We start from the raw sequence: 144,179 nt of genomic DNA, 5'->3' as shown, positions 1-144,179 counted from the left end.
AGCTTCACCTGTCCGTAGTTTAGACATGACAAAAGAGCTCGCTTAAGTGCCAAAAATGAGTAATCACTGGCTATAATACCATGGGCATAGGAAACACCATGATAATATCTTATGTGGACAAATCAAAAGCTACATAATCATGCAAGTTAAAGAAATCAACATGATTGAATATACCATGCAAAATGTAATTGGTGAGAAGATTCTGCATCAATCCAACAGGCGGTGCCTATAAATATTGACCCTCTGAGGTCTGTCTTTGATCATCATCATCATCACCTAACAATTTTAATTCTGTTTCTTATCTTCTCTTCTATCTTCTTCTACCATTGAATCTCTATTGAATCAGGTTTCTTTTCAACATCTGTATTGATTTAGAGGTAGCAAGTCCCAAGCAAAAAAACAAATCTGTAGTCATGTCTATATTGTGTTACTCTCCTCTGTATCTGCTTGTGTGTCTGCTACTATAACACACACAAACTATACAAAGTGAGAGAGAAACTGAAATCTCTTCGAGCTAGCCATTGTCATCTCTTTTACTTGGTCTCATCTTGCATGAACTCTCGTTCTTCTATTGACATCAAAACATCAAACTGTGTAGGGATGGAACAGTTCCTAGCATCACCCTTATACTTGGTGGTAACCTCATCCAAGGTAAAATGATCTTAAAACTATCCAACGAAATACCATAACGAAAGGGAGAAGAATTGAATTCTGTATTTGAACATGCTGTTACCATAATGTGTATTGTTTAAGCAGGTCTACGCTCAGCAAAGTTGGAAGCCATTGATCATTATTGGAGTCATTTTAATGCGGTACTTAATACTTCCTCTCATTGGGATGGGAGTGCTTAAGGTTGCTGGTGATCTGGGTTTTCTCTCGCCAGACCCGCTCTACAGATACATCTTGAAGTTACAATTTACTCTCCCACTTGCGATGAATTTAGGTATGTAATCATCAATAAATTCTAGTTTTCCTCTAATATCCTTTTAATCATTTGGATCATCTTATTTTACTTGACAAGATTATATGTATCAATGTTAAGATTTGATTAACAGAGAAGATTTAATGATGATTTAGGTATAACGACCCAGCTGTTTGATGTGGATCAAGAGGAGTGCTCAGTCCTATTCCTTTGCACATACTTGGTTGCTGCTTTTGCTCTCACACTTTGGTCCATACCACATGTGGGTCCTTTCTTAAAGAGTTTTAGTGCATTAGAGAGCTATAATGGCAGCAGTTTCTGATGGGCCAGAGTTTTTGAGAGCTCTTCACAATTGAAGCAGTTATTCTATGGACATAGAAAAATTACAATTTATGCTTTTGTTAATTATATGTACTGAGTGGCACATAGGGTTGTAATTGTAACTCGATAGGAGAATCTCTCCTCTATCGATATTCGGGGTTAAGTGTCCTATTAGGGTTATGTTTCATTAGTAGTAGAGTTAAGGTTTAGTTCTATGTTTGATTCCTATTACAAATAGGAATCCAGTCTTGTATTCAACACCAGTATAAATAAAGGTTTTGGGGTGACTGCTAGTATCGATCTCTTCTCTCTAGTCAGTCCCCCTTTTCCCTCATTCCTCTCTCATATCTCTCTGTCGATTCTCTGGCTTGCTACTCTGATATTGTTACAGCTTTGTTTTGTAAATTTTGTTTGAATTTTGTTCTACTGGATTGTAAAGGGGTGCATTGAATTCATGTTGGGTCAAGCTTTCTCAAATTCTTGGTTAGGGTACAGCAGCATATAGGTTGCAGTTATGGTGCCTTTGATTGATGCATACATGTCAAAATATAATCTCACTCGTGGAAAACATCTCGGTCTAAACTGCCATCGATTCTAAAATTCCCACCTTTCGACCCAACTCGACATGTTTCGACCGAAACAGTCCATAGTTTGCAAGTTTCGACTTGAACACCTAAATAAAGTCAATTATTCTCCATCGAAACTTGAGGAAACCTTGTTCGAAACAAGGACAGGCCCTTATTTATGCCAAAGATCATTTACGTAAATAATTTCGTTTACTTAAGATATTATTCATAAATAAGCTAATACCCCCTATTTGAATCCAATAAAAATAGTTACAAAATCAAATTCCAAAATGATAAAAAGTCAACCCCCCAGGCCCCAGTTCAAGAACAAAAATAGGATTTTCAACGGTAGGTGCAATTTTCAACTTTAAATGTGTTCAAAGCTTTCAATTTTATGTTTCGGTCAAACCTTATGATGCAGATCCAAGCATCCTCGAGCTAAAGAAGCCACCCTAATCATAAGGCCATAGCTAGGAGCCTTAGTTTATTTTCTTCATTCTATACTTAATTTTTTTTTTTTAGTTTAAATTGAACCGGTTCACACTTGGTGTGAACCGGTTCAATTTAAGTGATATGATCCTATTAGCTAATAGGTTCTTATTTCCTATTGGTTACTTAGGGATCTTTTTTTAATTTAGATGTTTTAATTGTTTTCAGTTGTTTAATCATACCCCTCCACGATTTCTGAAGAGGGAAGAGTCATAATAGATTTAGGACTCAGGCCATTGACCTATTATATTAATAAAATTGTGGGAAGGCTCTCCCACAATTTAGACTTCAAAAAATTTGATTCTGCTTGCTGCCATGAATGTTGTTGCTGTTTAGGTCCACGTGAGTGTGCATTGAGTAATATCAAGGTTGTCTTGTGAGTAATATCAACGTGAATGGATTGATGGACTCCAATCGACTCCTTGCATCTTGTAGATCGAGAGGTCCTGCTCTAGTTCTTCTCCAAGCTGCTGCCATTGGAGATTTTCAATCACAAGTAACTTACTATTTCTGCATCACATTCTTCTCTTATTCCTCTAACCTAAGCCAGCTGACCCTCAATACCATCCCATCCATTAATCCTATTTGATCCCCATTAAACCCTAAGTCTAATAAACCCTAAATCTCCTGTCCAGTTCAATTCCCTCCATCCACAGCAGCCTTACCACCTCCCCTCCACTCGACCTGAGTTTCAGACCAATCCCATCATTGCAACCCCAATTGCCCTCATCCCTCCTTAAAACCTAAAAACCCTAAAAACTCACCTAGACCAATCCAACCATCCAAATCCTTCAATATTTTAACCGAACCACCCCTACACTGCCCTTATTATTCGACCTTAAGCTGCAGCCCAAATTCCCATCCGAAACCCTAATTTCATCCCTTTTTCCTATTTCCCAAAACCCGAAACCGTAACCCTAATTTTCTGGTTTTTAAATCTTCACTCAAACCTCACCAAACCTACACCATTAGGCTTCTAAAAACCTGCCTAGCTTTACTAAATAAGATCCCACCCCATTACCCTAAGTCTTACCCTAGAATTGACCTAATTCCCCAATACTGCCCAATCGGCCAGCTGTTTAGGGAGGTCCTGGTTCACTTGGCTCCTAGTAGACCTTTGCCTATCTAGGACTACATTACCTTAAAATCGCTCTGAATGACAATGTTTTACCATATTAAGATTTATGAAATTTTTAGATTTGAGAAAACCCTAGATTTAAAAGTTGAAAATTGCACCTACTGCCAAAAATCCAGCTTTTGTTCTTCAACTGGGGGGGGGGGGGGGGAGGGGGTTGACTTTTTATCCTTTTGGAATTTATTTTTTAACTATTTTTATTGAATTCAAATAGGGGGTATTTGCTTAACTATTTTTTAACTATTTTTATAAGAACATTTACTTGAATGAAATTTGGCATAAATAAGCGTCGTCCTTGGCAACTATGATTCTTAGTACGAAGTGCGTCCACTAGTAAACTTGGGTTAATAACCACAAGTTCCATTTTTATTTTTTTTTATTTTTTTTTTGGTGAAAATAGTTCATGCCTTGTGTTTAGAATGTCAAAAAAAGCTATATAGAAAAAACCAGAGCAAAAAAGGCATTTTTGGGCCTTGAAACCACCAACTTGAGTTGGTTGGGAAAAATTCCCTGGTTTCGATCAGGTTTCAACCAGTTTCAACCATATCTCGGTTTCTGACTTGTCAAAACCGAGTTTTAGAACCTTGATCTCACTTCCCAACTTGACTACCAAGGAGAAGAAAAAAGATAACTAAGACACAGAGATTAATATTGACACATAATGATGTCATATCATACTACTGAGTTTCATAAAGAAAATTAGAAAATTATTTATATATTAATTAGACAGGAAGCAAATTTAGCATTTTCTCATGTACAGAGAGAAAAAAAAGACCCAAACACCTCAAAGAATACCATAATCCTTTATTCTGGCCAAATCATTCATGTTTCACATGTCAATACGCAATAGCAAAACCATGTTATGCATCACCATGATCTGAAAATAATCAAACCCATTGCTCAAACAAGGTCTAACTTGGACTCATCACAATGATCTGGAATAGATCTCAATCATTGCAGATAAACCGTGAGGATGAAGGCTGTGAGTTAGCATAACTTATTACTTTAAAGGCAGTCATAGCCATATCATATCATGAGAATACACAAACAAATATGGAAATTGGTTCAGAGCATGTGATATCTCATTAAAACAGAGGCAAAGACATCAAGCAATATTAGACATAAGATGAATGCCGTGATTGCCTGTTTTGCCATTATTTGATATCAATACAAAACCAACTCCTATCAAGCAAAAAAATGTGTGCTCAGCAACCAAGTAAATGGAATCCTCTAGTTTGACAAGTGGCAATTATCAAAATATATAAGCACCGTTGTCCTCATACCCTTGATTTGGTCTTTATAATATTCTCATTTCTCAGGAATTTTATGGTTTTTAATGCTTTGGTTCCTTGTTGAAATGGAAGTTACTAATTCACTTGGGTGATGATTTGAGCATTTTATCAAGAGGAAGGTATACATCTCGGTTCCCTTTCCTCACTTCTCTCTAACTCTTAACACTAATATTAATATAAGCCAAGGGATGTCAAGTTCACCACGACACCACCTACCCAACAAGACTCTCAGAGATTTTCAGTTAAGAAGCTGAGGACCTTCTAGGTTGACCTAGATTTATTTTTAATTGTGTTACACGTTCTAGGTCTAAAAAAATTTCCAGTGACTAAGAATGTCTAACCAATCAGATTTTGTTAACGAGTTATATATATTTTGCTATTTAGAGACCAGAGTATATGCTTACATCAGACTAATAAGAAAGAAAAGAAGTGGTATCTAAACCAAATGTTGGGGATAAACTATATATAAACTAGTCTTATGTGGACCCTTCTCTAAACAGAATTTCTTTTCCTTCTCTCTTTTGAAGTATCACCTATTCTCCTTATGGCTTATGCATTTGAACACTATTGAAATTTAAAATAATAATAAATTTATTACTCACAACCTAATTATACAAAGAAACTTTCTTATTTTCAGATTTTCCCCTGTTTTACAAGAATTAATTAACTCAAAATCTGTACACGGCTATACCATCTTATCATTTTCCTTCATCTGAAGCAGTAACAACACTCTTAATTAGTTTTAGTTAACTTCAGCTAAAACATAACAATTTTCAAGAGATTTGCACCTTCGGATTGTTTATGCTCTTGATCAACCTCTAGACTTGCTTTTGATCAAGACATTTAAAATTGAAGTTTTACACAAGGTGTGTTTGCCTACTGCTTTCTAATGCCTGCAACATAATGTGCAAGCATAGCCTTTTAATGCTTATATTATACAGTCAATGAGACCAAACGATGGATGTTGTGGGCCTAGACATTTTCACCACGACAGCTAGGTCTGTTTTGGATGTGGGTTATGTTATTTTAACAAAAAAAAATCTTTTTGTAGGAGCCAAGCAAACATGATCAAGTTCATAAACCCTCCCCCAACCACCCAAAAAAAAAAAGGGAACATTCGAGTTGGCGCAAGCCCTAAAGGGCTTTTTGAATCAATAAATAATAGTAGTTCTTGAACCAATTATATGTTGCATTTGATCTACCTATGAGAGAGATAGAAAGGAAGAGATCAAATATATAACTGAATATGACCTCATATAGATTAAGCAATAGTGCCAAGCATACATGATCAAGTTGTTAGTACTTGATTCTATGGATTTTAATTAGAGTAAATTACTCAGACCTCCCCTGACGTTTCTGACAATTCAGGGAACCTCCCCTGCGTTTCTGACAATTACTCAGCCCCAGTCCGTTAGTATTTTAACGGATAAATTTGAAAAACCTAAGAAACCCGACACCGCAACCCCCACTCTCTCTCTCTCTCTCTCTCATTACAGTCTTACTCTGCTTCTGAAATTTCCAATGGTTGCAGAATGGAATGTTCTTGATCAGGTAGGTGCCAAGATTGTTAACAACTGTCCCAAATGAAGAGCTATATGTATCTGGTTTCTGGAGTTCATTCTTACTCTTCATTATCCTCTGATAAAGAGAGCTTCTGAAACCTCTAGGGTTTTAAATAATAAAGATAAGATGAGAATTTGAAGAGGTGATTGATTCTCTGTTCTACGCCCAAAATTTTCCAAATACAGAACACTGATAAGCTTATTCTGAGCAGTCTCTTAAAGAGGGTAAGAAATGGAAAATCATTTCTTGCTTCATGTAAGTCCTTTCTCAGTTGCTGTTGCAAAACCTCAGTTAGTTATAATTTTAAGGGTCAAATTGACTCCTTGATTGATAAATTTCTTTCACATTGCTTCTTTCCTTTTCAGTGGATTTGGTGATGTGGAGAGATGTATCAAAATCAAGGTTCTAAAACTCGGTCTCGACCATGGTCTCGACCAGATCGAGTTTTCTGAGATCTCGGCGAGACTATTTTTTTTTTATGTTTCGGTGGGCATATGGCCATAGTTGGCTCCGAAACTTTAATGTAAGCTTGTTTTAGGCTTAATAAACATATTTAAAGGTTCAAATTGAAAAAACAAAAAAAAAAACAAACAAACAAAACAAAACAAAATACCCAATTTGGTATTTTGGATTTGCACCCTTGATTGGCAGTAAAGGCCGAACCCTTAATGTAATATTGCCTATTCTACACATTGTTTGAATGATAATGAGACATAATTGGCAAGAAAAACAAGTAAATTATGCACATAATATTGAATAATTATTTAAGAAATAGTTAAAGACTTAAAGTCTACAAACCACAAAATACAATGAAGTGTTCACAATGCATATTACATAGACACCCAACCTAAGTACAATGAATAATACATAAGTCATAGACACCTTTCTACCCTAGTCTTCCACGTCTTAACTCCCAAGTCCCAACAATACAATACTATGACTCTATGAGTATTGAGGAGGTCGAGATTCTCGAAATATTCGAGATTTCACTGAGATTTCTCCGAGATTCTCGAAATATTCGAAATCTCAATCGAGTTTTTTTTTGTTTCGTATAAATAACTCGCCTCGAGAAGCTCGAGTTTTCCAAGATCTCGGCGAGATTTTGAACTATGATTCAAAATCAGCTTTTGTATTGGAGTTGGAACATTCTTCCTGCTCTCTTCCTCTTTCACCACAGATCTCAATTTTAGGTACAAATAAGCCATAGAAATAGTAATTCTCATTTAATCCCCTGTTTCAAACAATGCCCATTACTTATTTCCGTTGATTCTTTCTTTGTCCAGCTTGATTTCTGTAATTTCCTACATGGGTCTTGTGTATCTTGCTGCAATCTTTTTCTATAAATCAATTCTTTACAGGTAAATCTCCCAAACTGATAATTTCTAATAAAAGGATGTTTTACCAATTTATGTCTCTCAGATTCTCTTCTTTTCCCTTGGAATCTCACCTGGACGAACACCTAGATCGACTCGTAAAAAAACGAAATCGCCTACTCCATCGACGAAGGAGCCAAGGAAGTCGAAGCCTGGGCCGCGGTTAGTGATCGTTGCAGGTGCGAAGGTTTTGACGGCAGTGAGGACTGGTTCTAGTTCGGCCTCTAGGGTTTTGGAGAGAAGAGTGCTGTTGCATCCGAAGCTGTGGAAGTGAAACAAGAAGGATGAGGAGGTGGTTGTGGAGAGAAGAGTGCTATTGCATCTCATCTAGGTTCAATGTTTGCAGGAGGAAGAAGAAGAAAGGGAAAGGGTGCATTGATGTTGTCCTTTATAAGTAAGGGCATTTTGGTTACAGCAGGTTAATTACTAACACCATTAACAGACTGGTGCTAAGTGAAGCCCAGTTCGAAAGTAGGGGAGGTCTTAGTAATTGTCAGAAACGCAGGGGAGGTTCCCTGAATTGTCAGAAAGGTCAGGGGAGGTTTAAGTAATTTACTCTTTTAATTATATCAGTTTCAAAAGAAGATGAGTACCACTACCACTGGCACCACCCCATGACCACAAAGGACACTGAATTTTTCTTCTTCTCAACTAGGCAGGGAAGTAGGATTTCCTGTCTGTTTAAGTGTTATATTCATGGCCATTGGTCAAAAAGATAAAAATAAAAATAAAAAGTACCTTGGGATATCTGAGTCAGATCACTACAAAAATAATTTTGGATTGCTAGAACAAATTGAACTGGAATAAATATAAGAAATCAAGAACAAGGTGAAAGTAGGAGAAAAAAGAAAAAGAACAAGAATATAGAGTAATAAAAATCACCACTAACTCGTTTGGTACATAAAATTGAAAGCTATGGTATCATATGACTGAAAGGTATACAAGAAAAATAAATTTGAAGAGTTGAATAAATGAAGTGATCTTACCTTTACAAAAAGGTGTCAAAATTTCAGACTCCAAAACGAGCCACAAGCCCAGAAATCCCACCCAATGTTGAATTCCCAAAACTATAAAAAAAAGGGCGTACCCAATGCACAAGGCTCCCGCCACTGCAGGGTCTGGGGAGGGTCATAATGTATGCAGCCTTACCCCTGCTTTCGCAGAGAGGCTGTTTCCAGACTCAGACCCATGACCACTTGATCACAATGGAGCAACCTTTACCATTGCACCAAGGCCTGCCCTCAAATATTGATCGTATACAGGGTTAGCTTCAGAAAATACGCATTTAACCAAAGAGAGAAACTCACCACCAACAGAAGAAGTGATCTGTGTCTAGAACCCAGATTCTGATATTGCAGCCATGTTTGTCCTCTTACTATGCTTGCTTCCACGAAAACAGATGCAAATCAATATGTTAGAAGAAGACAAGAGGGTTTGGGTTCGTGGGAGAGTTTGAGAGGGAGAGGGAGAGCAATAGGATAGAGAAGGGACTTCGAGAGGGAAAGCAATAGGAGAGAGAGAGAGAGAGAGAGAATGAGAGGGGATTTCAAGAGGGAGAGCGATAGGAGAGAGCCATACTAGTAAGGTGAGATTCATGTCTCACCATAGAAACCTAATGAAGGAAAACACCTTTAACCCATCCAACGCCCACAAGCAACACACACATACTCAAAGCTTCATTTCTTCAAAACAGAACTCAACTGTCATTGTAACAAATTTTCTGCTCCTCCTTATAGACTATTACTACTAGACTTCAATTCCTCAAAGGAACCAGACAACAAACTTACTAAAAAGACAAACTACCAATTTCAAGTCTTACATTTTACCCACAAAAAAAAACAGGTGGTTCTGGTCCTAAATAAGCTATAGCTTAAAAAACTAAATACTGACTCCAAAGTAACAGTAGTGAGTACCCTGCAACTACTAAATCATAGTAAGAAAGAAAGGGTGTACCTAGTGCACGAGGATCCTGCTACTGCAGGGTCTGGGGAGGGGCAAATGTACACAGCCTTTCCCCCACGCCCCACTTTTTGTGGAGAGGCTGTTTCCTTGTTCGAACCCACATCCACCAGGTTGCAATAGAGCAACATTTCTGTTGCACCAAGGCCCGTCCCTCTTGAAGTTCAAATAGTATGCCAGAAAAATTATTTTAAAAAAGAAGCAAATAAGGTCATAAGAAATCTTTTCAGGTTTGAAATTATAATGAAGATCTAAGGGTAGTAGAGAATATAGAAATTAAAGATGAAGTGACACTAGAGGGCAGTGGTTTCACTTACATCTTCAAACCCAAGAGCAAAACAAGCCTTCTGTTTTCCAAGGTTTGGTTAGGCCAGTTAGTTTTAAATTTCAGTACCCTCCACAGTTCTAATTAAGTCATAACGACTATTCAGTTTTTTTTTTCCTTGCGCCAAAAAAAATAATGAACTGTAAGACATGCAACGATGACTGATCGTAGGAAAAAGAACAACAAAATTTCGGGCTCAGGGCCTCAGGCTTTAGAAAGAGTTGAGCAAAATAAAAGCAGCCAACTCAGAGGCACATCAGATTGTAGGTTGATGAAGGGTACACCTATCCATGCAATCCAGGGTATGTACAAGCAGACATGCTTATAAACTAGAGGTCGCCCAAGGTTAGATCAGCTATAGCCACCAAAATTACAATCATCTGAAATGCCTAGTAGAATAAATATTACTCCCAGCACATAGGTAACTGATATAAAACAGAATAAAAGGATAATCACAATACCTGAAAAAAATATCTGCCATACCAGGTTGCAATGGCAAATAGTTCCTTTTCAACATCAGTAACTGATAAATAGCAGAATAAAAGGATAATTGCAATACCTGAAAACAATATCTGCCATACCAGGTTGCAATGGCAAATAGTTCCTTTTCAGAAGTCTCATTATTTCCACCATAAGCTTAGTTATCTTTCAGCTCTGTAGCATAGAACGCAATTGCCAATAAATAATGTGGAGATCCAACACTTGAGGTCAACCCATAGTGCCTTCTTGCCTGCATATGCAGAACAACTCAATTACATCAAAATACTTTACCAGTTCAACCGACCATCCTCTCATTTAATACTTCGTAAACCAATTATTGAGGTGATAAAAACTGTGGCAAACTTCACACATCACTCAGAAATAGACAATGAGTGACAGCTTATACAGCCCTAACAATAGGTAGCAGGAATTTTTTTTTTTTTTTTTTTTGGAGGTGGGGGGGGGGGGGGGGGGGCAAAAGGGTAAGTAAACATAATAGATGATTTTATAAATATCTTTTTCATCTATACTGCATTTTGATTCCTCACTACAATGAGTTTGTTCTTTGGCATGAAAAAACCAAGACCTTCATACAAGCAAGAGAGAGAGCAATTGATCACAACAGGGGATACATTTCAAGATATTTCAATTCACCATTTCTCACTAGCGAAGTTGAAATATTTCACTTTAATCATCAGAATTTGGGAAAATGATTCCTTTCTAAGAATATTTTTGTGAAACTATGGAGAGACTAAATAGTCAGCAAAAATAAATATCCATGAGCGCTTAGATGCATAGGAAATCCATCATTAATGGTTTTATGAATTTGCAATATAGTTTGGAAGCCTATCACATTAATTAACAGAAATAAATGCTCTTTAAAAATCATGAAGTTGCATGTGTTTTGACTCGCAATCATATTACATAGCTAATTTATATTAAAGTACCTACTCCAACAGTGTGGGAATTTGACAGCTTATTTTACCCACATTGTATCACTTGTCAATGCCCAAGCTTAGTAGACACATCTACATAGCATCATTCATTATAGTAAAGGGCCATACCAGCGCACAAGGCTCCCTCCACTGGGGGGTCTGGGGAGGGTCATAATATACACAGCCTTACCTGCGTTTCGTGGAGAGAATATTTCCAGACTCGAACCTGCGATCACTTGGTCGCAATGGAGCAACCTTACACATCTCCACATCTTTATAGTCATGAAATATATTTACATCGCATCTTAATGTGGTACATACAGGAATTAAAGAAATTTTTAGAAATTTGATACAGAAAGAAATTATCAAAATACCCTTGTTTCACCAAAATTTGGGAAGAAACACATAATAAAAATAAAATTCTAGCGATTTTTGGCCGAAATCTGGTTAAGATTTTTTTATATGGGGATCTCAATGATTCAATAGAAATGAGAAAATTACAAAATCATACAACTCCAAAAATTACAGGTTTCCCAACTAATTCCATAACTAAATCCCCACTCTTCTCTACTTCTTAGTCACCTACAAACCCAATTAACTGTTATGTCAAAGCTACTAACATGCAACTAACATATGTCATACCCTATGTTGCCTTGTACATGTTGAACACAGTCACTGTTCAACAGTACATATCACGCTCAAAGTCCATCACAAAGCCTCAAGTTGTTTCCTCACTTCAATAAGCAAAGCCTCAAGATTTCTAAATTCAGTTGTATTTGAGAAGTTCACACCCTGTTTTACTGTGTTCCTCAGATGCATCTCAGCTGTAACAAGTTCTCGTCGGCTTTTAGTAGATGATGAAATTTCCATGTAACACTTGCAAAGCTGTAATGAAGCATCCGCGAATTTCTTAAATCGATCAATATTATTCCACAAATCAGCTCCTTGGTATGATCTAACTTGCTTCAGAAGGGCTTCAGAACATAGCGTGAGATCCCCTTTGATTTTGTACCACCTTGCATATAAACCCCAAAACTCATCTCGCCCACCAGTGCGAACAATCTGCTGAATAACTTTTCCAAGCAACTCCAACAAGTGCTCAGTTTCACGTGATCTTTCTGTACCAGGTTGATCAATTCTTGAGCTCCTGGCTTCTATCTCCTCCATTATCTTCTCCAATAATGTGAAATCAGTTCTTTTATTGGAGGTCATATCTACCACCATCTTTGTAGCCTCCAGTGCCTGCCCAAAATTGCCAATGTCCATAGCAACTTGGCTATAGTTCTCCCACAGCTGCCAGTTGTTCCGCCTGAATTTCAGTGCTTCCTTAAAGGCAATGAAAGCTTCTTTACTCTTCTTCTTGATCATATGCAAACAACCAATGTTATTCCAAGCCTCCCCATTTTCAGGCTCAAGTTGAACAGCTCGAGTAAACCCATCCAAAGCTTTTTCTATGTCTCGAGCTTTCAAAGCAGCAGCACCAAGAGCAAACCAGCCATCAGGATACAGAGAATTCATGGACATTGCAGATTCCCAGAGGACTTTTGACGTCTCATAGTCCCCTCTATTGTATGCACTACGAGCAAGAGACCGCTTAGCACGAGCAAACCGACCATTTGAAACTTCTAATGCCTTTTCATAGCAAGCATCATTAATGGTGACATCACCTAATGAACACCATAACCTTGGCACATCAGGCGTTTCGGATAGCCGTGCCTTGATTAGTTCAACAGCAGCTGCCTTCTTCTCTAGTAGGCAATAGCAATAGATTAGATTATCCCACAATTCAAGGTCCTCGAAAATCTTAACCGCCTCCCCAATTAATCCATGACTCACCAGAAGTTCACTGTATTCTTTCCGCAATGCAGCAATAGTGGGCACACAAATGCCAAAAGAAAACTGAATCCTCTGTAGAGCTCCAGGAAAAGGTTGATATATTCCTTTAACCAGTTCATCCATCATCACCAAAGCACGTTCCTTTGTGCGACCACGTTTAGACTCCCATCGAATACGTAAGATGTCACAGAAGCACCGAATAATAACGTATGAATAATTTTGAGCATCAATAGCCTCTATAAATGGGGCCATCTCCCATCCTTGCATTTCATCATAAGGAGTGCTCTTCTCAATTAAAAGGCATTGCGCTAGAACCACTGCCTGTTGGATAGGCTCTAAGGACTCACTAAATGTCCCACCATTGTGAATGCCATCTGAATTGGATTTGGACTCCTCATTCTCCAAGAGCCGCGGAGTCATGAATACATCAGAAGATTCATGTCTTTCACGAGAATTCGCACTAAATTTACATTCATCACTGGAACTAGCAACATTTTTCAGCAGCTCAGGCCTTATTTTGGAGGAAATAGTCCCATCTTTTGGCATTCTTGTGTTTGTAACAAGTACCATTTGTGCCTTCGCTCCAACCTGATGCACTGTCCGGAAGCCAAGAACTCCAGTGACAGAAAGCTCAAGCCCAGAAGCTTCTTCAGCAGAACTGAAATGTAACCTAGAAGAATCAACTCGGCCATACGTGTATTCTATTATACCTGCTTCCAAATAAGACAGCGAAACGATTGTTGAAGCTTCTCCCTCATGCAACTCCGTAACCCAATAACTTGTAACCTTTTGCACATCACCGAAATAATGTATAGTTTCACCCATTGTCACTTGCAAAAGATCGAACAAAGACGAAGACCTCTCCTCTAAAATCCTCTGTTCAGTGTAAATGGTTCTAGCTAACCACCAGGAAATGCTTTTAACCCCACATATGGCAGTATCTTTTCCCTCTAGAAACAAGTCTTTCGTCTTCATGAGCAACAACTTGGCATAAACAATATACTGTATGACTGATATTTTTCCAAGCAAATCTGACCCCACAGATATGACCTGATTACGAGCCCAAATATCCCACTGGACTCTGCTGGAAATAGAGCGACCTTCTTTGAACCGTGGGATAAGCACAGGAATAGAAGGGAATTCTTCAACTGGTCCCGTCACATTGTTCTGAGTAAATGCCAGAAGCGCCGCAACACCAATGCACATCAGAAGAATAGCCCTGCAGGACTGATTGAGATCATCTTCAGTAACGTCCGCAAAAAAAGATTGAATGCTCTTCTCTACCTCCTGGTAGAACCGCTCCGCACAATCAATAGTGTCTTCAAAATTCCAAAATTCGGCAAATCCAAACACGAGACGCACTGCCTCGGAGGATAAAGCACCCACGTAATCCCCACTCTCGATCAAAATAATGACTTCTTCGATTAACCGATAGAGATGATTCCTTTTCCGATCAACCGTGGGGTATAAAGAAGAATCGTTCTGCACAGGCACAGGCGACATAGAACAGCGAAGTAAACGAAGTTCAAACCCACGAAGGGTTTGAAGATCTGCTTCGGCCATGATGCGTGAGATTTTAGTCTAACAATCTAAAAAAACTGCACTATTTTAACTGTAACAGCAGTCTATGCCACTAGCTTTGTTTGTCACGAAAAGGGGGGAGGGGGAGTGGGGAACGTAAACCAGCCTAATTCAGTAGGAGTTACTTCGCTCCTAAATTTTCTCGCCGTTGGAACGTCTCCACAGCTTATAGAAAATTCTCCTTCGATTTGAAATCTCCTGAGGGACTAACCTGTGGCCAGCCGTAGTCGAAAGAGGGAAGAGCCGCAGCGACAAAGTTCCAGGTGGAGGATACTGGGGCCTGCCGCAGATGATGAGGGTGGTTCAGAGGGCGCTTCAAAGGGGAGTGTAGAAGGGGCAGCAAAGGGAGAAGAGAGAGAAGGTTCCGGGCGCAAGAGCACCGGGTAACGGGGGAGAGCCGCGAGAGAACGGGGTAGAGAGAGAGAGAGAGACCCGGGGGCTGGGGCTTCCTAAATCATAAAAACCCTAAAATGTTAGCCAAAACTAAGGGTGTCAAAATCAAATGGAAACCTTTACCCCACCCCCGGAAACCGTTTAATAAATGGTTCGACTATGATTTCATTTGATTAAACAGTTTAAATCAAATTGAATCGAACCGTTTAAGACTCTTAAATGTACATCAATGAGTCAAAATCAAATAGAAACCGTTTATCAAAATCGAACCGAACCGTTTAAAACTGAAATTGTTTGATAAATGGTTCGGTTATGGTTTCAAAAGTGACGGGTTTAAACCAAATCAGACCGTTTAACACCCCTACCCAAACCCACATACTTGTAACACAATGCATAGAGCTTGTCTCTAGGAAGCCTAGCTTCCAGGGAGTACCCCGGGGGGCATCCAACGGTTGGACTATGCCACACAAATCAGGCTCCTCTCCTACGCCCCCAACGTCCATGGAGTGCCCAGGGAGGCATCCAACGGCGCTGGGCTGTTGTGCGCATGGGGATGTGTGCCTATGTGGGGTCCGGTGCACATCCTGGTGTACCCAACACCCAGCGTCGTTGGATGCTTCCCTGGACACTCCCTGGGCATTGAGCTCACATGAGAGGAGTTGAATCTTGTGTCGCACACATCCCGACGACTGACTAACATGTGTCAAAATGTGTACAGCACAGGCCAGTCGTTGGATGTCCCTCTGGGCACTCCTTGGGCGCTGGGCTCCCTGAAGAGGGGCCGGATCCTAAGGACGTGTTTGGTTAGACGAACCAACTGGTGGTTGCATTGATATTGGTGAGGAACCAATTGGTGGTGCACCAATGGATCCGTTGTCCTGACAGATCAACTGCTTGGTTACCCTGAGTCTGTTAGTAGAATCTTCCTGAAAAACTGTTTGGTTACTTTGAGTCTGTCAGTTGGATTCAACTTGGATTTATATGAAAAACTGTTTGGTTTCTCTGATTCTGTCAGTTGGATTCAGATTGAATCTGTATAAAAAACTGTTTGATTCAGATAGATCCTATCAACACATTGGCTACTCTATGGCTAGAAAATGAAACAATTATGAAAATTTTTGCATACAACTAATGTTTAAACTTGAATTAAAATGGAAGTTAATAGAGTTCTTATCCAATAGTTGTCATTGTCATTCATTACATGAATAAAATATAATTTTAAAAAATTGTTATACTATTGTGACATCCTATTCCCTCCTCCTAGACATCATCACTTGTTAAGGTCAAGTTCTTTGACAGCATCAAGGACGTCATCCAAATCCCTTGTATGTTGCTCCAACATCCTTGCTTGACCTTGAGAAGCATTGATTGTTCCCCTGAGGTAACCTTGTATGTATTTTGTGTCCGCAAGTGGTGATTGTGTGATTGTGGTTTGAACTTCTTCGGTATTTCTACATTTGTTGTTAAGAGACGAAGGTTCTCCCTCTTCTATTATTTTAAACATTCCACAACCATGATTTTGTGCTTGAAAATAAACAAAAATTTCAATTATTGATTAAAAAACACTTTTAAAGGGAATTCTTTTTTTTTTTTTAAAAGAATCTAAAAAAGGAAAAAAAAAATGAATGTTAATTCATATTGAGGTGGAATGGGGACAACACCAAAAATCACTCTATATTACCGGTCCATTAGTACATCTGCGCACTTTGCATTGTCCTTCTCTACAATCACACATTTTGAAGTGATCCTTCCACAAAAAAAAAAGTCATTGTGTAGTTGACACTTGTAGAACATTCTTCCTGGATTACACTTAGTAGTTGATGTCATTATGTTGCATTTAGCACCACAAATTTCACACCTAGCCACATTGTTATCCATCTATTCAAAATTTAAAATAAACACACAATAAGAATTTACCAATGTGTCAATGTAGATGTACCCATTACTAAACCATTACTAACAGTATAACAAACAAATATTAACCAAAATATTAGAAGCAACCATTAGTAATATGTCAATGTTCTCTTGTAGATCAGTCAAATATCTAATCTACAAAAACATTAAAAAAGATGTCTCTAAAGTAAACTAAAATATTACAATAAGCAACAAGTTCTGAAACCATGAAATGTTAATTGTTCTTGCAAACTAAGCACGTCATAAAAAAACCAAATATTGTTCAACACGTCCTAAATAAAAACCATAGAACCCCACCACAGCATCAGTCTTAATCGGTTCACCCAGTTGTTGGCATATATAAGTCCAATAATTTGAGCATGTCTTCCTCCTTTGCTCGTAAGATGACGATGGCTAAGTTTTTCCTTTCCATGAAAAATGACTTGACAAGGGCTTTCTTGTTGAAGTCAATGTCTGGGATTGCATCAATTGCATCACAAACTTTATCCCCAAAAGCTATTTGTGACTCATTCTCCACCATAGTCATGATTGCTATAGCGATAACTTTTAGAGGACTTGCAATTTTATCAGCTCCTTGCTTCTTTTTCTTCTGTGGCCTACTTGTGCCAGTTGATTAAGGTCTGCCACGTCTACGACTGGAACTTCCAACAGGAGTGTGAGTTGTAGTTTCTTCATTTTGACTCTCCCCATCATCACTAAGGACTAAGTTATCGAGTCCAACAACTGTAGCAGCAGCCTGTGCTGGGATTGTTGAAGCATTCCCATTTGCAATTTCGTTGCCTAACCAAACTGCAGTTTCTAAGTAAATGGGAAGTACTCGATGCTCTCTCTAATACTTTTGCTCATTTTTCTATAAACAAGAACAAGAGAAACAAGAATGACTAAAATGATAAAATCTAAATTGAATTATTGGATTATTCATATGAAATAAGACAATTGTACCTTAAAATCAGCCTAAACATACTAGGGTGCATCAAATCTCATCTCTATTACATTCCAGCCTAATCCAGAATTGTTTTGTAAGTCGGATAATGCTTTCAGCCTAGCTTTCCATATCCTATAGTAGTTTTGACATTGCTCCCATTCATATGTTGTTTTATAACGATCTTTTATCTTAAGTGAGATTGCTTGCCATTGCTCTTTCTTGAGGTCATTGTCTCCACTTCTCCCATGTCTATGTTGCTGTAAGAGACACTGTAGGAAAATGTGCGAAATTTCACTAGGCCATTTGAGAATATTATGTAAATAATTACAGAAACATTAAAAACCATCAAAGATAATGAAAACAAAAAATATAGTAAGCAGTCATGGCTGGGTGCTAATAAACTTCTGTATTGGGAGTAAGAGTAACAAAAACCAATATAGCTTGCTGATATGATCTTGGCCAATAAATGAAGACAATTTAAACCCCATATTAGGAGTTTTGTACCTTGTGGATGATGGTGATTATTGGCTTATCCATTGTGGGTAGCATACACCACCTGTCCTTAAAAAGTCCCTTATAATATCAACAAAAAGCATTGGGTAAAAAATGCACTTCCCTTTGACTGTAAAATTGCTAGAATGAAAAATATCACTATCTTTTTTTCAAGTTTCATGTTAACTATCTGTGAGGTGCTTGCACTTCAAACAGTGACCCATTGCTATAATTTCCATGGATTCTCATTCCATTCAGAAACTGCTAAACATTTTGTCCCAATACATGAGGAATTCAATAGAAAGTACAGCCCTAGATCTCTTCTTTCTTTTGTTATGTAAATGTTTCAGTGATGTTACATTTTACAGAAATATCAAAAGAAATATCCAACATTTCAAGCAAAAGCCTTCAATGGGCTTCAAGTTCGGTTCAACCAAACAAGCAGAAAAACAGAAAAAAACCCCACATAACATCCAACTATGTTTTCTGAAGATAAAAACAATGCCTCTGTCTTCTCACACTTCTTCTGTTGAAGAAAGTGGAGTTTTTCGTTCTTTCAAACAATGCTCTCCAAAGTAATTTCAATTTCAAATTTCAATCAGAAACAAATAAAAATAATAACATAAGCACAAAGAGAGAGAAAAGTTAAAAAATCCCTAAAAGAGCAACAATCTACTAGATCAAAACCTTGTCATTATAAAGATTTCAGGTATGTACACTTACCCTTGATTTCAGGTATGGAAAATTTTTTATCTCTCTATGAAAAACCCAGATCTGACCTACAATTTCACCAATCGAAACTCAGAACCTGCTAGGGTTAAACCCTAGTTACACGTAATCAAAGAGAAGGTGAGAGAGAGAGAGAGAGATAACGAGCAATTGATAGACAGAAAGGGAGAGAAATACAGAGATGGAGAGAGATAACGAGAGTGATAGAGAGATAATGAGAGAGACACACACACACAGAGAGAGAGAGAGAGAGAGAGAGAGAGAGATCTGAGTGAGAGATCTTACCCTAGTTGCAGGTTTCACCGTCGTTCTGCTCCCTTTGCAAGGACGAACAGTCGAGAGTCGAGGGTGAAGGTTCTTCACCTAGATAGATTGGGATCAAGGTAGATTCACAAAAAAGAATTGGTCTTTATACTAGGTTAACATTTTGTTGAATCAAATATGGCTTCACCTCTATAGGTGGACCCAAAAATAATTCACATTTACATAGAGAAAGTAGAATCATGTGCATTCATGAACCCGAATCCGTTCACCAACATTTTCAACCAAACGGATTTTTTAATTCGGAATTATGAATCCGTTGATACACCACCAATTGGTTCGCCTTAAATAGAGGAGCACGGATTACAGCAAAGTTCCTTGTACGTTGAATGAATGCCACATGTTTTTCTTGTTACCGAAACCTTTTTCTCCCACCATTTGGATCCCCTCCAATGAAGAGATCTCCCAATGAGTGCTCAATAAGGCATCCAACGGCTGGGCTAGCTGGCACACATCCCAGTTCATGCCCAGTCAGTACACCCAACCAACCCCAGCCGTTGGATGCTCATTGGGCTTTCATTGGGTGATGCCCTCATTGGAGATGATCCCAATCCTTTTCTGCCATAGCCATTGTTTTTTTTTTTAATATCCGAAGTGGGGACCCACCTATTATTCTTCATAATCTCCTTACTCTCTGTCTCGGAGGATAAAGTTGCAACCTGAGGAGTTCCGTCTTGAACAGACTCTTCAACATCTTCTTCCACTCAAAGCTTAAATCGTTTTAGTGCTCCACCCTCAGCTACCTCGACCCACCGTTCCACCCCTATTCTTCCTCACACAAATGACAACAAGGATCTTGATACATACTGTTATCTACCAAAGTACTCTTAAGTATAAATTTTATTATTTTTGTCTAGGGTTTCAGACTTTCACAAAGTTTGCGAGATGGTAGTTGTAGAAGTGATTGGAGTCTAGGATCGAGTCCTGCCTTCACATGGGATTCTTTTAGAATTAGAGAAAAATTAGATTTACAAGGATGGGTAGAGCTTAAAATCATCAAATCTGAGATACAAACAAATCTAGAACTCTCAATTTTGCTTTTGATCATCTCTAACGAAAAGACTCATTGAAACATATCACCCGAGTCTACAATCTAAAGTTGAATGGTAATAAACAAACCCAAACAAAACTAAGGATTACTTACCCATGTATTAAGGGTTGAGTTGTAAAATAAGACTGGATTTAATATTGTTAGATGGTGTAAAACAGATTACATATACCTTCAAGACTTGACTACCCATTCTTGTTATATATAACTGCAATGTCGGTAGAAAACGTGTTAAATATAACTACAATATGGGTAGAAAATTACAAAATAACCACTATTGTATTTTATGTATTTTAAAATAGAAGTTTCAAAACATTGTTCCCTCCTTATTTTAAATTTTACATTATTATTATGAGTTAAGCAACAAAGTGAGTTACTTTTAGTCTCATATTGGAAATAGAAGAAAGGTTTCTTATATTTATAAGTAGGGATTGGAATCAAAGGGATGGGATTCTAGAGAGTTCTATCGATCATCTAAGGTGAGGGGTTGTGTCCGGGTGCTTATACATGTACGTAAAGATTTTTACTAAAACACTAGTTCTTGTTTGGGCTTATTAAGTGGCAGCATATTCTCAAAGTTCTCGTAACAGATAAATAAGTTTTATTACTTTGAACACCTTTATTTCCTATAATCTTAAGGTCTGAAATACTCTATTTTGTGTTAATAAGACATGACTGATGCTAATAACCCAAGGGACACCACTCAAGATACAACTTCATCACTTCCTCCTAACCCCATACCGGCTGCACCAATGCCCATTTGATGGCAAAAACTTCAAAAGGCGAAAGTAAATGGTCTTCTTTGCTCTTACTTAGTTGAGAGTTGCTTTTATTCTCATGGACCCCAAACCACCTCAAACTAATGATCCGATTCAAGATGCCAAAAGGTTGGCTTGGATACAAGCTGATATTCAGTGCAAGAATCGCATACTAGGTGTACTTTTTATTTACTTATATAATATTTATAATTCTAATGGTTTGAAAAGCGCAAAAAACCCATGTTGCCTCATTTAGAGGGGCGTTTCAAACCTTAAGGAGAGCGTTTATTTTTTATGCGACTTAACTAGAAACTATTCGTGTGATTTTATAATCCGTTTGACGTACATCATCTTGGTGATATCTTCATCAACTTGTTATTGTTTGGACTTATTAAGTAGCACCATTTTCTCAAAGTTCTTATAACAAATAAGTCTTACTATTCCAAGCACATTTATTTTCTACAATCTCAATGTCTGAAATACTTTATTCTGAGTTAATAAGATATGATTGATGCTAATAACCTAATAGACAAGACTTCATCACTTCCTCCCAAACCCATGTCAGCTGCACCTATGTCTACCTTTGATTCTGCTATCCTACCAATGAAAAACTTGAGGATTGCTTATGACTTTGAGAAAGTGGAGCCGTTTAATGGCAAAAACTTCAAAAGGTGAAAGCAAATGGTCTTCTTTGCACTTAGTTAGTTGGGAGTTATTTTTTGCTCTCACTGACCCCCAATCCACCTCAAACTGATGATCCGGTTCAGGATGCCAAAAGGTTGACTTAGATACCAGTCAATTTTCAACGCAAGAATTGTATACTTGATGTAATTTCTATTGACTTATATAATATTTATAATATATATGAGTATGCATATATGATTTGAAACGCACTGACAAAAAACTATACTCTTAACGAGATCGGGAGTAGAAAATATGTGTTTGACAACTTATTGAATTTTCAAACGAAGGATGGTGAACGTATCTCCTCCTAAATGGACAAATACCAAGTTTTAGTTGGTAGGTTATCGAAGGAGAATATTATTCTACTTGACGAATTTATAGTCGGTTCTTTTATTGAAAAATTACCAACATTTTGGGATGATTTCAAACTCAATACGAAACATAAAAAGAATGATTGGTCATTTGAACAAGTGATTGTTTGCATAAAAGTTGAAGAGCAAAATCGAATAATGGCTTCTAACCCAAAAACTCGAGCTTCAGGGGGGAAAGGCCCTTCCAATGTCATAAGTCAAACTATCGCACATTACCCGACTAATGTAGAACTAAACTTTCCTCCCATTCCTGGCCATGGAGCGCAGTCATTGCATCAACTTCCCCAGCATTGGGTCATGGGCCCCTACATGGTCGATGCCCAGATTATCCACTCTGATACCACTTAATGACATCTAAGCTAAAAAACCCAAGCTTCAGGGTGGAGAGGCCCTTCCAAGGTCATAAGCCAAACTGTCACACACTACCTGACTGATGTGGGACTAAACTCCCCTCCCATTCCTAGTCATGAAACACATTCACTGCATCACTGAACCAAGGACCAAAAGGAGAACCCCAAACTCAAGGCTAACTTGATTAACACAAAAAATGAACATCTTTTAAGAAATGGAAGATGAAAGATTCAAAGAAAAATAATGGCAAGTGTTTTGCATGTGGTAAGACTGGACATTACAAGAGGGACTAACAAAAGAAAAAGAAGCAGACATCTAACAAAGTAAAGACACATCTCACTAAAGATGATGTTTTGAAGTTATGGTTACTGAAGCTAATGTTATTGAGAAACCCAATGATTGGGTGATTGATACAGATGCTACTAGGAACATAACTAGAGACAAAAATGCATTTATGGGATATTCTACAATTGTCTCTGATGAGAAAGTCTTCATAGAGAACTCTTAACATTCAAGAATAATTGGCAAAGGACAAGTAATGTTGAAACTTACTTCGAAAAAGTCTCTTACTTTGAAAGACATACTATGTGTGCTTGATATTTGTTGGAATCTGATTTTGAGACCTCTACTAAACAACGCTTTGATGAAGTTATGTTTTGAATCTGATAAATATATTATTACTAAGAGTATTGTTTTTGTTGGCAAATGTTACCTTAACAAGGACTTTTTGTATTAAGCCTTATTGATTTAATAAAAGAAAAGCCAAGTGCTTCTTCGGTTTACCTTATTGATTTGTATGATATATGGCATAATAAATTAGGACATTGTAATGTATTCTATATCCGTAAAATTTCAAAAATAAGACTAATTAATATTGATCTTAAAACAAACATTGATATGTTCTATTTGTGTAGAGATCAAGTTTTCTAAAAAACTTCATAAATCGATAACAAGACAAAATGACTTTCTCGTTTTAATGCATAGTGACTTATGTGGCTTAAAACACATGAGTCTAGGGGTGTAAATAGATATGTGATTACTTTTATTAATGACTTTTCTAGATGGATTTTCTTACTTGTCACTATAGAGAGTGAATGAATTTTACTCATCATTACTTTTGGTGCCCTCAAAAGTGGGTAAGTGCAAAGGTAATTTTAGGAATTTGAATTTGAGAGGAATCTAACGGAAGTACCATAAAAAACATCGGTAAAATAGAAAAAAAAAAGAAAAGAAAATGAAACATTGTGCAGAGTGTAGGCTGAATACCTTATAACCTTATTTTCCAAATCCAATATACTAGTATTGCACCTTTTTTTCTTTTTCTTTTTCTTATAAAGTCTACTTTCTTTCTTCTTCTTCTGCTGCTGCTGCTGCAACTGCTAGTGAAAAGAAAGGCTAAAATAACAGAGGCACCAAATTTCTTCTTCTTCTTCTTTTGCTACTGCTAATTTTTTTTCCTTGGTTTACATTTTTCAAATACACCCTTCATCTGTTTTTTTTTTAGGTTTACCTCTTTGAGAAAAGTACAATGGGTTATCTGCAAGTTCATTTGATTGCAAGTTAGCATTGTTAAGCCCCAATTCAAACACAATATCTTCAATTCTATCACCCTCTTCTTGTTGCTCATTGTCCACCTCAACACATGTTTTAATATCATTAATGGCCTTGGCTAGTAGATCCAACACATAATTGAAGTTGGATTCTGACTTGGAGGAAGTTGTAATGAATTCCATTGCAAGTGGTTTAAGAGTATCAAACCTATCACCTCGAACATTGAGGCTATATTCTACACCTCTCCTAAAAACAATTAATTGATGCCTATAGTGATTAAGCAAATACTAATCAGGATTTGTTTCAAATATATCGTTCCTTTGCAACACAGCTCCAGCATGTCGACAAAGTCTACTGATGAACTCAAATCCACGACAGCTACAAAATATAGAATCATCAACAACACTATAGTGCACCCTACGACCTCCAACTGTGTGTGAACAATGCATGACCACCTATTCACCATTGTTAAGGTGTTGTACCCTATATTGGAGTGTAGTAGTATTTCCTCTTGATACAATGCAAACGCATAACGTGTTAAAAATTTTTATGCATGCACCTCAATAAGTAACCCAGTTTTCATCGTTGGATTATACACTTTCTGTCGTGTGTTTTGCTTGACACCCGCTAAGTCTATGGTGTCAATAGCATAACCAACCTATCAAAGACAATAAAAAGAAAAATTAAAACTACAAGAGAAAATTCACCCAAAAAAAAATGAAAAATCAAAGTTGAAGAGATGATTAGGAGAGCCTCAAACCCGTTCTATGAAACTTAATAGTAAAGTTCTTGTTGTGATGAATCACTTTATAAATGCATTCATGGACTCCAAGATTTGTTCGCATTTCGACTAAAAAGTAGGATTTTAGATATGATTTTGTCCAAAAGTGTCGCTGCTCATATAAATTGTTCTAGTTTTCATTGTTAGCAAAGCTATATCGCCCGGTGATGGTGTGCCAACCAATATTGGATTCCTCCTCCGTCTCTACATCATTTAAAAAGCAAAAGTTATCTTGCCATTTAATTTAATGGTCTCCAAGCAAAGTGGAGAACCATCGTGGAAACATTGAGGCTATATGCCACATGCATAGTGCATGTTTGGTTTCTGGCAGTTCAATGCTCACAATATCTTTAATAGCATGGTTTGCATCAGTCATAATTATTATCGGAGGTTTTCCATCCATAAAACATAGGAATGCCTGCAGATATTGAAGTACGACACAAGATAAAATATGAAATTCACAATCTTATAAAAGGGTACAAATTCAACATCACGCTTTTGGTCTGAATCTAGAAAAACTTCAATGCAAGCAGTGGTGGGTTGATGCCTCTGATATTTGAGCATTTCTTTTAACCAGCAATTGCAACAGCAGCAAAGAAGAAGAAGAAATTTGATGTCTCTATTATTTTAGTCTTTCTTTTCACCAACAGGTGAAGAAAAAGAAAGAGAGTAGACTTTATTGAAAAAAGATAAAGGGGTGCAATACTAGAATATTTGGACTTGGGAAATAGGGATGTAATGTATTCAATCCACACTCTGCATGATGTTTCATTTCCTATTTTATCCCTGTTTGCATGGTGTTTTCTTCAGATTCCTCTCAAATTCAAATTCCTAAAATTACCCTTACATTCAGATTATTTTACCCACTTTTGAGGGCAACAAAAGTAATAGTGAATGAAATTCATTCACTCTCTATAGTGACAAATAGAAGGACCCTTTTCTAGAAATGTCATGATCTATCTCCTTAGGATTAAAGATGAGATAGAAAATGCCTTTATGTCTTTTAAAGCGGAGGCATAAAATCAACTAGGTAAAATTTCTTGGGACTGCACATGCACAGTGGCCAATGAGAGGGATAAAAAACGCTAACCAGACCTTTATGGCCTGCACATGCGCGGTGGCTAATGGAGAGTGCACGGAGGCATCATGGGGGTAGGATTTTCACCTTTCCATGGGGCGGGGCGGTCATTCCGTACCCCCATGAGTCTAGGTGTAGGGGCTACTGGCCCGGTTAGTGTTCTTTTTCCTATATATACAAACTTTTTTTTGAAAAAAAAAAAAAAACAAAATAGTTGGGGTTGCTAGTTGGGAACTTTGGATCGACTATGTATCCCTTAAGAAGGGAGAGGATTCGAAATCGTTGGCGGTACTCCCTATCAGTCGTTAAGAGGGTCTTAGGAAGTTATGGGAATGGTTCTCCTTTTTTGGGGGATTGGATAGTGGGGGTCCTCGGCTAGATGAGGAATAGGAAATCTCATAACTCGAAACCTCCTAGTGGCTAAGCTCTATTATAGTAGCCTCAAGCTAGTTGCACTAGTAACTATCCTCAATTCTCCTATTTCATTGGGGAAGGGAATTGGAGGGTTGGGATGAAGATTTACGCCAACACTCTTGTCTATTTCTCTCCTCCCTAAACAAAGGGTAGAAATGTTGTTCTACATGGGAAAGAGAGAGAGATACACATGGGAGCACTGACGTATTCTACACTTTTGAACAATACTTTTTATCCCTTAAATATAATATGGGATAATGCTTTTTGTCCAAAAGTGTAAGGGACAAGGAACCTCTCCCGCACGGGAGAAGTACCAGCACACATCCAACGGATGGGCTTGCACAATGTGCATCGGGATGTGTGCTGGTGGGCGCATCGTGCCAGCCCATCCATTGGATGTGTTCTGGTGCCTCTCCTCTACTACACGAAAAAAGATCTGAATTTGAGGTGTGAGTGTCATACAATCTAGACCCTTGTGTGTATGTCTCTCTCTCCTCCCTTATTATCACCCTCTGTATCCCCTTTTAATTTTACCAAAAAATGGAACTTTGAGTGGATATTTTCTGCTGCTATAACCTATGCTCCCGGTCAGGAAAAACTCTCCCAATGCTCCACCTTTGCAAGGGCAGGTGTTGGTGGGTTATCAACCTTTGCAAGGGCAGGTGTTGGTGGGTTATCAACCTTTAGCAACCTCGGAGTGGCAAGCTCTAACCCATCCGGTTGTGAAGTTGAACTGTGATGCTTCTTTCTTAGCAAAAGAAAATCGTGGAGGGCCGAAATTTTTGGTGAGAAATCATATGGGGAGGTGTATCGTCGCAGTTTTGGAACCTTGTTCGTTTGATAATGTGTTGGTAGGAGAAGCCTTAGCGGTAAGGCAAGGATTATTGGAGGCTATTTCTAAAGGAGTAGATAATTTGATCGTGGAAAGTGATAATCAAGAACTGATAACGGCACTTCGTTCTGAGTCTTGTAATCCCCCTTTTATTATTTGTCCTATTATATCAGATATTAGGTATCTTGTAAGTTGTTTTGAGTCATGTAATTTCCAGTTTATCTCAAGAGCTGCTAATGTTGTAGCAGATAATCTTATAAGGAAGGCCTTATCCATTGTGGGTAGGACTTCTTGGCCACTTTCCGATCCCTAATTATCTGAGCTTCTTCAGCCAGATTCCAAGAATGTAACTCGCTTTTCTAAATAGATTGGCTTTTTACCACAAAAAAAACAAAACCCACACCGCAACAAGGAATCAATATCTCGATCTCCAGATGGGACAATATTGATAAATTCCTTCACTTTAAACAATATCCATGCGTTCTCCACTCCCCATTGATATTTAACAAGAATAAAGATCAACCTGTGTTTACCAAAAACATCAAGCTGTTGTGCATACATGTTTCAGTTTCACTAGTAAAATCTTAAAGGAGAAAAGAATGCACCAGTAAACGTGGCTCCAGCACCTAAACACTAAACGTGTAAAGTACCACATTAACCCCATGAAAAGTTGGAATTCCCGTCCAAGGCAATGCTTACACGGAAGCTCCCATTGACCAACGCGTACATGCAGGCTCTAGAGACCCAGATGGAGATCTCTTTCCCTAAGAAAATCTCTATGCCGTAGCCCAAGACTTTTCTCTTCTGGAGTTCTAATACCCTTAATCCTTTATTTGGTTATCCTCCAAAACAATAATTAAACACCACCCCCCCCCCCCCCCCCCAAACAAAAAAAAACAAATACACTTGTACAAACCGTATCTCTTAACATTAGGCTGTTTGTCAAGTGTTTGTACAAAGTTTAAATCCTTAGAATCAACCGAAATCTTAGAAAATGGAATTGGGAAGAAGTACAAATTTTCACTAATCTATGATTTTTCCAAAGTCTTGCAGATGTAGTCACAAGAGATAAATTTTTTTGGTTTTCAGGTATGCTACTGACCAAAAAAAAATTCAAATGGAAAAACCTAAATGGATTCAAGACCAATTCCAAAAAACAAAAAACAAAAAATGAGAATCGGATTTGGTCGATTCCAATTCGATTTGTATATCCAGTTTTTTAACCTTGAGGAAATACCATAATATCTGACAGGGAACATCACACCTAATTTAGTAAATCTCAAAATTACACTTGCAACCACAAAATCGCAAGGTAGGGACCTAAGCCCATAGCATTATCCTTGCAAATACAAAATAATCAACAAAATACAGATGCAACACACCATATTTATACTCCTACCCACATACCAAAAAGGTAAAATATAATATTTCCTTCCTCCAGGGTGGTCTTATCTTCTTCCCTCGCGGTTCTTCTTTAAACGTTTAGGTGGCCTTAATGTCTCCTTTCTCACCTCCTCAAAAGCTTTCTTTTCCACCAATGGCTACAAACATTTGGAAAGGTAAATTAAAACCTGTTTAAATATCCATCCAAAACGAAAGAAAACAAAAAACAGTTTACATTGTCAAATTCATAAACCAGTAAAGTTCTACTAACAGCATAATGTGAGATGTGATCTTATGATAGTTTCACCTAGTGTTTTCCTACCCAAATTCAATGTGATTACAGTGGTGTAAGCTTAACCACCTCTTCTGTTGTGAAAGAGCAGGATGAACAGACAAAAACATAGTCTGTAGGACAAATGGTCAAAATGACCCCTCAAGTTTGCCCAACTTAAAGTGAGAGGATGGATACTTCTGTTCTCTTTAATGGACAGCCACAGCAACCTCCTATTCCCAATTGTATTTTCTTTCAAAATGATGACAAAAGTTGATTAATCTGAGTTCAAATTCTGAGGAAAGCAAAAGAGGGAAATCAAACTAACATATGTTAACATAGAAAGTACATTAAAGTCTTTCGTAGGCAATCAATCCCATCATCACATCTTGATGATATACTGTTGCCGTGTCGATGCACACAAACACTGTCTACGTTTCACCTCTACAAGCTCAATTTTTGAAGGGAGGAGGGGGGGGGTTAGATGTCTAGCAATCTCTTGAGCCAACTGTCTGGTCACCGTACCTTTGGAGCCCTTGACACATCTAATCCACAAGAAATTTCTTGTTCCCCAATCTTCTACTATAGAAGGCAAACAAATTTTCTTTTCTTCACATCCAGCAGACCCCCAATATTTTCCTTATTCACTTTCAAGTATTGAAACTTAATGTAGTAGTACAAGGAGTTGCAGCCACAAAGTATCATCTCCAGTTGAAGATTGGCCACAATTTTGGCATTGTAGCATGCATCCGAAACAAAGAGAGGAGGACAAGATAGGCATTTTATCTTGGCAAAACAGTAATGCAAAGAATACAAGATAAAATTGGGCTAGTTTCTAGGTTGTCATAACCTATTCCCTTCCCCCTCCCCTCCGGTTTTCTGCATCTGAGCTTCGGATTTTGAAACAATGGATGTAAAAATTGAATGTTACCACGTAATTGCATAGGATACTAGCCTGGATGTTTTCCTCTTTTTATGGGAAAATTTAAGTAAATACCTAATATGGACTAAATTCTATTCATGGAAATTGAACTCAATATTCACACTACCTGTAACAGGGAGACAAATGTGTGAAATGTAAGGAGCCCATATACTTGGTTTTTTGTTGTAGATGGTGTTCTTATTTTCAGATTAAGGAAAAAAAAAAAACTGACAAACCTGTTTGGGAATCCAGACAGAGATGAACTGGGCCAATTGGGTTTTTGGGTTAAGCAGTGTATTTTAGATTAGTTATTTAATTCGAGTTAATATTTGGATTTATCTGTAATCTTTTATTTTAGTTTTAATAGGCTAATTAGGGGTAGAGTTTGATTGAGGATTTTATTTCAGCTTTAAACTCCATGTTAGAGTCGAGTTGTATTTTAGCTTTAGAATCAAATAAGGAATCTTTATTATTTTCATTAAATATTTCGTTGTAGCCGATAGATCGGAGAGGAAAAAAAGAATGAAACTGTGAGTTTGGTTGCAGCGATGGTGGCTTGAGGAGAGTTCCCTCCCTCTTCTTCTTCTCCTTCTTGCCTCTACCCATTCTCTGTCCAGCGGTAACAGTAATCCATACACTGTTGGATCAATCTCTCCTAAACCCACAACCATCATAAATCCTAGGGTGATTCCGACTGCTGAATCTGAGGCTGAAAGAATATCTGATTTTGAGTTCCATAATTCAGTTTCAGAACTGAACTGGTGTCTACCGCCAAGTACAAAAAGGCCATACCCAGGGCACAAGGCTCCCGCTACTGCGAGGTCTGGGGATGGTCATAATGTAAGCAGCCTTAAACCCCTGCTTCGCAGAGAGGTTGTTTCCTGCGACTCGAACCCGTGACCACTTGGTCAAAATGGAGCAACCTTACTGCTGCACCAAGGTCTACCGCCAAGTACAAGTTCAATGATTAATCTTAATTTCCTGGCTGTTCGTTTGGGTGATTAATTGTTGGGTTTCAAAGCCCATGACATTAGCAACCTTCAGTTAAGTTTCAAAGTCATTGGTGCTGAATCAAAGGAGTTCTTCCACCTGAATCAAAACCATCTCTCCACTGGTTTTCTGCCATCCTCTTATAAATTCCCATTTAATTACTGTTTGCCACTAACATTTTTATTTGAGTGTTCTCTTATTTGGGTGGGCTCACAAGTGACTCAATAGGTTACCCGGGTCTGCATTAATTGCTATAAGAGCCAAGTCTGAGGCAATGAAGGTTGATTCATATGATTTACTCCTCTCGATTAGAGATGGTTTTCATAAATTGCAAACAGAACTTTGTAACTCCCTACAAGGCTTCTTGATATGAAGACAGGTTGTCGGGAGCTTGTCAATCATAATAACCACTTCTATGATAAGATGTCAGGTTGTCAGGAGCTTGTCAATCATAATAACCACTTCTATGATAAGATGTCAGGTTGTCAGGAGCTTGTCAATCATAATAACCACTTCTATGATAAGATGTCAAGCATGATAGAATCTTCAGAAGAAGGATCAAAGGTGGAAGAAAAGGAAGACAACAACAAAAGCGATGACCAAACTGAAGTAAACGACCCGATCAAGATTGAAGATGAGGAATTGACCGACAGTCCAATTACATTTGTGAAACCCAATCATGTTCCAATCGGAGAGATGTCACTTTCTAATGATTATCGGAAGATTGTGACGGTTGATTGTGAGGTGCATTGGATCATTGCCCCATCAAAGCCTATGTTTGTGGATATCGATTAAGCGGTGTTGATTCTCTCGTTTTATAAAACTCGAGGTCTAGTATTTCTCAACTATTGATGCAAGAGCACTTCCAATGGGTCGGCTTGAACCCGTTTGGGAATCCAAAAAGAGATAAACCGGGCCAATTGGTTTTTTGGGTTCAATAGGGTATTTTAGATTAGTTATTTAACTAGAGTTAATATTTGGATTTATTTTGTAATCTCCTAATTCAGTTTTAATAGACTTAGTGGTTGGATTGACAGTGGTTGGAAGGACACAAAGGTTGTTGATCGTGATAGAAATTTGCGCACCCTACAACCTTTTCATATGCGCCAGACATTCGTTCTTCAAGGGTTGGTTGACGAAATATTCTCGAGTCAAAGAAAGTGATACTAATAGTGCAGCCACAAGACGAGCCAAATGAATCAAAAGTCAATAGCCCCGAATCGTGAGCTTTTATTTCCAGCGTTCTACAAAACTCGTGGGCGAGTTTTTCTCAACATTGAAAAAAAAGATGCAGGTAAACTACCTTAGACCGGCTCAAACCAATTTGGGAACCTAGACGGAGATGAACCGGGTCCAAATCTAGGTTTTAAGTCTAGTTGGATAATATTATATTTATTTTCTTTAGGAATATGCAGTTTAATTTTAGAAGTTCAGCTACGTAGGATATTTGGTTTCCCAATTGCTCTTAATTCCCTTAAAGTTTGTTCCAAGATTAATAGGTTTCTTTTTTATGTTGGATTTCTTTTTTATTTAAGTACATGTAACCGTGCAATTAGAACTTTCTTGTGTCCATAGAACATCTGGCGTGGCATAGATAATGAATAAATAGGAGTTAATATTATTCCAATTGCCATACTAGATATGAAAAATGAAATAGTGAAGTGTTTTAGAGTGCCAGCATGGATTTGGTGTTTGTGTGATCCTTCTTCCCCCCCCCCCCCCCTTTTCTTCTTATGGATTTCTTCCTCTCCCCTACATCTGAGACCCTTCTCCTAACCGGCCCTCCACCACCAAAGCGTTAGAATCAAATTAGGAGTCTTCTTTATTTTCATTAAATACTTGGTTGTAACCAAAAGATAGAGATGGGAAAAAGAAATGATATTGGGAGTTTGGTTGCAGCCAAGGTGGCTTGTGCAACTCTCTCCCCTTCTTCCCTGCGAGTGTTCCCTCCGTCTTCTTCTTCTTCTTGCCTATACCCATTCTCTTCTTCTTCTCCTTCTCCTTCTTGCCTTTACCCATTCTCTGTCCAGCAGTAACAGTAACCCATACACTGTTGGATCGATCTCTCCCATATCCACATCTTTCGACTTAAGATTTTGTATAGTAGTCATAAATCCTAGAGCGATTCAGACTGCTGAATCTGAGGCTGAAAGAATATCTGATTTTGAGTTCCATAGTTCAGTTTCAGAACTGAACTAGTGTCTACCGCCAGGTACAAGTTCAATTAATTAATCTTAATTTCTTGGTTGTTTGTTTGGATGATTAATAGTTGGGTTTCAAAGCCCGTGGCATTAGCCACCTTAGTTTTAAGTTTCAAAGTCACTGGAGTTGAATCAACCTCCCACCTGAATCGAAACCACCTTTCGGCTGATTTTCTGGTTTTGACAAAGGGTTGAAGACAAACTTCCTTCTTCCCTCCACAATAGATCCCATCTTATTTTATTTTATTTTATTCACTCAACTCTCATTATTATCCCCAATTTCCATAGTGTCACCCACTCTTTTGTTTATTACCTCTTGCCCTTATCTTTTAGTTCATTCCAAGTTTACCCTCTCCTCTATGTCACTTACGTTAGTACATCTTTAAAATTTGTTTCCATTTATGTCCCCACTCCTTTTCCCTAAGAACCATTTAAGATTTCATTTAATTACAATTCTTCCATCCTCGTATAATTTCCCATTTAATTACCGTTTCAGTGTTTTGCCACTAACCCTTCTATTTGAGCGTTCTCTTGTTTGGGTTGGCCCACAAGCAACTCCATAGGTTACCCAGGTCTGCATCAATATGTGCCCTTATATGAAGAACCCCTCTCTATGTTGTGGCATTGTACGGAGACTCCCTCTGCACTTCCATTTTCTAATTTATCAGCTGATGAATTACTTGATTTTTATGTTGTGGCATTGTACGGAGACTCCCTCTGCACTTCCATTTTCTAATTTATCAGCTGATGAATTACTTGATTTTGGTCTCCACGTGATTAGACTTGATAGCGAGGGCCTTACCTTTCAATACTAGATGTCAAATCCTCCATCGCCAACCCACCCTAACGGAAGATAACTAACCAAACACAAGTGCTGAATCCCCCTCAACATCTCAGTGGGGAGTTTCCAACAAGGAGGACATTTAAATGCCAACCTAAAGGAAAGAAAATTCCCATTCAAACCAAAAACAGGAATTTGACAGTTAGATCACATACCTCGTGTCCCAAAGATAGTCAATACACCTGAACGATGAATCCATGTACCACAAAGGACACATACCTCATTTCTTAACAATCTTTTACTTGGAAGAATGTCAATGAAGCTATCAAAGTGCTCACTATCACCTTAATCAATCAATGTGGGACTAAACACGATTCTACCTCAGCCTTCCCTCGAAAGATTCAAAATCTCCTATTCAACCCCATCCTTCCAGTCTCTTTATGCTCAACTCGAAGTTGACTGGTCCATTGAAGGCTCAAAAAGAAAACATGTTTCCATACTCCCCTTGGGACAGCTATGAAACTTAATTCAATGCAAATCCTCTCACCTTTAAAAGCATGTCATTCTTTTCATCCATGATGCCTCTCAACTTTTTCCCCTTTTTCAATGATAAGCACAATAGCTTATAATAATTATGGCAATATTCATTACAACATAACCCAAACTCAGGAAATGTAAAGTCAGGCCATGGCCAAGACCTCTTTAAGACCAGTGAAGAAGTCAACCTCTCGCAAGATCTCTGCCACTGGGAAACCCTAGACCAAGATGAGAAGCACATAAATCATACAGAATAACAAAGAGCCCTTCAGATGGACTCATGGCTCATAAAGCTAACCTGAGCTTTTTACCTTCACAGTGCACCCTAAACAGGTGAAGTTAACTTCTTCTCTGGCAGCATTTCCACGACACTCTAATTTCAAAAACGTTGGATGAACTGGGGTTTACATTCTAAAGTGAGTTAACTCACGAGAGAAAGGTGTTACACTTCACATGTCTGCTTTACAGTTTGCAGAGGCAGAAACTAAAAGAGGAGTACATCAGAAAATCCTAGCTGACAGCCTGACACTGTTAAAATCAAGAGGGATGCTCATCACTGTCACTGAACAATGATAACTTGATTGGATTTTGTGCCTGTTCAGTTGCTTGGTGTCCAGTGTATGGAAGGATAGCTATAAAGTTGGCAATCCTGTCCAGGTGAACCTCATCTCCTCACAGGCAAAGACAATATTCAAAAAATAAGAAGAAGGTCAAAGCATGGAGCAGTACCATTTTAATCATGACGAGTTCGTATGGCAATCGTGGCACCCACAAATGGGAGCTTTGCTTTTCTGTTCTTATTTTTTCCTCTTTTTTTTAGTGATACTCGTGAATTAGTATGCGGTTCTATTCATGTTACTCACTATCCCTCAACTCATAATTCGTAAGTAATATAGAAAATCAGATCTACAAACAAAAAATAATACTGTGCATTAGGTACTGATATAGCTTTCCACAAAATATTTATGATACTGGGATTTTATAATGTGCTATTCCCTCCATCCCACAAAGATTGCTGTCTTCTGTTTTTCACAATTCCTTTGTGTTTTCTCATAGCAGAATCAAGACACAGATTCTTTTCACTCTCCTAAAATGCCCCATGCCATTAGATTAACCAAAATTACTTCAGAACCTTTTCACCATCTTGTCAGCTATCTAATAATTACAAGTAAAACTTCACTTACCTTCCAAAAAATTTTACAAAAAAAAATAAAAAATTTTAAAGTGAGAAAGTATCTGAAAACAATTAGGAAATAGCCTCTCCGTGAAGCGGGGTAAGGCTGCATGCATTATGACCCTCCCCAGACCTCGCAGTGGCGGGAGCCTCGTGCACTGGGTATGCCCTTATTATAGGAAAAAAAAATTTCATAACTGCGAGGCTGATTCATTAACACCTTAAAATGGGTTTTTTCTTTTAATCTTCAAGAGAGCCATCTTTGTGAGACAAACAGAGTAAAAAACGAACATTCCACTACGTATTAAAACAAACTAACTATAGATGGCCCCCAAAATTCATGTTTTCTTGGTTCACCAAGTCAGACTCCCCAGACACAATCATCAGATCATGATTCTCATGTCCAAGTCAATGCAACACTTTACAATGCATTAAATTTCAACATGGAACTTGGATTTGGCAATAATATCTTACACTTTCACAAATATGAAGCAAATTCAAAAAGAAAGGCAGTAAAATATAGAACAAAAGGGTGAAGGAATTGAATGACAAGAGTATATGTGTCTAACCTCTTCACGTTTCTTTTGGAGCTCCAAAAGTTGTTGACAGTAGGAAAGACACTCCGCATGGTATACAGCTGCTAAATCTTTTATCAGGGCCTTCCTTTTGATAATACCAATCACTTCAAGAGAAAAAAGGAGTATATGTATCAAAGAAATAAAAGAGAATGCGCTAAGAGCCCGCGAGAAAGAATAAACCATCCAGATTGCACCCACAACATATAAGACCTGCTAACCTAATTCATTAGAGCTATTCAACCTAAATGTTATCTTTAGGCTGAAATTTATCCAACCAATTGTTAAAGGATCAGTCCGACGTAGTTTTTTATACAATTTTTACCTTATTGATTATACATCGGGAAAGTAATAACTAAAATATGTGGAGTATTTTCACATTCGTTACTATACATGCTTATACCGGAGTGAAGATGAATTCACCCCATCATTCAGAATGTTACACAATCTAGCATTGCTCAGTTCCTTCTATAACAAACCCAACGGCAAAAGGAACTTTGTACCCTTCAAAGCTCCAAAGGCAAAACAGATTTCCTTTCACCGAGAATTCATCTAAATTTATTCAAATAAGAAGAAAGAAAATTAAAGACTAACAAAACTACTGACAAAAGCAGGAAAATCCTGAACGAAACTAGACATCCTGAAATTCATAAAACCAAATACTGGATGTGATAAAAATAAAAGATAATACATAAAAGATCCAGCTATTCCAGATTGTTCCAAACTGAATACATGAAAACTATAACTACAGCTAACAATAGCAAGCAGAACGATTTGAAGGAAAAGCAATCAAGCGAGAGCATTATTAGAATCGTACAACCGGCAATCGACACTAAGATCAAACCAACCCATACACAACCCCCCCCCCCCCCCCAAAAAAAAAAAAGAATCAACAAAATTAGAATCATAAAGCAATCAAGCGATAGCATTATTAGAATCATACAACCGGCGATCGACACTAAAATCAAACCAAAACCCAAAAAAGGGAAAAAAAAAAATAGAATCATAAAGCAATCAAGCTAGAGCATTATAAGAATCATACAACCGGCAATCGACACTATCATCAAATCAATAAAAATAAAAATAAAAAAGAGCGGAACTGAAACAAGATTGGTAAAAGAAAACAGAACCTAGGTTACCCGAAACTTACTTCGACTGGGATCGAATCGAACAGATGGCTGTGGTGGCGGAGGAGGAGCATCCTCTCCATCTGTGGTTGGACGAGACGACGGCGAAGGACGACGAGGAGAAGGAGGGAGATTAAGTTCTTCTTCACCCATCGACGAATCGTTAGCGTTTCCCAGTTAGTCGAAATCTCTGATGAAGTAAATCAGAAGAAGAAGCTTTGACGGATTACTAAAATAGGCTTTTACGTCATCTGCAAAGGATCTGAATTGCACAGAAGACTGTACGGAAACTCTGTATCGACTACCTTTTTTGACCTTCATTGCTTTGGCAACAGGAAGATACATACCCAGGCGTTCTACGCGCAAAGTGAAAACCGACCAGTAAACGACACTCTTTAACAGCAGGAGGGGAAGAAGGGCGTGCCCTGCTGGCTCTTCAATATTCTCAAATCTGGACTTCTGCAGGATGCCACAAGATCTTTCGTTCCTAGATGACCTTGTCCACGTGTCCAAAATAAAACTCCGGTTCTGGTCCAGTTGATTGGACCATTTGCTTGGTGGGATGGAATCAGATCATTTTTGTTTTTTGGCCAAATGTTCTTTGTGTCAGAGGTACAGGCTGCGCCCAGACACATGGGAGTGGGTGAAATGACCACCCTGCCCCCTGAATGGTAGGCCCATGTGTCTGGGGCCTCTAGGCGCAAATTGCACTACGGCAAAGAGAGCATCAGCCTTTTGTTTTGTGTTTTTTTTTTTTTTTTTTTTTTGGGGGGGGGGGGGGGAGGTGGTAAAAAAAGAAGCCCCTTCATCAAGCGAAATATTATTTGACAAAAAAGAAGGAAGACTTTCTATCCAATAGGTGAAGATTAACAATGAAAAAAATTGGCTGCAAAAATTGGCACATTCATGTAACTGCTAGCGATAGAAATACTTGATTCTATCATACAGTGACTAAACATAACTTTAGAAAGAGGTGCATCGAGTTCATTCTCTTTGATGAGGGTGAAAAATATAAGGATCCTCGTAGCATAGCCCATGTTTTTGCGGACCATCTTAAACTTATTTTCTCATCCTCAAGCCCATTAGATCCCTCCTTTGTGGAATGTCTTTTTGACCTCATTTTTTCTGAGTTGGACCAATGTCTTTGTGTGTGTTCTGATTTAAAGAAAATAAAAAGATTGGTTTTCTCTTTGAGAAAGTAGGGTATATTGTCATTAAACTCGACATGGCCAAAGCCTATGATAGACTATTTTTTTAACCCAAATATTATCAGGGACCCAAGGCAGCCCTAAGCTTTATTAAAATAAAACAATATGAATCAAAAATACAAAGGGGGGAGGGGACATAATCCGCCTTACCCCTACCCAAGGGAAACAAAACACTCGCTCTTATAAGGCTAAAAACTACACTATCCCAAGCAGAAAAATAAACTAAAAAATAATTGGTAATCCAGTTTTGTTTTCCCATAAAATGCAAACCAATCCTTGAGGTAACTCATGATCATAATGGAATAAGGAATTACACAATGACCCACACACGAAATTTGTCAAAAAGTCAGCAGTCTGATTGCTTTTTCTGTAATTAAATTCAATGGTGGCTCCTAGCAAGTCACACAAAGATAGAACTTCATGAAACTAGTACCAACAACTCCACAAATGACATTTTGTTTTAGTCATAAACCACACAATGGTTGATGAATCCTATGATAGACTAGAGTGGGGCCCCATTCATGTTGGTTTCTCTTTTTTAGGATATGGTGATACTTGGGGCAAGTTAGTGTCTAACCTTATTTCTTCTACCTCTTTCTCAATTAAATTACAGGGGAGCTCTTTTGAGTTCCTTGAGGCCTCTAGGGGTATCGGACAATGATGCCTCTTGAGCCCTTATCTTATTATTTCTACTATTGAAGTGTTAAGCTCATCTTTTATTTGCCTATCGTGACCTTGGAATTTTTCACAATCAAGCTAGCCGGCAATGCCCCCGAAATTACTTATTTTTTATTTGCGGATGATACCTTTATTTTTTGTTGTGCTATTGAGGAAGATCTTTTCACTATTAAGGTTGTGCTTGATCTATTTTTTTATCTATCAAGTTAAGAAATTAATTTTGGCAAAAGTGGGGTGTTTTTTAGTAAAAATATGTCTTATAGAGAAAGACATAATCTTTGTTCTCTCATTGGTATTTAGGAGATGTTTTATAACTTTCTTTACCTCGGCACCAATCTCTTCCACTCTAAATCCAAAGTGAAGCACTTTGAACCTATAGTCAAAAGGGTGCAAAGTCATTTTATCTATTTGGATATCCAACTTTCTATCATATGCAGGTCCCAAGGTTTTCATTCAGTCTGTTTTATCATCCATACCTGCTTACTTAATTGATGTAGATGAGATATCAAATAAGTTCTTGAGCTGGTTGGACCAGCAAAAGTCCACTCGGACTGGTCTGAGGTATTAAGCGAAATAGGGCAAATCATATATCAAGTCGAAGATCTCGACGCGTTTCGAAGGCGAAAAAATCCGCTGAGGTTTTGAAATTTGAGTATTGGCGTAATATTTGAATTTTGAAAATTAGCACATCTTTTTTGAATTTCGAATTGTATTTGACCTATTATATAAGGTCTCTTTAGGGTTTGTAATCTTCAACTTGAAATCTATTAAAATTTGACATTTCATCCTTATCTTCTACCTTGTGGATTAAATGGTCATTTGTGCTAGAACGATATCTAGCCCACCTATCTTCTACTGCGTCATTAATGTTGTGCTTTGTTTTTTCGGTTAAAATTTGTCAAAACCTAGATTTCATTTGCCTTAGATTTTGTAACATTGATAAGGAGAACTCCAAAAAAATTCATTTAACTGTGTGGGATAAAATTTGTAGGCCTTCATTTGTTGGAAGGCCAGGTCTACGCAAGGCCTTCCTCCACCAACAGTCCTTGCTTCTGAAATTGGGTTGAAGACTCCAATCTGAAGAATTTGCTTTGTGGGTCCAAGGCCAGATATTTTTCCCACAATTTATTTTTTCATCCTAAGGTGATTGGTAAGAGAGGTTCTATAACATGGAATTGTAATATTGTTCGATCCATAAGAAATGGTGATGGTTCTTTTTTCTGGTGGGATCCTTGGATCCTTCACTCCCTGACCAGGTGATTCCGCATGATTTGATAGTGAATAGTTCAACTTCTTTTGTTAAGGATGTTCTGATTAATGGGCAATGGAATTTCTCTCTTTTTCATTCTTTACCGCCTAGTTACTATGTTAATCATATTGCTAAAGTGTCAATCTCAGGTTTGGAAGATCGATAGCTCTGTACTCTACCTAAAGATGGGAGGTTTAAAACCCATCTAGTTGCCAAATTTCTTAGCTCTATCAAATGCCCTTAATGCCCTTCTCGAGACTCTCAAAGTGATGGCATTTCTTTTGGAAGCTCAAGTTACATCCCAAAATTTAAGATTTGTTTTGGCATGTTTTACATACAGAAGTTCCAGTCAAGGCTATCCTATCAAAATGGATCTCGATTGTCCTTACCTTTGTCCTTTGTAGATCTGGTGTTGAGTCTTTAAGGCGTATTCTTCTAGCTTGCAAACGGTCAAAACGGATTTGGGTTGCAGGTCCTCTGGGGTTGAGAATTAAGTTTCTCTCCAACTCCTCTCTCGCTACTCTTTGTTTCTCTTTTATAGATGACAAACCTCTTGAAAAACTCTCTCTTTATTGGATAATGTCTGTTTTTATTTATTTCACTTGTTATTTTTATTTGGGACTTAAGAAACAATATGACTTATAGGTTGGCCAGACCCGACCCATCCCAGGTGTTGCACAATATATTCTGTTGGATCTCTAACTTGAACATCAAACCCCCTAATCTAGATTATTTTGTACCCCATGTGATGTCCACGATCTTGATGTTTGTTCCCCTTGTAGTTCTTCTTCTGATTTTCATGTTCTAAGGTATCATATCCTTATTTGCGTAGGAGTCTCTAACCCAGCCCTAAATATCTATGGTTGGGTTTCTTGCATTTTGTTAGATGGACATTTCACTTTGATTGTTGTATGTTTTTGAGATACCTGACAACAATAAGATATTAATCGACAAAGAATTCTTTTGGGACTTGACAATGCTGTGAAGAGCGGCTGGCAAATCAACGTTGTCTGGAACGCAAACTAGGAGCTTACGGCTTTCATCCCCACCTCTTCTCAACATGCATGGCTTAGGCACCTTGTTTCCTTTTTTCTACAACCGAACTCTCTTTTGAACAATATGACTTTTTGTATTAAGGAACATGCTTTAATCACCCATGTCCAGTGTTTAATGGCTAGAGCTATGAATGACTATCTGAATTTTGTTATCTCAGGAGACAAAGTAAATATTTTTAATATCTAATGATCATTTTCTTCTTTTCATAAAAAAAATGAAAAAAGTGGGTTCATCCACCACACCTTAGAACACTTCATAAGGGCTACACCCTTTGAATCAGGTTAGTTCAAAGGATTACTTATGGGGGAGCAGTTTTTTTGGACAGTACATCCAGCATGGAATCTGTAGATTTAGGACAACAAGTCTTATTATGTTCAATGTCTAGGTCTTAGGGAATGGTTTGGATTAGTCATGTGCCAAATTAAAAATAAATTCAATTATGGATCAGCGTTCTTTGTGGGGGGGAGCATGGCCCCTGCACATGCTCGGGAGCCAATGAGAGTGTGCATGTTGGCATAATGAGCCGGGATTTCCGCCTTTCATGGGGTTGGGAGGTCATTTCGCCCCTCTCTATGTCTGGGCATGGGCAGTCATTTCGCCCCCTTTATGTAGGGGCGAGGGGCGCATGGGTGAGGGTAGAGTGATGGTGGGAACAGGGTGTGAGAGAGAGAGGGAGGTGGTTTTTTTTTTTTTTTTTTAAATAACATTTAGTAGCATTAATGAACTGCTGCTAAATGTTATGCTTTTCATTTCATTTAGTAGCACTAATTAATCGCCATGGAAAGTCTCCATTTGATGATTTTTGTTTTAAATAAAGTAAATTTCTTTATAGGTGGTCAAAAATTGTCATTAGAGGTTTAACTTTTAGTGGTGGTAAAAAAAATACCCCCAAAATGTACATCCACCTACGACAATAAAAAAATTGTCACATTTAGTAGTGGATTATCTACAATTAATAAAACTAATGGGAAAGGCTTTAGAGTTTGCTTTTTATTTTTTTAGCGGCATTAAAATCTGCCGCTAAAGCTATGATTTCTTGTAGGATGCATATAGCTTTTCATGTTTTTGCGTGCACCTCTTAGTAATCTTCAATTTTCAATGCTTTATTTTAGGCTCATTCGATATAAGATGAAACTTAACATGTGAGTGGGGACTTTTGGGTCTGTCTGCACCCAAAATTTTCACATGTTAATTTTACGTTTTGAGTTTTATCACTTTTCCACATGGCATAACTAGTCGAGCAGTTTATAGGTTCCTTGGTGGATGGAATATATGTTTAAGACAAATAGAAAACATGAACTCTATACAAGTAAAAATCTATACATCATGAAAGATATAGTTGAAATAGACCATCAAACTTGATAGATGACTTATTAAAATATAAGGAGGTTCCAAATCTAACCAATATTCATCTTACAAATGGTTCAAAAGAGCAAGTGAGATAAAATGGGAAACAAAACAAGTGTGATAGAAACGTCTTAGCTTAAATTTCGCTTGGTTAGAAGAGAATAGAACTAAAGTAAAATTAGAAAAAAAAATGCCAAACATAAAATTATCATATTTACTATTTAGTAGATTGTTGAAATAGCTACACAGAATTCTTGATTATTGGTAATGAGTGTTAAACTTTCTATTTTTACTTTGGGAGAGGGTTATCTAAGCATGTGGCATGGAGGAGCGTCCCAATTAAGTATGACAAAAAAATTTCATACATATGAGGGTAGCGAGGTTATTTCATATGAGAGAGAGAGAGGATGCTAGCGTACCCTCGTCTGGTGGCTCATAGAACATTTTTCCTTTCATTTTCATGGGGTGATGTTCTCTACCCGAGAGCGCACGAGGGTGCAGGTTGTGCCCAGACACATGGGGCGAGATAGGGCGGGGTGGTCATTTCGCCAACCCCCATGTGTTTGGGCGCATCCTGTGCCCCCAGTGTAGAGAACATTTTCCCTATTTTTATTTACAATTTGGGAAAGATTCTTTGAACCGCCAAAGGAGGGTACACTAGCACCCTCTCTCTCTCCTCCTCACATGAAATGACTTCGCTGCGATCCTATATACAAAACCATTCTACCATACTTCACTATTGCTCCTCTATGCCATTTGATCAAAGAACCCTCTCCCTTAAAATTTACTTCACTTTATTTTACATCTCATTAGCTTTTTTTTTTTTGTCCTAATAGGATGTAAAGGAAGAGACTTGAAGATAAAATGAGAACTTTTGTAATCTTTAGTTTGCTATAAATAATGTTGTACCTAAATAAAAAAACTTCACAAATCTAGTGATTAAATGATACATTAATTATAGTTATTTCAAATAAAGTGTTTTATCGAGTTTTGCGGGACCCGATCGGATGCACAGACGCTCTTATATGGAACTGTACTATGGATTGGGGTTTGGCAGTACATGTGTACATGCCCTAGATTCCATAATGATGGTGTTGATTAGTGGGGGGTTGTATATGATAAATTGTTATCATATAGGGAGTTATTTGGAATTTGCTAATTTAATTGGCTCTTTATTTAATTAGTGAATTTGGTGCTAATTGTAATTATCCATTAATAATTAAATAAATAATCTAATTAATACTTTCCCTATTAGATTCTGCTTCTTCACCTGTGTAGCACTTTGAGTTTAAACAGAACTGCCAGACTGAGAGAGAGAGAGTCAGACTCTCACTAGGGCTCTATTAAATCTATCTAGGATTTAATTAAACCCTATTATTATAAATAGGGGACCAAAAATACGCAAAAGAGAAGCTCTCCACGTTTTTGGAGCAGACACTCTCTCTCCTACGTTTTTGGTTTCTCTCTCTCCCTCTTGTGATCTCTCTTCTTCTTCTTGCTTCTCTCACCTGTGTTTGAGAGTTAGGGTATGTGAAACCCTAGATCTGTGCTGAGGAGTTTGAGGGCATCTGGGATTGGCGTGTAGAACCTTGGTAGCACCATTGGAAGTTCAGATCTATTTGCTTGGAGCGCTCATTGGAGGAAGAACCACTGTCTATTGGAGGAGCAACACTTGAGGCTCACCAGGTTAGCAGTTCTTTATTAATTCCTTCTGTTCATTGATTATTAATATTTATGGGATGCGAAAGAAACTCGAATCGATTATTTTCCGCTGCGCATTCGAGTATGGGATGGATCCCTCTTGCCATGGGATGGACTAGAGACGAGTTTCTCCGTCCCTATTGTGATAATTAATTTTATGGAATGCAATAGGGAAGGAGAAACCCTAATAGGGATGCACCAGGGTTCCCATGGGCAACCATGGGAAACCCTAAAATTAAAATGGGGCACCCATGGGACACCATGGGCTAACCCAGGGCGTGCAAAACCCTAAAGATAAATATCTTGGTCTCCCTAGGGAACCATGGTTTGATCCCTGGACCGTTGTTTAGCCAACAATTGTGCTCATTCATTTGCTAGCAACTATGGCTGTCATGAAACGATCTCCTATTTGATCAAAAGGTTTGGTCTCCTATGGAAGGCATCCAATTGGCAGAGTCTCATTTCAATGAGTAACGTGAGTTTTTTTTTTTTTTCATTTTCCCATGATCAAATGTTCCAAGCAAGATCGGGATCTCCATATTTTCGTCACATCTATGAGAAACGCTTCCACCAAATGTCTACAAAGCTAACTGTGATGCTAGCATCTCTAATGTTTCAGTCCATGGAGGGATTGGTTTTGCTTGTTAGTCATCATGGTTCACCACATTTTTCGTAATTTCTAAGCTACCCTCTTTCTCATGACAGTCACACCCAATAAGAAAATGCGATCTTGCGTTAAAGCGCATCTTAGTAATAGGTTTATGAGCAGATCTATGTATCACTTCACCCCTTTTTTGTTTTGGTTGATTGTTTTTATTATTAATTATCTTATTTCTAAACTAAATATATACTAATATATTATTTCGTTTTGAAATGGCTTACTTTTGATTATTTCAATTGAAGTTCCAATAAGAAAGTACTTATTAGAATTAAGTCCCATGCCTCATGTCAATTCTAGAATACCTCTTTTTTGTTGCGATTCTTCCTAAAAAGAAAAAAAGGGGGGAGGGGGATTTCCATTGGACTAAGGGTGGGAAGGAAGAAAACGAGTGGATCCGTTAATTCGTCATTCTCACAAGTCAGACCCTCCGTGGGGATGGCGATTTATTGAGGACATTTTATATTTAAATTCTCTCTTTGAATCATGTAATTTCTTGTTCGTTCCAAGGGAGTTTAACAGCCTAGCCAACTCTCTGGCAAGGAGGCCCATGTTTGTAACGTGTAGGACAGTCTGGCCCATTTTCGATTCGTGGATACATGACCACTATAGTCCTTTATCCATGAGGCGTTCACATCTTTCTGAATAAATTTGTTTTCAATTAAAAAACAAAAAAAAAGACATCAATGTCCGTTTGTTTTTAGGCTTTCCCTCCTTACATCATGCAATACCTTTCCTTGGGCCAATTTATAACTGTGATTGCTAATGTACTACTTGTTAGTATAATCTCCTTACCAACAAAGATTTATTAACATTTATTTTCGTCCATGTCACATCGAATATTTGTGTCACTTACGTTTTACCTTTATTTGTCAATTGGCTTTGCCTATTTCATCACTTTTACTTTTGCATGCCTCCACCCATTTTACTGTAGCACCCTCTTTGAAATTCCTACATACCCCCATATTATCAGGGTTTCCCATAGTACTCATCCCTCCAATGCCCAAAACTGTACATGGGCATCGGAGGGAACCCTCTCCCTTCTTCTTATTGGGAGAAAATTTCTGAATGCTCTATGGTTTCTCATAGAGTTGGAACATGGTTGGGTTGGACCGGTTTTTTAAACCCCAACCCAACCCTGAGTCCCCTTAACTAGGTCTAGGCTTGACCCGTCCCTAACTTAGGGCCTGGAAAATCTAATCCTGACCTGCCCTTAGGGTTGGGCCAGACTGACCTTGATTGGCCCTGACCATGGGGAGGGAGAAGGGAGATGCAAAGGCTGGCCCAAGCCTGGTAGAAGAAGAAGACAAGGTCAGGTTGGTCCCAAGGCCTCACCTTGGCCTGCCTCGAGTCTAACTCAGGGCCAAGGTATATCAAATCAAGCCCTGTTCGGGATCAAGGTGGGCTGACAAGTCCAAACTTGCCCCCTAATTTCTCACGGATTATGCACTCATACAAGGGTTCAAACTTGGTGCCAAAACCTAAAATGAACCGGTCAAACCCGATTGAGCCCGATCCAAATCGAACGAGGCCTTATCGGTTTAGGTTCGTTTTGCGGGTTAGGGCACCATTTAGTTTCAGCTCAATTTGGGCTAAACCGACAGACCACCGATTGGCCCGATCGATAGGACCGAATCCGATCGTCGAACCCGAAAAACACTACCTAATCCCTATGCAAAATAGTCTATACCTAGTTTTTAAATCAAAACGATCCGAATTAAAACTGATAGGACAAACCGAATCGAACCTGAGTCCAAACCAAAACTGAAAACCAAGTTGAATCCCAAAAGTCCTTATTGGTTCGATTTTCCTAAAACTCACACCGAAACCAAAAAACCCGAACCGCCCGATTGACCCCTTAGCCCCACCCCACCTTTAGTGAACGTCTGAACCACAACCTCATAAAAGATTTGAACCGCGAACCCAAACGAAATATTTCCCTAATTCATGAATCTACCATTCCCCGCCATATTATAGGGGCATTTTTGTCATTTAATATATCCCGGATACATAATAAGCGAAAAAGTTAGGTTTCCCTTTCTCGCTTGCTCTTCCGCTACTGTTACAGAGTTGCAGTTCAGCGAGAGGAGAGAGAGAGAGAGAGAGACGCCATGACTCTGGTCGCAGGCTCATACGAGAAATTCATATGGGGATACAAACTCAAAACCCAAGACTCTCCAACTCTGAAACCCCTCTTCTCCTACCCATCCCACCTTTCCACCATCAAATGTGTCGCGGTCGCCGGCCCCGTTGCCGTCTCCGGCGGAGCTGACGACGCCATCAAAATCTACGATCTTTCCACCTCCTCCGAGGTCGGAACCCTAATGGACCATAAAGGCGCTATTACTGCTCTCTCCTTCTACACACCCTCTCCTTCTCTCTCCTTCCCTCGTAATCTGCTAAGTGGTTCAGAAGACGGCACCGTGTGTATCTATGACGCCGACCCTTTTGTTCATCTCAAGACTCTGTCGCCTCATAAGAGAGGGGTTAATGATCTCACTATACATCCTTCAGGGAGATTAGCGTTGTCTGTTGGGAGAGATTCTAGTTTGGCCATGTTGAATTTGGTGAGAGGGAAGAGGAGCTTTCACTGTAAGTTGGGTAAGGAGGCAACGATAATCAGGTTTGATGGTGAAGGTGATAAGTTCTTTATGGTGATGGACGAGAAGATCTCGGTCCATGAATCTGGGGATGCGAAGTTGATTTTCGAGATGGAGAATCAAAAGAGGGTTCTTTCCTTTGCGCCCGGCACGGTTAGTTCTATTTCAAGGATTAAAATTCTTATATGATTGATAGCTTTAATTTTTATTATTTTTGGCTACTGCACCATAGAATGGTTTTAGAGGATGGTGAGTGTTATTCAGTTGAAATGTACAGAAAGAAGGCATAGAGAATTAAGGTTATGCAGTTGAAATGAACCGGGAGAGAAGACATAGAATTAAGATTGTGAGGATAGTCAGTTCTTGGTGTATAGCTACATGCGTATGAGTAGGCCTAATGAAAAAATTATTCTCAAGCTATCCCAGACTTGTCTGTAGTTATTTGTGCTTGCATTATATGATAATCTTAGTTGAAGGTCTTCCTAATCCAAATAGTATGTGCTAATGAATGAGTTATTTCTTTAGCATGTAGTCTGTTTTTCATCTAAGTTATTTCTTGATTGCCTGTTTGGTGGATGTGGTGGGAGAAAGTGAGGTGGAGGTAGTAGTAGTTTACTATTGAAATGTATAGGAATGAGATTTTGACAGCAAGGGAGTTCCACCCATGCTTGTGAACTCTTGGCAAATGATTAGTGTTTCTTTTTTCAGGTTTTCTGGAGGGTTTCATCTGAATGTTTTATAAATAGGTTACAGTATAGCAGTTATTGTTTGTGGAACCTTTAAAATGAATTTTTCAAACTGATAATTCATTCAGGTTGCAAGTATTACCTTTCCACATAGCAAATGGGAAGGGTTAAAGGTTTGGATTGTGTACCATCTCTTCATCCTTCTTATGGAATGTGAAGACATACTTTTTCTGATGGATTGTGAACCATCTTTCATCATTCATATTAGACATTTATCTGAGCCTCTTTGCATGACTAGGTACTCTTCACAATGCTTACAAAAACAATTGAAGCTTGCATTGCTATCAGTTCTGCAGGAGCTGTGTATATTTTTTTTTGAAGGCCCTTTTTTTCCTCCTCTTTTTTTTTTGGGTTGGGGGATGAGGTACGCTAGTGGAGACATTAGAGTCTCTGAAGATAAAGTTACTTCCTTGGCTTGTGCAAAGATAAAGAGCTACTGATGCAGTTGCACTTCCCTGGCTGGACTGGCTTGACCCAATCTGGGACCTAGACCAAGAAGAACCAGGTCTAAACCAGGCTTTTGGTTCATTAGGGATAGTAATGTAGTCCTAGAATAGGAGATAATCCTACTAGGAGCCAAGTGGAATCAAGTTCTGGTCAAGCCTGCTGTTTGGGGCTGATTAGGGGCTGTTTTAGTGCAAAAATAGGGTTTAGGATGGGAATTTGGGAATGGGGTTTATAAGGTTTTAATCTGCAGGTCTAGGGGGTCATTATGATGTAAAAATATCTGAATTTGAATCAGTTTTAAGTTCCTGCAGAAATTAGGGTTAGGGTTTCGGGTTTTAAAATTAGGGAAAACAACAAAAACTAAGGTTGAAAGTAGGATTCAGGGGCTGGGGTTGAGGTCGAGTGTTAGAGGGACTAGGGGGAAGGTTCGGCTGCAATATGGGGAATTTCTGATGGCTGAATCAGGTTTTACAGAGATTAGGGTTTTTTTTAGGGTTTTGTGGAGATGGCAGGACTTAGGGTTATGATGGAGGGATGGGGCTCAAAGCTGGATCGAGTGGAGGGGATATAAGAAGGGGGCTGTAGTTTGATTTTGATGGTAATCTGATGAGGGAACAGGCCTGGACAGAATTAAGACTAGCTAGGGTTTAAGGAATACAAATAGAAATAAAAGAGTATCGACTAGGGGGGAAGAAGAATGAATAGAAACAGAATTTAAAGTTAGACTTACAGCAGATATCCACGGCAGTAAACCTGACTTTGAAGAATAGGATCACCTTCACCAAGAGAACCTCCCAGCCGTCACAGCGTAAGTAGTCGCAGGATTCCACCCACCCTTCCCCCTTGATAAACCCACAAGGATGCACACACTCTTGAAGAGCAAGGAGCAGCAGCAAACAGCCACGAAATTCTGTATTTTTTTAAATTCAAATCTGTGTGGGTGAGCCTCCCACGATCTCTTATTTTATAATAAAGGCCAATGGCCAATTCCTAATACAACTTAAAGTCTCTTCTCACTTAAATCGTGGAAGGGACCCAATCACATTCTAATTACTAAATTAAAATAATAAAATGTCCTAACTACCCCTACTAAGTTAAAATAAAAGTTCTAACTTAAAAACAACTAATTTAAAAATGATTCCATATTATCCAATAGGATATAAGAACCTATTAACCAATAGGAACACTTCACTTAAATTAGACCCATTGAACCAATTGGATGCAACCAATTCTAAACTGGTTCAATCTAAAAAACAGAAAAATAACTAAGTATGGGAAATTATAAATCCTAACCTACGGCTCCCTATTCAAACCCTAAGTTCAGGGTTTCTTCTTCTTCTTCTTCTGCTTCCTTCTTGGAGCTGCATCAGATAGTTAGGGGTTTATTTAATTATTAGGTTATTTTTGTAATTTCATTTTATTATTTTATTCCTGTTGAAAGCTATCATAGCTGCAGGAAGTTGAGTCAATTTCAAATCCTGTTTTCAGATTACGAGTTGGACTTGGTCTTTGAGTTTCTTTATAAACAAGCTGTACCCATCGATTGGAGCAGATTTGAATAAAAATTGTTTTCTAGCCGCTGCTGTGGCTTAACTGTTGCCTGTTGGTCGACTGGCCTCCTTCCTCTTCTTAATTCTGTTGAATCAGATCCTCTCTTCCCTGTCATTATGTTGCTGTGATCTATTGCAGGCTTGCAGCCAACAGGACCAGGATTCCCAACTAAAAATCCATCTCTGCGGGTTCCCTGTTTTTGGTCTTGTTTCCAGCATAGTTGTCAAGGCGACACCTAGGCATTGAGACACATCTTGGGCGCCTAGGTGTCGTCTAGTTGCCTTCTTGATGTCTCTTTGACGTCCAGGCCCCCTCCAACACCTTGGATCGCTTAGTCGATGTGACATTTCCAGCCTGCAAGTTTTCCTTGTGACTTCATAAACCCTTCTTTGTTTGTCTTCAAACTTCACAGACTATCACTGAATACTAGTCCCTTCTGGTTACTAGCATTAAACCTTATCTACAGTTTTAGATTTATATCCAACTTATACCATGCACTGTTCTTGCCGTAGCCTATTGCAGGCCTGTCACACCAACATATTTTGGGTATGTTTCCATGAGATTTCAGTCATAGTTGGGACCCACCAGGAACCCTACTCGACTGGAGTTTCAGCTTCAGCCAAGCTCTGGTTTAAGAGTTACAGATTTTCTCCTAACTGAGCCCTAGACTGTTCTATTTCCTTTTAATTTTGAGTTCTATTTCCTTTTAATTTTGAGTTCTATTTCATCATAGAGATAAAGCAGATTGTTCTTATTCTCAAACTAGAACATATTCTTCTGCTATTACCCAAAAGGACCTCCTTCCAAAATTCTGATATAATTAGTCCTGTTTTTGTTTAATATTTCAGAAGTGTCCTTTCTTGCAAAATTTGTTCTTAATTTTATCCATTGTAGTTTTAAATTCCAGTTTAGTCCATTCTTTCAATTTATTTCCCTTTTGGTCCCTGTTCCTATATCTAAAAGGGGCATTGAACTGTTCTGAATGATTATGCAATTGCCATTGCTCCTTTGTATTTGGATTTTCATCACTTTGGTGGGCTCATAGCAACCCAAATCAGGGTTTGTAACCCTAAGTTGCATAAGATACTCTTCAACGTGGAAATGCGTAATTAAAAGGACAAGTGATACTACTATGAGTCTATGACACAGGCAGTTGGTCTAAATAGGTATTTTATGGATTACTCAAGACTTTGTTGGATTTGCATGTAGTCTTTCTTCACATCCTTAGAAGTCCTAATAACCTTAACAGATTCTTTACTAGACAGTTAAAATTAGATCTCTTCATTTGAGACTTTTTTTCTTGTAAATCTGTTATGCATTGATTTATTGTTAAGAAACGGATTCCTCAAAAGATCTTAAGAATGTTAAGAAATCTTGTGATGTGTTTGTTTATGAAGACTTTATGTCAACTTGGTCTATAATCATGAAGTACCATACCAAATTAAGAGCGCAGTCGAAACCTTGCAAACAATAATATATTCTCTTTCCCTCCTCCCCTCTCCCCTCCTTTTGCTTCTATGTTCTGAGATACCAGGTACCCTGGAACCCAGACATTTAGAATGGTTTCTGAGGCCCTTGTGACTTTTCACATGTTAAGTTTTTGTACCCACTGTCAGTGGCTTTGTATGAGAGATTAACTGGAGAATCAAATCTTTCAGAGGTCCCAGCTGTGTACTTATTTATTTGATTTGAATCCCAAAATAGTTTTGATCAGTGTGTTAAATATCTTTTGATCATTTTGATTCTTTCATTTCTGTTTTTAATACATAACAATTTTATTACAGAATTCTATATAAGGTACATACAGTCCTTTTGGGTATGTACCACTTTGACAAAAGTAAGTAGAGCAGAATCGGAGTTACAGATAAGTGGAGGCTGGGGACTACATGATTGGAAATGGCCTTATTTTTGGTGTTTGCATTCTTTTTGATGGAGTAGTTCTGGTTGTGAGTAACTGAAACATATACAACTAGATGGGTAATTGGAAGGTCAGGACTAAGGTTTGAATAATTGGAATTGGTGACAGAATCGGTCGCTGCTGATTCTGATCTGAATCCGGAAGAATCAGGAAGAATTGGCCAAAAAGCCCTAAAAAGATCGTTCCTGATCCCAATTCCTTGAACCATGCCCAGGACCATGTACTCCTTTAGGTTGTAGCCCTAGATCTAAGAAGCCCCTTCTTGATTTTTTTCTATTAATATGGTTTCTTATTGTTTGGACTTCGTTCGGTATTGGTTTTCTTTCCCCCTTTCTTTTTTAAATCCAATTAGTTAACTTTTTTAGTGTTCCTAAGTAGATGGCGTTTTTACTTGGTAAAGATTTCCTGAATCAACTTGTGGGTACTAATGCTTCCTGTTAACTTTCTATGCTAGCTGTTAGCATCTGTTGTTCATTGAATGTTTACCAATATGGTTCTGACTTATTTCTAAGCTGTCTCATGGGATTATGCTCCTCTGCACGTCTCAAATTAATATGTGCTTATAATAGATACTAATATACCTACAAAAAATGAGGGAAGGAAAATAAGTAGTGGTCTATTGATATAAAGAAGCAATCGATACCTGTGAAGCTCAGTTGATTCAAACTGCTTACATTTTGGTGAAGGCACAAGATCTTGTCATGTGGTTGAAAAGTTTATATTGATGCCTGCGATTAGTATTTTTATTTCTTCAGATTCAATCCTTTTCTTCCCACCCCTCATCATTTTTTATATCTTTATGATTGTTACAGAACGGCCTCTTATTTGCTGGAGGAGAGGACCGCAGTGTCACTGCATGGGATACAAAAAGCGGCAAAGTTGCATTCTACATTGAGGGTGCTCATTCATCTCGTGTGAAAGGTGTTGTTGTTTTGACTAGGAATGATGGTGGTGACGATGTTGATGTTGATGACCCCTATCTAGTAGCATCTGCATCGTCTGATGGGGTCATACGGGTCTGGGATGTCCGCATGGCCAAGAGGGAGAAGCCAAATCCACTGGTGGAGGCTAACACAAAATCAAGGCTGACTTGTCTGGCTGGATCCTCTATTAAATGTGAGTCATTATACTTGTTCCCTCTGTCTGTCTGTCTGTCTCTCTCCTTTTAGCCGAAAGCCTTGATAACATTGTGTTATCCCCTAAGCATCTTGAGTGTAGTTAATATAAATTAGATAACTTGTTAAATCTAGGCTGATAGAAAAATTCTTGTAAAAACATACCAGTCGTCAGAAGTGTAAATTTTGTTCAGTGTTGGAGGAAGTAGTTATATGTAGGAGGAGAAGTGGTATTTCCACACCCTTTACTTTTTGTTTGTGCGTTAGATAGAACTGCATTCAGTTTCACATGAGAATACTCTGATGTGAATTCATGGGGGGTCAAAATAGTTTGTCTGCGGCAAGTATGGAAGCAAAATGCATGTGGAGAAATAGTGCCCTCCTTTCCATACTTTTCATTATTGATTATTTATGATTTTTTGGACCTTTAGAGGTTTGACAAAAGTTGCAAAGAATGATGCATAGCACTTAATTCCTTAATAAATCAAACCCATGGGAATGATGGGACCAACCATGTAAAAATATTTACTAGTAAGAAAGATTAAAGACATGAGAAATTTCTGTTAAAAAAAAATGGACTGAGGATCCATAGACATCCCTGTCCACATAACGATATGTGGGGTCAGGTACGCCTATTTGTGCCACGTGGAACTCAGATGTTGCTGAAATTTTGTGGACAGGTAGACCTGAAGATCACTTGCTCACTTGTCAAGTTTCATCCCAAGTAGAATTTTCCATATGGCAAAATAAAGATTGAAAAATTTAGGATTACCAGGAGTGTTCATGGACCACAAGGGGGGTGCATGGACATACATGGGAGGGTACGCCATAACATGGAAGGGTAAATGATTGAATTAGAGTCTGAAATTTGACATGTGGCCACTTTAGACCATTTCTCTAGATATCCTTCAGTCAAAAGTTTCCTCATCATCTTTACACAGGGCACAACTAGGTGTGCCGTCCACATAAAGAAATGCAAGCGGGCCATCCACAAATTTTTTTTTTCCAAAGATTTATAACAGGAGCTACATTTCTATTTACTTTTATTTATTTTTGCGCAGAACTCCAGAACCCCAGGAAGCCATTCGAAAATTTTATTAATAATCCAAAATAAATAATCAAACTAAGGGGGAGGGGGGGCATACTGCCTTACACAGACCCAAATACAATGGAACACTCGACTGCCACTCAACCCAGCACAATTAATTATTTTTTCTCAATTTACCTGGAGACTGAAAACAAGTAACTGCAGAATAGAAGGAAGAGAAACATAATCTGAAAAAAAGAAGACTCCTTATCACTTGAATAATTTGCGAGAGCATTAGCCACAGAATTAACCTGACGAAAAACATGTCAAACACACACTTGTTGATTCTAAAGAACTTGCCAAAATTTCTAAAATCACTTTGAAACCTGTCAAGATAACTCCAAGTTCGAATTTAATGCCAACACCACAGTGGACGGCTTGAATCCTGAAACACCCTACCACCTCCACAGGGCGCAGGGTTCCTGTAAAAGTGCCATCTATATTCAAGGTATCATCACAAAATAAGGAAAATCCATTTGACTACAATAATCTTGTACTATAAACATAAGAACTACATTCATCAAATGGGGAAGAAAGTATCTACAGTATTTATGGGCTCACCACATTATATGGTTCATGACAAACACGGAAAGTATCTTTTGTTATATGGAGTGTGTTTTCTATGCTGGCTGCATGGCCATGACCAGTCTGAGAGGCATATCTATTGTGTTTTGAGGCTCAAAGCAATTATATTTAGAACAGAGCCTTACCCCCCCCCCCCTCCTCTTTCCACTGTTTCTTTTGTGTGTAGCATGTACAAGTTTATAGAGATTTTGGAGTTTCTGATATACATTGAATTCTTCTAAAACTCTGCAATTTTTGGTGGCTTTGCCTGGGTTATCTTTGTACCTTTATGTGTGCCTACATCACGTATAGGATCAACTGCTCTCCCAGTCTCTCTTTGGTGTATTAATATCATGCCAAGATATTTTAACTAATTGTTTCTCTTTCTCTGTCTCAGCTTTTCAAAAACCACAGATGGGGAACTGTGTTACAAACAAAGAACAAGATATAATGATGGAAGATTCGTAAGTTATGGGGAAAAGACAGAGACTGTATCATTAAGCAATTACTCACACTACGATGAAAAAGGTTATATCAGTGAGTTTCTGTACCAGTGGTTGTGATATCACTGAGAAACCAATTTTGTATGAGAGTCATGAGCTTGAATTGTCAATAGTAAGATGATGGTTCAATCAATGTATGGTTTTTCATTTTTACATGTCAAGTTTCTTAGAGAAATATATTACTATTTTTGGTTATTTAAAGCCACCTTAAGTTCCAAGTTAATTTTTTAGTGCTAATAATTTCAAATTACTGAGTTGGGTTCTTTGAGCAACTCCTCAATTCCTTCCTTCGTATTTAAACTTCCTAATCATTAATCAAATAATCATTTCTGTCCATTCTTTGGCACCTAGCAAACATGTTGCTGGACGTAGTTTATTCTGGAACATTGGTTCTCTGAAGGAAATTTGAGGCCGTTGGACCTGTTATTGGTACATTTTTGGTAGAACTGAAGCGAGTGAAAATATCGAACATTGAAGAACCTCCTGAATTTTTTTCTACATTTCCACCCAATGGCCGATCTAAAAGTTGAAGCTTCGGAGATTCATGTCTAGGAAAGCCCAAACTGCTGCCGAAAATATGAGGGTGGCAAAGTTGTTTTTTGAAAGAGAAAAGGTTCAAATGCTTTTTCTTATGAGAAAAGTGAGAAGGAATCTCCTTAACGGGCACATGGAAGAGTAACATAACAGCATTCATGCGTCAATTTCAACATCAAATTCAATCATTTAAACTCCCATTTGATGTCAAACCCTTATGTGTATGGTCTTATGCACCTTCTTGGTTGTCCCAGATTTTTCATTCGCATTTGTTGTCACCTGTTTAACTTGGATTGGTATGAAATGTGGCTTATGTTCATTTGTCAACTGAACACAAACTCAACCCCCTGGCACCACAGGAGCACCCCTATAAAGTAAGGCGTTTTCCCGTGTTTTGCATCATCGAACCATGGACCAAAATGACATCGTACTATAGGGGGGTTTGACTTACTACATAGGTGCGTACCAAAGAATTGAAACTATTACCAGGAAAGGAGCAGGCGGGGCAAGCTCATTCACAAAATTTCAGTTTCATCAAAACTGCCACAAATGTAGGTGCTCATTAAGGAGATTCAGGTGGCTGTTGCATTTTCCTAATTGTTTTTTGTACTATATCAAAACTCTAAAAAAGAAAGATTTACTAAACAATCTCCACCAAATTCTCTCTTCTCTTCCCCCTATTGGCTCTTCGTCCCTAAGTATCTCTTCCTCTCCCCTTTCTCTTGTAAGAAGGAACTTTTTCATTTAATTGTAGATTTTTTTTGATTTGTTATTCTTTTCCTTGAAAAAGGTTCCCTTCTCTAGGTAAATCCAACTAAGCATAAAATTTTTACCCCACTTGAGAAATCAAAATAGAAAAATGTAAATGGTAAACACGGATAAAACTTAAGAAGATGAGAGAGAAGCCTGTTTGAGATTCAATCTCTAAGAAATTTATTAAGTTTAGGTTTTTTTTTTCTTAATCAAATCAAATTAGGAAATTAACTCCCCTCTCTCTCTCTCTCTCACACACACACTAGGATCTTACCTTCCCTAATCTCCATGTACTACCAGCTATCACATAATATTCTCTTCTTCCATAACACTGCAAGTTTGCCCTAGATTTCTTTTTTCTGACAAAACCATTCATCATGGGTGCAACTGACACTGTTACTCTGTGTGTGTGTCCTCTTAAAAGTGTTAAGATGTTTAAGGTAAAATTGGAAAGCAAAAGATGAATCACTCTATAAAATCGGGGAGGAATTCACCCTTTGTATGGGAGGGGGGAGGAAATGAAAAGAACTAATTACAATATAGAATTTACATCAACAATGTGGCAGTGTAGAAAACTAAGTAGAGGATGATTTAGGAAAATCAGGCCACTTGTACCCAAATTTGAAAATAGATTGCAGGGGGAACATGCCCCTCTGCCCACCCCCTTCACCTCGTTCCAACACTGCCAACAACCCAACCCCTCTCCTTTTCCCGTTGGTTCTGCCTTTGCTGTACTTCTTTACCTGCCATGGTGGCATTGCTGATCAGTACTCTCTGTGCTAACCTCCTTGTACCTCCAATCGATACACGCACTTTCTCTATCCCTCTATTTACTCCCATCCTTCGCTGCTGCAATGGTGATTTAATGTAAATCTTCTTTTGAAGGCTTCTTCTCAATATGCTGTTCACCTTCTTAGTAACCCCACTTTTCTGTCCCTCCAGAGTTTGTAGTGTTTGGTCTGGCAAGCTACCTTCACTTTCTTCTGGATCTTCTTTGATGGGGTCAGCTTGGGCAAGTGGCAAAGGAGCTGGTACCATTGGTGATGGCAATGTGGTCATGCTTGGTGTGGAATGTAATGGGATTAGAGAATTACGTCTAGGAGCTGGTACCATTGGAATCCTGCGTATAATAGTACAGATGGAAGCTCTACCAGTCCTTTGGGGTGGTGGTAGTGGTGGTTGTTCAGACATCTTGGGTCTGTTTTCTTTCTCAGTGGGATTGCTGTACCTGAGAATGGTTTCAGTTGGAGGAGGAGCAGTTACAAGTTTGGAGATATTGTTAACTGAGAGTGGTCTGGGGAGATTCATGACATCTTTACTCAGTGAACTAACTGGTTCATTGGCAATCTTCTGGTTTTCAAACACTGGTGTTGCCAGTAGAGGCTTCATAACTGCAGGTTGTTGCTCTTCTAGCTGTTGCAACTGCTGCTGCTCTGCTATTTTTGTGTCCACTTGTTGTCTTGCTAGTTTTCTTTCTATAAGAAGTTGTGATTCCAACTCTTTCACCTGTAGAAAAAATGGCATGGCATATGAGCTTCACAGAATCACTGGTCTACACTCTAGATATCAGGTACTAAGAAGACCAGGTGTAATGAATAATCAAATTCCAAACTTTCAGAATCATAGTTGCTCACAAGGGTAAATTAGCATCATCAAAGTGATTTAATAAACCATGTGTGAAAGGTAAGAGAACAGAAGTCCAGTTTTGGTGGTGGAATGAAAGATAATTTAGCAGTTTGAAAGTTTATTTTAAGGGAATGATTTTCATACATGATCGTGTATGAAACACGGCCAGCACTTCAGCCGTCGGAGTGCGCACGAGAACATGCATTCCTATCCAACATATAGGAAACATTTCCCGTTACTTTAATGTAAATCCTTCGAGAAATTTAAGATTTTGAAGCAAAGGATGCAGATACTCTTACAGTAGCCAAGTAAAGGTATGACAAATTTTCTAGTTATCAAAATGTAAAACAATATTCAAACCGCTTAGCAAATTACAATTGAAATTAGAATCACACTTAAAATTGGGACTTCCATTTGTTTTTTCTCGAATTGGACAGCTTGTAAGAAGAGCTCTGGTCATACCTTGTCTTGTAGGTTTTTATTATTGAGATCTCTTCCCTTCACCTTCAAGTCTAGACTCTGAATTGTCTCCTCCATTTTCTTCATTAAGACTTCTTTGCTCTTTATATCATGCTTGGCCTTCTCAACCTTAAAAATGGAAAAGAACTTGTTCAGAACAGGAACAAATGAATCAAAAAGTATTGACCAATACGCAACCTATAGTGAATCCTTATAAAAAAGTTTCAAACTTCAACCAGATATTTATACCATCTGTTTGTATTTCACAAGCTCAATGCTGTCTAATTGCTTCTTGGCTGGACCAAGCTCTATTCCTCTTACTCTGCTTGCAAAGTTCAGTGAGCATAAAGTCTCACTCAGGTCATTCTCATTTGGACTGATCTGTACAAACATCAATGCCTTTGAATCTCCACCTGTAGTTATAATCTTAAAAATTAGACGTTCTTGAGATGGTTCTATTATGGTTTTCTTCTAGCTAGGAAGAATAAAAGGAAAAGTAATGGCAATATATATATATTTTTAGGGGGGATTTCCTCCTGTTTGTAAAAGTGCACTAGGTATAATCAGCCAGATCAAAGGAACATCACTATCCAAACCGTGGGCTTTCTCTATCATAAATTTTAATTGACTGTCCACAGGGATGCAATGAGTTTTTATGACGACAATCATGTAATCAAGTTTTTAATGAAAAGAGAAATATCCTTGGTGCATTAACTAGATGACAAGTCAAAATTCACCCTGGTTTATTTTGTCTAAGAAACTGAGGATGTAAAGGCAATTCTTCCCAGTTTCCCACCCTCTTCTCAAAGCCTTGTAAGATATAATAGATAAAGTACCTAGAGAATCTTGAAGCAAGTGCGTGAGCTTGGAATTCCTACACAAAGTTTTGAAGGACAAATTGAAATGTCAACAGTGAGTGATCAATAAAGCAATTCCAACACAAAGAATTCCCATCTAGACCAAAAGATATTTCCAGAACCTGAATGGAATATGAGGGCTTTTGGTTGCAAGAGCAAATATAACATCACCAAGTGCAGACAGAGATCTGTTAATGTTTTGTGTTTCCTTTAGGCGCTCTCCTTGAACATCTGTCTTGGCTATTCTCTCACTTCCAGCTAGGTCAACAAGCCATAATTTGCTTCTTGTGCATTCACCGTTTATCAGGTTTTCTCCCTTCACCATCACACAATGAATACTGTAAGGGGATCACTGCACTTATCAGTCTCATGCATTAAATGGTTCCACCACAGATTGAACGAAAAACAGTAAATAACAAGAGCATTTTTCTGTTTCAAAACCACAGATATATATTAGTCTAACCATCTGGTTCAAAGAGGTGGATGTATTTGCTCTTCCACCTCCTAATTCTTTTTCTTCTTCTCTTACTATCCCCTAGTGAGTAACAGTTGCACAACTAAACCATTGAAGGACATTCGGATGTGCAAAATGATGTCTACATACATATAGTCCATATCAGTCACACTTGCAAATGTAATGTTAACTGCTAGTTTTGGGAACATTACCCTATATGCATATTGACTAGTGAACTAAGAAGGAATGGAGAAATTTGTAAATAGAAAGGCAACAATTTGGGTAAAGGAATAAATATATTTTTCTTTAATTTGGGCAGGGGTGGGAGAGGGAAGGATTGTCTTTGCAAGTAATGCAGGCCCATTCCAAAAATTGGTTTTATTTCGCTAATACTTGGTTGTGGGCTTTTGTTTTAGATGTTTTTATTGTAATGGACCAATTATAAGGCCCAAATTTTAAGTCAATAGGGGGTACACAAGATGAGTATCTTAAGTGTGAGATTTACATTATGATACTTATTAGCTAGGTACAGTTCTATTTTGAGCCTAATTAATGTTAGACTAGTCAGTGTTAGTGTTTAAGTCCATTAGATTGCTTACTGGTCATTTAATTTGCTTAAAATTTGTTTAAAGTTTACTCAAACACTACTTTGGAGTTTTTTAGATAAGGATGTAATCCCCTATCAGATTAGACAGTTTAATACAATTTTATTTACGAAAATGTGTGAGCTGTGAACTCTTCTCCCATACCTCTTTCTCTCTCTCTCTCTCTTCTAAATGACTAGTTACGGTTCTGTTCATGGGTATTGTTCACAGTTTGAAACAGCCCTCCTATCTCTTCTCTTCTTTATTCTTTCTTTCCCCATTGCAGGCTGCTGGAATATAAAAAATAGCAAGCTTCCCATCTTTGATTCAATAATAAATCTCCTCAGACCTGGGCTTGTGTTGCAGCCAACTGAATTGTTGATTCCTACTCTAGGATTAAGATTGGCTGGCTGCATCAGCAAGTGGTCTTGTTATAGCTGTCAATCAAATACTACGTTGTTTTGACAAGATTCTGTTTTTTTTTCCCACTTGGTCCACCATCTCATAATTATATCTATGTTTGGCAACAAAACAGTTTTGAGTGCCTTAGTCGCAAGGGCTGAGTTTCACAATATTGTTATGACAAAAAAGAGGAAGACGAACCAGTGGGATCGGCTACTGTGTTCATTCACATTAGTTGATCCAACAGCTCTAGCGCTGCTTCCCATCTGTAGAACTTCCCAGACCTCATTCATGTTGTTTACATGGGCTTCAACAAGTCCTGGAACATGATGAATTCCTTCTGCAACTTGCCTTATCTCAAGCCTACAACAGTAGTATACAAGCAGAAAAAAGAGCTGTTATTAGTCCACAAAACCCCCATATTCTAGTTAAGTTTTCATATATCTAAAGAATTTATCTCTGGAACAACAGATAGATTTTTCAAATTACTTCTTTGGTGTGACACCTGACTGAGACCCTGGCACCAACAAATCTCGAATCTGCTCATTATAGACTTCTAAGACAGACACAGAAATTTCATAATGGAAAAGTCCCTTTCGATCCTTGATTATGTGAAATAGCTCCTCAAGGGTCCTGTAGTTGACTCCCCGTGCTTCTTCTGTCCCCTCCATTGTGAATGTCTTACCACTTCCTGTCTGTCCATATGCAAATATACAGACATTGTATCCATCTAAAACTGATGTTGCCAAGGGGGCTGTGCCCTCAAACACGTCAGCTATTTAACATCACAAAGAAATGCAAGTTTAGGGCAATCAGATAAACATAAATAAGCGAATAAAAATGAGAAACACATCTGAGGTAATTGATAAGTGAACTAATAACATAGTAGTATATGGAGCAAATGCAATGAGATTTCCTACATGGGCATTCAAATTTATCAAGAGTAAAGAGAATCCATCGGCCTAGTGGATACATCATATATACCCTCTAAGCTAAGAAATTTCTTTGATCAATTTATTACCCTGGTTTGCTTGTGGTGTAAAGACAGAGTCAAACTTGAAAAACTTCTTGGATGCTCCATTCCCTTTGACTGTAAGCTCTCCATCTTTGGCAGAGTCTAAATCAATTGCCATTGCAGCTCCTCCAGCAATTTCTACATTGTTCAGAGGCCTACATCTGCAAAAAACTCTTATGTTCCCTGCAAAAAGAAAAACGGCAACAATGTCAATAGTCCTTCATGTTCCCTTGTCAAATTCTGCGGTCTTATCAACCATTTTTCCGACCTTTCAGCTCCAGGACTTTGTTATAAAGCTCTTTCCGTTCCTTTGCACCTTCAATGAATTTAAGCTTGATGTCCTTGGACTCTTTTTCCATGTCTACATACTGATTCACTTTTCAAAAGGAAGGAAAACGTACATAAACTCAAGAACTAATTAGAAGGAATTGAGATTGAGAGATATGATGCAATAAGCATATTGATTTACTTGTGGACTGAATGGTATGGGTCATCTGGGCCATATCTGCAAGGCACTTCTTATATTCTGATGCTTCTTCTGATAGCTTGATATACTCCATTTTCAGTATCTGCTCAGTTTTCCAGACCAGTTTAAAACTGCTTTTTGATCCAGAGAAAGGAGACTCTAGTTAGGATTCCAATACCTTGAATCTTCTGGTCAAGTCTCTAAGGGATGAGAACAATCGACTTTTCTCCTTCACTTGTCCCTCAATGGCAAAAGCTATGAAAAGAGAACTGTCAAGATGTTGTTTTGAAAACAACTGAAGGAAAATGTCATGAAAATTCTAATACCTAATGACCCGACATGCATGGACTTGCGCATGAGCTCATTCTGGAGCTCAGAAAGAGACGTCCAAGCTTCTTGGCATTCTTTGCTTTTCAGTTCATTCTCCCTTTTATTATCTTCCAAGGCTTTTTTGGTTTCTGTTAATTCTTTATACTGCAACTCAAATTTTCTTCGTAGCTCCCAAACCTCTCCATATATATTAGAGTTAAAGTCATAGCAGCCCTGTAGAGTGTGATATAAGAAAAAGCAGGATTTATAAGATTGTCGTTCAAGAAAAGAATATTGTTAATGGCATTTAATTAAATTCTTAAATCAGGAATTACTTCAAGTTCTTTATGATCTCCTGTTTGAGATGATTCTTTGTCTTCGACAATTTTCGCACTCCCTGAGCCTAAAAAACAAGCTGTTGGTTGAATATCAGATAATGGTCTGAAGTGAAATACTATTTTCTGCTCACTCTAGAATTTCAAATATCGAAACCAGTTCTAGGACATCCAACTGACCTGCCAAACAATCTTTCCTTATTGAAATTCCGCACACGATGGGAGTTCCTGTTACTCCTTCAAATCTGATGGATAAGCCCTCTTTACTGTGGACAAAAGCCTTTAAATCACGTAAAACCAGAGCTTTATTTGAACCCACTTCAGCATAAATGTCTATTCCAGAAACTACCTGCAAGAGAGTTTACTCTTCATGAATAATTTGTTTTTGTGCAGCATGATCAAGCATGAAATATTAAAAGATAAAATAATGGATTCTCACCTTCTCCTCCTGTATAAAGACATTGAAGACCCTCATCCCTAGAGGGCCATCTGTGAATATAATCTCCGCTAGATGCAAATCAACAAAGTAAGTTCCCGGCTCAAAATTCTGAACATTATAAGAGAAATTGCCAACTCGAGCACTTTGGTACAGGGCTAGACATTCGTTGTCATCTTCAATTATTGCATCTGTTCTGAAAACATTTCCACCAGTGAAAAGCATGTCCTCTAGGAAATCAACCCCCTCAGAAGTTACAGCAATATCTCCTGCATTTATGCTTAGCACAGGAAGGGAATTCCTTGGACACATGTCGTGGGTGGTTGACTTCATCAGCAGCTCGATGGAAGCCTCAGGAATCATGACCCCATTAGAAGTCTGCACCTCTGGGAACAAAGCTGAAATCTTCTTTGTTGGGGATTCAGGGTTCTTTTCAGCTTCTAAACCTGTGATGCCTTCCCCTAGAGATATCTCTGTGGATGCTAACCCGTTTCTTTGGTTTCTGTTCTTTAGATATTCTGGGGTGTCTTCGTATCCAATGCAAGTGATATCAGGTGAACTAGCACATATGACCAAATCCGGGGTTGTAAGTGAAAAACCCAACAAGGAGCGACCTGGAAACATGATCATAATTAAACAAACCTCCACAAACCTAGACAGAACATCAAATTCAGGACTTGGGAAGCAGGGAGTAGCGTAGGATTCAAATCCTTTACTTTCTTTACCAAAATTTCCCCGGAATTTTCCATCGTAATAGATTTCTTGCTCTATTTTCGCCAAGAAAAATCCACCAAATGTGCTCTCTCTTTCCCATAATCAAAACTTTTAGTTAACCTAAAGATCAAATCTATCATTTTATCCCATTGTAGAGAGGGGTTTCAGGAGATGTTCATTCGGGCCAAATCGATCCAAAATAATAGGAAAAAAAAAAAACAGATTGTAGCTAAGACTAAATCCAAATACATTACCATCAATAGTGTTAGGATGAGAATCATTAGGATCAGCCATTTCTACAGTGTCAAAGCTCCGCTCTTGCCAAGAAACGTCTGTCAAGTAAAGTAGAACCAGACAACCAAAGAACCCAGATGAGAAATCATGAGAACTACGTCTACCCAAATAAAGTCCGTAGAGAAAGCCCCAGATATCTTACAGTGCGAATTCTGTTCCTGCCAAGAAACGTCAGTGAGGAGAAGCGGGTCTTGCCATTGATGATCTTCCATTGATAAAGAAAGCAGTCAATGTGTAAAATTAAAACGATGATCGGAAGGAAATGAAAGTATCCTTTGAAATGCCGCTGATTTCGTTCGGGAAAACATTCATTAGTGATCTACTCTCATCTGCCGCTATGGTTTAGATTTTTTTTTTTTTGGGTAGAAATGGTTTAGAGTGTAGAGTACAGACTACAGACAGCGTTGGGTTTTGAAATTTGAATTTTTTACCGTTCACCTCAATTTTAGCCCACAAAAGTGTCAAAACTCAAAAGTATCTACCATGGACTCTCTTGCTTACTTACCCAAAAAATAAATTATTTCTCGTAGCCAGCCCATGCGCTCCCACGGTCCCAAGTCATGGTTCGTAATCTCGGATCGAATAAGCTGATATCAGTCAAAGCGGATCAGTATCGGCCATGACCGATCCGTCAATGTATTTTTAGATCAGTCAACTCGGTTGGATTAACCAATCTGATCTAATACTTTTTTTTTGGGTTTTTTGACCGATATATATTTTAGGTTTTTTTTGACCTTTTCTTTTTTATTTAAATATTTACCAATCGGTACCAATTTTTAAATTTTTTACCAATCCAGAAAAACTGGGATTTTGATCATTTTTACTGATTCAAGTCGAGTTTGACCTATTTGGATCGATATCGGCCATGACCGATCCCGAGTCTGATACCTGGATTTTGAACCTTGGTCCCACCACGTGATAAAGGTGGTAATTCTACACCAATCCTAAACTTGGTTGAAGAAACTTGTTAATTATTAGTAATTTATTATTATTATTTTTTTGGACAGAGAAGGTTGCTTGGTCGTGTGGCCGCTGTGTCAACACGAGGCCAATGAGAACGCATACAAGAATACAACATGGGGGTAGGGGAGTCATTTCACTAACCTTGTGTCTAAATGTAGAGGCGCATGACCAAGCAACGTTCTTTTTTCTTTTTTTTATTATTATTAACAACGAATCGTTATCATCTACGGTTCCTGACCGGTGCGGTTCCCTAGTGCCTCTCACAAGAGGGGGGTGGGACCCACCTGGGGCACCTGACCGAACATTCTGCCCAAGTGGGGTCCACCCTCCTCTTGTGAGAGGCACTAGGGAACCGCATACGATAAAAATTCTATTAACAACATTGATTTTTTGGAGATTGAAAAGGCCAATATATGAATCGTTATCGTCTACGGTTCCCTGACCGGTGCAGTTCCCTAGTTCCTCTCACAAGAGGGGGGTGGGACCCACCCGGGGCATCTGACGGAACACTCTGCCCGGGTGGGGTCCACCCTCCTCTTGTGAGAGGCACTAGGGAATTGCACTGGTTAGGGAACTGCATAGGAAAAAAATTCCCAATATATTCAACAAAATGCATGTTTTTGGAAGTATAAAAGACTACTATTAGGACTGCATTGAAGACACAACCTAGCTTCCACCACATTTCCAACGAAATAGAGTTCTATGATTTGTTGATGCATTCTACACTATCCATCTTTTCAAGTTTATCTCATACCCAACATGATAAATTGCGGCAAAAAATCCAAGTTCGCTTACAAGGTCACAACATGACTTGCCACACTAAATGAGGACTTCACCCAAACCAAGTCTTGCTCCAAAGTAAATATGCTTCTAGAGAAAGACCGGCACTTTCGGAGGATCTCGTGTTGGATTATTTACATTTGATGTATGTATCCATCAAATTCAATTTAATTTGATTGAATTAATTAATATATTTTCATTTTCATATTAATACCCACTTTTACCATTACGAGTTCACAACTATGGACAGATTTGGGCACTCTGTTCCAGGATTGCCACATTTAGGGGTTTAAGTTTGGCCCTATTGGCTCGAGCCCGCCTTAGCCTGCCCTGAACCCGAATAAGGCCTAGGCTGGATTTTTCAACCTTCAGGGTGGGTTAGAGTTGAAATTTTCAAGCCCGGGGTCAGGGTCGGGTTGGGCCAGGGTTAAGGCCTCGGGCTAAGCCCAACTCGGCCCGATCTCTGTTAGGTTATGCTTTACAATTTATTGATTACATTTTGTAATTTTTGTTTAGCATCTAATTAGCTATTGGTTTATCAAAAATAAATAAAAGACTAATTATCTATTGAACAAAAGTATTTAAAATTTTAAGATTTGACTAAGTTTTTTAATCCAAAGAAAAGTCTATCATTCGTGATCACTCTGGCTTTCCCCTCTTGCCTTATTCCTTTGGTGTTCATTGCGATTCTGCTTTTATAGGCGAAGCTATAGCCATTCGCTCTGGGCTTCTGCTTGCTATTAGGGATGGCTTCAGTAAGGTTATGGTGGAATCAGACTGCTCCAATTTAAAATGACTTTAATCGACCAGCTCTCCTCTTCGGATTCGGATATTGCTATTGATAGTATTTTTCATGATTTGTTCATTTACAAAAATCTTTTGATGATTGTTCTTTTTCTTATGTTCCAAGATTTGCCAATTATGTGGCTGATTCCTTGGCCAGGTTGGCCCTTCCGGTTGAGTCCCCGAATGTTTGGCCTCTCACCTCTCCTTAGCTTCTCTGTCTGTGTGAGGCAGAAACCATTATTTGTACTGACTCCTAGATTCAATGAATTTTCTTTCTATCAAAAAACAAAATTTGGAGTATGAAACAAACAAATACCCAATCACATGAGACTGATCAATTAGGGCCAACCAGGCCCTAGCAAAAATCCAGGTCAATCAGGGCCAACCCGGCCCGATCAGGTTCAATTAGGGCTGGGCTAGGCTGGGCTGAGCCCGATAGGGTTGGGCTTGGGCTGAGATATCTCAACCCAGCCTAGGGCAGGGTTGGGCTTGGCTTGAGCTAGGAGAACTCAAGGTTGGGCTAAGGTTTTAAAAAACTCGACCCAGCCCAGTTTTATTTCACTCCTAGCCACATTATATATTCCCCAGGAGATTAGTATGAAAATATAAATGTGGGCACTTGATTGTGTTGAACATTGATCTATTGGAATTCTCGATTTGGTATTACTGCCATTGTATTCACATGGGGAATTCCTGGTAGTTACTTTTTTCCCATAGCTGAAAGGCACTTACTATTGCGTTTATATTTCATGAAATTGTAGTGATCCAATGGTTGATGTCTATCAACAAGACTACGCACTGGATATGATTTATATGCCGGAATGAGGGTGTTTTTTAGCAAGATTTCACACCCTGATAGGGTGAACATCCAAGTATGTGAGTTATTGGACAATGATCGATCAAAATCCGGGGCCTCGATAATATTAGATATTACTATTTGAAAGAAGGTTCAAATAATTTTGGTTGATCGTTGGTCCTAATACTCAAGGAATTGTAGAATGCACTTGCAATTTTGGCTAAACATTTGTTTTCCATACTTGTGAGGGTGCATTATGGATGTTGATAGTGTGAGAGAAAGTGTAATCGAATTTTCTACCATAGGGGATTTTCAGATTATGCTTTTTGTAGGGATATCCTTTTGTGCAATTAAGAAAAACTTAAATTATAGAAATTTTCTTTTATGCAAATATGGATAACTTAAAGGGCTATCTTTTAGGATCACACCACATGATATAATCTTGATCATTGATTTGTAATCTTCTAATTATGATTTTTTCTATTAAAAGGGAGACTTAGTTCAAACCCTAGATGTTGCACACAATTATTCTTAGTAATTGAGAGAGAGTTCTTGAGAGAGAAAAAGAGAGTCATTTTCTTCCTTAAGCTTGGGTTTCTGTCATTGGAGTTTGAGTGAAACTTTGGTAATCATACTCTTGTGTTGCAATCCTTTGGGGGAACATATCATTAGTGTGTTCTAGGTAACCTACTTATCTGAGTGATTGATTCGTTATCACATGTGTTCATTGTGATCCTATTTCTACAATTTTTGTTATGTATTTAGTACTGTATAACTTCCGCTGTCGCCAACATCTTGGTCCAAAAACCTAGAATAAGGACATTCAATGAAACATTAAACTTTATAAGTCAAAGAAAATGGGGGAAGACTCTGTTGGGGATGAATGCGCAACCATGAGGAAGAACCCAAGCAATAAATCACCCAGTTCAAAGAATTTATTGTGTTTTGGCAAAATTGCCTACATCTCCACCTGAGAGAACTAAATTTTTTTTATTATTTTCTGAAAAACTCTCTACGCCACTCTCCAACTCACAAAGTGCTCTTCATTACTTGTGATTAGGATTTTCTACAAAGAAACAATATATTGGGAAACCAAAAACCCTAATCCCCACAAAATTACAATTCTAGCAATGTACATGTAATGGACCCAAAATCCACCCCATTACAAGTACATACCTAATAGTAATTATGTGGATCCCGTAGAATACAAGACATACCCAACCCAACAATCTCCTCCTTGGCTTGGATTCTACGAGCCACCCTAAAGAAGATCAGTGTTGTTATCGCTTTTGCAGACTCTGCTATTTTCTCTGCTTATTCATCATACCCAACCGGCATGACCCACACCTCCGTCAGGGGTATCCTTTCCTATCTGCCATATCCAACCGACATAGCTCACACCCCCACTCGAGGTGTCTCGTATAGCTCATAGCTGTCGCACGATGTGTAGTGGCTCCACCTTTCCTATTGATGCACCCACTTAGAGAGATCATTGCCACCCATCAAATCTAAAGCAAAAAAGACCCGCTTCTTTCCAGACTTGCATTTATTCATCGCCTGAACCACCTGTAATCTCTGCCCTCCACTTGTACCTTTTGCCTGAGTTCCAATAGTAGCTCCACCTGTTTAGACATTCCCTGCAAGTTAAAACAAATTTCAAATCATCTGCCCCTGCATTATAACCATGGATCCTCTTAAAACCCCTAGAACTTCACCTTTAAATGAGCATCTAAAACCTCTCCTTGCAACAAGAATGTAGCACTCACAATTCTTTGAGCGTCTATAAAACCTAGAATCTCAACTATCTTCTCCACCTCTTGCATCCAAGTGGTTGCTTGAAGTGGCTCAGCTCCTACCCCTCTAAAGATAAATGGTCCTAATCGTTTAAATTGCTCTATAACCCTCGTTGTATCAGTCTCCCGAGGGCAGTGGGTAACACGGTCATTGCCAAAGGCTGAAGTCTACTCATGGATGGTGCTGACTAGAGCATTGATAGCCCCCATAACCTCATGTTGCGTCCATCCAATAGTAGCAACTCGGGGTGGAGGTGGAAAGGTATCAAAACCCTGAGTGAATGTGGTGAGGTACTCCCATCAGATGCCATGTACTCAGTTTGATGCCGATGGGGGCATCTACCTACCTGGCACATTGTCAACAACTTGGCGCGTTACCCTAGTCTCTAGGCCCAGAAGTTGTGTTTTTGCCCTGATTTTTGTTGTGCTGCCTATTTTTTACATTTTAAATCCAATCTATACGTTAGTTTGACATAGAGAACACTAAAAATAATACTTGTGGTATTTTTAGAAAGTTTTGTTTTGATAGCTTTCTAACAAGTCCAAGATTGCTTAAATCTGGTTTATATTGAAGGAGTTATGTACCGGTTAAACTTAATTTAGTGTGCACAAATGCTGTCAAAATCGCTCTGAATGAAACAAATGAATATTTTACCGTACTTTTGGGTTTTAGCAACGTTTTATCATATTAAGATTTATGAAATTTTTAGATTTGAGAAAAACCCCAGCATTAGAAAGTTGAAAATTGCACGTACCGTCGAAAATTCAGTTTTTGTTATTGAACGTGGGGGTTGACATTTTTTCCTTTTGGAATATGATTTTTTAACTATTTTTATTGGATTCAAATAGGGGGGGTACGTATTTGCTTATTTATGAATAATATCTTAAGTAAATGAAATACAAAACATTTACTGAAATATTTATACTGGTTTCTGGCCTGGTTACTGGCATACTTAAGTATCTATACTGGTTTTGAGCCAGGTTTCCCCAAGTTTCGATGGGCATAAGTGTTGAAACTTGCTAAATTACCAACATCTTGGTCTAAACTGGTTGAAACTATCAAATTTCGGTCAAAACCCTAGATTTTTTATAATCACCATTCAACTCGTCTCAAAAACCTGTAAAACGAGTTAACTCGATTGTTTCGACAAGTATCAATCGAGTTCTTCTTGCATGGGCCAGATCAGCTGGAATGACCAAATCTATATATATGTTCTCTCGCTAGTTCTAATATATTTTTCCTTTTCATAAAAAAAAAAACTAATTCTATCCAATAGAGCATCCCTTGATTCTCAAGGTATAACCTACAGAAGGCGCATACTGGCAACAATATAGCGAATGTCTCTAATGTGCGCCTGCTTTTCGATCGGGCTTCCCTCTGACGTGATATCCATCACCTGAACAAAACCCAACTTATACAGGGTAAGGGAATAAGCGGGGGAGCTTTATTACACTCTCGTCTCTGTTCTTCTCTTTTTACAGTTTTCCTTTGTTGAAGCAATCTCTGTTTCCCAATTTGGATCAGAAACCCTATTAATATTCTCCTCATTTTCGAAGCCATCTGGGTTTTTGCAGAAGGCAATTTTTTTCCCCATTTCTACGATTTATAGTCCCAAATTTTACGGCTTTCAATTCTTTGTTGAAGTAAGTGGATTCTTGGGTTTGGATTTGTTAGGATCCTTTATGATTCTTGTTCGATTAGCATTCTTTCAACTGTATTCAATTCATGTCGGATGTTGAGAAGAGTTCTTAGTGGGATTTAAGACTTCGGATTCGATGGATGTGGATACTGGAAGTACATCTGGACCTGCCGAGGAGCCTCACTCTCACTCTGTTCCGATCCGCTTAAGGCGAAATCCTGGTACTGTGCGGCTGTTCTCCTTATCTCATGTTTCTGCTCCTGTAGGCGTTTACAATTGTTACTCTTTAGCGAATCACTTCTTTGGGGGTGGGGGAGCATTTGAACGGTTGAATTGCAATTCAGACAGAATTTAGAATACTTGTAGGAAAATTTAGAAATAACATCAAAACGAAATATATATTGGCTAGTAGCATTCATTCAAGAAAGTTGACTTCTACTCGCCACGCTAAAGGCTACATTGTTAAACTTATGGGGTACACAAGAATGCCACTTTTGATTACTATAGACGGGGTCTTGTATGGTTGGTGTAACTGCCACTTTGTGTCAGATGATGTGTGCTTTTTTGTATCATACGTAATCTGCATTTTCTGGAGTATTAAGGAGGGGCTAGTCTTCATCCCTATGGGATGGCAATAGTTCCTGTCTTTTGATACTGACTGATTGAGCCTTGGGCTCCAATTTATAAGTGGGCATGAGTCCAGGATTGCCATCACACTGGCACGAGCTGCATCTTGGGTTTGAACTTCAAGCCAATCTCAAATGGGTGGGTCTTGTGTTATTTCATGTTGTGGAAACTAGTGATTCCAAGTTAGGCTGGGCCAATTGTTGAAAATCCTTGTCATGTTTTTTAAAAAAAAAATTTATACTAAATTTGTTTCACTGGTTAATTCCATTCCTGCTAAATTTCTTTCTAGTGCATATTAAAATCTTAATGTGGTGAGTTTGCAGTGTTCTATCAGTTTACCCAACAAAGTCTTCCAGCTTGTAAACCTGTCTTGACACCGTTATGGGTGAGCTAACACAATCGATTGTCTGTTTCCTTTCATCTGCTGGCCTCTTTCTCTCTCTCTCATCGGCATAGTTGTACTAACTTATTAATTGACAGGTGATTTCTGTATTTTTGTTAATGGGTGTCATTTTTATTCCTGTCGGGCTTGTTGTTCTTCATGCGTCACAGAGTGTAAGCTTCCCGACCCTCCCTAACTCGATCTTTAATATACTATGAAGCTGAGATGACGTATTAATGTTTTTGTTATCCATTAAAGGACCTTGTATATACAAATAGCATTAATCTAGTGTATAATTTCTATTCTTAAAATTTGATTTGCAGGTTGTGGAAATTGTTGAACGTTATGATACAAAATGCATACCTGAAAAATTCAGAAGTGATAAAGTGGCATATATTCAGGACGATTCAATTCCCAAAAACTGCACTATAGTCTTACGGGTGATTATTCTTTTCCATTTCTATGTTCATCTACACATGTACTTGCTAAAGTTGATATCTTTCTGAACTTGTTATTCTTTGGGATCCACAAATTTCTGAGGATAACTTTGTTGAATTGATGTTAAGTAATAAGAAAATAATATGAAAAGAAACATTCTTCAGCTTGTCAACACTGAGAACCTAGTCTACATAGCCAGTAACACATCAGGATTATCACAAACTGAAGGAACACCTGACCTCATGGATCTTCTTAATATATCTTTCTATCTCTTCACCTTACTTTTAGGCCGTTTATACAAAACTCAACTTGTCAGCTAATCCTCACCAACTACATAGGCCACATGTATGGTGTTGGTGAAAATCAATAAAAATTAAAAAGATAGAAAAAAAGAGCAATGGTACACAATCTGGACATGATTTTATCAAGCTTCAGACAAATTATGGACATTCTATAAAGGACGTATAAGGTCAAAATACTGACAAGGTACCAAGGTTCCAGGTTTTGACCCTGGATGAAACCGAAATTTCCCAAGTTTCAACCAAAACCTGAGATTTTCTGGGCCAAACCAAACCTAGGTTTCAAGGCCTAGAAAATGGTTTTTTGACCTTTTTTTGTGTGTGTGTGTGTGTGCTGCCTATTTTTACCATGTTGCACATATTCCATGAATTAATTTCACAAAAAACCACCCAAAATGATACTTGTGGTTTGGACCCATTTGCTAGTGTATGCGGAATACTGCAGTACATTATAGCCCTATTGGGGAAAAATCATTACCTTCAACCTCCAATCACACAAATTCAAGTTGTAGAAGGGTTGGATGAGTAGCAGAATGCAAAAGAGTGGGAATAAATCTAGTGATTTGACCAAAAACTGCAAGTTTTTGGCAAAGTCTCGGACCATGTCAAAATCGAGTACCAAAACTTAAAACCTTGCAGTATTGATTCATGGAGATTTGCTATCTTGAGTTCTGCTTCATTCCTGTGCTATCTTTATTTTGTGAAAGTAGGTTACTGGAATATTCACGTCTTGTTGAGATCTCAGTCTCATCAGGATTTAGACCTAGTCGGCCGACACTGTTACTACGAGAGCTCTTTAATGTAGGGCAGATTTGAAAGCTTCAAACACCAGAAACAGGATCTTAGACCAGAGATTAAGTCACACGTAAGGGAAACTCAGGTTGTAATAGGGCTGATGGCTTAAGGGTATGAAGCAGAATAGAAGAAAACCAGAATATAGCAGTTTAAGGATTGGAATAGAACAGGGATATACGGGTATTGGTCTGAAACAAAGTAGAGGTGAACACCAAAGGTCTTTATGTAATCAGCAGGTTAAGTTCCTCCAACCAATTTCATAAACAGGGCTGAAACTGCAGGAATCGATCCCAGGGGACAGGTTGAAGGGGAAAGCGTGGTACCAGCAGATCCTCTTGTCCAATATACTGGAAGTTGAATCTAGTGGTCCTCTCACAGGGGGTGTAATTTGACCAGAAGCTGGAAGGAAGTTGATGGTGGGATTTGGCTGGGGGTGGAGGTGGTGGAACTAGAAAGTAAGGGACAGAATTAGAAACTAACCAGAGTTTGAGGCTGAACTTGCAACAGTGAAGATCGATTGTTGAAGCATCTAATAGCTTTAGAGTGATGTAGGGATGAAGAGCACAATAGATATCAGTCTCCCAGGCTTCCCACTGCAAGGACTCAATTGGATCGAACACCAGCCCCTTCCTCCTCAGATCACACATGAATCTCCATGGGGGAGCAAGCAAGCATGCAACAGCAGCAATAGGTTGAAGTAAAATTGTGGGCTATCTTCTGCCCTCTTGGGCTGCTGTATAGGTTGATAACAATGAAGAAGAAGAGAATGGAAGAGAAGAGAAGAGAAGAGAAGAGAAGAAGAAGAGAATGGAACAGCAGCCGTAATATTCACTTATCTCTGAAAAGAATGAGATACAAAGTATATACTAGGGATAGGGGCAAATAAGGAAAGAACCAAAAAGTAAATAGGGGCTCTTGGGACTTGGGAGGCGCTAATCCCAAGACCCACTAATGGAACCCACATGATACTTCTAACAACTCCCCCTCAAGCTAGAGCATATATATCAATCATGCCTAGCTTGTTACAAATATAATTAATAAGCCCACTACCGAGCGGCTTTGTAAACACATCTGCCAGCTGCTCTCCGGTTCTGACATGACTTGGAAGAATCAAATCACTTTGCATCTTCTCACGAACAGAATGACAATCGATCTCAATATGCTTTGTCCTCTCAAGAAACACAGGATTTGAAGCAATATGAAGTTATGAATGGCTGCCTTGTTATCACACCACAGCTGCATGGGAACTGAGATTTTAAAACCCAAATCAGATAATAACTGTTGAATCCACATCAGCTTACAAGTCACATGAGCCATTGCTCTATATTCTGATTCAGCACTTGAACGAGCCATAACACTTTGTTTCTTGCTTTCCAAGAAACAAGGTTTCCTCCAACAAAAGTACAGTATCCTGTAGTTGACCTCCTGTCAAATGGAGATCCTGCCCAATCAGCATCTGAAAAATCCTCAATTCGGTTATGACCATGGTCATGATTAACTATTCCTCTACCTGGTGCCTTCTTGAGATATTGTAACACCTGGACAACAACATCCCACTGAGGAGTCCGAGGAGAAGAAAGAAACTGGCTCACCACACTAACAGGAAAAGCAATATATTGGTCGATAGTCGATACAACCTTCTATTCTACTCGGTGCCTTCTTGAGATATCATCACTGCATACACCCACCTACAACCAATAGCCGTCTTACCCTGCGGCCGTGGAATTAGTTCCCAAGTCTGATTCACATCTAAAGCCGATAATTCTTCCTCCATAGCTGTCCTCCAGCCAGGACTAGATAATGCCTCCGCTACAGACTTGGGAAGGGGATGAGACTCAACAATAGATAAAAAGGAACGATATGGAGAAGACAACCCAGAGTAAGAAACAAAGTTAAAAATAGAATGTTGGGTACAGCTACGAGTACCTTTTCGTTGAGCAATGGGAAGATAAAGATCAGAAAACATAGGTACAACTGGAGAAGGACTATCACTAGGATCTGCAGTTGGAGGAGTCATGTCAGTGTCCATGAGTACAGTGGGGGTAGCAGCTACCTTCGAGTGTCGACTGTAAATATGGATGATAGGAGGACGATGAACAGGAGCAGCTGGAGCAGAACCTTGAGGCAAAGAAGACTAAACAATATAGATAGGAAAACAATCATCCAACTCAGAAGCAGTAACTGGTTCAACATGATAAGGGGTGGACTAAAAAAATGACACATCAGCCATAACAAAATATTTACACAAAACAGGTGAATAACAGCGATATCCTCTATGAGTACGAGAATAACCAAGAAGAACACATTTTACGGCTTTGGAATCCAGCTTGGATAAACCTAGCTGATGGTCACGAATAAAACAGATACACCCCAAAATACGAGGAGGCAGTGAAAACAATGGCTTTGTACGAAATAGCGAGGAATGAGGAATCCCCCCCTTTGAAGATGGAGGAGGGCGTACGATTGATAAGATAATTGGCAGTCATAATAGCATCAGCCTAGAAGGTTTTAGGTACTCGCATCTCAAATAACATAGAACGAGTAACTTCCAACAAATAACGAATTTTCCTTTTTTCCACATCATTTTGTTGAGGTGTGTCAGAACAGGAGGATTGATGAATCATATACCCTGCTGAGCCATAAATGCAGAAAAGGAGGTAGAAAAATATTCTTTAGCATTGTCACTACGCAAAACTTTCACACACACTCACACACCAAATTGAGTGCGAGTTTCAGAGACAAAAGCATAGAAAATAGAAAACAACTCGGAACGATTTTTCATTAAATATAACCAAATTACCCTTGAATAGTCATCAACAAAAGTAACAAAATATTTGAATCCCAAGTTGGAAGTAACAAGACACAGACCCCATACATCAGAATGAACCAAAGAAAAAGGCAAAGCTGAACGCTTATGGACTCTAGGAGGATAACTCACACGGTGAAGTTTCCCAAATTGACATGACTCACATTCAGGTCTAGAAAGAGAAACAAAACAAGGATCTAATCTTTTAAGATTCTTCAACGAGGGATGACCTAGCCGACAATGAATCTGATGATGGGAAGCGAGATACTAGAGCACGCAACCGAACCAGAACCAACTGAACCAGAACCTTCAAGTACAGCTCCCTGTCTCCCGTCCTCTACCAATCGTCCTCTTCTTAGCAAGATCTTGAAAGACACAAGATTCAGGGTAAAATGTCACGGAACAGTTTAAAGCTAGTCAATTTGCTAACAGACATAAGATTAAACGGAAAATTGGGAAGGTAAAGAACAGGAGGCAAGGAGAGAGATGAACTAGGAACAACAGTGCCAATGCCTTTGACCTTAACTAAAGATCCATCGGCTAAAATAACACTGGAAGACGAAGGAGACAGAGAGGAAAAGATACCTGACACGCCAGACATGCGATCAGATGCTCCTGAATCAATAATCCAGGGATGAGATGTAGCTGAGAGACATGCGGTGGCATTACCTGTCTGAACCATAGTAGCAGTGGAAGAATTTGGCTGTGATATCTGGAACTGATTGTACCGGGCAAACTCCTCATCTGTCACGACAACTACCTTACCCTCAGATGGTTGAGACCGAGGGGCTGATTCCATAATAGTAACTGAGTTAGCAAACTGCTGCTGCTGGTTTGGTTTCCCATGGAGCTTCCAAAAAAATTTCTGAATATGTCTGGGCTGACCACAATAATGACAGGTCCGTACATCACCATCAGATGTAGTACCAGATTGGCCAAAACCTTGCTAGTTTTGACCTCTTCCTGTGCCACAGCCACCTCCACGACTTCCACCGTCTCCACGACCAATACTACCAGCCCCTGTTGTTGAGGGCTGAACTCTCAACAACAGGGGCAGCATCATGAGAGCTATCTCGAGATACCCTAAGCACCCGAGAAAAAATATCAGTGAGGGATGCAATAGTCTCACCCCCAAGAATTTGCGATCTAACAGAATCACATTCCTGTCCAAGGCCTCCCAAAAAACCCATAACTGCCAATTGTTCCCTTTGGGTCTGCATCTGTTTCACATCAGAGGAGATAGGAAGGAGAGAATTCAGCTCCTCATACATTCTCTTAAAATTAGCAAAGTACTGTGTAATAGATCTTACCTTCTTCTCTATCCGATAGAAATCTTGAGAGAGCTCATAAATTCGAGACAGGTTATTTTCACCAAAGTATAAGACTCCTAGATACTCCCAAAGTTCCTTCACAATGTCAATGTGAATAACCAAATCAACTATGTGGTTCTCCATCGAATTCAACATCTGGCCAAGGATTCAAGCATCAACGGTCTCCCAAGTTGTATCATCAGCAGGTTTAGTTCCTGCCAGATGTGCCTGCTGATCCCGACCTGTCAACACAAGGGTCACAATTTTCCTCCACTGTTGAAAATTTATGACCCCTTCCATTTTTTTCTCCGTGATTCGATTGGAGGACGAGGAAACAACTTCTGTAACCATATTCTTCTTATTTTCATCAGCCATAGTTCCCCTTCTTAAAATTTCCACCAAAAACTCCAAAGAAAACTTCACAGGTATTAAATCAAACTCCTAATAGATGACTTTCTGCTACTCAACTTGATTCAAGAAAACAAGACTTACCAATCAAATCACCACACAATGATCACAGCGGTACTCTAAACTTCAAAAAACAGCAAGCAAATCTACCATAAAAGCAAACTAATACCTTGCTGCAAGCACGACTACACACACAATTGCAGAACCAGCAAGCTTCATTCAATCGAACTCCACAAAAAAAGGTTCAAGTCAATTGAACATCGCAGAAGAATAGCAGCCCAGTGTTGTCATTAAATCCTTCAAGTCATCACCAAACATAGCCTTCCAAAGTTTGTGCTGTTAATATGTAAAAGCAGATTTAATCTATAACAGCAATCCCCAACACTGCAACCGACAAACCAGCAAAGAGAAGGGGTGAAAAGTGAAAACACCCCTGTTCTTAGAATCGCAAACCTCTAGTTGGGAGAACCCGAAATTGCAGAAAAGAGAAAGGATAAAGGAGAAGAAAAGAAGAGAAAAGGAGAAGTTCACACGGCAGTACCAGTGCTAATAGACCTGCTCTGATAGACTGATACCATGATAACAATGAAGGAGAAGAGAATGGAACCGCAGCCGTAATATTCACTTATTTCTGAAAAGAATGAGATACAAAGTATATACTAGGGATAGGGGCAAATAAAGAACCAAAAAGTAAATAGGGGGTCTGGCGCTAATCCTGAGACCCACTAATGGGACTAATAGAAGGAAGCAACAAGGAACCAAAATTAGAAAGTTTCCAAAATTGGAAGTTTTCAATCGGTCCCCCCTTGCTTGGAGAAGGCACAATCAATTTCTAAAACTGATGTGAACTAATTGCTGGCAATTACTAATAGTAAAAGTAATAAATAGAAGTAACCATCTTCAACTAGACCAACTAGACCACTACTCAAATTGAACCAACCAGTTCACACAAGGACATAAGGAATTAAAACAAAACAAAACTCAAACAACCCAAGGCAAAATTCTTCTTCTTCTTTCTTGAATACCCCTTCTGATCTGCATCAGCTCTTTTGTTTGTCTTGACTAAAGAGAGCTATCATCCTATCCAAGACGTATATGTATCTCATGAATGGTGGCTCTCTTTGTGCTTGTGCACAGGTGATAATTCAGTATAGATAGTTCAGTTATTTGTATGAGCTGGTGTAACTCCAGCATCGTTGATTCCAGTTTGAAGTGATTTCACAGAATGTCCATTCTGGGTAAGATGAAATCCAAGACATGTGTTGATTAAACTACAGAAGTGATTTTATGAAGCAGCATGCTTCTTTATTTTTCCAAACATGAATGAACAAGCGTTGGTGTAGACAGTCCGCTGAATTTATACATAGACAAATGTGACATAGAAAAGTGTTAAGACTCAACCCCCGCTCCCAAATTTTATTTTATACTTAACTCCAAGTTCCATCTGTTGGCATCTTTGGATTCTTTTCAAACCTTGGCATCTCAACCCCCACTCCCAAAATTTTTTTTTTTCAATACTTAACTTCGAGTTCCATTGGTTGGCATCATTGTATTCTTTTCAAACATTGGCATCTTTGGATTCTTTCCAAACCACGAACTTAATGTTATTCACTTATTTGCGTAGGCCTATAGTTGGAACTCTTCTTGGAAGTGAAGCTTTTGTTAGGTTTGACAATTTTCTCTTCTTCCAAGTCTATTTGCTCACTGTTTTGTATTCTGCAAACCTGCTTTCAGGTGCGTCAACGTATGGAAGCTCCAATTTATGTCTACTATGAGCTTGACAACTACTACCAGAACCACCGACGGTGTGAGCTCTTCCATAATCATACCTAATTCAGTTGTTATTTCTTTTGCTGTTCTGTGAATTTTTCGTTTTCTTCCATTGTGATATTTCTTGTCCTTTTTTTCTTTCCAGAAATGGTTCTAGGTGGTGAGCTAATAGAGCCTAAAACTTAATTTGTAGGAGCTATCATGTGTTATCTTCAAGTTTAATAATCTATTTGTTACTTTTTTTTCACCTGATAAATTACAATTTGTATTAGAAGATTGCCAAGGCTACAGAAGGACATTGTACAACAACAACAAAAAAATAACATAAGAGGATGCAGAAGAAAGAAGGCACAAAGGGGTTTAGCTGACATACAGTCTGGCTGTTACTTTTTAGATTTTAATACCCTGGCCTATTCAGTTTTATTGCTTCATTAATACAATCTCATGTATCCACTAGGTCAGGGGTTGTCAAGTTCCCTTCCAGCTTGGTTTCTTTAGGACATTGAGCTGTAACTTTCTGTAATGCTGATATATATATTTTTTGAATTCCAACATAAAGTCTAGCAATATTCTCACAGGTTATGTTGAATGTTTGATTATGTTCTCTCAACATTTCAATGATCATTTTAGTCCCTCCTCTAAAGATGCCAAATGTTTGTCAGGTATGTAAAAAGTAGAAGTGATCGGCAGCTCCTACATGGATTGAAGTATAATGATACAAGTTCCTGCAAGCCTATGGATTCAAACAATGGGCTCCCCATTGTTCCATGTGGGTTGATTGCATGGAGTTTGTTCAATGATACATACACTTTCACCCATGGGAAAGTGGAACTAAATCTCAATAGGAAGAACATATCATGGAAGAGTGATCGGGATCACAAGTTTGGCAAGCATATCTATCCTTTCAATTTCCAGAATGGAACCTTGATCGGTGGTGGCAAGCTAGATCCTAGTGTTCCTGTGAGTATTAACTCTGAACAAACTACTGATTGAATATGTTTACTGAAAATGATCTTTGAAAGTGAAATTTCTTTTACTTTGAAAATGGTGTCCCTTTATTTACAAGTAACCACATTTTCCGGTACCTCACTTCATGATCTAAATTTGTCAGATGTTTTCTCTACGGCAGACTTGTGTGTTTTGGGACTGTGGGAAAGGCAATTATTTTATTATTTACCCCCTGAGTTTCTGGGTGTCAAAACAACACAAAATTCTCTTTGATATTCTGACACAATGACTACCTACATTGTTGCATCATGATGGAAAGACTGTGCATCATGTATAGCATGGTTCACAAATTGGGTTGAGGAACCGTTTGATGCTGTCATGCCTAGTAGATTGTCTTAGGATGGACCTCGGTGCAAGGGTGAGGTTGCTCCATTACAACCTACTGGTCGCAGGTTCGAGTCAGGAAACAGCCTCTCTGCGAGGCGGGGGTTAAGGCTGCGTACGTTACATAGTTGTTAAGGCGCCTAGGCGAATCAAGGTGGTCGAAGGGGCTGGAAAACAAGGCAACAGCAGAATTCAAGGCGAGGGCAAGGCGCCTGGACGCCCGACGCCTTGACAACTATACTACTACGTTATGACCCTCTCCAGACCCCGCAGTGGCGGAATCCTCATGCACTGGGTATGCCCTTTTTATGTCTAGTAGATCTTGTTGGCCATAATTGACCTGATAGTATGATCCTACATCCAGTCCATCTTTTACACTATTGGAGAAAGTGCAGCTATTGGTCTAGTCTTCTAGAAATTAGATAACAGATTTTGCTAGCATTGTCTTATCAGCATCCAAAGATTGGATGATTAGGATAGGATCATGAATTGGTCCCAGCTAGTTATGATCTGGTTGGGTTGTCCAATCCAAAGTTTGAACATCAATCTTGTCAGTGCATATGAATATCCATTTTGTGTTACATATTTGATTGGTCCATCTGTTTCTGATCTGGATTCAAGGATTATCCCTTTATACATTGTAAGCATATTTTGTTAGTGAAAGTGTGAAACATCAACAGATGCAGCACAGTAGCACGAGGGCAGAATGTATTTTTTCCCATGCTGTCACAAGTCTAACTTCTCCTTTTTTGTTTTTTATTGTTTTGTTTGTCAATATCCTGTGCTTACATATTCATTTTCGTTTTCCCCTCCCTCTTTCTTTTCTTTTCCCATTGCTTGTGGGGGATGTATCACATCAATCAGCTTAGTGATCAGGAGGATCTTATTGTGTGGATGCGCACTGCTGCTCTTCCTAGCTTTCGAAAGTTGTATGGAAGAATTGAAGAGGATCTAGATGGAGATGAATTAGTGGTAGTGAAGCTCCTTAACAATTACAATACTTACAGTTTTGGAGGGAAGAAGAAGCTTGTTCTTTCAACGTCCGGCTGGTTGGGAGGGAAGAATGACTTCCTTGGGATAGCCTACATTGTTGTTGGTTCTTCTTCCATCTTCGTATCTCTTGTCTTCTTGCTGCTTCATGTGAAAAATCCAAGGTAAACTTCCATGTATAGTCAGTAGTACTCAGATATATTGTAGCTGCTAATAATGTCATCTAAGCATGATGAGTTAAACAACTAACAAGTTTCTTGACAAGTCCGCGAGCTCCCACATGCATATGTATATTATGTCCAGGCAAAAGAAAATTGTGGATGTACTTGTTTGGCAGTATATCATTTCATATGCTGGCAGTTCACTTTCCTGCAATAGAAAAGATAGATTGTTGGAATTTTTTCCCTTTTTTTTCTCTATAAGTTTCCATATTGCAATTACCATAATTATAATCATAGAGCTTCTAACTTGATGAAATGTTATTAATACTTTCAGGAGTATTCATTTTGTTCAAGTTCTTTTACTAAACATATATGACATTTTATGTATCAGAGTACTGCATTAACTCCATTCGAGGGATGCAAAGCATCAAAAGAGAAATTTAGAAAATCAAATGTCAGAGGGAGTACTATATTCTTGTTTCAGATGTTGCTATTTTCTGTTATTAATGTATAATGTTCTATTTTTTTTTTCAGTTGTAAGTCCTAAACTTGGTTGAGGTTGATGAAATAGTCAAGTTAGTGGAGCTTTTCTATTTCTTTTAGTTTGTTTTGGAATCTTAAAGCAAGGTTCTAAAACTTGGTTTCGACCAGCCAGAAACCGAGATATGGTCGAAAGACTCGAAACTGGTCGAAACCAGGGATTTTTTTTTCCCAGCCAACTTGAGTTGGTGGTTTCGAGGCCCAGAAATGCTTGTTTTGCTCTGATTTTTTCGATACAGCCTATTTTTGACATTCTAAACACAATGCATGAACTATTTTCACAAAAAAAAAAAACAAAAAACTCAAATGGTACTTGTGGACCTGTGGTTATTGACCCAAGTTTACTAGTGTACGCACAATGTACTAAGAATCATAGTTCTCAAGGGCGACGCTTGTTTATGCTAAATTAATACCCCCTATTTGAATCCAACAAAAATAGTTAAAAAAACCAAATTCCAAAAGGATAAAAAGCCAACCCCCAGTTCAAGAACAAAAACTGGATTTTCGGTGGTAGGTACAATTTTTCAACTTTTAAATGCTGAGAGTTTACTCAAATCTAAAAAATTCCATAAATCTTAATATGGTAAAATATTGCTAAAAAAATATTTAACTCAGAGAGATTTTAAACAGCATTCGCGCATACCAAATAAGGTTTGACTGAAACATAACTCCTTCAATAGTAATCAGATTTAAGCAATCTTGGATTTGTTTGAAAGCTTTCCAACTGTTGTAATACAGGATTCAAGAGTCGAATTGTCCTAGGGATAATCTTGTAATTGTTCCCATTGTAGATCTTTCTATTCTCTATTATAAAAAAAGCTGGTCTGTGTCATATTGACACAAGTCATTATTCTCTCCCAAGGATTTCGTCATGGTATCAGAGCAGGGAAATCTCTTGGGTTCCACACCCTAGCCCATGAACCTGCCGAAACCCTAAACCAGTCACCAAGGGGCCCTTTGTTGTTGCTGGTTCCTCTATGACTTAATCCAGCACTTTGGGTTGATTGCTGGATCTTCTTTGAAGCATGATTTGTTACCTTGGTGCTGTTCGTGATATTTGATGTGCTGCGGCTGTTCTTTTGGTGATTCTCGTTGTTCGAAGTTGATCTCTTACTTCATGATGTCAGGTGGCAGTATTACTTTGACCGGAACCGAGGGAATGGGTTAGGGTACCCATAATATTTCCCTCCTTCCCGATTAGCCCCATAAAGCTTGTTGGGAGTAATTATCTCATGTTGTTGCATTCATGTTTCCTTTCATTCGACTCGTGTGGGTATACTGGATATCTCACAGGTGACGTTGAGAAACCTTCTACTGCTGGTCCGTTGTTGAAGAAGTGGAGTTTGGATAATTCTCCGGTAATGTCTTTTTTGATCAATTCCATCCAATCAAATATTGCCCGTGGCTACTTGTTGGATTCTGCAGAAAAAATTTGGAAGGCTGCCAAAGAGACATATTCCCAGGTGGGAATGCTGCCCAAGTATATGAGTTACGAAAACGGGTTCATGAGATTAAGTAGAAGGAGCTCTCCCTTTTACAATATTACTCTGAACTGCAGTCTCTGGCAGGAGCTTGATTTTATGAGACTTTCCAGGCCACTTGTACCACCGATGCCTCAAATTTCAAGAAGAGCGAAGACATGTTGCATGTTTATGATTCTTGGCTGGTCTCAACATTTAATATGATCAGATTCGCGCTCAGGTGCTTAGATGTGATCCCTTTCCTACTCTGGAACAATCTTATTCACTTGTTCAGTTGGAAGAAAGTAGGCATGCTGCTATGCTACAGCCCATCACCCAGGATAGATCTGCATTATTCACAGGGGCCGGTTCTCAGCCCAAAGGTGGTGTTACCCGTTCCAGTAATCGTTCCTCTTCTCATAGGGGCCCTGTTAAATGTGAATATTGTGGAAGGGAGCATCACACAAAGGACTTTTGCTGGAAATTACATGGCCAGCCTGCTAATGGTCGTGGTTGTGGCTCCTCTGATCCATCACATGCTAACCAAATGGAAGTTACCCCAGCTGCACCCATAGGTAACTCACCCTTTGAGGATGAGCTCGGTCTCTTGCGTCTTTTGACCAAGCTTGAGCCTGCACCAGCCACGTCTTATGTTGCTACCAGCTCTGCCCCAACTTCTTCTTCCTCTAAGTTTATCAACTCGGGTATTGCCTTTGCTGGTCACAATGTATCTGTAGCCCCTGTTTCCTGGATTATTGATTCGGGAGCTACTGATCATGTGATTGGGTTGTGCAGTAATTTTTTCAAGTATTCTCCCAGCTCAGGTAATGAACATGTGCGGGTTGCTGATGGCTCCCTTTCCATTGTCTATGGGAAGGGGTCTGTTCAGTGCTCCTCCACACTTCCTATAAAATCTGTTCTTCATGTCCCTAAGTTGTCCACCAACCTACTATCTATTAGTAGCCTTAGCCGTGATTTTAAATTGTAAAGTCACCTTCTTTCTTTCTCATTGTGTTTTTCGTGACTTGGTGATGGGGCGAACGATTGGCTGTGGTACGCTTAGTGGTGGTTTGTAGTTGCTTGAAGACTCTACTAGTTCTCAACCTGCTTCTACACATGCTTCCCAAGCGCATTAATCAGATTCTGCTTCAACAACCCTGTTTAAATTTATCTCGGTGGCATAGACGTTTAGGTCATCCACCTCTTAGGACTTTAGCTCAAATTTTTCCAGTTCTTTTAAACAATGTAATTTGAACAATTTTTTTTGGGGGAAATTTCACGGACACCCCCTAAAAGTATCCAATATCTCATAAACTTACCAAACTTGTTCAAAATGTCACAGACACCCCCTATTTTTATGAATTTATTTCAACTTAGTCCACTCCGTTAGTCTCTGCAGTTAAGTGTCTGTTAACTCTTTTTAAATGGCGAAATTACCCTTACCACAGGGTGAACTCCCCATAATACCCTTACATCTAAATGTAGAAATGAACCACATTTTGCCTCCCGCCGCCACCGCCACCGCCACCACACCGCCGTGCATTCCACCTCCCCTGTTGTAACGACCACTCCCACTCCTCGGATTTACAACATTGCCATTGCCACCGACGGCTGATCCTCCAGCACTTGAACCACCGGAGCCGTCCTTCTCACCTATACGATCCATGGAACTCTTCTCTTCCTCCATCTCTCGGAACTTCTGGAGATAAATCTTCAAGGGCTCCACATACTCTTCTAATCCCAGAGTCGTCATGGCCTATAGTAGATCATCGCCGTTAATGGTCTTCCGCTTCTCTCTCTAGCACTTATCTGAAGCTTCTCCGGTGATGAAACTTATGAACTTCGACATGCACTCCTGAACGGTCTCTTGGACGCCTGTGGAAATTTTAGCGTTGGCAAGGAGTGCCGCCTTCATGATCCTGCTCACGTTAGCCATGGGAAGGAAACGATCTTGCTCTTTCGGAGAGAATTCGCTGTTGGCGTTGCTGTTATTCGGACAGCCGGAGTCATTGTCTGAGTCTGCCATGAAATCCGGTGCCAAAGAAAGGCACTTTTAACACAACCTTTTGGAAGTTTCCTTTTTTCTTCAGCTTTTGGCTTTCAGTAGAGTACAATAATTGAGAAAGCTATCAAGAGAACAATCATTAATGAAGGATCTCAGTCATTGAGAAATTCCAAAGAAAAGACCATTTGGCTTGGTTTCCCTTCTACCACACGGGTAAGAGCTGAGACAAAGAAAAAACAGAGTCATGAACTCAGTAGCAAAAATAGAGGAAGGAACCTAAGGCGTAGGCGTCGATAAATTGAAAATTTTTGACTCTCTTCTCCGGCTAAAACAGACCAAGACAGACCAAAAAGAGTGAAGAAATTAAGGTTCCAAAGCTTGAAGATTCGGCTAGAATGGAAGGAAAATGAATCTCAGAGGTTCATCTTAGGGTTTCTGAAAGTTTCGCCTTTGTTTCGTGCAAAGGTGAGGAGGGTTAAGGCTAGTAAACGCTACAGCCTCCGGCGGTGATAGGACTTAGGACTTAGGACCTGAGCAGCGTTAAGTTAAATCAATGGAGGCCAGAAGGGTTTTGATCTTCCCTTAAAGCACCGTAACCAGCTTGGCAAGTTTTTGAATCTTTAGATAGGGCTTTAGTCATTTTTTTTCTGTTTTCATTTCCCTCTCTGGTTTGGCTGTGTTGTCTTCTACGCTTCTCCATAATCTGCTTTTTTGGTTTTCCCCGTTTAAAATTTCAGTCAAAGTTTTTTACTTCTGTTTTTTTTGTATGGGATTTTGCTGTGCCGTGTGGTATGAGAGAGAGAAAAGGGAGGAGTGGGAGGGTGGCGATGTGTGGGAGAGGTGTGTAGTGCGGGAGAGAAGCTTACCGTAGGGAGGAGATGACTTGCAGCTTTTCTAACGGAGAAGATGAACAGTAATTGTGAAGATGGAAGAAATCGTTTTTATTTAAATAACTAAGAGGCTAAAATCGACATTTTATCTTTGGGGGGGGGGGTCACCCTACTTAACGTCAGGGGGAAGTTTGCCATTTTGACCAAGTTTGGTAAGATTATGAGATATTGGATACTTCTAGGGGGTGTCCGTGAAATTTTCCCTTTTTTTTGTGATGCTTGCATTTTTTGGCCAAGCAAACCAGAAGTATGTTTACCTTCGGATAATATTAGTTCTGAGCCTTTTCTTTTAATCCCCTTTGATGTCTGTGACGGGTTACCGCTGGTTTGTAACTTTCTTTGATTTTAACACTCGTACTATATGGGTTTATTTGCTTCATTCCAAGAGTGAAATGTTCTCTTGGTTTAGAATGTTCCACAATATGATCAAGACTCAGTTTGATGCTAAAGTGAAATTTTTCCAGAGTGCTAATGACACAAAATACAAGGATGGTGCATTTCAGTCCTACTTGGCTGATCATGGTATCATTCATCAAACAAGCTATGTCGACACACTTGCCCAAAATGGGGTCGCGGAAAGAAAAAACCGTCATTTGTTGGAGGTAGCTCGATCGTTGATGTTTGAGATGCATGTACCTACCTAATATTGGAGTGATGCCCTTCTCACAACGGCCTATTTAATCAATCAGATGCCATCTCGTGTTTTCGGTGGTCGCTCTCCTTTGGAGGCTTTCCAAGGGAATACTACTTTAATTGTCTCACCTAAAGTGTTCGAGTGTGTTTGTTTTGCCTGGAATCATCATTAGAAAGGGAACTTGATCCCCGCGTACTTCGCTGCATCTTTCTTGGCTATTCTACTACTCAGAAGGGCTACAAATGTTACCATCCTTCGTCTTGTCGCCTGTTGGTCACCACGGATGTGGTTTTTCAAGAGAACGAGGCTTACCATTCATGGTCCGCACCTCTTCAGGGGGAGTCTGGTATTGGTGACGATGGGGAAGATGTGCTTATTTTCCCTTTTGACACCTCTGTTGATGACTCTTTGGCTCCTCTAGCTGATGCCGATCCTCCTATTCAGGGTGAGTCTCCTGGTGATGATCCTTTTGTCCAAGGGGAAAATATAGGCAGCAAACCATTGAAGGTATTTGTTCGGAGTTGTTTTCACAAACAACAAGATAACATCACTACCCCTACTGCTCTACCACCTCAATTGCTGCCCTCGGATCCTAGATCTCCTCCCATTGAATCTGGTAATGTTCTTCACTCACTTGATCCTTCTCTTGAGACCCATTGCTATCCATCCGAAAAGGAGCTAGGATGTGTACTCAACATCCTATTTCCAAATTTGTATCTTATGATTCCCTTTCCCCTTCCTATCGTGCCTTTGTGCTTTCTTTGTCTTCTGTTTCCATTCCTCATAGTTGGTAGGAAGCTATGCCATACTCTCGCAGGAAAGAAGCTACGTTAGAAGAATTGCAGGCACTTGGTGAGAATGACACTTGGGCACTTGTGACTCTTCCTCAGAGAAAGAAGCTTGTGGGCTGCAAATGGGTCTTTACCGTGAAACAAAAGGCTGATGGTACTGTGGATAGATATAATCATATAAGGCCAAATTAGTGGCTAAGGGCTTCACTCAGACTTACGTCATAGACTATCATGATACCTTTGGACGTGTTGCAAAGATGAATACCATTCGGGTAATCTTATTGTGTGCTTTCTGGGATGGGAATTGCAACAACTCGATTTAAAAAATGCTTTTCTTCACAGTGACCTTGAAGAGGAAGTTTACATGGAGACTACTCATGGATTTGCAAGCAAGAAGACTCATGGGAAAGTATGTAGGTTGAAACGTGCACTGTGTGGGTTAAAGCAGTTTCCCAGAGCATGGTTTGGTCGCTTCCAAAAGGCAATGATATCTGTGGGTTATATACAGAGCAATGCCGATCATACTCTTTTCATCAAACGTTCTGTACCACATATCACGGTTCTTATTGTGTACGTTGATGATATAGTTGTGATAGGAAGTGATCGAACTGAAATCTCTAATCTTAAAAAATACTTGGGTCAGGAGTTTGAAACCAAGGATTTGGGTCAGCTTCGATATTTTGTGGGCATAGAAGTAGCTCGTTCAAGCCACGGTATCTTCCTCTCCTAAAGAAAGTACACCTTGGATCTTTTGTGAGAAACTAGAATGCTCAAAAGTTTTCCAAGTGATGCACCTGCTGAGGCTAATTCTCACTTAAAGAGCAAGGATGGAGAACCAGTTGATAAAGGACAGTACCAACGACTAGTTGGTTGGCTGATTTATCTTTAGTTATCAAGGCGGCAAGGTGACCACGGCGTTTGAGGGCCTTCCTAAGCGCCTTGGCGATAGGGCGACCGCAAGGCGGCGCCTTGGCGAACAAAGCGTTCTAGTGTTCTGTTTTATTATATAACCATTTTATTTGGCACAAATAGCATATTAAAAATTATATAATTCTACTTCTTTGCCAAATAAATACTAAAGAGTCAAACCAATGTAAGATATTCTTCAAAAAATAAATTAACAAACTAAGTTCATCATATTATCATAGCAATAATGCAATATAGCATATGAAAATAATGAAATATAAATATCAAAGAATCAAACAACATTATAAATTATTAGATATAAAGAATAAAGGGTTGGTAAATTAGTATACTTACCTCTGTGATGCCAAATTGAGTGCCTAGGCAGCAGGCCCTAAGGTCATCCACTATATTTCTACTTATGTGACCCTGGCAATCAATACTCAATAAAAGAAAACATAACATAACCTAAAATAGTAAAATGCCAAAATTAAGTAATCATTAAAGCTTAAACATTCAAATACTTAAAGTGAAGAAAAGTCTAAAAAACAAAACCATCCAAAATCCAAAACAAATTGTTCAGTAAGTACTTCACAACTTCAAATTTCAATCCCAATTAAGTATATTTAAATCTTCTTGCTCCTGTTGTTTGTCCGCATCATTACTTTCTACATCAAAATCATCCTCAACATCTTCATCATCACGCATATCTTGTTCATCCAACTCCAACCCGAGCTCCAGTTCTTCATCTGAAGCCTCCTCAACCCTCCCCCTACCACGCTGTGAATAAGAGGCAAGGGGTGGAACTGCTCCACTGGTTGATGGTCCAGACCTCCTCGCTTTATTGGTGCCATAAAACGATGAAGATGCCCCAGTTACTGCTGATACAGTTCTCCAAGTGAGATCATCCCCAGGATGAACTAATTCATCATCTGATGCCCCAGTCATCCACTCACTACTCCAATCTAGCTCATCAAGCTCCAGTGGATCATAATTTCTGCTTTGTTCCTTTCTTTCTTGGAACCTTACTTGAAGACGGCGATTATACTGGATGTAGATAAGATCATTTAAACGTTGATGCTCTAACCTATTCCTCTTCTTGGTGTGAATCTGATGAACAAATAAACAATATGAAAATATTTCTTTTTATTCTTTAACTCATTCTCTCATAAAATATTAAAACCACACAAAAAACAAAAAATAAAAATAATATTAACTTAGTACTGAAATACTCAATTACTTACAAACTCAAATATGCTCCAATTGCGCTCACAACCAGAAGATGAACAACAAAGACCAAGTAAGCGCCTTGCAAGCTTTGTAAGCTCAGGTGTAGAGTTTTCATGTTTTTCCCACCAAACGACTATAAATATATATAATATATATAAGAAAAAATATAGCTTAAATTAAAATCAACATACAATACAAAGTACAAACAAGTGAACCAACTAAACAATATAAATTAAAAGAAAAAAATGCTTACTAGGACTCAACTTGTCCCTTTGTCTAATCGCCATCTCCTTTGCAAAAGATCCTCTAGTTCCAGTATAAGCAGCAGATTGTTCACTGATCTTGTCTTGCAAGGTTGTATCAGGCACCATCCTTCCAAGAACATCATTAAAGGCATCATTTGCTTTATGCATCAAGGAGTTGGCTAAAGATTCATCTGATTCCATCTCAATTGCTTTAAAGTACTTGCTTGGATTAAGGAGAAATGCAGCCAAATATATTGGTCGCTCCATTTGACTTGTCCAACGCCTATCAATAATCTTTACAATCTTCTTCCATTTCCTTTCTATGCCCTTAAAATTTGATATTATGTGCTTCTTTGCCTCCTCCATTGCAACATATACTTCAGGCAATGCAGGCCTCTCATCTCCATCTACTATCCTCAATACTTGAAGAAGAGGCAATTATGCTCTCAAGCAATCCTGCATACCATTCCAGAAAGGTGTGGAAATAACTATTTCAACAATTTGCTTCCCTGCCTCTGTATGTGACAACTTAGATTGCTCCCAATGGTCAGAAAGAAATAATCTCCTCAAAGCATCCTTATGCTTCAATAAGCTCTGAAATGTTAAAAATGAAGATGCAAATCTGGTTACTCCAGCCCTTATCAAGTCTGCTCCTTTTGTTTGTACTCTCATAGCTTCAAGAAGGCGAGCATGCCTATAGATGAAGGTAGTAATTTTTCTTCCCTTGAGTATCACAGACTTGTATATTTTTATATTGCCTATCTCCTCCATCATAAGGTCTAGGCAATGAGCTGCACATGGAGTCCAATACAACTTCTTTCTTTTCTCCATTAATAACCTTCCAGCAGCAACATAATTGGAAGCATTATCAGTGACCACTTGAACCACATTCTCCTCTCCAATCTCCTCAATCTTACTATCAAGGAGCTCAAATAACATTTTTGCATCTTGTATTTGACTTGATGCATCCACAGACCCCAAAAAAAAAGTCCCTTCCGTACAATTGACAAGAAAATTAATTAGGTGCCTTCCTTTCCTGTCTGTCCACCCATCAGACATGAGAGTGCACCCTTTCCTCCAAGAGATTTTATATTTCTTTTTTATTTCATCAACTTTCTCCTTCTCAGACTTCAATAGAGGAACCCTATAATCATGAAATGAAGGGGGCTTGAAACCTGGCCCATATTGTCCAATTGCCTCAACCAACTCCTCGAAGCTCCTTAGCTTCAATGCATTGAATGGAACGCCGCTTTCAAAAGCCCACCTTGCAAAGTAAGAACGGAGTTTATCTCTTTCCTCCTCTGATCTCATACGGTTCTCCATTGTAGTCTGTTGGGGACCTTTACCGTGCCTCTCTGCAACAACCTCTTTAGGAGTCCACCTCTTTACATGAGCATCCATGGGACCCCTTACTTGTTGTTTGACTATCTTTTGAATGACAACTTTAATTTTTTTTGAAGTTGTTCCAGAGTTTGGAATAAGGCTTGAGCCCCCAGCCCCCAAATCGGACTCTATATGCCCTTCTTCGGATCCTTCAACAAGAAAATCTCCACCGCCAACATCCAAATCATCCAAATTTTCCATCCTCCTCTTCTTGTTTTTCAGGATCGCTTCTCTCCTCTCGTTAGCAATTTTTGCAGTTGTCTTTGAGCACTTGGCTACATCTCCATAGCCACCAATCAAGTGTTGCTTCAATCTTTTTATTCCTCCCTTGGTATCCATCCCACAAAGGATACACTTAACACAATTTTTGTCTTCTAAATTAGGTCAGTATCCATACTTCCACCCCGGATGATTGGACTTAGCCTTTCTTTTTGGATCCTTGCTTGGATCAATCCCTGACCCCGCTGTACTTATATTTTCAGCCCCACTACTACCATCAACATTGGCCAATGTACTCCCTTTGTCTGATGTCTAGTTGTCTACAATGACAAAAAATAGAAAAAAATAAAAAATATAGAGAATTAAAGTGTATAGAAACTTAAAAAGTAAAGAAAAAAACAACTATGTTATAGAAAGTGTAATCAAACTGTCACAGATTCACAATAGATTGATAGAATAAAATACTAAAATCAGTAAATTAACATTCAGCAATGAGCCAATGATAGAATCAATCAATCATGGAAGCTTTAAAAAAAAATGGAAAAAAGAACCAAAGAGGAACAGGAGAAGAACTGAAGAAGAGAAAATAAATTAATAAAAATAGAGAATTGATTAATTGAACTATTGAAGTGTTTGCTAGTCCAACCGAAGGCATATAAGAAGCAGGAAATTAGTAACACAGTAATACATTGCTGAAATTTGAAACTCTAAGCAGTGAAGCATAAAAAATGAAAAGAAAATCAGGAAAAAATGAAATTTGGAACTTGGAAGGAAAAATACTGATTACAGATTTAGAATTAGACTAATGAGGAAGAGAATAAGTGAAGCACTGAGACTGGAAAAAAAAAAAGACATTTACTGGCTAGAAAATGCTGCTGGAATGCTAGAGTAAAGGAAGACAATAGTGCCGGACGATGTAAGAGGCTGCTGCTGCCAAAAGGAAGAAACACAGTCACAGAGAAGGTTAGAACTTAGAAGAACAGGGTTTAGACTTTAGATTTTATATGAAGAAAAGAACAAAAAATGGCACCTCTTACCGTGGAAGTTGGAGATGTCGCCGACTCGCCGGAGGGGGTGGAGATTAAAGATGTCGCTGGTGGGGACTGCCGGACTGGGGGTGGAAGCTGGAGAAGAGGGACAAGGAAGTGATGGAACAGCAGCAGCAATGCAGCATAAGAAAAAAAAAACGAAAAATAGAAGAGAAGAAGAAGAAAAGCTGAAGATGGACTCATGGACTTACCTTTAATGGAGTTGTTGCCGGATGCCGGTGGAAGTTGGAGATGTCACCGGTGGAGGTTGAGGCTGGAGAAGAGAAGAAGAAGAAGAACAGTAGGGCCGTAGGGGTTAGAACTTAGAGAGGGAAGGGTTTAGATTTTAGAAGGAAAAAAGAAAAAAGAAAAAAAAAAAACAATACTTACAAGGCTGCCGCTGGACTGCTAGAGATGTTACCGCCTCGCCGAACGCCGGCGGAGGATGGGCACTGAGACTGGTCTGAGGGACTGAGGAGTGAGGAGTGAGGTTTGACTGTTTGACGGAGTTGAAGTCGCCGCTGCTTCTCTATTCTCTTTCGCAGTCCTCGACTCTTCTTCTTTTTCGTCTTTTTTTAATTTTGGGGTCAAATGGGTTTGGGGTTAGACTTGTGAGAGGGTTAAGTTGAATCGATTTAGGTGTTTTTTTTTTTTTTTTAACATATGATTCCATGCTTCTCAGAGCATGGAACCAAAAGCATCACACCAATCAGATTATATCAATTAGAATATCTTAAATTACATTAAAAAATTAAAAAACAAAACTATTTTAAAAAAAAAATACATAAGGCGACCGCCCAGAAGCATAGGCGTCCTAAAGCAACCAAGGCGACGCCTTGGAGACCCTGGCGCTCGATTTTGCGACATACAATAAGGCGTTCTATCGCCTTGGACTTGAAAAAACGCCTGGACGCCAAGGCGACGCCTTGATAACTATGAGTATGACCTCAGATAGAGCCTATTGGAGGGCAAGGATTCATGTTGCCGACCCGATCTAGCTGAGATTTTCCTGACTTCCTGGGCACAACCGCTTTCCTTTTACTTTCTTTTCTTTCCTCTTTTCGCCTTTTTTTTTTTTTTTTTTTAAACTCTGTTTTGCAAGGATCCATGTAGCTGACCCATTCAGTTGGGATAAGGCTGAGTTTGTTGTTGTTGTTGTAGTATCCAGTACAAATTTACTCTTGAAAAGCAAGAGTCTGACCTCATGGAACATTGAGTTTGAAGTATTTGGCTAACATATAATTTAACTATCAAATCTGCATACTGATGGAAAATGTCATAGATTTAATGATTATATTGTTTAATTATGTACTTCATTTTTCAATGTTTCAACAGGTTGATTTCTAATTTGTTCTTTTTCTGTTTGCAGGCCTTATGGAGACACAACATATTTATCTTGGAACAGAAAAACCAATGCTAACTAAGATGGTATTGTATTTGTAAACCCTTGGGTGTAGCCAAAAATGGTTCGTATTCTCTCTCTTCTTATATTCATGGGAGTTTACATAATTGGAGATTGTTTTGTATATTACAAATGATGAAGAAAGATACAAGGGCAGAAGGGCCTTTATGGAAGGTCATGCAAAAATGCAGCCAATAATGCTCCAAAACTGCACCCCCCAATTCCTCATGAAGAAACCCATGTCAACCACATAAGTCAACTGCTTAAGATCTTTCCCATATACATGACCTTTGTTGACTAGATTTTCCAAGGGCAATCTGCCTATTCGGGCACTATGCTAAATGATAAGTTAATATTGGATGCAACAGTATGAGCCTGTCTTTTAAGTTAACTAGCCTCAATGGGCCTTCTCTGTCGAAAGTTATATCTTCATATCGTTTTTAACTTATTGGAGACACAAAGATCTGGTAGTCCAAAATAATTTCAACATGGAACTATCTTTTAGTTGCTTCATAGAGTAACTAATTTAAACTGGGTTACTTTTTAGCTTAGAAAGCTTACATACCAAATAAATCATAATGTACGATACGTTTCTGTTGGGGATCAGGATAAACTATAACTAGTGTAAGAGATAGGTGTATCACTTGTGTGTGAGGTCTTAAATGACAAATTGACAGGGCTAAGGGTGCCTTGAACTGATTTGATAGTCCACATGTTTCGTGCGATTGTGCTCGACAGGATTGTGAGCAATGCTGATAGCTGTCTTACTATCATTGTGGAGCATCATTGGTAAGGGAAGGGGAAGCGTCAGATCCTTCAAAAGACCTTGAAGCCATAGTAACTCACTAATGCCATGAGACATGGCTCGAAATTTCGCTTTAGCACTTGATCGGACAACAACTGCTTGTTTCTTACTCCTCCAAGTTACCAGGTTACCACTTACAAAGGTGCAATAACCAGGTGTGGAATCATCAGGGGAGCTAGCCCATCAGCATCTGTAAGGGACTCAATCTGTAGATGGTCATGAGGTGAGAAAAGAACCCCCTTTTCTAGAGCCGATTTCAAATATCACCAGATTCGAAACGCAACCTCCAAATGTGGGGAGTAGGGATCATGCATGTACTGACTCACCACATTGACAGCAAAGGCAATGTCTGGTCAAGTGTGGGATAGGTAGATCAGTTTCCCCACTAACCGTCCCTTATCCATAGGTTCACCAGTCTGACTAGAGAGATGAATATTGGCTTCAAGAAGAGTGTCTGAAGGCTTGCAACCTAGCATCCTAGTCTTAGATAACAAATCCATTGTATATTTCTGTTGAGAAAGGAAAATACCTTTGGTAGAGTGGGCAACCTCAATACCAAGAAAGTAGCCCAACTTTCTAAGGTCCTTAATCTCAAACTCCTGGCCTAGGCAAGTCTTTAGGCACGAGATCCATATCATTGCCGGTAACAACGATGTCATTGACATAAACATTAGGACATCCATCTTGGAACCGGATTTCTTAATTTCAAAGCTTTCCAACAAATCCAAGATTTCTTAAATCTGATTTATATTGAAGGAGTTATGTTCCGGTCAAAGTTAATTTTGTGATCGCAAATACTGTCAAAATGGTTTTTTAGACATCAAAACAAATGAATATTTTACTGCACTTTTAGTTTTTAGCAATGTTTTACCATATTAAGAGAGTTATGGAATTTATAGATTTGAGAAAGCACCCAACATTTAAAAGTTGAAAATTGCACATACCACCGAAAATCCAGTTTTTGTTCTTGAACTGGGGGGGTTGACTTTTTACCCTTTTGGAATTTGATTTTTTAACTATTTTTATTGGATTTTCAAATATGATGGTATTTTCTTATTTATGAATAATATCTTTGGTAAATGAAATAACAAGTGCCTGTCCTGGTTTCTGGCATAACAAAGTGTTTGTCTTGGTTTCGAGCCAGGTTTCCTCAAGTTTCGATGGGCATAAGTGTCGAAACTTGCGAAATTAGCAGCATCTTGATTGAAAAAGGTTGAAACCAGTCAAAACCATGCATTTTTTGAAGTACCTGGCCAACTTGTCTTGGAAGTTGGCAAAACCGAGATATCTCGGTCAAAACCTGTGGTTTCGACTGAGATTTGTTTCCATGCTGTTGTACGATATTGACTTTGACTATAACTGAATGATTGGAAATGAAATGGAAAAGGAAACTCCAACTAGCAGTACTCATTTTCAGAAGTGTGATTCTGTTATGGATTCTCACTTTATGCACATGCAACAGTTGAAGGTGCTTCCTTCATTTGTGTCTGCATGCATCAAGATCTTCCTTTCTGATAGCCAACTTATGCATCAAAATGCTATGAAGAATAAAACTAAACAATTTGTTCCAATTCTGTTTTTAAAATTTTCCTAGTAACATGAGATGATTAATGACTTCACCCCCTTCTTTTTCTGGTACTTCAGGAACATGAAATGACTTAAAAGGATGCTAGTGCTACCATATAGACCAGTCTTTCATTTTCTGCCTCTGTGTATAACCTGCTTCAGTAATCTATACTTTACTGTTCCCTTTTCTTAAATAAAAAAATAATTAAATTCCAGTCAACATCTTACTTTGACATTCCAGTTTCCCTTTAACCGATTGCTCTATGCTGATTTACTTCCAAGTTGGTTTATAATGGCTGCATTGTTTCAGGTTTTTGGCAAATGGCAGGTAATTGTTTATTGCTTCTCTACTTAATGATCAACCTGTGAGCCACATAACTTTTCGTTGAAGCAGTTAGAGGGCACGGAAATAGTGTTGATATTAAAGAGCGCATCCCGACTTCCAGAAACAGAGGTACAATGATCATACTACGAATCTGCTGGAGTACTGTTTATATTGACATTCAATGTATATGGATGTAAAGATAAAAATGCTGTGAATGCTTTACAGAGTCATTTTTTATCATATGTTTTCATGTACCCATCAGTAAACTGACAAGTGTACTCAATTTAAGAAGAGAACAAGAAAAGAGAAGTTCGACATGATCGTCTCATTTCACTTTTCAAAACTTAAGACATTGGCAGAAATATAACATCATCTTTAGGTCAATTGAACTTGATGTGTATATGCCTACATGGTTACGAGTGAGAACAGGTCTGACTTTGGGCATGGAAGTCCTTACCTAGATTATTAACTTGTTTCAGGTCTCGGTTTTGCTGGGTCTACTCTGTGTATTAATAAAGAATCTGAAAGGAAAATTTTAAATTTTGCAAATATGCATGTTTGAGAAAAGGTCTCAAACAAGCCCTTCACTTTTGCACCACATGGACTGAGTGGATGACTGTTGACTTGAGATCACTTGCCTAAGCTTTTCAAACAATTTTGAAATCTCTATAGTTTCACTTTGTGATGCTAGGTTGATCTGAAGTTTTCACTATATTGATGATGATATAGATGTGTTAGTTTTGATCAATGACATGTTCACCAAATTTGGGATAGTAAGGCCCAAAATAAAAGTTGCATATATCATCATATTCCAGTTGATATAATTGATCTGATCCAATAGGTTTATATCCGATGCGCTATCTGTGTTCTGTAGAGATCGTAGTTCGTATGGAAAAATTCAATGTGTTTGTATGCAGTTTCTAGCTAGCCTGCATAGAGTGGTTTTTTTTTTTCTTTTTCTGCCAGAAAATATATTACTTACTAGCATAGAGTGGTTTTGATGTTTCTTTGTGAAACAAAATCTTCTTCATCTAATGAGGCCTCATTCTTATGTGGAAAGCGGATTTTTATGTTGATATTATACGACAATCGGAGCAGTGCTTGCTTTCGTACTCTTGTTACTTCTGATTCCGCTTCCTGGTTTAATATGATGATTTATATGAGTGCATATTCTGCTACTCATCTTTCTCAATTGTCGTCCTCCATTAACAGATTGGGTTTTAGCTGGCAACTAGAATTCTTGTCTTTCTTCTTCGGAGAAGAGGAGCAGTCGCTCATATTCAGAATCTCCTAACTCACACTTCTTACACTTTTTGAAAAAATGAGAACATAAAACAATGCAGAGAAAGAATGGAAATTGCAAACAATCATTACAATGCAAGCACAAAGATTTACGTGGTTCGACAAGATTGCCTTTGTCCATGGTTAGATGAGATCTTTTCTCTATCAACGGAGAATGGGGTGATTGTTGCCCGTCCTCACACCTCTATTAGATTAATTACAAAAAGAACCATCACTACAAATTTATAATGAAATCATATATATTGGAATCAGCCTACTAATCCAAGCGAAGCGACGGAATACAAGAAATTGTATCCACCCCCCTCCCCCCCACCCCAAGCAAGCTTATTAGAGCTTCTGTTCATGGGGTTGCCTTTTACATGGAATTATGGGAGAGTGGGGCTTGACAGGTTCCTATCCTCGCCAGCTTGGTTGGAAGCCCATACGGAGGCTTTTGTTCTCATTCGTAAGACTAATGTCTCCACTACCTCTCTTCCGAGGCCATTTCACTACGAGACATTCTGGACCCTTGAACCCTCGTTTCAAGATGTGGTTAACAATCCATGGGATCTGGGATGGATTGTGCCATAACCTTCACTACACCAGTAAAGAGGCTCTTTCTTGATTTGTTCAATTATATTGACAATCCCAACTAAAGATGTCAAACCAAATTGAAACCAAATTGAACCATTTAAATCGAAATCTTGAAACCATTTAAGAAATGGTCTGGTTAAATTGCGACTGTTTAGTTGAAGGGTGTAAATCAAATTGAACCGCTTAAAATTGATTACATAGTAAGGTTTGTTTTTCTTTTTTTTTTGGGATAAGGGATTACATAGTAAGTTAAGTCATTCATGATTAGAATAAATTAACAATAAATATCTAACCTTACAACTATGAAACATATAAACAACTATAATCTTACATTTTTTTTCCGGTAATAAACTACAATCTTACATAAAACAATAAACATGTAAATAGCTCTAACCTTTCAATTATTGAAAGAAAATATAAAACAATTAACAATTCAATTCAATTTAAAGTTTACATTTATTTCAATAAAAAATTAAAAGGAAAAAAAAAACTTTTGAATAAAAAATAGAAAACATAATAAACCATTTAAACTGAAACATTTAATAAACCGTTCAAAATTTTTTTTTTTTTATGGTTTTTGAAACCTTTTAGTTAAATGGTTTGCTTTCAGGTTTCTACCATTAAGCATGCTTACTGAATCGAACCGTTTAACACCCTTAATCCCAACACTATCTTTCTCTTCTTATTTTTTGGGGTAGATACCATCTTCTCACTAATAAAAATACTATGACCCACTACAGTGACCATCGGTTGGCAAACTCCTTTTAAGAGAGAGAGATTTCACAAAAAGTTCATTAATGTTTCAACTATGTTATGAGTTACAATTGTTTGATTTTTGTCCATCCCCATTTTTTTTAAGAAGAAAAAGGTCTGGACAGCTTCATTGGAGATGTGCCACACCAATTTATATCTCTTAATTAATCTCTATATGTAATAAGTGAGATTAAGAAAGAAAAAGAAGACTCATTACTGTGTATCTTCTATATCATCCATTACCTCCTCCTCGACTTATCGTCTCCAAAGTCGGGCAATTAGATGGTTTCTGTGGAGATATGAAAGGATCTTGTTTGACCTCCATCCATGTTTGCCACAACCTGGCCTTTATTGCCATTTCTATGACAGGAAATGTTATCTTCACTTATGAGAATGGTTCTTTCTCCTCTCTACTCTTAAGGAGAGAATAAGACTTGAGAGATGAGCTTGCTGCTAAAGCTTGAAAGATCTCAGAATTCATAGTAGGACAAGAGATATATGGGCTACTTAAGTGACAGAGGAGTCTTTTATAGAGAAGAGAAGGAAAGAGTATTGTTAGAAGCAAAGAAAAAGTATATTTCATATCTCAATGGTGTTTGTGCAGTCAAGACTCATCACTGTGTTACCAAAATACTCATGGGCACATCATTGTTCCATGTTTATTGTTGGACACGATAAATTAATGGATGAGATTTTTTTTTTTGGATAGGTCCTACTCTATTCTATTCTATTAGGGTGGAGAGATGTGAACCAGGAGGATTGAACCCACACACCACATGCTATCAAGTGCGCTAGACACTTGTTCACAATGGATGAGATTAACCCTAGTCTCCATTGTCATTGACAACGTGCATCGTCTCCTTTGTCTCAGAGAATGAGAGAGATACAGAGATGAGAGGACCCAAAGAGGAGAGCGTGAGAGCGCTCACATGAGCTAGCTAGCGGTGGTTCTGTAACCAAAGAAGAAAGCCCTCGTTCTGGAAATGGGAAAACCGAAAATCAGTGAAGTCGAAACACCAAGGCTAAAAGCCTAAAACGGTAAAATGACTAAAATTAGGGCCGGGTTCAGCCCAAGGCTTCAACCTTAGCCCGGCCCAATCCTGACACTGGGCCTGAAAAATCGAACACTAACCTGTCCTCAGGATTGAAAATTTTGGCTCTGACCCTGTTTGGGCTCAAGGCAGGTCAGGGTTCACAGGGCCAAACTGGCACCTCTACGGGATCAGCTGTGTCGATTTGTCCAAGGTAGATCCCAAATATTGATCAATCCAAGGGTAAAAAAGTAATAGAAATTGATTTTTTTATTAAAAAATAAGGACAATTCCATCTACTCCGGACCGATTCAAGGCAATCCAGATCCGTATCGGTTCAATATCGGCTGAGACTCGCAGACCAATCCAAACAAATCTGATGTGCAGGTGTGGAAAGAATAAAGATGTTCAGTGCTATATGTGAGACATGTGTAAGGAACGAAATTATCAGCAATGACTAGAGATGATTTTAACAATATATTTTAATCGGGCTTAGTCCCTTATTAATGATTTTAAATCTTTAGTTATTAAAAAGAATGGGGTAAAATATTAATCCAAAACTGAATAAAACAGACAAGATAACCAACCATTAAAGTAGGAACTATGTATCGTTATTAACTGCAGTCACTGCTACTACAAAAGTTGAACTCCCTAAGCGCAAAATCAAGAATCACTATATCGATCTTTACAAGAAATTAATCTCCAAGTAGAAGATTATACAGACTTCAACTCTGTTAACGAACTACTTACCTTCCCTAAAAGCTACTGATCACTTCTTTACTCCTTAATCCTTACAATGAATGAATGAATATCATTGTATACACAACTACTGTCTACTGTATGAATGATCACTTGCTAAGCTGATCGAGATGGACATGAATCATATTGGGTCGTCATTGTCAGGCACAGGTGGGCTTAGACGGAGGCGTTTGCGTGCGAATTCACAAAGTTTAGGATCCGGAGGTGGAGGAGTTGCTGTTGCGACTACTGCGACTACTGGTTCAGCAGCGGCGGCACCATCTGGAGGAAGAGGAGATCTCTTGAGTACAGAAAAACAGAATCCCCTGGTGGAAGGGTCCCATAGCATCCCAATCAGATCCCCTGTTCGAAGCTCTCTCCTCTTCACGAATTCTTTAATCCAATTCAAACCAAGCTTGTAAGAGTGGTTGCTGTTCCACTTCTTGAAACTCAACAAATGGCGTGTGCCTGTATCCAAATCGTAAACCCAGACATTGAGTCCTCTAAAGCTCTGTACCACACCATGGATTTCACAAGGGTTTAGGAATGGAAGGACATGCTTCTCCACCTGATCGCTTGGCAATATAATTCTGCTAAGATGATAGAGATCACTGGCCGTGAGGTTTTTCTTGACAATCCATGGATCCCTGTACAACTTCAACTCCAATGGATCCTCCTCCTTCTGCTCCTCTCCGTCTCTCCTTTTCTTCAGTACTTTCATCTTTCTTCTCTACTCTCAGCAAGAGAAAGGAAACTCAAGAACACCAGAAACCGGCTACGATCAAAATTCAGAGAAATTGAAATTAAAGTAGAGATGAGAAATGCGTAACTGAAATGGTTGAGCGATCGAATGGGTAGGTATTATTTATAGAAGTAACTGAGGCGCTCTCTCTCTCTCTCTCGCTCAGGTGACTTAAACACTACCAATACTAATCTGAATAGGAAACACTAAGGAGTTACTTACTAATTTGGAATGACGAAGTTGTTTGATCGATCCACTTTGATTTGTTTCTAAAAATGAATCCTATTCAAATTTTGATTGCAGAGTTCGTTGGAAGGGCAGATTCGGGCAGATTATTTGCTTAACCTCCAAGCACTAACGGTCATATTTGAATTTTGTTGTGAAGGAAATATCGTTTAACTCCCGCGGGCAACAAGGACCTCTCAATCTTTAAAGCATGCCTCTCCCTGTTTCTTCTTATCAATGTCCAGCTGGTTTTTCAATAATAATAAAAAAATCCAACCGATTTTTATTAAGTAACTAATTAGTTAATGTGTCCATTGAGAGCCGGACCTAGCATTAACATCCAGATCTTTATCCCCTCCAGGTCCTTGTCCAACCCCGAAAATTATCTCCTCCAGTTTGCTGACCGATTCAGTTCCCCAGTTCTTCTAATAGGGGGATGGTGGACTCCACCCAGGCAGAGTGTTTGGGCATGGGTAGAGAGGTCCGTTAAGCCCCCCTTTGTTAGAGGAACTGGGGAACTGGCCGGGCAGCCAACTGGAGGTGATAAAGATCCTTGCCCAACCAAGTTCCCCAATGCCTCTAACAAGGGGATGTAATGATCATCCTACCCCTGCTCGCACACTCTGCTCGGGTGGGGTTCACCCGCCTTATTAGAGAGGTACTGGGCCGAGTAGGGAATTGGAGGAGATAATTTTCCACTAACATCATGGGTTGGGCTAAAGCTTGAGTTTGGGAATGACCCAATAGGTGGTGCTAATTGGTAGAGCAAGTTTCCCTGACGAGCCTAATCGATCATGGTTTTAGTGCATTGTACCAGATCGGTATCGATCATCTTCAAATCCGATACGATACGAATACAGATTGGCATAGATCGGCCTGTATCGGGCACGTTTGCTTTTGGTTTTCCTTAAAAAAATTGGGTTATTTTTTTTTTTTTACTCTTTTATCCATGGTCCGTACTATTTCACCAGTACAGTATCCACATGGTATCAAGATTGGTGGCTGTCAAAAGTAGGGATCAACTACTCCCATGGGGAGCAGTTGGGACAGATCTGAACCCTCCATGGGGTCTGGGACCCACCTCTAGGGTGTGGGACCCACGCCCCATGGAGGGTTCAAATCAGTCCCCTTCGTCTCCAAGTGGGGAGAAGATCCGGACTCAGTTAGTGGAGTTTGATTCTTCGTAGGAACCGAAAAAAGAAAGTTTAGCTATCACTATGCCGATCAAGTGGTGAGAGAACACGAGCCTTAGTGGGTTACAACAACTTTCACCTTAATATTCCACTTAGACTGGGTCTCATGCCACATACTAATCATCCAACAGTGGGCTATTTTTATGCATATGAGATGCCCCTCTACTACTCTAGATCCGAATAGACCCGATGGAGTAATAGGTCGTCCACCTGTCTCATTTTCTCTTCTTCTTCAATTCACCTTGAAGATTGGAAGGGTCACCTCGAGAATTGTGAAGTCGCGAGATTTTGGACCATCCGTTTAAGAGAACTTGAGCCTTTCATGCTCCTATATAAGTGATGACCAGCCTTCAGTCTTTCTACTTTCGCTTAGGGGCATCAATTGGTCAGTTTGGACCAGCTTCAGTTCGATTTCACCGATTTCAATGTGGGAATGCGTGAATCCAAAACATGATCCATTAAGGGTGTACCGGTTTAAGTTTGGATTCGGTTTCATATCAGTTTCTTTTATCAGTTTGGTTTTGGTTTGCCATGTAAATATATCCAAATGTATTAAAAAATGTCTTTTTTTTATAAATGAATTTCAGGTTGGTACAGTTTCTGATCGGGTTATATTGGTTTCGATCCGGTTTGGTTTCGGTGCCACAAAATCCCAATCCGAAATATGGTTCTATAAGCTCATATCAGTTTCGGTTCGACTCGATTTCAGTCGGTTCAATTCGGTTTCACTAGTTCGAGCTATATTTTGACACCCCTACTTTTGCTACTTTTGATTTTTCAAGAGAGGTCGTCTCCGAATCTTCTTGGCTCTTTCTCGTTAGTTAAGAGTCCTTACCTCGTTTTTGCAAAGTTTGTTTCATCATGTACTGACACAATCCTTGTTGCAGAATGCCGCCCCCTTCAACCCAAGACATGGTGATACCTGCAAATGCAGTAGGTAAAGTGTTGGGCAAAGGTGGGGCAAACATTGCTAACATCCGGAAGGTGGGATTTCTTTCATTCTTTCTGGAGTGGACATTCTCTCTCTCTCTCTCTCTGTGTGTTTTTGGTTGATTAATTATATGTTTTCTAATTTGTTCTATTGCGAACAATGAAGATGCTCTCCCAAAAGAAATTATTTCACTCACTTTGTTTGGTTGATTGATTACTTAAGGGCCCATTTGCTTGCCGGATAAAAGTGGGATAGGCAAAATGGGGTGGGAAAAGTGTACTATTTCCCCACAAAATACCAAGGATGTGTGTTTTTGGTTACATGGAGTGGGAAACTTCCAGACAAGCTCATTAAATGCGTTTATTCTTGTTTGGTGAGGTGACACCCATCTTTTTCCCATCCCATTCACTTTCGAAGTCCTACCAAGGACTTAGGCACTATTCATAGAAAAGTTACTTTTGAGTCTCTCTCTCTCTTCCTATTTCCTTTCTTCTCATGGAATCCCACCCCATGTCCATTTCCCCTCTCTCCCACTAAATCCCATCCCACTACAAAATGCATATTCCATTATTTCCTTTCTTCTCCTTGTCAACCCAACCCACAACATGTGGGACCCACCCTCACAAGTTTCCACCCTTTTTTATCTGGCAAACAACGGGCCCTAAGGGAATTGGTTTGGTCATTGTCCTAGTGGAAAAGAAAAATACAACGATTTTCATGTCTGTCTAATGAAGACTAATCCCAACCAGGAATAAATACAGAACAGGGTCACAATTACAACAGTTAAAGGAGAAATTCTGTAACTCAGTATTGAAAATTCAGATTGGTCCAAAAATCAGGCCGTGGAAGAATGGTCGTTTAAAGTTGCAACAGAATCCAATAAGAATAGAAAGTTATTGAAGAATCCTACTGTGACAAGGAATTGTCAAATGCATGAACAGAACTATGAATCGACCAGATTAATTTGGAGATTCAAAATGATATGCTAAGAGGAGCAAATTTGAAGCGACTGAAGTAAACTGTTGTCAGAACCAGCAGCATGTAATCTGAAACTATAAGTAGAACTTAACGGAAATTTTTAGTAGAATCAGTATAAATGCAGTAGAAGCATTCAGATTTTGACCTGTAACTTGATTGAAAGATAGAATATAGAAGGATAATAGGTGAGAAATCCACCTAAACCTCAGGTTAGGAATACATCTGATGCAGGACATTTGGGGGCTGCTCCTACCAGCCCTAGCCCAGGCCCAATTAGATACTCCAAGGGATACCATCTCAGGCCCAAGCCCTACTAGCCCTGTATTTAGTTTTTATTTCAGTTATTGCTGTAGAATTAGTTATTAGAGGACAGTTATTGCTGTAGAAGTAGTTGTTAGGGAGTTATTTTGTGCAATTTTTTTATTTATTTTAAAAGACTGTAATTTGAGAAGGGTGAAACAGAATTGAATAACCAAAGAATGAATTGAGTTTCTGGCTGTGTGCATGTGCACCCTCCTTCTCTTTTCTCCCTGCAACTCTGATCCCCCCTCCTCTTCTTTTACTGCTTCTTCTCACGGTTTCTTCTCTTTCCCCCCTGCAATTCTGATTTTCTTCCTAGCTTTTCTTTTCTCCTTTCCCCTCCCCCATTAACATCAAAGACTAGAAGAGAACCCTCTCTTCCACTAAGGAATCCACTTTATCCGTCATTTGGAAAGAACTACTTACATGCTGAATCCACCAAGTATACATCATTGAATCCACAGGTAGTACTGAATCAACAACACAAAATTCAGAAACTGAACATCTTTATTTATTCAAATTATTGTGATGACCTGAAGGTCTTACATGTATTTATAGCTTCTCAAACCACTATCTAATGCTATAGAAGCATGCACTTCTTTGTCAACAACAGCAGGCTCTTTCGGTCCTTGCTAGCTGTTCCAGTTCTCCAGTCAATTCCTGCCAAAGAATGAATGTACAATTTGATGTCTCAATGATATTACCAATCAACGAACTGCGAGTTGGAGAGTTGGGGGAGGTGTTTTCATTATGTATTGAATAGCCAGACATCCTTGGCCAGGTTTCAGAATGGAAGAGGAGTCATGAAAGGAATAGTTAGCTACGCACGATAACGATAGATCCAATCTGACCCATTACATTGTCCAGCCAATAGAATGACACCAATTCAATCTAAATACTTGACAATCTATAAGTAGGGCTGTAAACGGATCGGATTCGGCTCGGATAGTGCTATATCCATATCCGCATCCGTTTAGCTTTCGGACGGATTCGGATAGTGCTAAACGGATACGGACACGGATACGGAAACGGATTTCGGCTATTCATTTACACCCCTGACTATAAGGAAAAAATAGTGAGCACATATTTTAGGCTCATTGTAGAAAGAATCTAGAAGATCCCAAACTTAACTAACTAATAGATCATGTATTCTTACTTCCTACCCATATTTTAGGCCCATTAATGATTTCCCTGAGAGTTGGCTCAGGCACAACCCACAGGATATGATCGCAGGACACAGACTTAAGACTAGAATAATGATATATTTATTAACTTGAGATGGATCAATCTGTTGGCCTTGAAAACCTGGTCAAGTAACACTATAGAGGAAAGGAATTTTCCTTCAAATTTTGGCCAAGATTCAACACGTGGGTCTGGAGATATGGCAGTGGCCAGAAAATAGAACTTCCATAAAACAGAATTAGTTACTGAAAAGAAAATTAGATAAATTAACAGCAAATGACTCTTAAAAGTTTAACATGCACAGGAAAGGTATAACAGGAAAACTGATTTGGATAGAAAGAAAAAAAAAGATAGTAGAAGAAAGGTAAGACTAAGAGAAGAAGGGAATGGATAGGGAGATATGACCTTGGAATCACGACCAAGGTCTGTGGGAATGGCTTCACCACCTTACCATAGAGGCAAAAACCAAAATTTTCAGTACTCAAGTTGTAGGTGAAGTTTATGGCCCCTCCCCTTTATAACTTCTATAACAATCACAAAAATAGGAAACCGCTATGTATGGTAGGAGGAATCCCTTACAAATTTCAGGCTCTTTGAAGTCGGGAAACACTGTGAAGTGGCGGTAGGCTGCGTACATTTGACCCTCCCCAGTCCCCGTAGTGGTGGGATCCTTGTGCACTGTGTACTCCCTTTTTTATGCACTTAGAAGCCATATATTATACTCATTGTGGAATTTGACCAGTAAGATTGGTGGGATGTCCTTTACAACATGGACCCATCCATTGTTTGACATATGATAAGGGTTAAACATTGCTGAACTTTATAGAATTCACTAACCTCTAACCTTTGTGAATATTACTTCAATTTTTATGGTCTTTAATGCTTCCATTGCCTTGATATGTTAATTTTAGTTGATTGACTCCTCTAGGAGGATCCATTTTTATGTCATAAGATTATCTTGGTCTGATTATTATTTTCTTTGCACCCCTTACTCATGTTTTACTGTCTGTTTGCCAGATCTCAGGAGCAATTATAGAGATCCTTGACTCAAAGACATCGCGTGGTGACCGAATTGCCCAGATAGCTGGCACGCCTGATCAGAAGCGTTCGGCTGAGAACTTGATTCAGGCCTTCATAATGGCCACATGAGATTTCTGGATCTTGGTGGTATTTGAAGATGAATTTAATTTATATTCAGAGATTTCTTCCCCAGAGGATTCCTCTTCATGTTTCTTTTAGGTGTTGCTCCAGAGGAATTAATGTTCGTAGGATTCTCCTACTGGAACTCCTATTACCTCCATAACAGAGCCTACTTGAGATTTATTGGCGGATTCACACTCGGCTTTTCATTGGGAGCTAGGCTTCTGTCTTAAGTTGCTCAATCTTTTCCCTTGTCTCAAAATATCTTAGAACTTAAATAGGATCTTTCTTTCCTGTTTGGTTTTTAATCATGCCTTATCTTGGACAAGCGTAGACTCCATCTTATTTCCAGTGTGGTGCTGTGCTCTTTAAGATGTTCACTCCAGTAATATACTCTTTAATGACCTTAACTTGGTTCATTGCTACTCAAGTACTCATGATATATATGTTTGCTTTATTTTTCTTGTCTTTCAACCCTTGCCTTCAGCTTTTGTGAATAGGATCGTCTATCGATGATGTACAGAGCAATGTGGTTGGTTTTATCTGTTTTCTTGGTATTCTCCTGATGTGTTGAGGTATGCAGATTAGTTTGGGCCCTGAAAAACCATGTTATTGCCAAAACTGAAATTAGAAACCATCCGATAAATATTGGGTTCCGTCCTTTTGCTGTTCTGCTTATGAACTTGTCTCTTGAGCTGGTTTAGGAAGAAATCCCTTTGGATTTGGTTAGTGGAATTTTATGGCTCTCAGGCCTCTCAATCTTAATTTGATGTCTGTATTTCTGCTGGAATAATTTATTCTTGAAGATTTTATCATAAAAACTCTTACCTGGTTTACCTAAAACCTACTCTACTATTACGTTGCCTTAAAGAAAGATTTCTGGATCTAGATCTGTAACTTTTCTTCTGGATCAAGATCTGCTCTTTCTCTTCCTTTTTATTTGTGCTTCTATGTGTAGTTTTCTTCAGCTGTTTTGCTTAATTTTTATTATCATGTTCTTTGTTTCTTTCCCCTCATATTTCTTGATTTCTTTCAGTTGGCAATTCTGTAATATCTGAACTAGAATTAGCGGCTTGGTGTGGTTCCTGACTTTTTCCTATTTCTTTTGACTAAACCAGTCACACTTTGAACTTGTAATTAAGATATTTAGCATGCCTTTGTTCTTGTTGTGGCATTTTTCAAGAGTGGTAGTTCTCTGGTTCTCTACTTTGCTCTACTGACATTTCAGTAATGTTTCTACAAGAATTGACAGTACTTGGTCTGGTTGTTGACCAAATTCCACCTTTCTTATCAAGCCAAGCGCATCGGTGACTTGGAAGAATTATGCTCTAGTCAAATAGCTCTTCAGCATCCCTTCATTCTTGTAATGACATGTACTTCCCTTCAGGTTCTTAAGTCTACTGACAATCCAATAATGTCTCAAATAGAATTTAAGATGCTTATTCTTGTTACTGACTAGTCTCATCTTTTCTACAAACCGGATCACTTCTAAGCTCGAATGAGAAGTGCTAATTGAAAAGCTGATTAGAATGTCTTAATCCTGTTACGAGTATGTGACACACTCGAAGTATTAGTTTCCACTTCCCACTTCCTACTTCCCCCTTCATTTATTTATTTATTTAAAATCCAAGTCATGTATTGCTGATCTCTGTTAGTATGAACTTTTAGTGTAGCACTAGTTGGTATCCTTTAGATTTTAGTGTATGCATTGTCCTAGATGTCTTGTTAAGCTAAGGGTGTATCTTGATAGTTTCAGAAGAAAAAGGGGGAGGGGGAGGGGGAAAAGGTAGTTGGGGGTTGTCTTTATTAGTTTAATTTTCAAATTCCTCTTTTGTTATCTGTAAATAGAACGGCTAATAGGTTTATTTTTCCAACTGATCACTATCTCATTATTCAGGTGACCATGTGCTTCCATTTTTTGTTTGAAATATAAATATTCATTAAATGAGTTTGAACTTTCATACGGTGGTTCCGTTACCATGTTATCTGCTATGTTCGTAATGTATGGTGTTCTTTCTTCTTTAATTTAAATAGCCATTGTTCAGGTATCTGCGTGCACTAAGTTTAGGGATTTTTTTTTTGTTGGGGGGGGGGGGGGGGAAGAAAGGATTATTACCCTTTTTCCAATTCCTACAGCTCGGCAGTGTTAGGTGGAGATGCTGACACATGGCAGCTTAGACATCCAACGGTTTGAATTCAACATAGTCAATGAGCTTAGATCGTTGGATGTCTAAGTTGCCACATGTCGGCATCTCCACTTAGCACAGCCATACTGCCGAGTTTTAAGGAATTGGAGAGGATGGAAAATAAGTTAATCTCAAGTGCCATTTTGACTAAGTTGGGTCAATGTCAATGTAGAGATTTTATCTTGGGTGCTATGGCGTACACTAAGTTTAGGATTTTTTTTTTTGGGGGGGGGTTGTTTGGAAGGATTATTATCCTCTCTAATTCCTACAGCTCGGTAGTGTTAGGTGGAGATGTTGACACATGATAGCTCAGACATCCAATGGTTTGAATTCAACATAGTCAATGAGTTTGGATCGTTGGATGTTCGAGCTGCCACATGTTGGCATCTCTACTGAGCACTGCCGAGCTTTAAAGAATTGGAGAGGATGGGAAATAAGTTAATCTCAAGTGTCATTTTGACCGAGTTGGGTCATTGTCAATGTAGAGGTTTTATCTTGGGTGCTTTGGGGTGATGGATATTGTACCTCATTTTTGATGTACTGAAACTTTTTTAAATTTGTTGTCTTAAAAGGTGCAACTTGCAAAGGACACTATGGGTTTGATTTATTGGGTTTGAAGTTCATACCTTGGTATTTGACTATTTGTTAAATAATTGGGGAATAACATTTGATGTAGCCCGAGTGGTGCAAGTTGGTCCTGTCGGCCCGAACCTGCCCTTAGCTTGAACAGGGTCTGTGCCGAGATACCTTCTCTCTGGTCAGGGGCTGAAAAATTCTGGCCTTGAGTCAGGGTCGGGCTGGAGTAGGAATGTAGGATTGAGGCTTCGGGCCAAGCCTGGCCTAGCCCTGTTTTTAAGTTATATTGATATAACATATATTTTATAAAGCTTAAACGTCGGATTCATTTTGTTAGATAATATATTATATATTATATATTATATATGAAGATGATAAATAATATTATATATTTTATTATAGTGTTATTTCATATAAAATTGATAATATTCTCCCTGGCTCAGTCAACCACTGCATCTCCCTATCCCTTTCTTATGATCAAGGCCATTTAGAGTCAGCCTAGCTTGGTTCCTAGAACGGGTCAGGGTTGGACTTTTCAGGTCCCAAGTCAGCTAAGGGGTCTCAGGTTGGGCTTGGGTTTTAAAAATCCCTGCCCAATTTGATCCTGTAGGTCAGGATTCATTGCATAAAGAGAATGCCCAACCTTCGGAGGGAAGAAAATTAGGTGTAGGTCAGGCTACACAGTCCATTGAATGAAGAGAATGCCTAATTTTTTTAACGGAACTTGGAAGTGTTTGCAGGTGTAACTTAAATGATTATATGCATGCTAATGGATCTAAATGGAGGGGGGTAACAAGAACTTGCTTATGTGTCGAGGTTTGATCTTGAATTTACAGAGAGTTTATCACGATTTGTCAATTCTTATTTATGGCTTCTGGCTCTATATGTATCTTGGAGAATCTTGAACATATATACAAGCCCTGATTGAGGCTGAACTTAGTTCAATAGGATCTATTTGGGATTCTACAACATCGTGTTGATACAATGTACAATGCAGAACTTCCAACTCCTGAACTTTGTGATACAACACGCCCCAACCCTCTCTCAGCTTTCGCATCCCATGCCCCCTCAATGTAGTCCCGCCCCAACCCCTCTTTGCAATCTCAAACTTTTGAGTTTGTTGAGTTCCCCAAAGATGAATTTAAGTGAGTTCAATGGGACTTGAGATTGCCCATCTCCTTGGAAAAAGTTGCCAAAGCTTGAGGACTACAGAAAGGGGTTTCCTTTGCCACATCTTTACTTCCAGTTCAAACGAGTACAGTTTCTATTCCTAGTGGCCCTCAGGTACCCAACTACTACACAGATTGATAGAATGCGTGAGAGATTTGGATGCTTGGTTTGGTTCAAGAAGAAGAATAGAAATGAAATCTATTTTAAAAAATTAGAGTTTTCAAATGAATTTTTTATTCATGAAATTTTATGAACTGTGTTGCAAACAAACAATCTCAATTTTTTAACCAAAAACCTATTTGTTTATCTATTTCAAGAAAAAAAAAATGAAATTTTGAAATAGAAATTATGCCAAAGAGAGCCCAAGTTACAAGAAGATTTTCCCTTCATTTTATGACTTCTTAGCATAGTTGTCATGGTGTCGCCATGGCCCTGCCATGGCGTCCTGACGCTGGGGAAAGTCACATATCGAGCTACACCATGCTTAATGTAAAAATATGGTCCGATATGGCTTCCATGGCGTCGTCATGGACACCATACCACGATATTTGGGCATATTGGTTGATATTTGTACATTTGAATGTATAAAAGTTAAATTTTTTTTTTTAAACCATTTAATAGCTTAGATGCTTTTTCGTTAATGTCTATTGGAGGTGTAACTTGAAAATATACACCTGCAATACACATTAACATAAAAATTAAAAACATCAAACATATTACCCTAATTGGGGAGAAATAGAAATCACAAAAGCCATAGAAAGTTTGAGAGTTGAGACAGAGGAACAGTTCGTGAGATAGAGGATTGAGATTCCGACAAGCAACAACTTTGGCTTTAGTTCCTGGTTTCCCGCAACTCTCGGCAAAGAGAATTCTTCACTCCTTTGAAATTTGAAGTTGCGAACACCTCCGACAACCTCCAGGACTCCAGCCAAGTAATTTTTTATTATTTTTTTTAATTTGGTTCTTCTTTCTCCTCCCAGGCAGTCCTCTTCTTCTTCAGTTCTTCTCCTCCCAGCCTCCAGTAATGATTAGTGATTACAGCTAGTACTAGTAGTATCGTTTTTTATTTATTTTTTCTTCTTGCCTTGCACAGGCACACATACGCAGTTACACACACAGAGACAGGGAGAGAGTCGAGAGACAGAAAGGGGGGGGATTTATTTCAGTTAGTAGTCCTCTCGGTTTTTTTTTTTTTTTTTTTTTCTTCTTCGTAACTGCTTGTGCAGTCACAGAGACAGGGAGATAGTCGAGAGACAGAGGGGGGCCTCTCGGTTTTTTTTTTTTTCTCTTTTTTTTTCTTCTTGGAAACTGCTTGTACAGTCATAGAGACATGGAGATAGTCGAGAGACAGAGGGGGGGGGGGGAAGGGATTTATTCCAGTTACAGCCATAGTACTCTCTGTTTTTTTTCTTTCTTTTTTCTTCTTCTTGCCTTATAGTTGCAGGCTTGCTTACAGTTGCAGACCTCTCAGTCTTTTTTTTTTTTCCCTTTTTTCTTCTTGTTGCCTTGCACTTGCAGCCTTGCAGGCTTGCACACAACCTCTCGGTTTTTTGTTTCTGCTTCTTGCCTTGCAGTTGTAGGCTTCCACATAGACAGAGAAGGTGTTTTATTTTTTTCTTCTTCTTGTCCTGCACACAGCCACACACAACAGCAGCACATATTCAACTCCATTAGTCCATAATTTCAGTTTTTTTTTGCCCTTCAACTTAATGTTAATCTACTAAAAACCAGTACTTTGATAGTTTGATTTTGTGTATTCCATCCTAGTTCAGCTTAATGTTAATCTGCTAAAAACCAGTTTAATTGTTATTTTTGTTTTGTTACTTTTGTAGTCTCTTTCACTCAACTAACGGAGTAATGGATATTACACTTTCATGAATTAAACCATAGTATATTAGTAGTACACTTTCATGTTGATTTTTTATGTTATAGAACATATATTATAGCATACTAAATGACATTAAAAATAGAGAAAATAAAAAATAAAACATGGTCGACATGCTCGCCATGGCAGGCGACATATCGATATATCGACGTGACACCCCTCCACCGACTTGGATCGCCGTGACGCCGTGACAACTATGCTTCTTAGTGATTTAAGGAGGAATTTTTATCGTTTTTGTGGAGATAATTGGAGTTGTTTAGACTTGAGTATTTCTTTTCCGCTTGGCTGTTTCTTATCTTGTAGTATATTCAGGCATCGTTTGATAACGTTACGCATGTTTCTGTTCCGTTTCTCATAAAAAAACGTATTTTGGTGTTTTTGTTTGTAGAATAACATTTCTGGGTTGCAATATGGTGTTTGATAAACCTGTTACAGGAACGTATCCATAACACTTTTGTAATGTAACGGTGTTTGATAAAACCTGTTTCTGCAACAGTTTTGAAATGTTTACTATAAATTACAGAAATGCCATTAATATTATAATCCATGTAAAGTCAATGATGTTAGGACATTAGAAATTATTAAAAATCCATATTAAATGTATATTAAAAAAAAGAGATAGAGATGCACTAATAGGTTACTATAAATTACAGAAATGCTATTAACACAATAAATTACAAAAGTTTATGGATCGATTAGACGTACACAAATTTTAAAGAATACAAATAGGAAATGTCTCATTCATTTTTGCATCTTCAAAACCAGAGAAGAACAAAATTCATTCAAACTATCAACAAAAAAAGACAGAAAGAAAGAAAGAAAAAAACCACGGAGAAACAAACATTGTATGATGCTCATGATTGTCTTCTATGAACAGTTGAATAAAAAGGATCCTGGTGGATTCGAATCACCATCCCCTTGAAACATGCTTGAGACATCCTCATGTTCCAAGTGCTCTACCAATTTGAGCTAAAGACCCAACAAATAAAGTTTGAAATTTACAAGTAACCATGAGACCATGCCACAAACCATGCTTCAATGATAATACCCAATGGGGGCCTTGCAACAACCCTTCCTAATATTCTTACATGTATTGAACAACATAAGAGATCATGTAACAAAACAAGAAAAAAATTATTGAAGAGGAAGATCAAAATCATTTGTTTCTTCATTAGGTAACAAGTCACTAATGAGCAACAAGAACACCATCCAGACCTCAGCTAATCTAACCTTGTCAAGCACCTTATCTGTCCAAAATTTGGGTTTGTTATTGGCTCCTCTAGTCTCCTATTGGACCTTTGAGTGTTTTTAACCTTTGGTTTGATTGCTTGAAAGAAGAGAAGAGATAATTTTATTTTTTTAGTGGGGGAGAGATAGGTTGAGGAATTAGAGAGAGTTCCTTGTAGGCTGGATTAACTCTTTACTTATGTGTAAATGCATCCATATTAATTGTTAAATACTAAAGTCCAAGGACTGAGTGAAACACATGAATATTAGACCCATAATTCCTAGACAGAATTCTTCTAGCCTTGATAGAAAAAGCTGTGAACCTCTACATCATTACAAAAACAAGCATACAAGGCATGTCATGAGTGTATACCTGTGCATTGGAATCTCACTCAGAAAATGGGTTTGATAGTCCATAGCTCTGCATAATTATACACTTGAGGTATTGGATTCTAGCTCCATCTCTAAACCTTATACAAAATACTTTGAGGTGGGTAATGACTATTAAAATTCAGTATAGACAACATTTCCCACAAAAAAAGTGGATGTGAACAAAGAAAACTTGGAAAATTAAGCTACTGCAAGACCAATGAGACAAAAGAAAAGAATTTCTGAGCAACTAAGTTGAAAAACCAAAATTCATCACTGCATTAAATGAAGAACAATCACACTTTGCACTAGGTTGTTTAAAGAGTAATGACATTGAGAAGAACACAGTTTTCATCAAGTAAGCTAACTACAGCTCTGAAATGAACAGATATCACTTCTGATAAAATAAATTAATGTAATAAAAGAACATGACATAAATTCGAAGCACTACCATCATATGAGAATATTCTACCTGTAAATTTCTTACCACAAGCTCCAGCACTAGAAATCAAGAGACAAAAGTAAATTAAATTAGGTTGAAGCAAGGAGGTAAGAAACAACTTCTGCCATAACCATAGCCAGACTTTTTGCAAAATATAAGTGCGTACAATCTTTTCTTCTCCACAACCAAAGAAGTAGGATTAAGTTATTCCAAGCCTCAGTGACAGAATAAGATCTAGTAATTCCAGTTTACTGGAAAATTGTGAGCCATAGTTCCTCAATGAATCCTTTACAGAATACACACCCCTAGAAATCTATTGTAGTGGCAATTAATGATAACACCCTAAAAATATGACATTGCCACTAAACAGGGACTTTTAGTGAAAAAGACCCTAAAGACAATATATAAGGTATCTATGTCAGCTGCTGCATAAGAAAAAAGCCTCTAATTCTTCATTTTTGGTTGTGCCAGCTCAGAGTCACTGGAAAAGTTCAAAGATGGTCAAGTTGTAGAGATTGATTTGTCACCTTTGTTAGCACTTCTCCACTTCTCTTATTTTTCTCCTCTTCTTTACCATTTCTTCTATTATTAAGTGGGTTTTTTTTTGTTCTAACTTTTGTTTGCCTTTTTCTTTTAGTGTTTCATTATTGGCAGTGATAGATATTGAATGGATATGCAATTAAGAAGACATTACCTGCTTTTCCTGTCGAAAATAATTTATTGGATCCTGAGATTGTTCATTAATTATGCCCATCTAAGTTACCCAGATAAGACATTTGTAATTAAAACTTAAAAGCTAGTGAAAAAAAAAATAGGAAACCATAACATGCTGACTGATGGAACAAAAAAAAACAGAGTGTTGAACACGGTGGATTCGCTTGTGGATTCTAAAAAAAAAACAGAGTGTCATAACATTCTAATCTTATTCATTGCCCTTCTCTCCAGTAATTGGTTTACCTCTTGGAGAGAGTTTGAGATGAGTTGGTCATCTCCTTCCAATTTCAAGGTGCTCATCAAATCGAAATCGAATAACAGAGACCAAAGAATCAGCATAACAGAGCATCGAAAATATGGTGTATACCTGATCAAGGCGGTGAGTTTCTTTGTTTGTCCTGCTCAAATGCAACTGCAAAGGGTCAAGATTCACACACACACACACACACACACACACACACACAGACACACACACAGAGAGAGAGTCAGTAAAATCACCCAAAAAACACAACATCAATACAAAAAAATGAAGGGGAAAATGGGTTCAAAATTAGATTTTGTGAGATTTTTGAACTCCAGGGTTCAACGATAAGAGAACAACGAAAGGGAAATTGGAGGTTTTGAGCCAATATTGGCTTCCAGTCACCGTTGAACCCTAAATCAGGAGGATTTCCATATTTCGCACCTGGTATGGTCTTCCATTGAAGAAGATTAGACCATACCATATCAGATAGCGAGAGAGGGATAGCGAGAGAGAGCGAAACAGAGAGAGGGTACCTGGATCTCAGAGCATTGATTGCTTCTGCAGTGAAGACGATGAGCATCGATTGCTTCTACAGGTCTCCTTTCTCCTGTGTTTTCTCCTAAGTTGAGCTTGTAATGTCCACAAAGTGGTACTAACAAGAAAAAGTTGTCATTACAAAAAAAAGTTGTCATTTTTTTTTTTTTTGGCATAAACTATTATAAATTTTAATTTATGGTAACAGAAACACCTGAAACAAAACAAGTTTATCAAACGCTTTTTCTGTGCCATTTGTGTGCTGGGAACATTATTACACAGAAACAATAGAAACAACACGTTGTCACACGGTACCTCAATTTTATACTCCTCAATTTCCATTAGGCCCATATGTACCTTAAGCCCCATCAGCCTTTGTAATGTGTCTTATAAAATTATTGCCAAAATTCTGGCAAACAGACTCAAACCCTTTCTCCCCAGTCTCATCTCTCCCACCCAGGCCGCTTTCATTCCTGGAAGATAGATCGTTGACAATATTACCCTTGCACAAGAAATTTTCCACTTTCTAAATCATAAAAAGGGTAAGGGTGGGTTCCTTGCTATCAAACTGGATATGTCCAAAGCCTATGATCTAGTTGAGTGACTTTTAATTGATAAGGTCCTCCAGTTTTTTGGCTTGCCCAAAAAATGGAATCACTTAATTCACATTCTAATAACCACTTCTTCTTTTTCTTTTAAAATCAATGGTAGCCCATTTGGTCACCTTAAACCCTCTAGGGGACTTAGATAGGACTGCCCTCTTAGCCCTTACCTCTTTTTAACCATGGAAGTACTCTCTTGGATTCTAGATGCGTTTAGAGAGATTGGCTCTTTCAAAGGAGTCAAAATTGCCCCCACGGCCCCGGAGATCTCTCATCTCCTTTTTGCAGACAATACCTTTATCTTCTGCCGATCCCTGGAAGAAGATGTACTCTCCATCAAATCTGCTTTGGATTTATTCTCTGATCTCACAGGATAGGAAATCAATTTTTCCAAGAGTGAAATATATTTGAGCAAAAACACCCCAGTCCAAACCAAAAAACACATTTGCTCAGTTCTTAAAATGAAAGAAATGCACCATGACACCCTGTACCTTGGCACAAAGTTATTCCACCATAGATCCAAGGTCTAGGACCTGGCCTACATTGTCCAAAGAGTAAAAAATAAGCTCACCGCTTGGAAAACAAACTGTCTATCTTATGTTGGCCGTCGAATCCTGGTCCAATCTGTCCTCGCATCCACTCCCTCTTTTTTAATGTTCTGCTTCCTTTTTCCCTTGAAAACTTGTACAGCTCTGGATTCTGTTTCCCTCAACTTTTGGAATAACAGATCGGTTTCACACAAAGGACCCTACCTGATAAGCTGGGGAAAAATCTGCTCCCCCATTACCCATGGGGGTTTGGGTCTTCGCCAATCCATCATCCATAATAAAGCCTTAATCATCAAATTAGGGTGGCGACTGATCACTGAACCCCTCTCTTTGGGCGAAAGTTCTCAAAGCAAAATATTTCCCCCATACTTCTATTTTTAATCCTAAAACAACCAAAAAAAGGGGATCTTGGGTTTGGAACAACATAGCTGCGATACTTCCCATCCTTCGAAATTGTGTGCAGAGGAAAATTGGAAATGGGAAGACCACACTATGTTGGTATGATCCATGGATCCCCAACCCCCATGAATTCCGCTTGCCTAACACTCAGGCTTGCAACCCGAATTTGACTATAAGTGATTACATCACAGGTTTGATTGGGAAAGCTGGATCTCCTTTATTTAATTCTTATCCTCACCCTTTGCAGCACATTATAAATAATGTCCTTTTATCTCAAGAAGAGGATTTTTGGCATTGCACTCTTTCTCAAATAGGGAAGTTCTCCACTAAAATATCCCTGCAACATCCTTTGCATCATAGGCCCCCTCTTTCCAAATGGTGGCGATTTTTCTAAAAAATTAAAATCCATCTGAAATTTAAAATGTTCTTTTGGCGTGTTTTAAATGCAGGTTTACCTGTCAAGGCCTCTCTCACTAAATGGATGTCGATCACCCCTACTTGTCTTTTCTGTGGGGATTGTGATGAATCCCACTGGCATCTTTTTCTATCTTGTGAATGGGCTAAGCACATTTGGGCTTGTGGACACCTTGGGTTGAGAACTGAGCATCTCAGCAGCTCCTCTTTAGCACACCTTTGTGCTTCTCTTCTCAATTCAAAAGCCTTGGACAAACCTACTGCTATTTGGTTTTTTTCTGTTATTGCTATCACTTGCTATTATATTTAGTTTGCAAGGAACAAAGTCTCTCTTGGTCTTGCATGTGCGGACCCTTTTCTTGTTATTCAACTCACAAATAAATGGCTTACTGCACTCAATATCACTCCCCCTGGGGCAAACAACTCCACCTGCACAGTCCACAATGACACACCACTGGAATTTAAACTCCCTCATATCTCTAACCCAATGTTACAATTCCCTGTCTTATGCTGCGCAGGTCTTTTTGAACCCACTGTAGGATTAACTGGATGAGCACATTGCTTTTCGATAGATGGGCACAGTGTTTTAATATCTGCAGAATTTTTGGACTCAGAGAACACTATGGAGGCTGAACTAACAGGACTCCTGCAGGGGTGGAAACATGCATGTCACAACAACTTTCAGATCAGCGAATTTTGGTTTACCAGTGCAAAGTTACAGGACTTACTTTTTGCTACTACACAGCTGAACATTACTAGGAACCTAATTCGGCTTTTTTTTCAACTAGCAGAAGTAACGGATAATTTTAGTACTTTTAAGTTTGTTCGTACGAACTGCAAATGGGTTAATCCCCTAAGAACTTTAGCCAAATCTTGCGTCACGTACCATTATACACTACCCCCTTCCATCTTCACTGTACAGAACTTCCTTTCTTTCAAGTTTTAATTTTAGTTTTTGGTTTTCTCATAAAAAAAAAGTTCAAAAGTCACCCAAAATTTTAACTCTCTTTGAAAACTAGAAATTGACATTATTCCATCAAAACAATTAATATCAAATCTAGCTTATAGCATTGCAGGATGAATGTGGACTATGCAAACAATGCGTAGAACCCTATGGCATATATTTTCTCATATGAAATCTTAAGAGAATTTGGGCAATGAGGCCTTTGGGGTTAGGAACTGAATTCTTAACAACTTATTCTAGGGTTGAAATTTTCACTTCCCTTCCCTTCAATGCCTAGAACCCTGTTGCATATATTTTCACTTCTCTTCCCTTTGTATTTATTAGGTTTGAAATTTTCACTTTTCTTCCCTTCAATTTCCCTTGCAATCAAAAAGAGCCCCAAGGATCGATCATCCAATTATCATAATTGGTGGGAGCTTCAATGCAAAGACTAAACGAAGCAGGATGGACTTTTATAATTGTCAAAAATTGATACACTTCCTTTGCTTATATGGATTATAGATTCTTAGGATCAACACAAGAGGTTGAGACCAGAGCCATCAGACAATGACTTGATCAAGCATCCTCACTAGGAAAAGACAACCTAGAGGTTTGCTCAAGGTTTTCGCCTAACGGCAGATAGCCCTTTCTTGATGGCTTTCACTCTACTCTAGGTAGCCCTTCTCCTAGGTATACTTTTCCGTGAGTTGAACCCATGATGCCAAAAGCTCCAGAGCTTTTAGAACTTGTTAAATCAAGCCCTTTAACTAGGGCTGCAATAGGGTCGGGTTGGGCCGGGCTTTATAGAACCTTAGCCCAACCCTAAGTTCCCTTAGCTGGGCCCAGGCCTGACCCGACCCTGACTCAGGGCCACAAAATTCCAGCCTTGACCCGCCCTCAGGGTCGGGCCGGGCCGACCCTGATTGGCCCTGATCATGGGGAGGGGGAAAGAAATGCATGGGCTGGAATGGGCTGGGAAGAACATTATTAATTTTACATAAAATAATAATATAATAAATTATATTTGTCTTCATATATAATATATTATATAAACAAATGTGGGTGAAATTTAAAGTTTATAATATATAAATTATATCAATATATATTTTATAGTATAACTTAAATCAGGGTCGGGCCAGGCCGGGTCAAGCTTAGCTCGAGGCCTCAACCCTAACCCGACCAGACCCTAACTCAGGGCCACAAATTTCCAGCCCTGACCCGCCCTCAGGGCCAAATATCTCAGCCCAGACCCTGTTCGGGCTCAGGGCGGGCCAGGGTGGGTTCGGGCCGACAGGGCCAAACTTGCACCCCTACCTTTAACCTATTCTGTATTGGGCTGCCCAAATCTAGTGCCCATACACTAGATCGAGCCGCATTAGGCATATAACAGCTACAATTTCACCTGTGAGGGTTATTTCATGGTTTCATTTCATCATTAATAACTTGTTTATTTTTAGATAATAGTAGTGATGTACATAAAAAAACACCCATGTACATAAAAAACACCCCTCCAGTAGACGATCGACGTGTGGTAGAAGACCACTCAAACTCTCAACCGTCAACGGATTCAAAACTCTCTGATCACACATCTATTATTGAGAGGATGACCCATTACAAAGAAATGAACTCCTCTACTGCCTCTCTTATAAATATGAAGACAAAGCTTAAGGTAAGGGGTTGGACAATATCCAGATGACTCAAAAACGCTCTCTTCAGTCTTCATACTCCCTCTACAAATGATTATATGTTGCTCGGGTCTGACTTAGGCATCGAAGAGTCTCCCTCAAAGTCCATTGCGGGTCTCTTTAGTGTACTTTACCATTTTGCAAGACCTCATCATTAGGTCAGATTTTAGCACAATAGATTGGCGCCGTCTATGTGAAATGAAACAACATCGTGAAGGAAACCTACCATGACACTAGAAATGAAGGAGCTATAAGGCTCACAACCAAAGACGTGGCCACAAGTCCGGTTCCTCCGAACTCAACCCAGACCGGGGGGCATCAGACAAACATCTAAGCTGAGCTCGATAGCTAGGCATTAAAGCTGATCAAACCTGGCCGAGGTGATCGGCATCAAACCGACAAAAATGAAGCCAAGGTATTTCTACTAGATGCTTGTTTTCGAATAATCTCCCTTTATGAATGTCATATACTCACATGTTTGGCTAAATAATGATGCACAAACTGCTTAAATAAAATTAAGCTAATTTCAACTAACTACTGTACACTACACGAGAATGCTTAAAAAGACTATATTGTGCTGGAATTAAAAGTTAACGAAAGAAATGTATATCTGTATGCTTTAAACAAATGTAATTATGCAAGACGGATGGTGTCCCCCAGCTCAGGTGGAGGCAAAAGACTGGCTTTGTCCTTTGTCGAATAGAGTAACGGCTTACTGGTGTTGGATCCTAGGATCTCGGGTAGAATAACGATGTTGCAAGGTTTCGAAAACCATATGCTCGAATACTGGGCAGAGTGGCTAGACCATGGGAGATTCCCAGGACTAGGACGAAAAGTGGTTGAAGAAGATGGATTCGGATAACCCGGGGTTCGGACAAGGAAACAAGGCCCGAAGGCTCGAAATCGGGTTGGGAAGGGACCCGAAAAAAAGAAACTAGGAAAGACTGGAAAATTGAAGATTTGGTGGTGTCCCCTCTCCCACAAACTTGGAATATGCAAATGAGGAGGTGAGGGGGGCTATTTATAGGCAAAATTAGGTTCGGCGGCGCTGCGATAGATGTGCGGGGCAGCAGAAAGTGGGAAAAAAAGGGAAAAGATGGAATCTGGGTGCCTGCGGGGCTACCTGGCAGGGCCGCATAGGCCATGACGCTGGGAGACAAGGCTGCTTGGCAGGGCCACGAGGCTTCATGCGGCGCTTAGGGGAGCTGCCCTGTGGGGCTACACAGTGCGTGGCGCTGCCTTGCGGCATGGCGCTACCTTGCGGGGCCTCGTAGAGCGTGTAGGGCCGCGATCGTGGAGCTGCCTTGTGCACAGGGCATGCGGGGCCGCACAGACTTTGGTGCTACTTGGTGGGGCTGTGTCTTGTCTGCGGAGCTACCGTGCGTACGATATACGCCTTACAGGGCGAACGAGGATGCTTTTGGGCTATGCGGTGTTGAAGGATTGGCTTTTAGGGACATTTCCAGTCATTTGCGTCTGATTGTCGTCATTGCTGGGGGGTGACAAAATTCAGCGTATACACAAGCCACCAGAGAAAAAGGTATAGGGGAGAAAGGGGACTGCATCTCAATTCTATCCATTTTACTGAGGACAGGGTAATATTGCAGGGTCCATTTTATCGAGAAGACATGGTGAGATTGCAAGGTCGTCATAGAGATAGTGAGAGAGTCCTTTAGTGGAAGACGAGGTGGTGGTAATCCTTTACGGAATCAAGCTCGAGAAACTCAGCTGAGAAGTTTGCATGTTCTGCAACTTTCTACACCACACTCTACGGAAGAAATTTCAGTGGAATGCTATGGATTTGAACCGAGACTGGTTTTGTTGTTTTTCCACCGCCAATTCCGCAATCTCTGCATTAGGATCCCACTCAATTAATAATAGCCATCGATATCCATAAAACCACTGAAGATTTTGCATAGGTCCACATATGTTGTAGGCATTCGATGCTAGCAGGTCGTCAATGGCAGAGGATGATTGCAGGTCGTCAATGCGCCTTCTTCTTTCTCTCGATTCCCCTGTTGCAAGGGGGAAAGCCTTCTACCTTTTTTAACTCCAATTAAAGGGTAATATTGTCTTTTGAACTACTATTTTAACACCGTTAGCTACTTAGGGTACGGTTGATAGAATTTTTCAAAAGTAGGGGAGGGCATTATCATTATTCAAAACTTGGGGGAGGGGTTTGATATTATGGATACTTAGAGGGGAGGGGGAGGATATTTACCCTTTATTTAAATATCATTTGGCCCTGCATGCGTACGGGGGCCAATGAGAGTGTGCCCAAAAGCATTTGAGGGGATGGAATCTCCACCCTTCATAGGGGGCGGGTGGTCATTTTGCCCACCACTGTGTCTAGCCGTTGGTGGTACGCTTCCCCATAGAGAACTTTCTCCATATCATTCATCTCTTAATCTTTCCTATCCTCTTTTTTTGTTTCCCTGTAATTGTTGATACCCTGTATTCTTTCTAGGCAAGAGATCTCTATTTGGTTGCATGGTCTCTACACAAGCATCTGGGCCAATGGGTGAGCACGCCTGGATATCTACCCAGGGGGCAGAGGCGTCATCTCACGATGCCTGTGAGAGGGCATAGGAAATACCACCAAATAGAGATCTTTTTCCTATTCTTTTAATACTTAAATACTCTTTAAAATTTAGGTAAGAGTTCTTGTGGAGGAGCGTGACCTTTGCGTGCATGGGGGCTAATGGAAGAGCATGCAAAGACATCAACAGGGCAATTATTACCCCCATTCATGGGGTGGAGTGGTCATTTTGCTACTGTGTCTGGGCGCAGAGCCCACACTACTCTATAGAGAACTTTTCTCCATAAAATTTCTGATTCCCTTACATATCCAGTATTAGGGGTGTCAGTCCAGGCCCAGCCTGATAGAACCAACCAAGCCCGCCTGACTAAAGCCCGGCTCAGCCTGGTCTGTTTACTAAATGTGTTGGGCTGTCGGGCTTGAGCCCGACATGTTTACTAACTGGGCAGTCCCGGTGTAGGGTCCTAGCCCGTCAGGCGCCCAATCAGACCGACCGATTTTACGCCCGACCTAGCCCGACCGATTACAACCTGAACTAGCACGACCCTTTAACTTGAAAACTTTGCTATGGGCTTGGGCCCTGTTTGATTTTTTGACCCAAATTTATTTATGACATTAACTTTCTGTTGGGCTGGGCCTAATGTATTGGGTATATTTTATGGCATTAACTTTCTGTTGGGCTGGGCTAATGTATTGGGTATATTTTTATGATATTTGTTTAGCTTAAATTTATATCATGAGACATGGGTCAACACGAGTTGCACTATTTTAGCCTATTTCTTATGAATCGGCCATGTTCGAACAATTGGAATATTCAATTTTAATGGGAAAAGGCAGAAAAGAGGTGGCAAGATGGTACACCACTTTGTAAAATTAAAATATTCAGTTTTAATGGGTTGCACTGTTTAAAGCCTGTTTATACTTAAACTGGCCCATAGCCCGGTTTTGCATCGTTTAAGGCCTGATTATGTTACCTGATTATAGTCTGAAGCTCGACCTAGCCAGACCAGGCCCGACCCGAATACTTAAACAGCGGTCACGGTGCAGGCTTTTAGCATCGTGAGGCCTGACCGAACCCGACCGAGCCCAATCGGTTGACATCCGTGGACCCGCCCCTTATTTGTCTCTCTTTTTTGTACCAAAACAATTCGATAATGGATCATGTGCACGTACCAATAGGTGAACGTACATCTCAAAGCCAATCACATTTTAATTATTTCCATAAAAACCCCTCCCCTAATAAATGGCAAAAATAGGACAGGTGGTTGGCTCTCACATGTACATTCACGGATCATTATCCTCTCCGGTTCCTCTCATAGGGGGCCAGAAATGACGACCTAACCCCCTACCCGAACACACTGCCCGAGTGAGGTTAAGTCGTCATTTTCGCCTCCCTATGAGAGCAACTGGATAACCGTACCGATCAAAACTGGACAGGAAAAAAATTCGTACGTTCAACTGTTGGTATGTTGCGAGGAACCGAACTCAACAAATTTTCTCTTTCTTGGAGTCACCTGTTGGTACGTGCAGATAATCCATTTACCAATTTTGAAAGTCTCAGGATTATTGGCAGTCAATAACATGTTGTACCTTGTCAGGATCGGGTCGGTTCCTCATGGCAACGTGAAATCAGGGGGTAATATCCGAGTGCCGAAGCCCATTTGCATGCAGGGCAGGGTTTTTTCTCTCTCTCTCTCTCGCACCACAGCATCATCAACCTCTGGAAAAATCTCTTCGACACGAGTACACGACCCACGAGCTACTTTTCAGGTAACAATCGGTGGTTTATTTTCCCACACACACCTTCTATGGTTCGTTCTAAGGGTATCAAAACTAAACCAAAATCGAGCCGAACCATTTAAATAAAAACCGGCAGACCGTTTAGTTAAATGGTCCGATTATGGTTTTAGAAATGACACTGTTTATTTAATCGATTCGGTTCGGTTTAGGTCAATTAATCCAACGGTTCAAATCGTGTAATCCAATTAAAACTGATTATAACCAAACCATCTAATTGTTTAAAAATTTAACATTTTTTTGTATAAACCAAAAGTCAAAACCTAGCAAGTAGCAACTAGTAAGCACTTTGCAGTCATGTTTCTTCATTAATGACTTCCTTTTTCCAAAAAACAAAAACTAATAACTTAGTAAGTAATAAACAATATCTATTAACTAATAACTAGTATTAGTAATTAGAATAGTAAATGTGTATAGAACCATCTAACCAAAATCGTATAAAACCATTTAACCGAAATTGTTTACCAAACGGTTCAGGTTTTGATTATAAGACCCCGTTTGGTTAAACGGTCTGGTTACTGTTTTTACCCTTAAGCAATCAAAACCGAATTAAACCGAACCGTTTAACCGTAACCGGAGCGTTTAACACCCTTACTTCCTTCTGTAGTGGCTGAAATGTTATTAGGGTCTCTGGCGAATCGTTTATGACCCCCTTTCTCATCTCGATTGCTTATTCTTAAAATTCGTCTTCTGGGTCTGTTGTAGCCTAGGGGATTGCTGTGTTTGCAAACGGCTCTCCTCCGGCAACCAATTGGAAGAGGTGAGCCTCTCTCTCTGAGGTGGGGTTGTGTGCGGGTGGTTAGAATCTCAGAAATCAGTTATGGGGCTGAAAGTATGCTCTTTCATGTTTTACACCTTTTGGATTGCTCCTCGTCAGCAAATTTGGATTGTTGGGAAGGAAGAGGGGGGGGAGGGGGAGGAGAGGTGCGGACCAGGAGGGTCGAACCCGGAATGAAGAGTATTGTTCTCTGGTTTTTGTTATTTGGATGTTCAGCAGCGACAAAAAGTCTAGAGAAGCCAAAACTCAACAATCCAAAAGAAAATAATTAATTAGACATGCAAGGGCTAGGATATTCCTTTCTGAAGTTGTTTGGGGTTTGAGTAATTACTACTGAAATAATGCTATATTTGTAGTTGTATACAACAAAATTTCTTCATCACCAATTTCTGGTTATGTTAACTCCTTCCATATGGTAAGCTTTATGTAGGGTTTTGGGGGGTGTTGGAATACAATATGGGAAACTTTGACCTGATATGCTGAGAGCATATCTGATTATAGCTTTACAAGAGTGCAGTGATTATTGTTACACATTGTAGAATGTGCACAAAATTGAAAAGAAATGCTTGTAGCTTTTCAAATACTTCCGTTCAGATCATGTGAGTGCTTTGGAGATGAGCCCTTGAGTGAGATACACATGTAAGGTAACATTTAAGATCTTATAGAATTTTCTTTCACTTTTGAAATGGTACACATGGTTTTGATGTTGATGTCCCCTTTGTTTTGCTAAAAAACAGAGAAAGCTCAAGGTTAGTCTTCAGTTAAGTCAGAAACTCCCACTATCAAACATGATTTTTCCATGAATAAGCAATATGGTTCAAAATGGCCACATCATTGTGTTTAAATTATGTATTGAAAACCTGAATTAGTTGAACAAGGAATATATCTTTGTCAGGATCATAACATTAGAATATTGAATAACAAAATGAAATGCTTGTGAAACGGTTGGTGATATAAGCAGAGCTACTTCTTAGCTTTAAAGAACTATGGTTGCTCAATAGGTGGACCGTGGACCTTAATTAGTGGCTCAAATTCAGTCAAATCATAATGGAGTCTATTGCAATGGACTACCAATACCTCGTTTTCAGAATTTACTTCTGTATTCCTTTTCCCTTTGAGGGAGCATAAAATCAACTGCTATTCGCATAGATCAGGATCAATTGTAATGGATTGGTTTTGCATATTTTAATGGAGATTGTTGTTTCTCAGGGAGGAGGCCATGACAAGTGCATTGTATGCCTTCATTGCTGCTCTTATGTAGCTATATGCGTATTGTTTTGCTTATTATCAACCTACTGCTACTGCTAATGCAAGTCAAACCCTGGGTAGCTGTTTTCATCGAAAAACTTAGAATACATGGCGCTTCATGACTCAGTTATTGGAATTTTTAAACGTGGATGTTTCATGCTAGATAATATTTGAATGTGTGTGTATTCCCTTCTGATTTTACATATTATATTTTTTACTAATTTTTTATCAGGTTACTCATTTAATAAATTGAATCTCTTTTGCTTATTTGCTTGTCAATATGAATGGCATCAAAGCTAAACATAATTATTAAGATAATCAGTTGTCTTTCAAATAGTCTACAGAAATTGGTGAAGAACACTAGTGTATTATTTGCTTATCAGAAAAAAAAAAAAAGAACGCCTCTGTATTATTGTATTTCAACCTTACATTTATTGGGGAAAGAGAACTTCCAAGAAAACAACTTCAATGGTGAGATGGGAAGGGAACTAGTGGTTCTAATGATAACTGTAAACTGTGACATTTTTCCTGATCTCATCTCTGCACAAATAGAATGGTAGAAACCACAACCATTTAGAAATAGCAAGGAGTCTGCAGATCAAAAAACTGTCAACAAAGATACGGATGGTGAGAGGTAGATTTACTTTGAAATTACATAGTTGTAAGATCTTTATTGATTTACTTTGACACTATCAACTGTAAGTAACCAATTCTTGTTTCTAATTTGGGTTCTTCCCCGTTTTGTCCAAAAAATTCCTTACGGTCTTAATATAAACGTTACTGACGTAAGATAGGCTGCCCATTGCATTTCTATTTGTTGCTAGCATGAATATCTGGGAACATGAATCTATCAAGACTTGATAAGATTTATATCTCTTTTGGGAAAATAAGCCTCAGTAAAGTAGATCATCCAAGTCTAGCAACATGTTAGCCCAAGATCATCTTTCAATTTCTATGCAACTGCATCAAATCTAGTAAACTTTTTCTTTGAAAGCATTTTACACCCAAACCTTTTTTGTTCAATGGAAACAGAATGAAAAGCATTTATGTGCAGATAATTTTTATTTAATGACAACTTAGAGATATTATTGGCAAGCACTTAGCTGTATAATTTTCTTAGTGGGAATGTTTTGTGAGAATTAAAGTATATGTCTATGTGATGGGGTGTACAATATTCCAACAGATTTTTTAGATGTTATTGTCCATTTTACTAAATTCAAAACACATGTCAAGATGCGTTTGAGCTAGGGCTGCAACTGTAAGTGCAGTCCAATGTAGATAAATGTAAGCCCAAATTTCTCAGGCCGGCTCAATTTTCACCCATAATTTGAGCTTAATATTAACGAATATTTGTTCTTGTGGCATAATATATCAAGGGTGCTTTTAGATACCATTCAAAATTCTCTTTCTTTTTCTGGCTAATGAGTTATTCAACGTTCTCTTCTTCTGTTAGGTATTAAGAATGTATGACACTTTCTTAACTATTTCCCTGTGAAATTAGGTTGCTCTGACAATTTCTCTCAAGTGATTGGGTCATTTAAGGAGATTAGACACTAAAAGAAATGAGGTAATTCATTTAATTCACCCCAAGATGTTGGGTCTTTTCACATCTTTCTCATTTATTATTAGAGTTCAACTCATTCTTGAAATTCTGTTGTTGATATGGATTAAGCATTGCTGATGATAGCTGGATAAAATGAACAATATGACTCTATACCTTATTATTCCCTTCAGTGGAGCCGAAAGGTCTTCTTATCAGCAGTACCTTCTGTTACATTGTACTTGTGATTATGATTTATGGTCATGAATAGGAAATGAAAAGTTACTATGATTACTGCTGTTTAATAGCTTAGGTTTATGATTGAGATCCATGGTCATGGATAGGAAAGATTCCAAACCTAATTTCTTTTAAATTGAGTTCAAGAGTGTTACAAGCTTCTGGAAGTTTTTACATCTACATATCATTCAATTGCAGCTCCAATGGCTTCAACAGGTTATTAATTTTGTGGGATTCTTTCTTTTGGTTATCTTTTGAGATCTCACCATTTTTCTCCAACCAATTTTGAGATCTCATTGTTATCTTGGTTTCCTCATATAATTTCTTCGGTTTTCAAGAGAGAAGTCAAGATTTCTTTTTTTAGATCCCATTATTCTCTTTGGTTTTATTTATTATTTATTATTTATTTTTATTTTTATTTGATCTTGCCTGCGATTTGACCTATTTAGGTTCTAGTCTTACATTATTTTGGTATCAGAGCTATGGGTATACCAAGTACTAACCCTATAGGTGACCAAAGTACTCTTCAACAACTGGCTGATATGTTTAAAGGTTTAACTGATGCGATGATGCAACAATTAAATACAATATCTCAGCAGGTTAATGCAAAAAGATTCACTCCCCAGTTAGATGATGGTCATTATGCAAAATTCTGCCTGCAAAGAGGGAAGGCAGACTCAGTGATCACAGCCATTGAATCTATTCCGGAGATGTTGGTGTGTGAACACAACTTGGAGGTGAATGGGCATTTAATGCTGCTCTTGAAGGAGAAGAGTGTGAAGACACCCTGATTGATAACATTGACATGTATGAAATTAATGTTGAAGTTCCAGCAATTTCTGTCTTTGTGGAAGAGTCAGTCCTTGATGTTTCAAATGTCGAGGTGTACATTGAAGAGTTTGAAGCAGAGAAGGTTGCAAACACAACTGTAGAAGACCCCATGGACATGACTGCTGATTTCGAAGTTGAGCACATAGAATTCGTCATGCCACCAGAGTTCTTTGAAGAGAAAGTTCCATGTCTTGAAGTATACATTCCTACAATCCACGAGCTGCCTTAGTACTATTATGGTTTTAAGACAGATGTTCACCACACAAAATTGATTCCTCCATATTGCAAAATTCGACGATTTTTTTTTTTCAAGCAGGGGAGAATTGATATAGATAAATCACTTTGGGCTTATTTTAGTGGAAATAAGCATTGGGTTGGGTCATATATGTATTGGGACTTTGATCCCATGGGTTTACTTCGTAATTGGCTAATTTAATGGGCCTAAAATATGGGTAGAAAGAAGGAAAATGGGATTTACTTCCTTTGTTTAGTTAGAGTCCTGTTTTGAGTATGGTTGCTTTATTATTTCACTTTCTTAGTCAATTTAGGTTACCTTATTAGTTAAGGATAGGGTTAGGCCTTTCTTTTTTAGTGTCTAAGTCTATTTTTAAGTCTTCTATATAAATTTGTAAGGGAGGCCAGCATTGTAGACGAATTTGATTAATGAATTATCAGCTTTAGCCTTTGGGAAAATCCCGAGGTAGGTTGGGTAAGATGCCCAGGCTGAGATAGCCATTCCCTTCCCCCATCCCCTTCCATCGGTTCTTGATTCCAAATCCTAATTTCTATTAAATTGAGTTCAAGAGTGCTACAAGCTTCTGGGAGTTTTTTATATCTACAATATCGTTCAATTGCAGCTCCAATGATGGCTTCAACATGTTATTAATTTTGTGGGATTCTTTCTTTTGGTTATTTTTTGAGATCTCATCATTCTTCTCCAACCAATTTTAAGATCCCATTGTTTTCTTGGTTTCCTCATATAATTTCTTCGGTTTTCAAGAGAGAAGTCATGATTTCTTTTTTGAGAGCCCATTATTCTCTTTGTTTTTTTTTTTTTGGGTTTTCTATTTGATCCTGCCTGGGTTTAGACCTATTCAGGTTCTAGTCTTACATTAAATGGTGTGAGGAAAATCTCCAACTTGGACATACCTTGCAAAAGAGTATGATTTCTACATGGGCCCTATGCAAGCAACATTGGGTCCAATGGTGCCCCTGGCCTAGGTTCTCTGATGGGGTTAATCCATGATAATTTGGCAAGGTAGGATCCTCATAGAAAATTAGGTACTGCAAGGATATGGTACCACTCTTGTACGGCATTGTCCGTTGTGTACATGGGAGTTAAGTGTTAGACACTAACCTGGCTCTTATTTTAAAGTGGCCAGGCAACAGTGGCAAAATACTTACCACACGCAGATAGGGTGACATTGCCAATATTACTGTTCCCTTTTTTGGTCCCAAGCAGCCACGACACCACTGAATTTAGATTTGTAGAAAAGAAGTTATGGTTTTCTCTTTTTGGTTTTTGATGAGGAGTTATTGCTGTTTGTATTTGTAAATAAAATTATTCAGGTTGATTTTTAAAGAGGGGGGGGGGGATTGTTTGACTTGTTTCTCAGCAGCCATGCTAATGAAGTGGTTTATAATTTAGTTTTAAATTGTATAAAACAGTTGTTGCCTTATATCGGATATTTGCTTAAAACTTTCCAGATACGATATTTTACTTGCTGATTGTGTGTTTAGTTCTGGATTTTTTTTTTCATTCACTTGTGTGTTTCTTCAAATTTTGAGGAAGAATAGATACAAACTTGCTCATTTCTTTTCTGAAATCAGGGGACGCGTAAGATGGGATGAAGCTAACTTGGGAGAAATTGAGAAAAATAAACCTGTAAGGCAGAAGATCACAGAACCTAAGACACCATACCACCCCATGATTGAAGATGATGGTGTGTTACCTCATTTCCTGTCTATACATTGTCTGAGTACTTTGTGAAGATTATATGGAATGATTTTGACCAAGTTTAACTGAATAGTTCCCTTTTCTGCAGGTTCCCTATCTCCTATACGGGGTTTTGATGAATGCATGGGTAATGCAGAGCATGCCAATGCCATAAGAACTGCCTTGAATGATGTAGCTTCAGCAAGTAGAAATCACTCTATGCAGTCTGGGGGCTGGACATCTTCTGAGGATGAGGCAGATGCCATGGAACAAGATGATGAAGGTCCCCAACTTCTCTCATAACACTAATTCTCTGCTGATCTCAGAGCCCTTCATTTGGGTTGCTTGTTCTCTTGTACTTTAGTTGTTTTACTTGACCCTATAAATGTGAATTTCAATCGGGCAGATTGTTCTATGGTTCTCACCTTGTTCAACCATTTCAGTGTTTCCACATTGTCTACTATCGTTGTTCAGATTAGATTTGAAACTCTTCTTGCCTCTTGATTGGCCATGCCGCTGTGATTCATTAATCAAGCTGTATTTATGGACTTGTTTTTGGACAAATTCCATTTTTGTGCAGTCTGAATCATAGCTGTCAAAGTTGTACATTGAGGGGCCCACACAACTTGTGAACAGTATCTCATGAACAGTACCACCAAACCACCTTCTTCCTTGGACTGCATCACAGATCAAAAGATTCTCCTGTTCCAAAACGAAATAATAAGACTTCTTCTTTATCCCCTGAAATCCACTTAATTTACTTGTTTCAAAATATATCTGACCATGATGTAGGTTGGTTATTTATATATTTTTTCTATTTTTATCTTTTTTTCTCATTGCATTTGGACTTTCTTCCAGACTCAGAGACGGACAGGAGTGGTATGAGTTTTCGGGAGCACAGAAGAGCACATTATGATGAATACCATAAGGTGAAAGAATTGCATCGGAAGGGATCTTTTCTAACGATGATGATGAGGATGGTGATTATAAGGTGGATAAAGATGCTAGAAATGGTGCGAAGGAAATAAAAATTGATGGTCATGATAAGACTTTGCCACAACAATAACCTCGACAGGTCAATGGGGCTTGAGATGCTAGCCATCAAAGCTGACTCTTGAGGAATTGTTCTTAATTTTACAGATTCCTCACCCCACCACCCAAACATTTTGACACAGGATGCTTTGTCCTGTGTTTTCCATTCTCTCTACCCCTTGGGAGGGGGAGGGGGCTGTTCTCATAGTAGTTTCTTGACCGTGTGTTATAACTATCAATCATCTGTATTTTTGTGCACTTGTAATTTTGTAAATATATATTTTGTCACTTATGCTTCTTTTATCTTCTAATCCTCTCTATATTTATTTATTCTACTTTTGAGGTAATGAAATTCTCCATAGAGGCATAGACTATAAGTTCAATTAACGCTGGTGTTGTGGTCCTGCTTGGTTGGGTGAGCACAACAACTGGGTCTTTAAGAAACTGCCCAGATTATGGAGTTCTTATGCTGAACTACAACTGGTAAAGCTTGAGATGTGTTGTAAAGCTGTGGAGAATTTGTGGTGTTGGCAGAGATGTAGAATTGAAACATTAGTGGAAAAAGTACCAATTGGAGAAGTTCTCAAACTTCTGTGGTAGTCTCGCAAACAAGTTTGCAAAATTCCTATCCTCAGGAAATTTAGTAGGCAAACCAAGAAATGTGGGATTGGGATCTCATTATTAGAGATTATTTTAGTTTATCTTCAACATCAGTTCATTTGGATGATACGTTGAATGGATTGTTATGCCAGCCAAGTATGGTTATAAATGTAATACTGTATAAAACTTTTCGGAACTTTTTGCTCCCCTTGTAGATTTTTGCATGAAATGTTGCAAAATCCCTTGTCCCTCAATACTAAAAAGGTCATCGCGTAAGATCACTTAGGTTCTCATGTATAATTTTTACTTTTGATTTTTGTCTATTTAACAAAAATCATTTTTTCTCAAAACATAAAAATCGTTTGGTAACCAATAGGCATAATAGATTGTGTATTAAGAAATAGTTTTGGTATATCTATGTGCATAGTGATTTTTGGGAAAAAGTTCTCTGTCCGGGAGTGTGGCCTGTGGCAACAGTTCCATGAGTCTATCTCTCTCCTCCCCATGTGAAAAGACACCTCTGCCCCCTTGTTTTAAGGAGAGATAGATACAAGGGAGTGTTGGTGTAGGCCACACTCCCGTGTAGAAAACTACTTCCCATGATTTTTATAACTTAATTCAACAATCACAAATCAGAGAATCACAAAGCCCCCTAGTTTGCTCTCCCAACAAAACCATCTTCTACTTTGTCCAGCTGCAATGTTGCACATCCTGCTTTCTCTAAAGATTGCTCCATAGGAATGTAAGGTGACTCAATTCAGTGTAGGTACTTGGCTGAGTATGAATCACCAAAGGTGGCCATTGCTCTAAACACACACACACCTGTGAACATTTACAATTTTGTCCTCAAAATATATCCATTGCAATGGGCATATTAATTCAGCAAAAATCCATAAACAACTTTGGATCTATTTTTAGTTTTGGTGTTTTTTCAACCTTTTTTAAATAGAAATAGGCTCCATAAACGATACCAAATGCAACCAAAAATGTTTTGGGGTTAAAAATACAAATGATACCAAAGAGGCTTTTAGACTATTTATTTGAATAGTAAAATAGCCAACCCCCCCAAAAAAATTGTAGAACAGGGGTTTGTAGTATTCTTTTCCATCATGATTCTAAAAATTGGGATTGGATCGTTGATTTGGTCAATAAAATTAAAATGGATGTATCTAGTTCTCGATTCTTGGTTTGTAGATAAATGTGAACATAAAACGATGCACGAAAAAAAATGAAAATTACAAAAAAAAAGTCACAATCGAACACAAGGATTTATGTGGTTTGACAAGATGGCCTACGTCCATGATGAGATGAGACCTGTTTCACAGTCAATGGAGATATGGTTATAGTCGTTCGTCCTCACACCTCTCTCAGATTGATTAGTGGACTTATGCGAGCGATGAAATACAAGACATCAAAACCCTCAACAATCACTTCATGATTCAAATATTGGAACAGATGGAGAATCGGGTTGCATCGGCTGATTCCAATCCAACCAATTCCATCAAATGCATGATGGTCATGTGGCAACTTCATGGGCATCAGGGAAAAAAAAAAACCGAAACTTTCTGAGAGAATTGAGAAAGACAGAGAGAGGAATGGAAGGTAGGGGGGGGAGAGAGTTGCATAGGGGCTTATGGGATACAACCCTCCATAGCTTTGTCTTCTGGCACTTCCCCTGCTTTATTTCAATCCCAATGTTTGCCGCTGCAGCAAATGTGGCAGAAGGCTTACGACTTACCTTTAGGGGCTTGTATGCACTGATTGAAGCCAATTCGACCCCAAATATGACAGAGATGGCCTCAGCAATGATGGTGGCATCAAGGGGCTCGCTGGGAAATCAATGTAGGTGTTGGAAGATGTGGAATACCAAATCAAAATTTGGCCCTCGAAAACGCCTCCTTAGATGCATTAGGGTATTTTTTACCTTGAGATTCACAAGGCAAATCCTCCAATAGAATGCAACACTTATACTCATCACCACCCGATGGAAGAAACTCCTTCAATAGTGAAACCCTAAAGAAGGAGAGACTTTCTCTTCCACTCCCTACAACTCTTACTCAATTATTAATTCACAATTCAATCGAATGATTAGGGTTTTTCATAGCCGTCATATTTATAACCAAGCCTCATTAAAATCAACGGTTGTGATCAAGCCAAGTGGTGTGATCCAAAAGCGTGATGTCACAATTTATCGTTTATCACAGATAAGGACAATCCATGTGAGATGTAATGATTTCATCTCCAAATAATAGAAACTTTCATTATGTATTAGTCCCTTCATTTATCAACAACACATAATGGACATACGAGTATGGAAACGAACACAGCCAAAAACCCTACTCTGTCGAATGAGTAATATTAGAGTCTTAATCGGTGATTAGACATAAAATCATTCTTAGAACGCTTAAAAATATAATTATATATTTATAATAATATTTTAAAAATACTTTTTTATGGATTCGCTTTCTTAGTCAATTAGTAAAGCGGATTTCTCCCTTGAAATATCTAATTTGTGAATTATTGAATTCTCTCCCAAAGCTGCGGAACTCACGACTCTATTAGAAAGTAGAATTACCAACTTTTACACAAATTTGAAAGTGGATGAGATAGGGTGAGTGGTCTATGTTGGAGATGGGATTGCACGTGTTTATGGATTGAATGAGATTCAAACTGGGGAAATGATTGAATTTGCCTTGTAAATAATTTATAATACTACCACCGGTACCATAATTTTCCTCCAACCATAGGCAGACAACTCTCTCAAGTTGTTTACCCTTTCGGTAAGTAAATATCTTGTTGAGCATCTCTTTCATCTAAAGCGGAACACTGTACGCCAAGTGTACAGATATGTATCTAGTGTAGGCATCGACCTTTGGTACACCACAAACACACAATATGAAACTGCAATGGTAAGGACCTCTCAGGTATAGGAACAAAATAATTATTAGAGATTCTTGTTGCACAAAAAACTAGCGGTATTTCTTACAAGAATCTCGAATGGTGATCACGTTCAACACACATGATATGAATGCTCACACTTATATTTTGCAATCACATTATGAGAATATATAGTGTGACAACCGTATGAATAGCTCAATTCTATACCTATTTATGAACACTTTTAAGGTCACCTAGGGCAGCCATCGTACATTAAATATCAATGCAAATTAATAACTTCACTAGCTATTGCAATGGATTTGATGCACACACACACACACACACACACTTATATATCCAATAATCTCCCAATTGTACAAAAAGCCAATGCCCTACCAATCTTACACTCCTGTTCTCAACATGTTTATTAAATACAACTAGCGTAACTCCCTTCGTCAAGGATCTAATAAATTGTTTGTAATGTCAACCTTGGCAATACTGATATCACCACGCAGCATGGTCTCCTTGATGAGATTATATTCACACTCCACATGCTCATTTCTCGGGTGTGCTCTCGGTTCCTTTGCTTTAGCTAAGGCTCCCTTGTTTTAATGACCGGCCAGGGTGTCGTTCCATGTTCCTCCAGATACAATTGGATCCACGGATCCCCAAAGTTATAGAGTGTGTATTCTTACCAGTATGAAGCTTAGTGGTAGTTCACAGAGAGAGAATTAGATAGAAAAAAAGAAAGAAAGATACCGAGACCAGGCAACTCCATTGAGATGGAAGACTCTGTAAGGATAAGCAAAATATATGAATTTAAGAAAAGTCATAGCAAGAGATTTTTAAAGAAAACCAGATAAAGAAAGCCAAAGCAAGAGAATTAAGAGCAAACCAGATAAAGAGAGCTAAAGTAAGAGATTCACGAAGATAACCAAACAAAGTAAGCTAAAGTAAGAGACTAACACCAGCAACGGAAAAAAGTATGACAAATAAAGCAAGTTATAGTAAGGAATTGATAGACCAACAGACACAGAAAGATTACAAGTCACAGCAACAAAGCAACTGATAAATATTATTTTCAGATATTGTGTTCATTATTTATGAGTTTCATGCATGACAACTATTTTGTAAGATCAGGCATAGTAAGCCAGATGAGTTTACAGGAATGATTTTTGTTGCTTATAGACATTTTGTGATGTACTTAAGATGGATAGATGTTTTGATGTAAATTCACATATATAGGTTGTTAGAACTCCATAGATAGATGTTGATGAACAATTGATTTGGACAGTTATGTTCGTACAATTGCATAGTTATAGATTTTTAGAATGGCAATTGACAGATGAATGTGGATACATAGTTACAAGTAATAGATGGATGTTTATGTGGATATATAATTACAAGTGATAGATGGATAATTATCTGAATACAAAATTACAGGTGATAGTTGAATTTTTATGGAATTATATAGATACAAGTCATGGATGAATGTTATTATAATGTGACTGCCGTTAATAGGTTTTTAAATGTTAACAGAGATGTTTCTTGTTATTCTGCTACAGTAAAATCAGGTGTCTCTGTTATTATTTGAAGTGGAGTTATAGCTTTCGCATTTACTTGGATTTGGGAGCACTACATGGACACTTTTTTTCTCTTCTCCTAAAGAAGTGAACCATTTTGATTATTGCATGTAGATAATATTTTTCAAGATATTCATTTGGGTAGGCAATTTGTGCATCCATCTGTCATATCTCATAACCATAATGTATCACTATATACAATAAAATCCAAATGCATTTTATCATCGTTACTAGTGAAAAGGTTTCACCATAAGCTATCCCTTCTTGTTGGGTGTACCTTTTCGTTTCTTGCTTTTTGAAACATTCTATTTTTCCATCCGCACCCTTCTTCCTCTTAGAGATCCACTTATATCCAATGAGCTTTATACCTTTGAAGTTCCCAGGCTGACACAAAGTGGACTAAGCCACTTGAAGTACTCCACCAATGCTCTTGGAAGGCTAAACTTTGAACAACCAATGCATAAACGCCGTCAATCTGACTTCCAAGTGATGAAGAGCATCAAACCCCAATCAAAATCTCCATTAAAATCATGTTCAAGCTTCTTCAACTCCTCACCTAAGCTTTCTCAAAGTTCTCCCACGTTTTTTTTTCTTCCAAATCTTGAGTCTTTTCTTCAAGTTTTTTTGATGCAAGGACGAAGAGGGTATTATATTGAGAATTTTGATAGGTGGTTCAGCCAAAACGGACATCGGACGGCCAAGATATGGAGCTTCAAAGATCGGCCAATGATAAAATTCCATTTGAAATCTTTTATGCACGTGTACCAAGTTCTGGCTAAGCATGGAATCAAGGGACCATGGAGGTGCACAGATTATATTAAATGTAGACCGTCAGATTGGAGTAAGACAATGAGGTGCATTGATGGCCATAGAGATGGTGTCAGATGGGTCATCAGACTTGTCACTTTCACTGAGACATGAGCCAATGAATGCTTAAAGATCAGAATCTCAAGAGCATGTTGAACGCATTCCAAACTTTTAAAGCTTCACAAAAAGTCAAGCATGAAAAAGGTGATGCCACGTTTTGGATTCCTAGAGGGTGGTACAATTCAAATCTCTTCACTTTATCCAAGAACCAATGTGATTTCATTATATAGGATCTCCAAAAAAGCATTAAAGCCTTCATTTAATGCTCAGCTTTGTGACTTTCCAAAAAAAGGAAGAGTCACACATGATGTGCCAGCTATTGCTCCCAATCAAATCCTTTGAAATAGAATCTTTGTAGATTCAAATACCTTTAATATAAATTGATGCCCTTAGCAATCCAAACTCTCAAAATTTTCACATAACCCCTTTTCAACTTTATGTCATTTATAAATAAGTCTTTCGCTTCAACTATACATGTCCCTGTAGACCAAAATCTTAATGAATTGTAAATAAAACCCCTGAGGCAAAAAATCACCAACCGAATGCTCATTTGGAAAACTTGGCCAAATTTTGGCTAAGTTGGGAGTGACTTTTATGCTATACTTTTCAAAGTGTATAGCAAATACTCCATTTTGCATCTCCTTTTGTCTACACCATTACCAGGCCATATAACCTCAACCTTATCACTGTCTGACCATTTGGCTGCCACCTCAGGCATGTTAGACACTCTTTGTGGGGTCCACAGTGTGTGGGGGCCCACCTTAATTTTCTCTCACCTCTTTCTCTCTCCACTTTAGCTCTCTTCAAAATAAGGAGGAATAAGCACATAAACACTTGCCAATACATTACCATCATCGCAATGAATACTATCACTTGCTTATTAGCTGTACCAAATTACCATTTTGCCCCTAAGAGATGTAAGAGGACTAAAATGCCCCTGAACACTTTCAATAAAAAACATCTCCTAATTTGTTTGCACTTGATTGCCAACAATGACAACACATTACCACTACTGCCAATGGACCAACAATCTCCCCCTTTGGAATTGTTGGCAACAACCACAAGTGTAGTCTCTCTCTCCCCCTTTGACAACAAATACAAAGGATAACAGAACTCCCCCTTCATGAGAGCTCTCCTTGCATAGACTCAACCATAGGAGTGCCCACCGCATCTTCCTATCCTATGGAGAGTTGGTGTTCTATGCACACACTTCCTCCCCCTACACCAATACCACCTAAGGTGGCTTATAAGTAACCACCCCAAGCTTGTCTCGAAGCCTCTCAAAGTTGTCTTTTGGGAGTGGCTTGGTGAAGATGTCGGCTACTTGGTCAGTTGTAGACACAAATTCCAATCTCACTGCATTCGATGTGACCTTTTCTTTCAAGAAATGATATCTAATATCAACATGCTTGGTTCTTGAATGTTGCACAGGGTTCTTGGAAATGTTGATGGCACTCATATTGTCACACATAATAGTCACAAGTCCATCACTCAAAAGATCAAAATCTGAAATTTACCTTTGCATCCACAATACTTGCGTACAACTAGCCGCTGCTGCAATATACTCGGCCTCAGCTGTAGAAAGTGAAACAGATTCCTGCTTTTTACTATGCCATGCCACCAAACTTTTCCCCAAAAAGAATGCACCACCACTAGTGCTTTTTCTGTAATCTATACTCCCAGCCCAATCTGCATCTGAAAATGCTGTAAGAGAGAAATTCTCAGTTTTTGGGTACCACAACCCATATTCCATTGTGCCTCTAATGTACCTGAAAATCCTCTTAACGACCAATAGATGTGTCTCCTTGGGATTGGACTGAAACCTTGCAACCAAACAAATTGACTACATTATATTAGGTCGTGATGCTGTCAGATACAATAAACTCCCAATCATTGACCTGTATTTTGTTTAATCCACTGAAGCTGACTCATCATTTAAACTCAGCTTACAACCAACAACCATGGGGGTACTTATTGGTTTGCTATCCTCCATCATAAATTTTCTTAACATCTCCTTGACATACTTTGTTTGGGAGATGAAGATGCCATTCTTCTTTTGATTTACCTGCAAACCCAAAAAGTAAGATAATTCCCCTAGCATGGACATTTCAAACTCCTTCTTCATCTTCTCTGCAAACTATTGACATAGTTTATCACACTGACCTCCAAAGATGATGTCATCCACATATACCACAACCACCAGCTGGCCACTTTCCTCTGTCATCACATACAAGTTACTATCAACCTTGCCTTTCCTCAGTCCCAATTGATGCAGATATGTGTCTAACCTAGAGTACCATGCCCTTGGAGCCTGTTTCAAAACATAGAGTGCCTTCTTCAATTTACACACCTTGTTTGGGTCATCTCCAAGTTGGAATCCATCTGGTTGCTCAATATAAACTTCTTCTTCAAGATTGCCATTCAGGAATGCTGACTTGACATCCATTTGATATACTTTGAAGCCCTTGTACACTGCCAATGCCAAAAACATCCTGATTGACTCCATCCTTGCAACAGGTGCAAATGTTTTATCAAAGTCTATCCCTTCCACCTGAGCATAGCCTTTGCAAACCAATCTAGCTTTATTTCTCACAACCACTCCGTCTTCATTCAACTTGTTTCTGAAGACCCATTTTGTGCCTATCATATTTTTTCTAGCTGGCCTAGGAATCAACTCTTATATGTTATTCTTTTCAATTTGGTCAAACTCTTTATGCATGGCTTTTACCTAATGTTCATC

The 144,179-nt window shown here is 38.7% G+C and overlaps 7 protein-coding genes and 2 long non-coding RNA genes across 13 annotated transcripts; 5 read left to right on the top strand and 4 right to left on the bottom strand.

The window, feature by feature from the left end:
• Window positions 1-7,404: 7,404 nt before the first annotated feature.
• Window positions 7,405-7,661, top strand: LOC122640235. Its single transcript, XR_006329639.1, has 2 exons — window positions 7,405-7,478; window positions 7,572-7,661. It is a non-coding gene; the product is annotated as an uncharacterized LOC122640235 (long non-coding RNA).
• Window positions 7,662-11,841: 4,180 nt separating this feature from the next.
• On the bottom strand, window positions 11,842-14,778 carry LOC122640232 (tetratricopeptide repeat protein 27 homolog). Its single transcript, XM_043833381.1, has 2 exons — window positions 12,052-14,778; window positions 11,842-12,021 (listed from the first exon to the last, which is right to left on the bottom strand). The coding sequence occupies exon 1, from the start codon at window positions 14,757-14,759 to the stop codon at window positions 12,069-12,071; it is 2,691 nt and encodes an 896-aa protein (XP_043689316.1). The 5' UTR covers window positions 14,760-14,778; the 3' UTR covers window positions 11,842-12,021; window positions 12,052-12,068.
• Window positions 14,779-28,665: 13,887 nt separating this feature from the next.
• Window positions 28,666-37,779, bottom strand: LOC122640005. 2 transcript variants are annotated; one of them, XM_043833081.1, is made up of 3 exons: window positions 37,404-37,763; window positions 36,248-36,360; window positions 28,666-28,960 (listed from the first exon to the last, which is right to left on the bottom strand). In XM_043833081.1, exons 1-3 carry the CDS (start codon window positions 37,531-37,533, stop codon window positions 28,868-28,870), a joined length of 336 nt encoding a protein of 111 aa, XP_043689016.1. In that variant the 5' UTR covers window positions 37,534-37,763; the 3' UTR covers window positions 28,666-28,867. The 2 variants fall into 2 exon arrangements, with proteins under 2 accessions (XP_043689016.1, XP_043689015.1); XM_043833080.1 differs by lacking the exon at window positions 28,666-28,960 and adding an exon at window positions 29,392-29,507 and having other exon boundaries at window positions 36,235-36,360; window positions 37,404-37,779.
• A 9,533-nt stretch (window positions 37,780-47,312) lies between these two features.
• LOC122640004 (p21-activated protein kinase-interacting protein 1-like) lies at window positions 47,313-55,962 on the top strand. Its single transcript, XM_043833079.1, has 3 exons — window positions 47,313-48,030; window positions 53,352-53,655; window positions 55,703-55,962. The coding sequence occupies exons 1-3, from the start codon at window positions 47,389-47,391 to the stop codon at window positions 55,771-55,773; spliced, it is 1,017 nt and encodes a 338-aa protein (XP_043689014.1). The 5' UTR covers window positions 47,313-47,388; the 3' UTR covers window positions 55,774-55,962.
• Window positions 55,963-57,479: 1,517 nt separating this feature from the next.
• Window positions 57,480-65,292, bottom strand: LOC122640002 (kinesin-like protein KIN-14Q). Of its 3 annotated transcripts, none has more exons than XM_043833076.1 (17): window positions 65,189-65,292; window positions 65,007-65,084; window positions 64,042-64,652; window positions 63,783-63,951; window positions 63,603-63,682; window positions 63,285-63,501; window positions 63,137-63,213; window positions 62,962-63,061; window positions 62,761-62,868; window positions 62,499-62,675; window positions 61,967-62,252; window positions 61,679-61,840; window positions 60,160-60,375; window positions 60,017-60,054; window positions 59,430-59,593; window positions 59,184-59,309; window positions 57,480-58,601 (listed from the first exon to the last, which is right to left on the bottom strand). In XM_043833076.1, exons 1-17 carry the CDS (start codon window positions 65,256-65,258, stop codon window positions 57,762-57,764), a joined length of 3,519 nt encoding a protein of 1,172 aa, XP_043689011.1. In that variant the 5' UTR covers window positions 65,259-65,292; the 3' UTR covers window positions 57,480-57,761. The 3 variants fall into 3 exon arrangements, with proteins under 3 accessions (XP_043689011.1, XP_043689012.1, XP_043689013.1); XM_043833077.1 differs by having other exon boundaries at window positions 63,603-63,670; XM_043833078.1 differs by having other exon boundaries at window positions 63,603-63,664.
• A 6,314-nt stretch (window positions 65,293-71,606) lies between these two features.
• On the top strand, window positions 71,607-98,870 carry LOC122640810 (putative ALA-interacting subunit 2). Its single transcript, XM_043834052.1, has 9 exons — window positions 71,607-72,025; window positions 72,755-72,816; window positions 72,912-72,986; window positions 73,137-73,253; window positions 80,604-80,674; window positions 81,302-81,599; window positions 82,836-83,125; window positions 95,820-95,916; window positions 98,552-98,870. The coding sequence occupies exons 1-8, from the start codon at window positions 71,941-71,943 to the stop codon at window positions 95,872-95,874; spliced, it is 1,053 nt and encodes a 350-aa protein (XP_043689987.1). The 5' UTR covers window positions 71,607-71,940; the 3' UTR covers window positions 95,875-95,916; window positions 98,552-98,870.
• A 4,217-nt stretch (window positions 98,871-103,087) lies between these two features.
• On the bottom strand, window positions 103,088-103,666 carry LOC122638969 (B3 domain-containing protein At2g33720-like). Its single transcript, XM_043831817.1, has one exon. The coding sequence runs from the start codon at window positions 103,664-103,666 to the stop codon at window positions 103,088-103,090; it is 579 nt and encodes a 192-aa protein (XP_043687752.1).
• Window positions 103,667-105,930: 2,264 nt separating this feature from the next.
• LOC122640996 lies at window positions 105,931-110,110 on the top strand. The gene is made up of 2 exons (XR_006329794.1): window positions 105,931-106,089; window positions 109,514-110,110. It is a non-coding gene; the product is annotated as an uncharacterized LOC122640996 (long non-coding RNA).
• A 17,684-nt stretch (window positions 110,111-127,794) lies between these two features.
• On the top strand, window positions 127,795-135,593 carry LOC122639500 (protein phosphatase inhibitor 2-like). Of its 2 annotated transcripts, none has more exons than XM_043832366.1 (6): window positions 127,795-127,883; window positions 128,621-128,689; window positions 131,438-131,503; window positions 134,375-134,487; window positions 134,590-134,763; window positions 135,339-135,593. In XM_043832366.1, exons 3-6 carry the CDS (start codon window positions 131,499-131,501, stop codon window positions 135,506-135,508), a joined length of 462 nt encoding a protein of 153 aa, XP_043688301.1. In that variant the 5' UTR covers window positions 127,795-127,883; window positions 128,621-128,689; window positions 131,438-131,498; the 3' UTR covers window positions 135,509-135,593. The 2 variants fall into 2 exon arrangements, with proteins under 2 accessions (XP_043688301.1, XP_043688302.1); XM_043832367.1 differs by having other exon boundaries at window positions 127,796-127,883; window positions 128,621-128,670.
• The last annotated feature ends 8,586 nt before the right edge of the window (window positions 135,594-144,179 follow it).

Source organism: Telopea speciosissima, chromosome 9 (genome assembly GCF_018873765.1).
Source record: "Telopea speciosissima isolate NSW1024214 ecotype Mountain lineage chromosome 9, Tspe_v1, whole genome shotgun sequence".
Lineage (NCBI taxonomy): Eukaryota > Viridiplantae > Streptophyta > Magnoliopsida > Proteales > Proteaceae > Telopea > Telopea speciosissima.
The sequence above is the reverse complement of the archived record's forward strand: the minus strand, read 5'-3'. Positions and strand labels throughout refer to the sequence as shown.

What these genes read in the sequence shown, in the direction of transcription:
- LOC122640232 (XM_043833381.1), bottom strand. Translation starts at nt 14,759, where the DNA reads ATGGCCGAAGCAGATCTTCAAACCCTTCGTGGGTTTGAACTTCGTTTA.
- LOC122640005 (XM_043833080.1), bottom strand. Translation starts at nt 37,533, where the DNA reads ATGGGTGAAGAAGAACTTAATCTCCCTCCTTCTCCTCGTCGTCCTTCG. An exon ending in TCGATTCGATCCCAGTCGAA is followed by an intron (nt 36,361 to 37,403) that starts GTAAGTTTCGGG and finishes TTTCTCTTGAAG; the next exon opens with TGATTGGTATTATCAAAAGG. An exon ending in TGAAGAGGTTAGACACATAT is followed by an intron (nt 29,508 to 36,234) that starts ACTCTTGTCATT and finishes AGAGGTGAAACG; the next exon opens with TAGACAGTGTTTGTGTGCAT.
- LOC122640004 (XM_043833079.1), top strand. Translation starts at nt 47,389, where the DNA reads ATGACTCTGGTCGCAGGCTCATACGAGAAATTCATATGGGGATACAAA. An exon ending in TTTCCTTTGCGCCCGGCACG is followed by an intron (nt 48,031 to 53,351) that starts GTTAGTTCTATT and finishes TGATTGTTACAG; the next exon opens with AACGGCCTCTTATTTGCTGG. An exon ending in GGCTGGATCCTCTATTAAAT is followed by an intron (nt 53,656 to 55,702) that starts GTGAGTCATTAT and finishes TCTCTGTCTCAG; the next exon opens with CTTTTCAAAAACCACAGATG.
- LOC122640002 (XM_043833076.1), bottom strand. Translation starts at nt 65,258, where the DNA reads ATGGAAGATCATCAATGGCAAGACCCGCTTCTCCTCACTGACGTTTCT. An exon ending in CATGCATGTCGGGTCATTAG is followed by an intron (nt 63,214 to 63,284) that starts GTATTAGAATTT and finishes CTCTTTTCATAG; the next exon opens with CTTTTGCCATTGAGGGACAA. An exon ending in CACAGTAGCCGATCCCACTG is followed by an intron (nt 60,376 to 61,678) that starts GTTCGTCTTCCT and finishes ATCCCCTTACAG; the next exon opens with TATTCATTGTGTGATGGTGA.
- LOC122640810 (XM_043834052.1), top strand. Translation starts at nt 71,941, where the DNA reads ATGGATGTGGATACTGGAAGTACATCTGGACCTGCCGAGGAGCCTCAC. An exon ending in CTGTCTTGACACCGTTATGG is followed by an intron (nt 72,817 to 72,911) that starts GTGAGCTAACAC and finishes ATTAATTGACAG; the next exon opens with GTGATTTCTGTATTTTTGTT. An exon ending in CTTCATGTGAAAAATCCAAG is followed by an intron (nt 83,126 to 95,819) that starts GTAAACTTCCAT and finishes TTCTGTTTGCAG; the next exon opens with GCCTTATGGAGACACAACAT.
- LOC122638969 (XM_043831817.1), bottom strand. Translation starts at nt 103,666, where the DNA reads ATGAAAGTACTGAAGAAAAGGAGAGACGGAGAGGAGCAGAAGGAGGAG.
- LOC122639500 (XM_043832366.1), top strand. An exon ending in CCCCATGATTGAAGATGATG is followed by an intron (nt 134,488 to 134,589) that starts GTGTGTTACCTC and finishes CCTTTTCTGCAG; the next exon opens with GTTCCCTATCTCCTATACGG. An exon ending in CATGGAACAAGATGATGAAG is followed by an intron (nt 134,764 to 135,338) that starts GTCCCCAACTTC and finishes ACTTTCTTCCAG; the next exon opens with ACTCAGAGACGGACAGGAGT.